Raw genomic sequence first — 144,179 nt, 5'->3', positions numbered from 1 at the left:
GTTATGGGACACTGTAAAGTCCATGGAGAATAAGAGCACCTCCTCCCAGCTGCCCACTGCTATGAGGCTAGAAAACACTGTCACCACCGATAAATCCACTATTATTGAGAATTTCAATAAGCATTTCTCTACGGCTGGCCATGCTTTCCACATGGCTACCCCTACCCCGGTCAACTGCCCGGCACACTCCACAGCAACCCGCCAAAGCCCCCACCATTTCTCCTTTACCCAAATCCAGATAGCTGATGTTCTGAAAGAGCTGTAAAATCTGGACCCCTACAAATCAGCCGGGCTAGACAATCTGGACCCTCTCTTTCTAAAATTATCTGCCGAAATTGTTGCAACCCCTATTACTAGCCTGTTCAACCTCTCTTTTGTATTGTCTGAGATTCCCAAAGATTGGAAAGCTGCCGCGATCATCCCCCTCTTCAAAGGCGGTGACACTCTAGACCCAAACTGCTACAGACCTATATCTATCCTACCCTGTCTTTCTAAGGTCTTCGAAAGCCAAGTTAACAAACAGATTACTGACCATTTCGAATCCCTCCATACTTTCTCCGTTATGCAATCTGGTTTCAGAGCTGGTCATGGGTGCACCTCAGCCACGCTCAAGGTTCTAAACGACATCATAACCACCATCAATAAGAGACATTACTGTGCAGCCGTATTCATCGACCTGGCCAAGGCATTCGACTCTGTCAATCACAACATTCTTATTGGCAGACTCGACAGCCTTGGTTTCTCAAATTATTGCCTCGCCTGGTTTACCAACTACTTCTCTGATAGAGTTCAGTGTGTCAAATCGTAGGGCCTGTTGTCCGGACCTCTGATAGTCTCTATGGGTGTGCCACAGGGTTTAAATCTTGGGCCGACTCTCTTTTCTGCATACATCAATTATGTTGCTCTTGCTGCTGGTGATTCTCTGATCCACCTCTACACAGACGACACCATTCTGTATACTTCTGGCCCCTCCTTGGACACTGTGTTAACTAACCTCCAGACGAGATTCAATGCCATACAACTCTCCTTCCGTGGCCTCCAACTGCTCTTAAACGCAAGTAAAACTAAATGCATGCTTTTCAATCGATAACTGCCCGCACCTGCTCGCCCGTCCAGCATCACTACTCTGGACGACTTAGAATACGTGTACAACTGCAAATACCTAGGTGTCTGGTTAGACTGTAAACTCTGCTTCCAGACTCACATTAAGCATCTCCAATCCAAAATTAAATCTAGAATCAGCTTCCTATATCGCAACAAAGCATCCTTCACTCATGCTGCCAAACATACCCTCGTAAAACTGACCATCCTACCGATCCTCGACTTCGGTGATGTCATCTATAAAATAGCCTCCAACACTCTACTCAACAAATTGGATGCAGTCTATCACAGTGCCATCCGTTTTGTCACCAAAGCCCCATACACTACCCACCATTGCGACCTGTGCGCTCTCGTTGGTTGGCCCTCGCTTCATACTCTTCGCCAAACCCACTGGCTACAGGTTATCTACAAGTCTCTGCTAGGTAAAGCCCCGCCTTATCTCAGCTCACTGGTCACCATAGCAGCACCCACTCGTAGCACGCGCTCCAGTAGGTATATCTCACTGGTCACCCCCAAAGCCAATTCCTACTTTGGTTGTCTTTCCTTCCAGTTCTCTGCTGCCCATGACTGGAACGAATTGCAAAAATCTCTGTTGCTGGAGACTCACATCTCCCTCACTAGCTTTAAGCAACAGCCGTCAGAGCAGCTTACAGATCACTGCACCTGTACATAGCCCATCTGTAAACAGCCCATCTATCTACCTACCTCATACTGGTGTTTATTTATTTATTTAGCTCCTTTTCACCCCAGTATCTCTACCTGCACATTCATCTTCTGCCGATCTACCATTCCAGTGTTTAATTGCTATATTGTAATTACTTCGCCACCATGGCCTATTTATTTCCTTAACTTACCTCATTTGCACTCACTGTACAATGCCTTGCGAAAGTATTCGGCCCCCTTGAACTTTGCGACCTTTTGCCACATTTCAGGCTTCAAACATAAAGATATAAAACTGTATTTTTTTGTGAAGAATCAACAACAAGTGGGACACAATCATGAAGTGGAACAACATTTATTGGATATTTCAAACTTTTTTAACAAATATAAAACTGAAAAATTGGGCGTGCAAAATTATTCAAATTATACCAAAACACTTCCCATAGTACTCCACTCCGGAAACCTTTATGACTCCTCCCTCCCTACGTTGCCAAAAAGGTGTTCAGGAGTTGTAGTTTTGGCAAGAGTCATGTAATATTTTCACGCCTTTCAGCTGTGATCATTATATTATACTTTTTTTTGTCGTAAATGATCGGCTCTATAATAAGAGCAGCTTTCCTTCTTTTGGAGGGTGTTTTGTGTTATTTGTCAATTTTGTCATCAGACAATGCAAACACACATATTATATTACATGATTATGATCCATGTGTAAAACATTTTCACTTGAATATGAATACTATCTCTACAGCAGACTTAATTAAAAAAAAAAAATATTTAAAAAGTGAAATTCCATGGAGACCAATGCCGCTTTCACATGCTAGTCGGAACTAGTCTAACTAACTTGCTAACTGGTGAACACGGCACGTGTAAAACAACAGCCAGTACTGAAAATTCGGAGCTTCCTAGTTACGACTAGCATGTGAATGCAGCAATAGGCCTATTTTTACAAGGGAATCTGCACACAGTCGTACAAATTGACAATATTTAACATTTCTAACGCAATAAAAACATGCAATACACATTTGATAAAAATGTACAAAACATGACCATGATAAATTAATACTTCTCAGTAAAATTCATCCAACTTTAGAGTTCTGAAGATCATTCCACAAGGATGCAAAAAAACTACATGTAGATCTAGTGACTAGCTCAGTGGAGACCGAAGGGCTCTCCGGAGTTAGACATCCCTGTAATCAGGTCTTGTGACTCGAATGTCTGTAATTTAACAATGAAGTAAGGTATGGCGGAAGTTTGCACAAGGGGGCTTAATGAAAAAAAAGAGAGCAGAGCATTGATTCATGAAACTTAAGAGAGGGTCAGTCTACTTTTTGATACAGAATTCAGTGATGTGTACCGACCCTATCGCCCGTAATAAAGTGCAGTACGCTTTGATAAACTGTCTAATGAATTCATTAGTGGCAACTGCATTCATAGTGATGATAATGTCATAGTCTAAGGCCGGAATGAATGTCTATTGAATGACTTGTTTTGTGCTATTTAACGAAGGCCCTATTCCTATAAAGGAAGCCCATATTAATTCTAACTTTCTGAAGGCACTGTAAGAAGTTATTCACAGCCCTTGACTTTTTCCACATGTTGTGTTACAGCCTTAATTTAAAATTGATTAAATTGAGATTGTGTACCTGGCCTACACACAATAGCCCATAATGTAAAATTGGAATTACAGTGCATTAGGGAATTATTCAGACCCCTTGACTTTTTCCACATTTTGTTACTTTACAGCCTTATTCTAAAATGGATTACATAAAATGTTTTCCTCATCACTCTACACAAAATATCCCATAAGGATGAAGCAAAAAACAAGTTTTTAGATTAGATTTTTTGAAAAATGTATTAAAAGAAAAAACAGATACCTGATTTACGTAAGTATTCACTCCCTTTGCCATGAGACCCGAAATTGAGCTCAGGTGCATCCTGTTTCCATTGATCATCCTTGAGATGCTTTTAAACTTGTTGGGAATCCACCTGTGGAAATTAAATTGATTGAATATGATTTGTAAAGGCACACACCTGTCTATATAAGGTCCCACAGTTAACAGTGCACGTCAGAGCAAAAACCAAGCCAAGAGGTCAAAGGAATTGTCTGTAGCACTCCGAGACAGGATTGTATCGAGGCACAGATCTGGGGAAGGGTACCAAAAAATGTCTGCAGCATTGAAGGTCCCCAAAAACACAGTGGCCTCCATTCTTAAATAGAACAAGTTTGGAATCACCAAGACACTTCCTAGAGCTGACCGACTGGCCAAATTGAGCAACCAGTGGAGAAAAGCCTTGGTTAGGGAGGTGACCAAGAACCTGATGGTCTCACTGATAGAGTTTTATAGTTCCTCTGTGGAGATGGTTGTCCTTCTGGAAGGTTCTCCCATCTCTGCAGCACATCACCAAGCAGGCCTTAATGGTAGAGTGGCCAGACGGAAGCCACTCCTCAGTAAAAGGCACATGACAGCCCGCTTGGAGTTTGTCAAAAGGCACCTAAAGGACTCTCCCGAACATGAGAATCAAGATTCTCTGGTCTGATGAAACCAAGATTGAACTCTTTGGCCTGAATGCCAAGCATCATGTCTGGAGGAAACCTGGCACCGTACCTACAGTGAAGCATGGTGGTGGCAGCATCATGCTATGGGGATGTTTTTTCAGCGGCATGGACTGGGAGACTAGTCAGAATGGAGGGAAAGATGAACGGAGCAAAATATAGAAATCCTTGATGAAAATCTGCTCCAGAGTGCTCAGGACCTCAGAATGGGGTGAAGGTTTACCTTCCAACAGGACAACGACCCTAAGCACACAGCCAAGACAACGCAGGAGTGGCTTTGGGACTGTGGCTCAGCCAGAGCCTGGACTTGAACCCGATCAAACATCTCTGGAGAGACCTGAAAATAGCTGTGTAGCGACGCTCCCCATCCAACCTGACTGAGCTTGAGGATCTGCAGAGAAGAATGGGAGAAACCCTCCAAATACAGGTGTACCAAGCTTGTAGTGTCATACCCAAGAAGTCTCAAGGCTGTAATCGCTGCAAAAGGTGATTCAGTAAAGTACTGAGTAAAGGATCTGAATGCTTATGTAAATGTGATATTTCAGTTTTATATTTATTCATTTTTAATACAAAACATCTGTTTTTGCTTTGTCATTATGTGGTATTGTGTGTGGATTGATGAGGAAAACATTTAATTTGATGAATTTTAGAATATGGCTATAACGTAACAAAATGTGGAAAAAGTCAAGGGGTCTGAATACTTTCCGAATGCACTATGTTTAAATGTTTTTTTAATAAGCAGAGGTTAAAGAAAACAAAATCCCATGACTGAAACTTAAGTCATTCTCATATCGATTTTCTGGGGCCAAGTAAAACTCCCAGTTCATGTAAAAAAAGTCATGACCATCATGCTTTTAGGGAAAGAGGATAATTTTGTACATGTATTAAACGGATCGCTTGACCAATTCCACTCCACTTGCTTAGGGGTCTGGGGTCCTCCCTGTAACTTTTTACATTCTACTCCAAAATGTTTGACAAGATTATACTGACACCATCTAAAATATAATTTCCACCTCAAGAAATGAGCCCAATAGCATATTGGTATTAATGTTTTATTTTGTACATACTGGACCTTGTCTATGCATGCTCTATATTATCAGATGTGCTGTTAGCAATAAGCATTATCACCTGTAGCCCAACTGATAAAGCATAGCGGTTATAAAATGTACATAGGCTGATGCATGGAATTTGTCCATCTGCATTTACCCCGTTGGACACAACATCTTGATTGTCATTATTTTATTATACATATGAATATCTCTCAATGTTTATTTTTGTTTTCAATTACAAAGTATGTCATTGCCCTTTTTAAGAGACATTGCCTCTTTAAGATCTCTGTTGCAAAGTTGTGCCTAAAACCATGCTTGTACCTAAATGTGGTAAAACTGCATTTTGTTTAGAGGGAGTAGAGACATAAACATGGTAGCAATGTAAAACTGGGATCCCCTCCGTTTTTTAACAAAGGCCAAACCTGCTTTCAAAATAAATTTGGCAAAACTGCTTTTAGAAGTGTTTTTCCGCGATTGCGTTAAGAATGGATTGCATGGCTCTCGTAATTTGAATGCGCCTGGAGAGGGATATCTATCTCGCATAGTACACACAACAAGCCGACCAGGTAAATAGGTAAACTATTCTACTATGGATTGTCTGATTTTGGTTTTCTTAACAACATTACATGGCAAAATAGTAGCACTGGAAAGTTACATCCTGAGATAAAGTGTAGGCTTTGAATTACTTTGCCAGCATGTACAGCTGTAGGCTACAGTATGTATCGCGTTCTGAGTTGAAAGCTGCTGTGGATAATAGACTATTTAATTCCCTTCATGCAGTTCTGTGTACACAGAGTAACAGAGAACATAAAATATTTGGGAATATATTTTGTAGAACAGATTCTGTCTGCATTATGCTATGTCATCTCCAAAACAAAGACGATTCTAACATGTATTGACTCGGGTGTGAATACTTATGTAAATGAGATTTCTCTATTCATTTCCAATACATTAGCAAACATTTCTAAAAACATGTTTTCACTTTGTCATTATGTGTTTAAAAAAAATCTATTTTGATTTCGGGCTGTAGCAAAACAAAATGTGGAATAAGTCAAGGGGTATGAATACTCTCTTCTTTCTGGCACTGTAACTAACTAACTAACAACATTATGCTTTTTGAAACACAGCTTTCCATCAATCCATATACCCGGTCAATCCAATGTACACTTGAATAAATTATCAGACAAATCTTAAAGCTTTTTGGAAGAAAACACATACTTTTATTTAACTAGGCAAGTCAGTTAAGAACATCATTATTTTACAATGACAGCCTACCCCGGCCAAACCATCCCTTAACCCAGACGATGCTGGGCCAATTTTCCTCCGCCCTATGGGACTCCCATTCATGGCTGGTTGTGATACAGCCCAGGATTGAACCAGGGACTGTAGTGACGCCTCTAGCACTGAGATGTAGTGCCTTAGACCACTGCGCCACTCGGGAGCCAGTTTTACCTGCGTTAAGTACCAATTTCAGTTCTACAAAGTCTTTCTGTGACGCAAAAGTATCGTCCGCATACAAGTGGCTACAATTTCTTACAGACAAACCAATATTAAAAAGTACAGGGCCCAAAATCGGCCCTTGGGGGACACCTTTAGTAATATCAAGGAAAGCTTACTTAACATCATCAGAAGAAACACATTGGCTGTGTTTCAAAATATGCACTTGCGTTCTGTTCTCTCATTCTTTCAGGGGTGATTTGCTAAGAACACCTGAGAGAGCATACTGTCTAGTCTGTTACATTTTAACTGTCTTCAACGTGACCTCTAACCTAAACAGGAAACCACATCACGCAGCCAGCGTCAACAAAACTAGCTCCAGGCACTTGATTGTTATGCTAGCCATCTATGTCTGTTTACATTGTAGCCAATGTAGCAGCGTGATAAACTAGTGCTAGTAATTCAGTGGACAACTATTCCAGAATGGAAATATTTAACACAAATAACAAGTAACATAATTGATCTCCTCAGTACCTGTTACTGAATTAAGCTAACACCAACTAGAATCATTATTTTGTTGGGTCCTCCTCTCGCACATTGCTTGGTCTGCTGCTACATCTTTGGACGTATGACTGGTAAGCTTGGATGCATGGTAGAGAGGCTGAAGCAAATATATATATTTTTTTTAATGTAATAGCTAAGCTATTTTGCTTACTGTTTAATGAATGATCGAGCCAGAATGGTGGTGTTTCACTGTGACACTAATATTGCATTGCATTAGTACTGCTGTTGATGTATTTCCAATGAACAGGCTTGCATTGTGATATATTCATACAACGATATCACCCGTGCATATTATTAAATTAACCTGATGTTCAAGATGGCTTGATTTCATGTTCACCTTGTGCATAGGTAAATAATATTCATAGGCGATATGCAATGTAACTAGATTAGAAGGCCTAGGCTACTTCATCCTAAACTAAATGCATTTGGATACAAAACAAACACTGGCATATTATAAAGGAGGACATGTCCAATTTAATTATATGCATGCATATCAAACAGGAATATATTATGTTAAATGAATACACCATTGTAATAATAGTAATGGCTTTCTCTCTCCTTGCAGGGGATTAGACAGATGAACTGCAGCACCCAGATGCCCAAGCCTCAAAACCAGAACCGTGTGGAGACTTCAACACTTGTCATTGTTTATAAATTACCACTTTTTTTATTGTTGCCCTTTAGTAGTGGTTTCTTTGCAGCAATTTGACCATGAAGGCCTGATTCACACAGTCTCCTCTGACTGTTGATATTGAGATGCCTGTTACTTGAACTTCGAAGCATTTATTTGGGCTGTATTTTCTGAGGCTGGTAACTCGAATGAACATGTCCTCTGCAGCAGAGGTAACTCTGGGTCTTCCTTTCCTGTGGCGGTCCTCATGAGAGCCAGTTTCTTCATCAATGCTTGATGGTTTTTGCGACTGAACTTGAAGAAACTTTAAAAGTTCTTGAAATTATCCGGATTAACTAACCTTCATGTCTTAAAAGTAATGATGGCTTGTCGTTTCTTTTTGCTTATTTGAGCTATTAATATAGCTAACGTTCTTTGATATTTGGTTAGATGGCGTTATGTATTTCCAAAACTTTGGTTTACTTTAATCAAGGTTAAAAATCTGTTTGTGCCATTGAGCAAAGCAGTTAACCCACTGTTCCCCGGGCGCCGATTCAGAGGGGTTGTGTTAAATGCGGAAGACACATTTCAGTTGTACAACTGACTAGTTATCCCCATTCACATTCCCTTTAATGTAGCTGTAAGCTAGGTGCTGACAGCAACTGGCTGACTCATTCACTGCTTATTTAATGTAAGCAGACTAGTAGGGCTAATGTTAGCAGGCTAGATGGCTAGCAACCTTGCAAGTTGATTAGTAACAATAAATTCATAGAGTATTTGCTTGTAGTTTGGCTGACATTTAAATTGAAAGCAGTAATCATGAGTGCAAACGATATGGTTTAATTTGAAGTTATACATTTCGAACTGATTTCTGTTGGAGTTTACAATATAGGTAATAGGCTAGCTTAGCGAGTCCTCCATATTACATCACACCACGAAAAAACATGACTTCATCGACTTCGAAATTCAGATCAGCTTTATGTAATAACTGAACAAATTGAAAAGTTAGGTGTAACTTTGCACTGGGACTTTTGATGTGTATACTAATGCAAATCCATTTGTTACATGTGGTTAAGTTTATGCTACCTACCCTTAAAGGAGCCTACCGTTAATTTCACCGCTACTGTATTTAACTATACAATTGAAGTCATTAAGACTCGTTTTTCAACCACTCCACAAATTTCATGACACAAGTCATTTTTCCAACTATTTTTTTTTATAGACAGATTATCTCACTTCTAATTGACTGTATCACAATTCCAGTGGGTCAGAAGTTTACATACACTAAGTTGACTGTGCCTTAAAACAGCTTGGAAAATTCCAGAAAATGATGTCATGGCTTTAGAAGCTTCTGATAGGCTAATTGACATCATTTGAGTCAATTGGAGGTGTACCTGTGGATGTAATTCAAGGCCTACCTTCAAACTCAGTGCCTCTTTACTTGACATCATGGGAAAATCAAAAGAAATCAGCCAAGACCTCAGATTTTTTTCTTTAGACCTCCACAAGTCTGGTTCATCCTTGGGAGCAATTTCCAAACGCCTGAAGGTACCACGTTTATCTGTACAAACAATAGTACTATCACGCCCTGACCTTTAGAGTGCCTTTTTATTTCTCTATTTGGTTAGGTCGGTTGTGTTTTGGGTGGGAATTCTAGTTTTTCTATTTCTTTGTTGGCCGGGTATGGTTCCCAATCAGAGGCAGCTGTCTATCATTGTCTCTGATTGGGGATCATACTTAGGCAGCCTTTTTTCCACCTTTCGTTTGTGGGATCTTGGTTTTGTGTTGTGCCTGTGAGCACTCCAGTCGTTACGTCTCGTTTGCTGCTTATTGTTTTTGTTGGTGAGTTTCATTTTAATGAGCGTGGAACTCTATGCATGCTGCGCTCATTTCAACGAATGTGACAAGTATGCAAGTATAAACACCACGGGACCAGGCTGTCGTCATACCACTCAGGAAAGAGACGTGTTCTGTCTCCTAGAAATGAACGTACTTTGGTGCGAAAAGTGCAAATCAATCCCAGAACAACAGCAAAGGACCTTGTGAAGTTGCTGGAGGAAACAGGTACAAAAGTATCTATATCCACAGTAAAACGAGTCCTATATCAATCACCTGAAAGGCAGCTCAGCAAGGAAGAAGCCACTGCTCCAAAACCACCATGAAAAAGCCAGACTACGGTTTGCAACTGCACATGGGGTCAAATATTGTACTTTTTGGAGAAATGTCCTCTGGTCTGATGAAACAAAAAGAACTGTTCAGCCATAAAAATGACCATTGTTATGTTTGGAGGAAAAAGGGGGAGGCTTGCACGCCAAAGAACAATATCCCAACCGTGAAGCACGGGGGTGGCAGCATCATGCTGTGGTGGTGCTTTGCTGCAGGAAGGACCAGTGCACTTCACAAAATAGGTGGCATCATGAGGGAGGAACATTATGTGGATATATTGAAGCAACATCTCAAGACATCGGTCAGGAAGTTAAAGATTGGTCGCAAATGGGTCTTCCAAATGGACAATGACCCCAAGCATACTTCCAAAGTTGTGGCAAAATGGCTTAAGGACCACAAAGTCAAGGTATTGGAGTGGCCATCACAAAGCCCTGACCTCATTCCTATAGAACATTTGTGGGCAGAACTGAAATAACATGTGCGAGTAAGGAGGCCTACGAACCTGACTCAGTTACACAAGCTCTGTCAGGAGGAATGGGTCAAAATTCACCCAACTTATTGTGGGAAGCTTGTGGAAGGCTACCCGGAACGTTTGACCCAAGTTAAACAATTTAAAGGCAATGCTACCAAATACATGGGAATGTGATGTAAGAAATAAAAGCTGAAGTAAATCATTCTCTCTACTATTATTCTGACATTTCACATTTTTAAAATAAAGTGGTGATCCTAACTGACCTAAGACAGGTAATTTGTACAATAATTAAATGTCAGTAATTGTGAAAAACTGAGTTGAAATGTATTTGGCTATGTAAAATTCTGACTTCAACTGTAAATTCGGAGAGCCTGTTTCTGTCCTGCCCTTGACTTTGGTGCAGGGCATGTGATGTCCTTTGCGACAAAGAGGTCTTCTCAAATGATACGTTTGTCTAGCTGTGTCCTGTCCAGGTGGTGCTTGTACAGGTGGTGCTCATCTATGGGAGGAAGGATGGCAGCGTTTCGCAGCAGCTGAAACCTGGTCCGAACGCTCCTTGGCGACTACACTAGGCCCCAGAGCATCAAAGCTGTAAAATAAGAAATTACAAAAAGACATTAGACCGTGCACAACATCAAGTCACTTCCCAAGTTTAGATAAGAAGAATAACCTCATGCAATGAAAATTATATTCACCTGAAGTGGTACTGGTACTGGTACTGCTTGATCTGTGGCACTGGCCTGAAGTACGGAGTCAGGTGTTGTTGCCAGCCATAGCTTTCCACCAGCACCGAACCATCCTCCAGTCCAACCAGCTGTGGGATGTTGACCCCTGTCAGTGCTGTCCTTCACAACACCAATAATGTCAGACGGTGTTCACTCTGGTCTTTCTGAATCGCTGCTTTTTTGAGGCCGACACACCAGTGGGGGGCAAACTTGGTGTGGACTGTGATTAGGAAGTGAAGGTCCAGACTGGTGGAGCTTGAGCATGGTCCGCCAGGAAAAATACCAGAGCACAAGCTTGTTCTTGTTTTGGACACTGCAGTTATCACAATTCAGGTCCACGCGTATTTCCCCAACTCCGTAGTTGGTGAAGAAATTGTGCATGTAGTTGATAACTGCGCTGCTGCATTTGCTGGATGACATGCCTTCATCAATCAAGTAGTTGACTTGCATTCCAGAATGTTTGTCAACTGGTGAACTTCTTCTTGTGCTGCGTAATGGAAGCTGTTTTAGCAGGCTTTGGTGCTGTGACGATGTTGGAGGGAATGTTGGGTTTGGGAAGCTGTGACTCAGGCTCCTTGTAGATAACTGTCTGGTCCTTTTCTGCACTCCACAGCCAGGTGGACAAGCCTCTCGTACACTTTCTTCACTTCCTACTGCTTTGATTTGTACTGCAAGTCTCCTGGAAAGACATGAAGACTGATCATGAAGACGTATAACCTTTCTAGCGCAGGCGTTCTGCTAGCGGAACCCCTCGACAATATTCCGCTGAATAGGCAGCGCGCGAAATTCAAAAATATATTTTTTAAATATGTAACTTTCACACATTATCTTTCATTTGCTGTATTGGACTTGTTAAACTTATTGTTAATCTACCCATCGTGTCCAATTTCAATTTACAGCAAAAGCACAACATATGATTATGTTAGGTCAGACTCAAGTCACAAAAACACAGCCATTTTTCCAGCCAAAGATGGGAGTCACAAAAAGCAGATGTATAGATAAAATTAATCACTAACCTTTGATGATCTTTATCAGATGACACTCATAGGACATCATGTTACACAATACATGTATGTTTTGTTCGATAATGTGCATATTTATTTCCAAAAATCTTAGTTTACATTATGTGCAGTAATGTTTTGATTCCAAAACATCCAGTGATTTTGCAGATAGCCACATCAAATCCCAGAAATACTCATAATAAACATTGATATAAGATACAAGTGTTATTAATTTAATTAATAACTTGTTCAGGATAGGGGGCAGTATTTCCCCTTTGGATGAATTATGTCTGTGAATGTCTGTGAGTATAACAGAACTCACAGGGCAGGCAATCTTCCAAAATAGTTTTGGAATCCTGAAAGTTGGGGCAACTTTGACGTCATCGCCCCCTCCCTTCCCAACAAGTTATGGATCTAGAAACACTTCCTATGTCTTCCACTAGATGTCCTCATTCAGTAGAAAGTGGAATGGAGCATATGCTGTGAACTTTGACCTAATGGGAAGAAAAGTAGTGAGTGTCGCAAAGATTTTCATGTGCGTGAAGGCGCGCATTGGAAAGAGTGCTTCCTTTGTGCCAATCAGCCTCAGATGAACATGGATGTCCCGGTTGGAATGATATTCGATCTGTATGATTATAACATCCTGAAGATTGATTCTGCACTTAGTTTGACCAGTTTCGCGACCTGTATGTATGTAATTTGGAAGTTTTGATGCAAAATTATTCTGGACCAGAAGTCATTTTTTGGGCATTTGAGCTGAAAGTGGTAGCAGATGCTACTACATGGACACTAGAATTGAACATTATGAAACAAAATGATTTATTGTTGAAGTAGGACTCCTTCCACTACATTCTGATCGAAGACCGTCAAAGGTAAGGGAATATTTATGTTGTCATTTTGTATTTCTGTTATTGTTACTGTTATTGTTACGTCTGAGTGCCGTATCAGATTATTGCATGGTAGGCTAATTCCGTAACGTTAAAAAAAACGTTGCATTAAGAACCAGTGTATCTTTTTAATTATATGTAGAACAGGTATCTTTAGTCAAAGTTTATGATGAATATTTCTGTTATCTGGCATAGCTTTCTATAATTTCTCCAGACATTTTTGAGAATTTTCTGAACATGGCGTCAATGTAAACCGAGATTTATGGATATAAAATGAATATTATCGAACAAAAGGGGAACCCCTGGCTTCAACAATTAAAGATAGACTTCTCCTTAATGCAACCGCTGTGTCAGGTTTAAAAAAAACTTTACGGAAAAAGCCTCACCTGAGTACGGCGCTCAGAGCCCAATCCAGCCAAAGAAATATCCGCCATGTTGGAGTCAACAGAAGTTAGAAATTACATTATAAATATTCACTTACCTTTGATGATCTTCATCATAATGCACTCCCAGGAATCCCAGTTCGACAATAAATGACTGATTTGTTCCATAAAGTTCCATGAAGTCCATCATTTATGTCCAAATAGTCACTTGTTGTTAGCTTGTTCAGCCCAGTAATCCATCTTCATGAGGCGCGAGCACTACGTCCAGAAAAAAACTTGAAAAAGTCTGTTACAGGTCGTAGAAACATGTCAAACGATGTATGGAATCAATCTTTACAATGTTTTTAACATAAAACTTCCAACTGGAGAATTCCATTGTCTGTAGAAAAGCCCTGGAACGAGAGCTAACTCTGTCGGGAACGTGCGTCACGAGCCTGAAACACTATGCCAGACGCCTGACTCATTCAGCTCCCATTCCCCCCTCCTTTATAGCAGAAGCCTGAAACACGTTTCTAAAGACGGTTGACATCTAGTGGAAGCCTTAGGAAGTGCAACTTGACCCCATAGACACTGTGTATTCACTAGGCCAAGCTTTGAAAAACTACAAACCTCAGATTTCCCACCTCCTGGTTGTATTTTTCTCAGGTTTTCGCCTGCCATATGAGTTCTGTTATACTCACAGACATCATTCAAACAGTTTTAGAAACTTCTGAGTGTTTTCTAGGAGGCAGTTTACTCTAGGCACGCATTTCATCCAAAAGTGAAAATGCTGCCCCCTATCCCAAACAGGATAACCATACAATAATCCATGTTCATCTGTAAACAAAAAAGGGTGCAGTAGACTGGTATGTTTTGCTACACTCAGTTAATAATGGGGCATTGAGATAGGCTGTTAGCAAAGATTGAAGGGGGCTTGATTTGTAGACAGTCTAGTCGTGTGCTGATGTGTATAAGCACCTACAGTTGTGCTGTTGACTAGACAAACACTGCCAACTATAGAATGAATAGGCTAGAAGAGTATACTAACAGTAACTCTCCCCCATGCCAAAAAACTGACTGCAAGGGTGTGAAATGTTTGAGGAGCACTAGACAGTTTAGTGTATTGGTGATTTTTTATTCTCAAGAGGGTGTTGTGCTTTCATAAATACCTTTGGCTGTCCTGGCTTGTTTCAAAGTCAGAGGATGTTGAGCTTGTGCTTATTCCAGGCTGAAAGCTTTCATCCAATGGGTCTACAGGCGGTGTACTACTAATGCTGGTGTCAAGGTCATTGTTGTCATTAGCAGCAGGATGAGTCTGTAGGACACACAGTAGTCAGTGACTAGCCAACATTTTGCTACTTTGCCCCCATTAATACACACTCAAACAAGGTGCTATATCCACCCACCCCCTTAATGCCAATACATTTTGCAGACTAAGTTTTACACACAATACCCCCCCCCCCCCCCCCCCCCACAACAGACACCAGTCAGTCACCCACACAATCCCTTCCTTACTAATACCTACTAGAATAATCAACTGAACCTGCATAATACAGAAAGAACTACAGTAGAAGTTGTAGCCTACCTGTAAAAACACCAACTATGACAACAAGCCACAAACCATGTTCATGCCCAGCTCCAGTATATTTATTTGCTTGTCATGGAAATATTGAGTTGGTTTTAGAAGGTGACTTGCACCACTTCCTGGTGCTGAGCTTTATGTTGATGCATCTGCAGAAGTTGATGGGACTCTAAATAGAACACAGAGTCACATTAGCCTATGCGATAGTTAGTTAGCTAGCTAGCTAACGGTTAGCGATTGTAACCTAACAAAGCTTGAAATTTTCCAGATTGACTGACCTTCATGTCTTAAAGTAATGGTTGTCATTTCTCTTTGCTTTTTTGAGCTGTTCTTGCCATAATGTTGACTTGGTCTTACCAAATAGGGCTATCTTCTGTATACCACCCCTACCTTATCACAACACAACCGATGGGCTCAAACACATTAAGATGGGAAGAAATTCCACGTATTAACTTTTAATTGAAATGCATTCCAGCTGACTACAGTGGTTGCTCAACTAAAAGTTTTGTGATTATGTTGCGGGATTTAGAGGACATTTGTGGTTTAGTACAGTACCCTGCATCACTACTTCATTGCTCCAGACCAGCGCAAGGGGAGTTAGAGCACTTATTATGCTTTTGGGTCCCAAGGCGCTACTGTGTCTCTGACTGACAATGAATGGGCGACATAAACCAAATACAAACTGATAATTGTGTGCGACTTAAACATTTTATTTCAATGAACTGAATGATGAGGATGAAGAAGGTGATTGAGTTTAGAACAATAGTGTAAGAACTGCTATTCCTCTGTCCTGCACTCGCACACCCAGAAAAAAATACTTATTTTTTTGTTACTACTCTTCAGTATTACTTACTAAAACTGTTTTTACACTAAGTTTTTTATTCTAAGAGAAACTTAGACTCGAATTAGTGTGTGTAAATGTTTATTATGATTATTTTGCCCTTACCGTAGTAGAGTAGCCTACTCCTAACCAGTCATGTTGTACAGTGCCTGAGTGGTGCAGTGGTCTAAGACACTGGCGTTGCTACAGATGCTGGTTCAATACCTGTGCCGGCTGCGACCGGGAGACCCATGAGGCGCTGATAGACTTTTGGTTACTCTCCCTCCAAAAACAGAAATAAACAATTTGGCTATATTTACAAATTAGTAACAATGCCTCACCCTATGTTTGAGAATGGCCTTTTTGTCGCTCACTTTACAGTATTTTGAAAACAAATAATCTCCAAAATAGTTTTTTTTTTAAACAAAGCGATTATTATTAATTAATTTAGAATTACATAAAAGCCCCTTAGAAATTCTCACAGATCAGATTTTCCCTAACGAAAAATGCCCCTTAGATATTAATTTAGAATCCTCCAATCGTCTAAGTCTAATTATTGGCTGAGAGTCAAGTCATTGAAAAAAATATTTTTCAATATACTGTAGGCATACCGTAGGCAACTTGAGTCTCACTAGTGTTGAGTGATATGCTGTTAAAAGTGGTGTAGGTCTTATATATTTAAAAAGCATTTTGAAGTTAGAAGCAATAAGATTTGTGTAATGGTCCTGTGTGTAGCTGGTGTAGAGAGTCAAGCGCAGGACAGCAGATATGAGTAATCAACATACTTTACTCAAAATTACAAAAAATACAAATCAACAGAGTGAGCCCACAAAAACAGACCGATGTACAAAGAACAATCACTCACAAACAAAACGTGGGGAACAGAGGGTTAAATAATAAACAAGTAATTGTTTGAGTGAAGCCAGGTGTGAAAGACAGACAGAACAAATGGAATACGAAAAGTGGATCGGCGGCGGCTAGAAAGCCGGTGACGTCGACCGCTGAACGAACAAGAGAGGGACCGACTTCGGCGGAAGTTGTGACAATTTGAAGGAATAGTCTACCTGCTGTGGTCAACTATTTCAGCACCGTTGCGCGTTGCTCTGAGACAAGCATGGGGACTGGTCTTTATAAATCGATGAGATTTTTATTTTCACTGAATCTCCGTTTGGGTATTGGTTAGACTACAATTAGCGTGTGGAAATGTTATTCTCATAGTACTGTAGCCTACCCCCGACCGTCACTTTGTACAGCGCCATATTTTCCGCTCCATCCTAATGGAAACCTTGAAGGTTTCGTTTTTCATTTTCCTTGGAATAGAAACACCATAATATTAATCAAATTAATTAAGCTACATTTCTTGAAATCAATTCCATATATACTATGTTCTTACCAAAAAGGTTTTAAATTCTCTAGTACAGTCAATGTTGAAGTCTATCACATGCCCTCAGGTAGTCAAACTAGCATTAACTAGCATTAATGGTAACAATGGCTGACAATTAAATTACATGCTATAGAATTCCGCGACAGCCCGCAAGGTGTGCTGCAGTATCACGCAACTTTTAACTTCTTGACGCACCCATCCTGTTAGTGGGATCATTTTCGCAAAATCCGCTGAATTGCAGAGCGCCAAATTCAAATTAAATTACAAAAAATATGTAATTTTCATGAAATCACAAGTCAATATAGCAAAACACAGTTTAGCTTGTTATTAATCCACCTGGGGTGTCAGATTTCATAAAAGCTTTTCGGCCAAAGCATACCAAGCGTTTATGTAAGGACATCTCTCTCAGCAGACAAAACATTACAAACAGCTAGCAGCAAAGTAGATTGGTCACAAAAGTCAGAAAAGCAAATGTTTGCACTCACGAGACTCACAGTTACACAATAAATGTTCCTTTTGTTCCATAAAGATTATTTTTATATCCAAAATACCTCCATTTGGTTGGCCCGTTATGTTCAGAAATCCACAGGCTCGAGTGGTCACGACGGGGCAGACGAAAATTCCAAATAGTATCCGTAAGGGTTCGTAGAAACATGTCAAACGTTTTTCATAATCAATCCTCAGGTTGTTTTTAGAATATATAATCGATAATATTTCAACCGGACAGTAGCTTCTTCAATAAGAGAGAGAGAGAAAATGTCTGCTCCACTCTGTTGGAGCATGAAAAACGCTGCTCGCACCCAGCCATCCACTGACGCGATGGGATGTTTCTCGCTCATTTTTTCAGAATAAAACCCTGAAACGATGTCTAAAGACTGTTCACACCATGTGGAAGCCATAGGAAAATGAATCTGGTTGATATCCCTTTAAATGGAGTGAAGGCATGCAATGGAAGAGAGATCTTTCAGGAAAAATAGCACTTCCTGGTTGGATTTTCCTCAGGTTTTCACCTGCAATATCAGTTCTGTTATACTCACAGACAATATTTTGACAGTTTTGGAAACTTTAGAGTGTTTTCTATCCTAATCTGACAATCATATGCATATTCTAGATTCTGGGCCTGAGAAATAGGCAGTTTCATTTGGGTACATTTTTCATCCAAACATCAAAATACTTCCCCCTACACTCAACAAGTTAAAGGAAGAACCACTGTACCTCATGAAGCTGGTTGAGAGAATGCCAAGAGTGTGCAAAGTTGTCATCAAGGCAAAGATGGCCTACTTTCAAGAATCTCAACATGTTGATTTGTTTAACACTTTTTTGGTTACTACATGATTCCATATGTGTTATTTCATAGTTTTTATGTCTTCACAATTATTCTACAATTAGAAAATAGTAAAAATAAAGAACAACCTGTAATAACTTTTGACTGGTAGTGTATATACCTGGAATGCATTTCATTTAACAAGTGTGCCTTGTTAAATGTTAATTTTTGAAATGTATTTCCTTTTTAATGCATTTGAGCATATCAGTTGTGTTGTGACAAGGTAGGGGTGGTATACAGAGGATAGCCCTATTTGGTAAAAGACCAAGTCCATATTATGGCAAGAACAGCTCAAATAAGCAAAGAGAAACGACAGTCCATCATTACTTTAAGACACGGTCACCACCTAGAAATCCATGATAATCGAAAATTTCAATAAGCATTTCTCTACGGCTGGCCACGCTTTCCTCCTGGCTACCCCAAACCCGGCCAATAGCTTCGCACCCCTCGCAGCTACTTGCCCGAGCCTCCCCAGCTTGTCCGTCACCCAAATCCAGATCGCAGATGTTCTGAAAGTGCTGCAAAACCTGAACCCGTACAAACAAGCTAGGCCAGACAATCTGGACCCTCTCTTTCTAAAATTATCCGCCACCGTTGTTGCAACCCCTATTAGCAGTCTGTTCAACCTCTCTTTCATTTCGTCCAAGATCCCTAAAGATTGGAAAGCTGCCGCGGTCATCCCCCTCTTCAAAGGGGGTGACACTCTAGACCCAAACTGTTACAGACCTACAGTATATCCATCCTGCCCTGCCTTTCTAAAGTCTTTGAAAGCCAAGTTAATAAACAGATCACTGACCATTTAGAATCCCACCGTACCTTCTCCGCTCAGTTTCTGAGCTGGTCACGGGTACACCTCAGCCACGCTCAAAGTACTAAACGATATCATAACCGCCATCAATAAAAGACAGTACTGTGCAGCCGTCTTCATTGACCTGGCCAAGGCTTTCGACTCTGTCAATCTCTGTATTCTTATTGGCAGACTCAATATACTTGGTTTCTCAAATGACTGCCTCGTCTGGTTCACCAACTACTTCGCAGATAGAGTTCAGTATGTAAAATCAGAATGCCTGTTGTCCGGACCTCTGACAGTCTCTATGGGGGTACCACAGGGGTCAATTCTCGAGCCGACTCTTTTCTCTGTATATATCAACGATTTCGCTCTTGCTGCGGGTGATTCTCTGATCCACCTCTACGCAGATGACACCATTCTGTATACATCTGGCCCTTCTTTGGACACTGTGTTAAGTTCTTAAGGTATAGGGGACGCTTGCGTCCCACTTGGCCAAAAGCCAGGGAAAATGCAGCACAGGAAATTCAAATAAAATTATATAAAAATCTAACTTTCATTAAATCACACGTAAGATACTAAATTAAAGCTACACTCGATGTGAATCCAGCCAATATGTCAGACTTTTCGGCGAAAGCATAACAAGCTATTATCTGATGATAGCACAAGAGTAAACAAAGAGAGTAGCATATTTCAACCCTGCAGGCCTTACACAAAACGCAGAAATAAAATATAAAACATGCCTTACCTTTGACGAGCTTCTTTTGTTGGCACTCCAATATGTCCCATAAACATCACAATTGGTCCTTTTGTTCGATTAATTCCGTCCATATATATCCAAAATGTCAATTTATTTGGCACGTTTGATCCAGAAAAAAACAGCTTCGAATTTGCGCAGCGTCACTACAAAATATCTCAAAAGTTGTCTGTAAACTTTGCCAAAACATTTCAAACTACTTCTGTAATACAACTTTAGGTATTTCTAAACGTTAATAATCGATCAAATTGAAGACGGGTCTATCTGTGTTCAATTCAGGAAGACAACAAACCAAAGCTACTTTTCAAGTCTTGCGCACTCTCAACAGTGTTACCCAGTTCCTAGATGGCCGTACTTCTTCATTGCACAAAGGAATAACCTCAACCAAATTCCAAAGTCTGGAGACATCCAGTGGAAGCAACAAAAAAAAAACAGGTGCCTAAGAAATATCATTTCCCAATGAGAATTCACTGAAGAGACCTAAAAAAAAAAAATCTGAACGGTCAGTCCTCTGGGTTTTGCCTGCTACATAAGTTCTGTTATACACACAGACATGATTCAAACAGTTTTAGAAACGTCAGAGTGCTTTCTATCCAAATCTAATAGTATGCATATCTTATATTCTTGGCATGAGTAGCAGGAAGTTTAAATCAGCACGCTATTTATCCAAAAGTGAAAATGCTGCCCCCTATAGCTTAAGAAGTTAACTAACCTCCAAACGAGCTTTAATGCCATACAACACTCCTTCCGTGGCCTCCAACTGCTCTTAAACGCTAGCAAAACCAAATGCATGCTTTTCAACCGCCCGCCCGACTACGTGGACAACTACAAATACCTAGGTGTCTGGCTAGACTGTAAACTCTCCTTCCAGATTCATATCAAACATCTCCAATCCAAAATCAAATCTAGAATCGGCTTTCTATTTCGCAACAAAGCCTCCTTCACTCGCACCGCCAAACTTTTACCCTAGTAAAACTAACTATCCTACCAATCCTCGACTTCGGCGATGTCATCTACAAAATAGCTTCCAATACTCTACTCGGCAAATTGGATGCAGTCTATCACAGTGTCATCTGTTTTTGAAACCAAAACGCCTTATACCACCCACCACTGCGACCTGTATGCTCTAGTCGGCTGGCCCTCGCTACATATTCGTCACCAGACCCACTGGCTCCACTGGTCATCTACAAGTCTATGCTAGGTAAAGATCCGCCTTATCTCAGCTCACTGGTCACGATAGCACGCGCTCCAGCAGGTATATCCCCAAAGCCAACACCTACTTTGGCAGCCTTTCCTTCCAGTTCTCTGCTGCTAGTGACTGGAATGAATTGCAAAAAATCGCTGAAGCTGGAGACTTACATTTCCCTCACTAACTTTAAACATCAGCTATCTGAGCAGCTAACCAATCGCTGCAGCTGTACATAGTCCATCTGTAAATAGCCCACCCAATCTACCTACCTCATCCCCATATTGTTTTTATTTACTTTGCTGCTCTTTTGCACACAAATATCACTTCTTACACACCATCATCATCTGCTCATCTATCAGTCCAGTGTTAATCTGCTAAATTGTAATGTACTTTGCTACTATGGCCTATTTATTGCCATATCTCCTCATGCCATTTGCACACACTGCATATAGACAATTTTTTTTCTATTGTGTTATTGACTGTACGCTTGTTTATTCCATGTAACTCTGTGTTGTTGTTTCTGTTGCTTTATCTTGGCCAGGTCACAGTTGTAATTGAGAACTTGTTCTCAACTATCTTAACTGGTTAAATAAATAAAAATGAAGGTCAGTTAATCCGGAAAATTTCAATAACCATCCAGAGCTATGATGAAACTGGCTCTCATCAGGACCGCCACAGGAATGGAAGACCCAGCGTTAGCTCTGCTGCAGAGGATAAGTTCATTAGAATTACCAGCCTCAAATAAAGGCTTCACAGAGTTCAAATGAAAGACACATCTCACCATCAACTGTTCGGAGATGACTGCGTGAATCAGGCCTTCATGGTCGATTGCTGCAAAAGGACACCACTACTAAAGGACACCAATAATAAGAAGAGACTTGCTTGGGCCAAGAAATGCGAGCAATGGACATTAGACCGGTGGAAATCTGTCTTTTGGTCTGATTTGAGATTTTTGATTCCAACCGCCGTGTCTTTGTGAGACGCAGAGTAGGAGAATGGATGATCTCCTCTTGTGGTTCCCACCGTGAAGCATGGAGGAGGGGGTGTGGGGGTGCTTTGCTGGTTACGCTGTTGGTGATTTATTTAGGATTCGAGGCAAACTTAACCAGCAGGGCTACCACAGCATTCTGCAGCAATACGCCATCCCATCTGGTTTGCTCTTAGTGGGAATATAATTTGTTTTTCAACAGGACAATGACCGAACACACCTCAAGGCTGTGTAAGAGCTATTGGACCAAGAAGGAGCGTGATGGAGTGCTGCATCAGATGACCTGGTCTCCGCAATCCCCCGACCTCAACCCAGTTGAGATGGTTTGGGGTGAGTTGGACTGCAGAGTGAAGTAAAAGCAGCCAACAAGTTCTCAGCATATGTCTGAAATCCTTCAAGACTGTTGGAAAAGCATTCCTCATGAAGCTGGTTGAGAGAAAGCCAAGAATGTGCAAAGTTGTCATCAAGGCAAAGGGTGGCTACTTTGAAGAATCTCGAATAGAGAATATATTTAGATTTGTTTAAAAGTTTTTTGGTTACTACATGATTACATATGTGTTATTTCACATTTTTGATGTCTCTATTATATGTCACTATTATACTATTATTATTATTCTAAAGATATAGTGGTGAAAAAAATACCAAATTGTCATACTTGAGTAACAGTAAAGATACCTTAATAGGAAATGACTCAAGTAAAAGTTACCCAGTAAAATACTACTTGAGTAAAAGTCAAAGTATTTGGTTTTAAATATACTTAAGTATCAAAAGTAAATGTAATTACAAAACGGTACTTTAGTATCAAAAGTAAAAGTATAAATCATTTAAAATTCAAAAATTAAGCAAACCAGATGGCACAATTGTTAATTATTTTGACATTTGCGGATAGCCAGGGTCACACTCCAACCCTCAGACATTCAGAAACAAAGCATTTGTGTTTATTGAGTCCTGTCAAGGGGTCCGTAACTGGTGGCATGGAAGTCAAATGCAGGAGAGCAGAACTTGGTAAATGGCCGGAGCCGTTTAATGTACATAACTACCGGCATACAAAGGTAACAAAACACATGGGCACAAGAACCCGTATCGCACCAGTCACATAAAGCACACGTACTTACAATAAACAATTCCCGACAAGGACATGGGGGAAACAGAGGGAACATATACAACATGTAATTAGGGTATTGAAACCAGGTAAGTGCGACAACCAGACAAAACAAATGTAACATGAAAAATAGATTGATGATGGTGTCGTGTCTTTGGCTATGCCGGATTAAGTGATATGACATGCTATTCTATAAAATAATTTCTCAGTAATTAATATCACCTGATTAAGCTAATCATGTAAATGTAATTAACTAGAGAGTCGGGCACCACAAAATAATATTTATAGAGCTGTTTCTCTTCCAAATAAACTCTTAAAGACCTAGTAATATTTTACATCAATAGCAGTCAATATCAATCGTCACCTTAATTCAGTCTCATCTGAAAGTTGTAAATTCTTAGTTATCTGCCCGAACCCTGGCTAACAATTTGAAACAGCAATACAAAATTGTGTTTTAATTATTTATTTACTAGATACCTAACTAATCACACAGAATTACACATACACATATTTAAATCATAACTTGTTTACAAATGACGTCATAAAGGAAACGTCCCTAGCGGGCGGAACAGATATGACCGCTTGTTACACAAAGGAAAAGGGCTGGGTTTGTGTGAAAGATTGGTAAGACTGAGGGACACAGGGAGAAGCTGTGCTATCGTAAGTGCAATATCTGATGCATTCTAAGTTACCACCAATTTGGAAAAGGAAAATGCAATAAATATTTACTCTGAGCTGCGCTTCGGTAGGTTGGTGGTAGATGGAAGACCGTGTTGCCAAACCGAGTCCTTTGAAGAATGTCTCTGGTTGTCGATTGGATACGTTGTAGTAACGTTTTTGGGTGATAGATGGGATACTCTGTCTGTTCCTTCCTAAGGGGGAAAGAGGTATTTATGACTGTCATAAATCTATCCCCCAGGCCAACGTCATGACAATGGCTAGAAGACCGGTGACCTCGACCGCCGAACACCGCCCGAACAAGGAGAGGAACCGACTTCGGCAGAAGTTGTGACAAGTCCGCCAGACCAGAGGTAGAAGAGATGACCATGTTCTCTTGATAAGTGTGTAAATTGGACCATTTCTGTTCTGCTAAGCATTCAAAATGTAACGTGTACTGTTGGGTGTCAGGGAAAATGTATGGAGTAAAAAGTACATAATTTCCTTTAGGAATGTAGTAAAGTTAAAGTTGTCAAAAATATACATAGTAAGTACAGATACCCCCAAAAATGTCTTAAGTAGTACTTTAAAGTATTTTTACACCACTGCATAAAAAATACAACTATCTTTGTAGTTATAGGTAACCATATTGTGAATACAGCTAAGTTACTAAGTCTTTGACCACGCTGCTTCCTTTAAAACCTCTTGGAACTACCCATCCGGGATCTGGGAGAATTGTCATCAACTACACTAATTAGCATAGCGCAACGGTCAAAAAAATATTACTAGAAATATTCATATTCATGAAATCACAAGTGAAATATAGTGAAACACAGCTTAGCCTTTTGTTAATCACCCTGTCATCTCAGATTTTTAAATTATGCTTTACAGCCAAAGCAAGACAAGCATTTGTGTAAGTTTATCGATAGCCTAGCATAGCATTATGTCCAGCTAGCAGCAGGAAGCTTGGTCACGAAAATCAGAAAAGCAATCAAATGAACCGTTTACCTTTGATGATCTTCGGATGTTTTCACTGATGAGACTCCCAGTTAGACAGCAAATGTTCCTTTTGTTCCATAAAGATTATTTTTATACCCAAAATACCTCCTTTTGTTTGTCACAGACAATATTTTTACAGTTTTGGAAACTTTAGAGTGTTTTCTATCCTAAGCAAAGTCAATTATATGCATATTCTAGCATCTGGTCCTGAGAAATAGGCGGTTTACTTTGGGAACGTTGTTTTTCCAAAAATAAAATAGTGCCCCCTAGTTTCAAGAGGTTTTAAGAGTCCATCTTGTCCGACGAGCTAACTTAGCTTGGCTAGCGGGCTTATAAACAGCAGTGACTCAATATTTGAATAAAAAATTAATGTGGAAGTAATTTGTTGAGCATTTTAACATAATTTGGTGAATAAACGTAATACTTACATACTTATATTTAACAAAGATATTCCTTATTCCTCTAGAACATTTTCTCCCAAGGTGGGACTTCAGTCCTCCATTAATTCAGAAGTTTTGGGAATTTTCGCAGCGACCCACGGTTTTATGGGATAGCCTATGTTACGGGATAGGGAACGAAAAAGCAAAGTCAGTACAAGTATGCGCCCCTGTGTGCTGTTTTCCAGACCTCCCAAGTAAGGGTATGGAACTTCTAGTAAGCTTAGTACATACTTGCCTTTTCACGTTCATATGTTTTGGAATCCATAGTGATAAATGGAGGACTCATCATGGACGGTAAATGGCACAGATACATGTACACAGATGAGTCCTCTATCTCTATGTTGGAAATTAATTTGAAAAATGACAGTTGTGTTCTGTACTTGCTATACACCCTAGATAGAACACAAGTATGCATTTTTAAACACAGCCAGTGTCCTGTCTTTCAGGTTGTTTTCAAACCAAATGCAGGCCAATTGCAAATAGTCTACAAATTAATAATGAATGATCAATAGAGTTGAAAGCTTTAACAGGTCTATAAAAATGGGCAGTACAATGCTGCCTTTTGTCCATGCAATTTACAGTGTAATTTTGCACCAAAGAAGCAGCAGAAATAGTGCTGCAGGCCAAATGACTTGGCCTGAAACCAGACTGATGGACACTTACTTTACATTTTGAAGCTGTAAAATATTTAATTTATACTTACTTTCTACATATCATAATCATTCAACATGCAGGGCTCCTTCATTCATTGTAGACTATATGTTTACTTCTCTAAAGATTCTTCAAAATAAATGTGCTCTGTAAATACAACAATTGGCAATATAGACTACGGGGCTGGCAGTCTGTCTGGTCGGGTTCATCCCCAGTCCTCAGGGCCTTGACACAGGCTGCTCACTGTCAATGTGGACAAGTAGGATTAAGAGAATGCAATATCAAAGCAATGTCCTCGCTGCAGAACATATTGTTGCATGACCTGTGTAGTTACTTCTAACATGGCTGATTTATTATTGATTAAACACACACACACACACACACACAGATGCACATACACGTGCATGCACAGAGAGAGAGAGAGAGAGAGAGAGAGAGAGAGAGAGAGAGAGAGAGATCGTGACACAGAAAGCTAGAGAGACATACACACATGTATCCTCATATTACTCTTCTGGGAGAGAGTGTCAGAGACAGTGTCAAGGAGATGTAGCATAACATGGAGACGCTTCCCAACCACAACAGTGAGACGTGATAAAGAGGTGCTCTCCTGGGACGTAGAACTACATAAATCTCTGTGTCCTGTGTGTCCTAAACAGCTCCAGAAGAAACAGTACATTTTGTGTGTGTGTGTGTCCTGAGCAGATCCAGAAGATACATGGGTAGTAGAGCTCCGGGGTCTTCCATTCCACCTGAACATCATTGATCAAGAACATAATAGGATATCGAGCACAATTCAATTAAGCACTAGCAATGGGTTATTTAATGAAAACCTGCAGCAGATTCCAATCTTACCCCTGGGTGCACGTTTAGTTGTTTGCCCTAGCATTAAACAGCTGATTCAAATCATCAAAGCTTGATGATGAGTTGGTTATTTGAATCAGCTGTGTCGTGCTAGGGCAAAAAACCCTGGTCTATCCCTGAAAGTGTAGCAAGACAGAGAGAGAGCTGACAGTGATACATAGTATAAGAAGACCGGTATAGGGAAGGTGAGTAAGAAAGACACAAACATCTGAATGAAGATTATTTTCAAGCAAATAAATACAAATAATGATGTCCAACTGAAGATTAATTTAAGATTCCTTTATTTTTTAGATAATGCCTCGTACAATGCTCTTGACTCATACAATGCCTAATAAATGTGTTCAGTGAACGTAAAATATTTAATGTGAAAATAAATCCCAGTATGTTGACCATTATTCAATGACTTGAAACAGATCATTTTAATGTGCTTTGCTCATATATTGTATGCATATCCAGCATATCATTTCTCATACATATAACTCCAGGACTATATATTCTCTTGAATCCAGGATTTGAAAAGTTTGAATGAAAACATAACAGTCTTCTAGAACCTATAAATCCATACAAGGTCTAGTCTCTTGCGGCAGACTGTTGCACACGCAAGATTTGGTTCCGGGTTCCAAGACTCTGGACTGCATGATAGTATAATAGGGACAGCATGACACATTCAGATCATCAGATAGAATATGACATCATCAAAATCAAACGTCCATACTTCCCAGCTTGTTTTGAAAGTTTAAATCGAACAGACAGAAATGATTTAAAATTGATAACCAATGTCTAAAGAGCAGAGCTGTATAGATTTTTTAAAACATTATTTACATAGAAATTAAAGTCAACTAATACAAGGGTTTTTAGGTCATTTTGAAAAATCTGCCATATAATGTATGTCATCCATGACGCCGACAAGCCGTACTTCTCATTAATAATATCCACAATCCAACAGGAGGTTGAGAGCAGAAAAATACCATCCCTGTGGTCATCAGTCCTGTCATTGTGAGTGTTTGAGATCGACTACAATACATTGGAGTCGGACTTCATGGGATCCCTGATCTACAAATCACCTTGCATCCCAAATAACTACACATTCTCTGATCAATATTGGCCATTCTGCGTCTGGAGCCTTTCTCAAACTGATCCCCTCAAACGCGCTTAAGATTCTCTCCCCTCCCCTCCCCTCTCCTCATCCCTCCTCTCTTATCCAAGGTAAGGATGATCACTCTGGAAGTTGTAGTCTGGACACACTTTCTGCACAAGCTTATAATCGATACTGAAGAAGGAGATGAAGATGCAGATGACTTTAAATGGTTTGGCGCAGAGCCAGGCGGCATGGGACTGAGTGTGCTCTGAGAAGCAGGTCTGGGAGGGGTCGTAGAGGCAGGGCTTGGGCTTCTTGGAACGGTTGGTCTTCTCGTACTCCACCCGGCAGTTGAAGGTCTTTATCTCTTTGGGGTCGATGGTGGACTGGTGCGGGGTCTGTTGTTGGGTGATCTGGGTGAGCTCTGGGTGGAGCTGAGCGTGGAGGCCTGGTTGATGGTGCTGCAACACCTCGAACTCCACCACCTTGGTGGGAGGGACAATACTGACAGAGACGTTACCGAGACTGGACGAGTTGTGGCGGAAGTAGACGGTGAACGTGCCGTTGATGTGGTCCACGATCTTCCCCGTGACCAAGAGGCTGAACTTCATGGTCTTCACGTTGAAGTAGAAATCCCCCCAGCCAAAGATCTTCTTGGTCTTCTGGGCCGTCTTAAGTGAGGGTTTGCGTTTGTTGCGGTAGCCTGTCTGGTCGAGTAGGAGCGACTGATTACGAGCCCAGTCGTAGGGGTTAAAAAAGCTGTAGGTGGGGGTTTTCAGAGGAGGCTTCATGGGCGGGTTGCCGACCCCGTCCATGCCGGTGGAGAAGATGCGGGAGGTGGTTTGGTATGGGGGTTTGACTCCCCCTGTAGCCCCTCCGCCGGTGCCGACGGCTCCCTCTCCCATGCCATACGGTAGGGTCTTCATCACTGAGCCTGCTGGACCCAGGTCTAGTCCAGGGTAGCCCTTGGCCACCTGCTTCTCCAGTCCCTGCGCCTGAGGAGAGAGAGAGGGAGAGAGACAGAGAGAGGGGGGAGAGAGTTAGTGTCAAGGAATATTGATTATCATTCATCTCATACACTATGCAGGTTGTTAGATGACTTGGATGGCTTTTCTTCATCCTCCGATTCCAACCAGACACAAAGCATCTATTTTTATAATGACAATTTGTTGTGGATGTTGTTTTACACAGTAAAGCAGATTTTACATGTGAAGATAATGGACGGGTTTGTTCAGACAGGCGACACAGCTTTAATCCACAGTCTAGTAAGTGGTTATTCACAGAGGTGATTGACTAGACATCTTCTCTTGTTCTCCCTTCATGTCTCATCAATCATGTCACTGCCAAACACATAGACTATGAAGCACTGTCACATACACACATTCTGCCACACACCCCAGAAGATGACGGTTTGACGTTTAAAATTACAGCTTTTTTTAAAGGGTTATAACACCAACACAAGCTCCTCACAACAGAGACACATCGCAATCCAGCTACAGTATAAAATTATCCTAATAGATAAACAAACCATCAAACAAGCAAAACCAAAACTCAAAAAAAGAGAGCAACACCCCCCACAGTCAGACGTCGGCGTAAATACTCATGCAAGAATGATTTTTGTCTCCTAATTCTGTCTGACCAAACCAGCGAAGTAGAACAGACAGGTTTGTGCCAAAATTCTGCTCATTTGCTATCAATCATTAATCCCAATAATAACCTCATGTTGCCATTTGTCTCAGACTCCTAATACAGTACTCAATACACACATTAATGTATCTACGTCTGCGTTCCAACTGGCACTATATGGTGCATCACTTTTGACCAGGGCCCATAGGGTTTGGCCATAGGGCTCTGGTCAAAAGTAGCGCACTGTATAGGGGATATAGGGTACCATGTGGGACGCAGACACTCATTCAATGAATGTATGCATTTCTCCTGCTCATTCATTAACATGAGGACAAGCGGGCCTCAGCAGTCTGGTTTTAAGGTGAATTGATCGGGGTGAAATGACTGGAAGTATATTGAGCGCTGGCTGAATTAATTAAAAGACAGATGTTGATGAATGGCTATTGATCTGATAACGAGTTGCTGGTGGATTTTTAACAGTCGCTGGAGTCCCCTGGGTGGGTTGCTATGTGTGTGTGTCTGAGGAAGGGGGGGGGGGGGGCAGTGAACTCACAGAATCTAAATCAAAGATAGGTAACATGGACTTGACTGCGAGATGACCGAGAAAGTCAGTATGTGTCTAAAAACCTATTTAAACATAATTTGCATAGAAAGGCACAGTAAAAGTTTAAGACTGAACTTTGCGCATGACACAAGTAATTTTTCCAACAATTGTTTACAGACAAATTATTTCACTTATAATTCACTGTATCACAATTCCACTAAGTTGACTGTGCCTTTAAATAGCTTGGATGATTCCAGAAAATGATGTCACAGCTTTAGAATCTTCTGATAGGCTAATTGACATAATTTCAGTCAATTGGAGGTGTACCTGTGGATGTATTTCAAGACCTACCTTCAAATTCAGTGCCTCTTTGCTTGACATCATGGGAAAATCAAAAGAAATCAGTCAAGACCGCAGAAAAAAAATTGTAGACCTCCACAATCCTTGGGAGCAATTTCCAAACGCCTGAAGGTACCACGTTCATCTGTACAAACAATATTACGCAAGTATAAACACCATGGGGCCAGGCAGCCGTCATACCGCTCAGGAAGGAGACTCATTCTGTTTCCTAGAGCGCGTACTTTGGTGAGAAAAGTACAAATCCATCCCAGAACAACAGCAAAGGACCTTGTGAAGATGCTGGAGGAAACAGGTACAAAAGTATCTATATCCACAGTAAAACGAGTCCTATATCGATATAACCTGAAAGACCGCTCATCAAGGAAGAAGTCACAGCTCCAAAACCGCCATAAAAAAGCCAGTTTACGGTTTGCAATTGCACATGGGGACAAAGATCATACTTTTTGGAGAAATGTCTTCTGGTCTGATGAAACAAAAATAGAACTGCTTGGCCATAATGACCATTGTTATGTTTGGAGGAAAAAGGGGGACGCTTGCAAGCCAAAGAACACCATCCCAACCATGAAGCACGGGGGTGGCATCATCATGTTCTGAGGGTGCTTTGCTGCTGGAGGGACTGGTGCACTTCACAAAACAGATGGCATCCTGAGGTAGGACAGTTATGTGGATATATTGAAGCAACATCTCAAGACATCAGTCAGGAAGTTAAAGCTTGGTCGCAAATGGGTCATCCAAATGGACAATGACCCAAAGCATACTTCAATGACCCCAAGTTGTGGCAAAATGGCTTAAGGACAACAAAGTAAACACAAAGCCCTGACTTCAATCTTATTGAACATTTGTGGCCAGAACTGAAAAAGTGTGTGCAAGCAAGGAGGCCTACAAACCTGACTCAGTTATACCAGCTCTGTCAGGAGGAATGGGCCAAAATTCACCCAACTTATTGTGGGAAACTTGTGGAACCTGTTTGACCCAAGTTAAACAATTTAAAGGCAATGCTACCAAACACTAACTGAGTGTATGTAAACTTCTGACGCACTGGGAATGTGATTAAAGAAATAAAAGCTGAAATAAATAATTGTCTCTACTATTATTCTGACATTTCACATTCTTAAAATAAAGTGGTGATCCTAACTGACCTAAGACAGGGTTGTTTTACAAGGATTAAATGTCAGGAATTGTGAAAAACTGAGTTTACAGTTTTTTTTGATTGCTTAAGCACGATTTTCAAAACAGGGCCCGTGTTTTCAAAACACTACACACAATTAGCACAACCACACACCCAAATAGCAAAACACCACAGATCCTTTGCAAAATTAAACACTCTTGTAAAAACTATACACTTCTTTTTAAAAACCACACTTTGTTACCATATGAAACACACACGTTTCACATTACTATACTCTGTTTGCACGAGTTACACTCTGCTGTGATAAACCTAAAACACTTTTAGCACTTCTACTTCCCTATGATTAGAGTAGGCTACTATCAACAAAGTACAAATATAATGTAAATTCACCAAACACTACAAAAGACCAATGTTGCAGACTGAAGAAACTAATTTATTTCTCAACACGCCCAAAATGTTGACATGGAGATTCATAATACTGTAACCAAACGTCACTTTACATATTGTAAGTTCAAAAAAATAAAATAAAAAATAACTAGACATTGTCTCTTCGCCTAGCTGGATCTGGCCAGAGAATTTCATCAACATCGCAGGCAATGTTGTCATTAGCAAGACACCTTGGAAAGAAACGTCTTGAATGACGAATCCATCCTTGCATTGAAGCTACCTCCATCTGGTCACAGCCCTCCTCCATGGCTTGGATGAGGGGTACCTCAGCCTGGAACGGAGATCATATACCTTCCACCGCCATGCCGAGAAAAAATCTTCTATAGGGTTGAGGAATGGAGAGTATGGTGGAAGATATAGGACGGTGAAATGTGGATGTTGCTGAAACCAGATCTGAACCAGAGCAGAGCGGTGGAAAGACACATTGTCCCAGACAACAATGTATTGCATATGATCGACTTGATTTGCTGCTGTAATGTTGTGCAATTGGTCCAAGAATGTAAGTATGTGTTGTGAGGGCCCATATAGGCATGACTTTGGAGGACCCCATTCTGTGTAATGGCTGCACAGTGTGTTATATTACCCCCACTTTGCCCTGGGACATTGACTATAGCCCTGTGGCCATTGATGCTTCTTCCCCTCCTTCGTGTTCTCGTCAGGTTGAACCCAGCGTCATCTACGTAAATGAACTCATGCTGGATCTCCTCTCCATCCATTCGTAAAACTCTGAAAAACAGTGTCAGGCAAAATTGTGTAGTTCAGTGTAGATCTAGTATACATATTACAGTACAGTAAAAGATTATGAGACAGTATGCAAGATCACACTGCTAAAGTGAATACATACCTCTGCATAATCATGCCGCAGTCGTTTCACCCTTTCAGAATTGCTCTCGAAAGGCACTCAATACATTTGCTTCATTTGAATACGTTTTTATTTTAGGATGCGTGCCAGTGTTGATGTTGAGACCTGATGGATATCGTTGAAAATGGCGTGGTTATTGACAATGTTAGCTTGGAGCTGCTTGAGTGTTATAGCATTGTTGGCCAAAACCATGTTTACTATCTCCCTCTCTTGCTGTTCTGTGAACATAGGAGGTCTTCCCCCTTGTTGTCCCTGACCCTCAATCCTATTTAGAAAAAAATCAGTATACAATAGTACAGTAATTTCACAGGAAAAGGTAACAGAAGTGCTGATAGTGCATAGAATAGAATACAGTACTGTAAGCAAGTAAGTACTGTAAACCGTGCAGATGTTTTTGATATGATGATATTTTTACAATACCTATTTTCCAGTCTAAATGTTCTCATCACACTTGCCACTGTATATCGGCTTAGATTTGGCTGTACGCGCAGTCCAGCTTCCCTCAGCGTCAAGCCGTGGTTGACAACGTGGTCAACCAGTGTTGCGTGGATCTCATTTGTCAGATTCGGTCCTCTTTGAGCACCTTCTTGTCTTCCTCTTCCTCTTCCTCCCCTTCCTCCTCCTCCTCATCCTCCTCGTTCTTTTCCTCGTCCTCGTTCTCCTCGTCCTCCTCGTTCTCCTCATCCTCCTCGTTCTCCTCCTCGTCCTCCTCCTCCTCCTCCTCCTCCTCCTCGTCTTAGTCTTACTCTTTCTCTGACTCTTTCCATTGTGCTTGAAGACCGATGAACTCACCTGCTGCTTTTTATAGTGCTTATACACCTGATTGGTGTGTCTACAATTAAGCAAACGAGTGTTTGCACACCTGATGACTGTGTTGAACCAATTGGTTGGACGGTGTGGTAATCTGACAGTCAGTGCTTTGGTATTGCAAGGACGTGACTTCATGATAGATTTTTGTGTGTAATGTATGTTAAGTGTGTTTAGTGTTTTGCAAATCACTGTGTGTAGAGTTTTGCAACAAGTGTGAGGTTGACAATGTGCTTATAGTTGTGCAAATATGGGCTGATGTTTTGCTTCTTGAGTGTAAGGTTTTGCTAATAGTGTACTACTCTTAATTTTAGTGTGTAAGCAATCCAAAAAAACTGTAAATGTATTTGGCTAAGGTGTACGTAAACTTCCGACTTCAACTGTACGTAGGTGTAGTGTATTTCCAGTGTATTTTGTTACATGTCATGTAGGTTTTAGCATAATTACAATAATACATTATACATGTATGCCCTGTAATGAATGTACATGTAACACATGCATGCAGAGTTTTACCTTCTCTGACAGCCATGTCAGCAGTGCTGTCAGGTATCGCCATGTGTGGCAATCTCTCAGACTAACACTGAATTACACAGCATTATTAGACCTAATCATCACAGCTCTGTTAGCATGGTGTTATGCAGAGGCTCCGTGTGTGTGTGTGTGTGTGTGTGTGTGTGTGATGAACATAGTGGTTATTATGTTATTATGGTTCCATGATCATCACACCAGCAAGGAGCCTGAACTCAAAATTGGAGCTTAAGAGGTCAGCTAAATCATACACCTCACTACAATATCCAGCCTACATAGGATGTACGGTGCCTTCAGAAAGTATTCAGACCCTTGGACTTTTTACAAATGTCGTTGTGTTACAGCCTGCATTTAAAATGTATTACATTTAGATGTTGTGTCACTGATCTACACACAATACCTAATAATGTCAAAGTGGAATTATGTTTTTAGAAATGTTTACAAATTAATAAAACATGTCAACCTGAAAAAAGCTGAAGAATTTTCTTAACAAGTCAGATAATAAATTGCATGGATTAACTATTTCTGCAATAATGGTGTTTAACATGATTTTTTAATGATTACCCCATCTCTATACCCCAAACCCCAAACATACATCTGTGATAGGACAAAAACTAAGGATGGATCAACAACATTGTAGCTACTTAACAATACTGACCTAAATGATGGAGTGAAAAGAAGGAAGCCTGTACAGAATAAAAATATTCCAAAACATGCATCATGTTTGCAATAAGGCACTAAAGTAATACTGCAAAAAAATATAGCAAATAAATGAACTTTTTGCCCTAAATACAAAGCATTATGTTTGGGGCATATCCAACACATCACTCAGTACCACTCTTCATATTTTCAAGCATTGTGGTGGCTGCATCATCTAATGGGTATGCTTGTCATTGGCAAGGACTGGGGAGTTTTTTAGGATAAAAAGAAGAGGAGTAGAGATAAGCACAGGCTTTCCAACAGACACGGGGAGACAAATCTACCTTTCAGCAGGACGATAACGTTACTCACCAAGACGACATTGATTGTTCCTGAGTGGCGTAGTTAAATTGGTATGGAAATCTAAAACAACACTTGAAAATGGCTGTCTAGCAATGATCAACAACAAACTTGACAGTGCTTGAAGAATTTTAAGAAGAATAGTGGGCAAATATTGTACAATCCAGATTTGCAGCACCCTTAAAGACTTACCCAAAAAGACTCACGGCTTTAATGGCTGCCAAAGGTGATTCTAACATGAATTGACTCAGGGGGTTGAATACTTATCTAATCAAAATATATTTGTGTTTTATTTTCAATTAATACTTTTTTGTTGATACATTTTTATTCCACTTTGACATTACACAGTATGCTGAGTAGATCACTGACAGAAAATACAATTAAGTCAGTTCAGGACAAATTCTCATTTTACAATGACGGCCTACCCCGGCCAAACCCTCCCTTAACCCGGACGACACTGGGCCAATTGTGCGCCGCCCTTTGGGACTGATACAGCCCGTGATACAGCCCGGGATCAAACCAGGGTCTGTAGTGATGCCTCTAGCACTGAGATGCAGTGCCTTAAACCACTGCGCCACTAGGGAGCAAAATCCCACTTTGTAACACAACAAAATGTGGTCGGGTATGAATAGTTTTTGATTCACTGCACTCCAATCAAATTATCCAATTAGTTCAATGATGTATGTTCACTGTATATATATGTTTATAGCACAATATTTCAGAATGATTTTATGATACATATAATGTGATTAAAAACAATCCACAGTTATTCAAAAAAAAATAAGCTAATGATCCTCTGTGGCCGAATCATGATTTTTGGTGTAGTAGCCTATTTTGAATGATTCATATTCATTTATGTATAGACAGGTATAGGCTAATTAGGTTACATCATTTCGGCAATTTAATTCAATTTACTTTAGGGTAAGCTTAGTGAACTCATCAAACCACATTTTGGAGTCCATTCACACATTTTTTATGCTTCTGACATGCGGTGACAGGGTTGGGTAGGTTACTTTCTAAATGTAATCCGTTACAGTTACTAGTTACCTGTCCAAAATTGTCATCAGTAACGTAACTTTTGGATTACCCAAACTGAATCTGATTACATTCAGTTACTTTTAGATTACTTCCCCCTTAAGAGGCATTCGAAGAAGACAAAAATGTATGTTACCAATTGAACGACATCTATTGCAGGATAAATCATTGTTAAAGTTTACATAGCTGGCCATATCGATGTCAAATTTTACTTCATGGGTTGGTTATGTAGACTTATTCTAACCCATCGCTTTCTACTACATATAATAATAGGATTAAACTATATCTTTGCATTAATATATATAACTTATATGTCCAAAAATTGATGTAGCCACTACAGATTGCCCCTTTAAGTCTATCAAAAGTGTGCGACTTTGAGCATGTGTCCCTTGGGCCTATGGGTGTATTTTTTGTCAGCATGAATTTGAGTAATAAAAGCCCTATTTTTATTCCATAGGCTGGGATCTGCACTATGCAGCTGTTACATGAGCACATTTTCACTGGCTGTCCACTGGTTTCAAAAACAATGATTGATAGGCAGCCAAAACTTCTTGAATTCAACTATTATTGGGTTCAAATACCCATTTAGATTTGTGAATAGCCATCCACAACAACCACAATACGTAAGGCGCAAATAGCTAAATGAGAGAGTAGCAGTGTGATTCACATCAATGTGCTATGTAGATATCAATAATAATTTATATCCATATCGCCGTAGACTACACCACTGCTGTCATCCTTACCTCCAAGCGTTTATTCAAGTTGGTTAATCTTTGGATGCCGACAGCAGTCGCACCATTGGAATACATAACTTAGACTGTAGCCTACAAAATTCATTTTTCTGTTCTTTTCCCGCGATCCATCAAACACATAGCGGTCTCTGACTTGTGGTTAGAGTCGCTCAGGTGGAACGAACTTAAACTTGTGCCTTTTCCAATTATGATTTGAATGTCATTGAGAAAACAGAGAAGTGTCAAAGATTTTTTTTCACTAGGTAATCCATGAAGTAATCATCTAGTTTTTCAAAAGTATCTGTAATCTGATTACAATATTTGTGCTGGTAACGTAACGGATTACAGTTACAGTTTTTTTTGTAATCCCTTACATGTAACGGATTACATGTAATCAGTTACTCCCCAATCCTGTGCGGTAATGATAAAATGTGATGGAATAGCCTAAAGCTTTCTTGACATTTTGTTTCAGTAATTGTTATAGGCTCATATTTAATCGGTATGGTAAATAATTATTTTGCTGGGATGTTGTACTGGACCGTACCGCCTTACTTTCACCCTTGCATACACCTCACAGCAGATACAATATCCATGTGATAACCTGGACTTGTCATTTCCATTTCAGCAATCGAAGCTGGATCCCGAAACAGAAAAAGGTTGAAGTATAAAACAGACAGAGTACCCCCTTTGAATGCGTCAGTGAGGAGGAGTCCTAAATACTCCTATTTTATATGACGAGTCAGTACAGGATATTCATCCTTACAGAGAGATTTAAGATTTAATCTGTCCATCAAAAGTGACTATCTTGAATCAAAGACACACACTAGATAGAGGTTGGTAAGGACTAGGGCTGTTACGGTGACCATATTACAACTACACCGGCGGTCACTGAGTCATGAAGAAATTCAAATTCCATGTGACCGTTTAATCACAGTAATTGGGCTACTCCAAGCTCTGATGCTGCTGGTGGTCATGAGTAGCCTACAAAACTTGCTAACCGCCTGGTACTCAGTACGCTATTGTCCCTCTAATCACTCTGACATCAATGCAAATGTAATTGAAAATCTAATCAAACACTTCATGAGAGCCCATGAGCTCATGTTGTGCAACATTTCTATAGGCTATGCAATTGCGTGAGTAAACAGAGTGAAGACCTTTATTAAAAAGAGGGGGATCCCATCAGCTTTCTATAAGCTAGGCCTACTATATTTATACCTCAACTTTCCTAGTATTAAGCACATTGCTTGTCTTTACAACAGGAGTATAGCCTACCTAGCTGGCATGAAAATGCTATTTAAGTGCATACATGACATTTATTATTTTCCCCCTGCCCCTGTTTTGATACAGATGCATGATAATGGCCCATTCTAAATTAAAACAAATTTCACACATTATTTAGTATATGTAAAGACAAGAATAGTCTGATGGGTGACATTTTTAGCCTTGCACTTGTAAATTATATATTATCACTTGCGAAAAATGCCCAGCATAAGGCAAGAAACAATGCATACAGTGCCTTGCGAAAGTATTCGGCCCCCTTGAACTTTGCGACCTTTTGCCACATTTCAGGCTTCAAACATAAAGATATAAAACTGTATTTTTTTGTGAAGAATCAACAACAAGTGGGACACAATCATGGAGTGGAACGACATTTATTTGATATTTCAAACTTTTTTAACAAATCAAAAACTGAAAAATTGGGCGTGCAAAATTATTCAGCCCCTTTACTTTCAGTGCAGCAAACTCTCTCCAGAAGTTCAGTGAGGATCTCTGAATGATCCAATGTTGACCTAAATGACTAATGATGATAAATACAATCCACCTGTGTGTAATCAAGTCTCCGTATAAATGCACCTGCACTGTGATAGTCTCAGAGGTCTGTTAAAAGCGCAGAGAGCATCATGAAGAACAAGGAACACACCAGGCAGGTCCGAGATACTGTTGTGAAGAAGTTTAAAGCCGGATTTGGATACAAAAAGATTTCCCAAGCTTTAAACATCCCAAGGAGCACTGTGCAAGCGATAGTATTGAAATGGAAGGAGTATCAGACCACTGCAAATCTACCAAGACCTGGCCGTCCCTCTAAACTTTCAGCTCATAAAAGGAGAAGACTGATCAGAGATGCAGCCAAGAGGCCCATGATCACTCTGGATGAACTGCAGAGATCTACAGCTGAGGTGGGAGACTCTGTCCATAGGACAACAATCAGTCGTATATTGCACAAATCTGGCCTTTATGGAAGAGGGGCAAGAAGAAAGCCATTTCTTAAAGATATTCATAAAAAGTGTTGTTTAAAGTTTGCCACAAGCCACCTGGGAGACACACCAAACATGTGGAAGAAGGTGCTCTGGTCAGATGAAACCAAAATTGAACTTTTTGGCAACAATGCAAAACCTTATGTTTGGCTTAAAAGCAACACAGCTGAACACACCATCCCCACTGTCAAACATGATGGTGGCAGCATCATGGTTTGGGCCTGCTTTTGTTCAGCAGGGACAGGGAAGATGGTTCAAATTGATGGGAAGATGGATGGAGCCAAATACAGGACCATTCTGGAAGAAAACCTGATGGAGTCTGCAAAAGACCTGAGACTGGGACGGAGATTTGTCTTCCAACAAGACAATGATCCAAAACATAAAGCAAAATCTACAATGGAATGGTTCAAAAATAAACATATCCAGGTGTTAGAATGGCCAAGTCAAAGTCCAGACCTGAATCCAATCAAGAATCTGTGGAAAGAACTGAAAACTGCTGTTCACAAATGCTCTCCATCCAACCTCACTGAGCTCGAGCTGTTTTGCAAGGAGGAATGGGAAAAAAATTCAGTCTCTCGATGTGCAAAACTGATAGAGACATACCCCAAGCGACTTACAGCTGTAATCGCAGCAAAAGGTGGCGCTACAAAGTATTAACTTAAGGGGGCTGAATAATTTTGCACGCCCAATTTTTCAGTTTTTGATTTAAAAAAAAAGTTTGAAATATCCAATAAATGTCGTTCCACTTCATGATTGTGTCCCACTTGTTGTTGATTCTTCACAAAAAAATACAGTTTTATATCTTTATGTTTGAAGCCTGAAATGTGGCAAAAGGTCGCAAAGTTCAAGGGGGCCGAATACTTTCGCAAGGCACTGTATATTTAATGAATTTATTTGCAAATTATAGTGGAAAATAAGTATTTGGTCACCTACAAACAAGCAAGATTTCTGGCTCTCACAGACCTGTAACTTCTTTAAGAGGCTCCTCTGTCCTCCACTCGTTACCTGTGTTAATAGCACCTGTTTGAACTTGTTATCAGTATAAAAGACACCTGTCCACAACCTCAAACAGTCACACTCCAAACTCCACTATGGCCAAGGCCGAGAGCTGTCAAAGGACACCAGAAACAAAATTGTAGACCTGCACCAGGCTGGGAAAACTGAATCTGCAATAGGTAAGCAGCTTGGTTTGAAGAAATCAACTGTGGGAGCAATTATTAGGAAATGGAAGACATACAAGACCACTGATAATCTCCCTCGATCTGGGGCTCCACGCAAGATCTCACCCTGTGGGGTCAAAATGATCACAAGAACGGTGAGCAAAAACCCCAGAACCACACGGGGGTGCCTAGTGAATGACCTGCAGAGAGCTGGGACCAAAGTAACAAAGCCTACCATCAGTAACACACTACGCCGCCAGGGACTCAAATCCTGCAGTGCCAGACGTGTCCCCCTGCTTAAGCCAGTACATGTCCAGGCCCGTCTGAAGTTTGCTAGAGAGCATTTGGATGATCCAGAAGAAGATTGGGAGAATGTCATATGGTCAGATGAAACCAAAATATAACTTTTTGGTAAAAACTCAACTCGTCGTGTTTGGAGGACAAAGAATGCTGAGTTGCATCCAAAGAACACCATACCTACTGTGAAGCATGGGGGTGGAAACATCATGCTTTGGGGCTGTTTTTCTGCAAAGGTATCAGGACGACTGATCCATGTAAAGGAAAGAATGAATGGGGCCATGTATCGTGAGATTTTGAGTGAAAACCTCCTTCCATCAGCAAGGGCATTGAAGATGAAATGTGGCTGGGTCTTTCAGCATGACAATGAACCCAAACACACCGCCCGGGCAACGAAGGAGTGGCTTCATAAGAAGCATTTCAAGGTCCTGGAGTGGCCTAGCCAGTCTCCAGATCTCAACCCCATAGAAAATCTTTGGAGGGAGTTGAAAGTCCATGTTGCCCAGCAACAGCCCCAAAACATCACTGCTCTAGAGGAGATTTGCATGGAGGAATGGGCCAAAATACCAGCAACAGTGTGTGAAAACCTTGTGAAGACTTACAGAAAACGTTTGACCTCTGTCATTGCCAACAAAGAGCATATAACAAAGTATTGAGAAACTTGTGTTATTGACCAAATCCTTATTTTCCACCATAATTTGCAAATAAATTCATTAAAAATCCTACAATGTGATTTTCTGGATTTTTTCTTCTCATTTTGTCTGTCATAGTTGAAGTGTACCTATGATGAAAATTACAGGCCTCTCTCATCTTTTTAAGTGGGAGAACTTGTACAATTGGTGGTTGACTAAATATTTTTTTTCCCCACTGTATATATAGAGTACAGGGAACATAAGGTTGAATATATTATTATAGACCTGCTACATCTACTGTCTCTTTTATACTTTGACATTTCAGCTAGATCTACTGTCTTTATTATATTATGACAGACCAGCTAGATCTACTGTCTTTATTATATTACAACAGACCAGCTGTATCTACTGTCTCCATTTCACTTTGGCCATTGTTGTGGGCCTGCCCTCCCCTCAACAGCCTCAAATAGGCTATTTCATGTGGGTTGGTGTGGGGCGGCAGACACACGCATCTCACATTTCATGACATTACATGTTTATATATTGCTTCTGAAATTAAAAAAAATCATAATAATATTATATTAATTAATAATATTTTATATTATTAATTTCAAACAAGGGCATTAGCATGAGAAGAACTTACCAGTCCAAAACGGTGACATTGTTCCTCTTCTGAAGGCACGTTACAGATTATACACAGTGGCTACAACGGTGTCCTCTCCGTTAAAAAAAAAAATCCTCCACTTGGGAATCGCTAAATGAATCGTCCTACAACAATCTCTGTCTCACTTTTCCAATCAATTTCTTTTCAAATTGTGTGTACATCTGTATATCTGACTTAGATTTAGCTTTCCCTGACTTAATCGCCATACTGATTGATATATAAACAGCTGAATCTGCACTTTGCCAAAACAACGCTGTGCGTAAAATGCGTAGCTCCTTCCAAAATTAAACTTCAATAGCGAATGACTCTCTTTACGCTGGAGTTTACGACATGGGTTGGTCTTCCAACACACAACCATTGCATACTGCCGTTTACCTCAGCTCATTGGCTATCTACCCAGCTAGATTTCAAGACGATCAGTGGTCATTGGGTTAAAATACAGTCAATCAACAAAACATCATTGGTGCATTAGTGAAGTCATTACTTCTTGTCTTCAAATCGGTTTCTTTCAGTCAATACGTCCCGCGAAATGGCCCATCAGGTTTGGTTGTGTTACAAACAAACCAGTTGATTGCAATGAAACCAAACATGACTGGAAAAGTCACGTTCTGTGTGGGTTATTTACCTGGAATGTGTCGTCGAAAATGGAATGAGACGGAATTCACGACACAAGCAGTTCACAAAATGTTTTGTGTTAGGCTATAAAAACTGATTTTCTCAAACAAAAGATAATTCATTGTGTGAGCATTGGGATTGCAAACAGACGAAGATCGTCAAAGGTAAACAATTTATTTCTAATGCAGTTTTTGATTGTTACGCCTGTGCTGGTTGAAATTGTTTTTTTTATGGGGCTCTAAGCTCAGATAATCGCATCGTATTCGCAGTTGGATTAGCAAGATTCTAGGCTTTCGATACATGTGAGACACTTGTATTTTCATTAATGTTTAATATGACTATTTACATAGCGATCACCATATGCTGTGGAATTTCAGCCCGCTACCGGGTTCCGTGCTCAGAGAGGTTAAAAGATGTGGAACTACATGCACGCTGCGCATTGGTTGATTTATGACAGGGAGTTTGAGGATAGCGAGCGTGACAGCCTACTCATCTTGTTGGCTGACGAAAAGTAAATGTGGACAGTTCTTCCAATGTCTTCAATATGCGCCTCGGAATTGGATAAGGATGTGCGCAGTTGAGTCCCTGATGTGTCTGTCTTCACTTGTAGCCTGTGAGAAACACTCGATCAGAGAGCCATGTGAGTGAGAGGTGCCTCAGAGCATGCAGCACACAGGGAGAATGGAATACAAATGATTATATTCAGCCCAAGGGCAAAATGGCCACTGGCCGCAAAAGGCATGGATTTTTTTAGGGGGCATCACGGCCACACAAAGGCGATGTAGCCGTAAAATTATTAAGTGCTTGTCAAGTTGTGAATAAGAGATTGATGAAGTGTGTACAGCCTGCACAAAAAAACAAAGCACAGCTCATGCCTTTCATGCAACTTTTTTTTCAAGTCATCATTAGAGTTGCATCACGCAGCCTTAGAATGTATAAAAAATCTAAACATATAGCCCAATGTTTATATCACAACTAAAGTTACATTAGTAACTCTAAATGAAGCATAAAGTGCCTGTTTCTTTGTTAACCGCTCGACACAGAATAGCCGCATGGGCACACTCTCTTAAATTGTTTGGAGAAAATATCCTTTCTATTTTTTTTCAGCTTTGTTCAATTGTATTCTTCATACTACAGTATAAAATAAGATAAAATAATGCCACCAGATTCTAAGCAAATCTTGGCTGCTAAATGAGTGTAGCCCACAGCCATATCACATAGCCAGATCAGGACCTAACATAAGGACAACACTATTCTGTTCTTCTGAAATAGACTACATTTTCTTCATATCATGTTTCTTTAGACCTGTCTAAAATAAATAATTGATTTATTGTGAGGGTGTAGGTTATATTACATGGATTTATTAGACATTTTAAAATGTAGACGTTCCAAAGCTCTGCATCAGTTGATTGTAAGGCTATGTGTGGAAGTCAGGAGTTGCTAAATGTGTTTATGTTAATTAACAGTCAATTACCGTGAGATGGGCAGTTATTTGCTTGACAATCACCGGCTGATGAAATTTCGTGACCGCCACAGCCCTAGTAAGGACACTGCGCCGAGGTTAGTAAGCTAAAGATATGGTTCATATTTTAAATCAAAGACACACTGGGTAGAGGTTGGTAAAGGGTGAAATGGCTTCTCTCACATGGGGAGCAGATAATGTTTTAGCAAATTAGCCACACGCCAGGAGATCACACAGTGAGGTCAAAGATTAGGGTTGAAAGTATGGAGTCAGCAATGTTGCTTCAAACACGGCAGGAAAGGGGGGGGGGGGGGGTATAGCTATACGATCCTTTTAAAATCAATGCTGGTTGTTGCTGAAAGGACTATGCGGAATAAATAAAATAATTAAAAAATATATATATGTCCAGAAATGTATATACACAGTAGGCCTAAAGCTATTTGTTGAAATCTAAATTAAACACATACACAGTATATTCCACTTTTCACAGACTGGAAAATCCAGACCAGTGGAGGTGCATAAATCCGCATTAGCTACATGCAGAGCCTTCGGAAAGTATTCACACCTCTTGACCTTTTCCAAATGTTGTTGTGTTACAGCATGAATTTAAAATTGATTACATTGATACAATACACCCAGTCACTACAGAGATACAGGCATCCTTCCTAACTCAGTTGCCGGAAAGGAAGGAAAGCTCTCAGGGATTTCACCATGAGACTCATGGTGACAGTTGTAGAGTTTAATGACTGTGATAGGAGAAAACTGAGGATGGATCAATACCATTGTAGTTAAAGTACTCCACATAAATAACATAATTGGCCTATGGAGTGAAAAGAAGGAATCCTGTACAGAATATAACTATTCCAAAACCTGCATCCTTTTGCAACAAAAAAACGTGGCAAACAAATCAACTTTTTGTCCTGAATACAAAGCATTATGTTTGGGGCAAATCCAACACAACACATTACTGAGTACCACTCTCCAGATTTTCAAGCGTAGTGGTGGCAACATCATGTTATGGGTATGCTTGTAATCCTTAAGGACTGGGGAGGTTGTCAGGATAAAAAGAAGTGGAATGGAGCTAAGCACAGTCAAAACCCTAGAGGAACACAAGGCCAGATCTACACTGGAGTTGCTTACCAAGTAGACAGTGAATGTTCCGGAGTGGCCGAGTAACAGTTCTGTCTTAAATCTACTTGAAAATCTATGGCAAGACCTGAAAATGGTTGTCTAGCAATGATCGACAACCATTTACAATTTTGAAAAGAATAATGCGCAAATGTTGCACAGTCCAGGTTTGGAAAGATCTTAGAGACTTAACCAGAAAGACTCACAGCTGTAATCGCTGCCAACGGTGCTTCTACAAAGTATTGACTCAGGGGTGTAAATACTTATGTCATTATGGAGTATTGTGTGTGTAGATGGGTGAGAAACAATATCTATTTAATCACTTTTGAATTCAGGCTGTAACACAACAAAATATGGAATACGTCAAGGGGTATGAATACTTTCTTAAGGTACTGTAAATACACAAAGTAATTCCGCAGTACCATTAAAAAAAGACTTAAGTACTGGAGGCCTACGCCTGAAAAGCTGACAAATATAGCCGTCCCTCTGACTCCCTCAGATAATAATCATAAAACGGAGTGAAGCAATCTTTCCCTCTTCTCTGACAGAAATAGGTTTCTTCACACCATACAAGCACTTCGAATCAACCCAATAATCTCATTCACCAAACTCAGTTCACCTCTAAGGGACAGGTGGTCAATTGAAGTAATGCATCTGTGTTATTTGGCATGCCAGCATGATATATGTCAGCAACGTTTCACAGCTAAGATGATTTTACACAAGATTCTCTCTCAGACGCCCCCCCCCCCCCCCCCCCCCACCCATTTATTTGCCAATCTTATGGTTTGGGAGGGGAACGGATAAAGATGGAGGGATTTTTTTTTTCTGGTAAAATCTTGTATACATTTGTATGATACAGGCAAGAAATTTGCCAGGAAGAGAATTGAATTACGAGACATTACAGGAGAGAGAGAATAAGCTAAGGAAAATGTTATTACTGAAGAGGTGAGATGAGAGAGAAGCGCAAGAACATGCACTTTCTCTAGGGGATGTTGAAACATTAATAACACTTTAACTTCATTTGGTGGGTCTACGAGCAAAAAGCATCTTAGTACACTGTTTAGGAAAGAGGAGCGCAGAGCTAGCCGATCAACTGTAAGTGCATACAGAGAGAAGCAGGCTCTGTCCCAAATGGTACCCTACTCTCTGTGTTTTGCACTACTATTCCAGGGTCTTTTGACCAGGGCCTATCAAGCTCTGGTCGTGAGCAATGCACTATATATGGAAGAGGGTGCCATTTGGGAAGCACTTGCAGTGATTGGAAAGCCAAAGCATGTTCGATGCAGCAGGAAGAAAGTAGGTTCATACTCACTTATCAAATGCCAGAGGGTTAGGGTGTCAGGTGAAATTGACTTCTGATGTGTCAATGACTGTTACAATTAAGATCTATTTTCATCATTAGGAAGCTTTGGATCAATGAGCTGGCAGCTGCAATGGTCTGATCCTTGATCTACAGTTCACTCATACTTACATTTATCCTTTAAAACCTATCCTCCTCCTAGAGAGAGATAGATTGAGTGAGTAAGTGACTGTGTGGCCAGGGGATGTGGCCTGCCCTGCCTGCCCACCATCCCATGGCTGACATTGCTCTCTCTCCCAGAAGAGTAATATGAGGATACATGACTCTCTCTCTATCTCCCCCCCATAGGATTGATAGTCGGAGGATGAGTGCAGCCCATCTTGGAGCACTTGACCCACCAGGCTGTTCGTTTGCTTAATTGGAGTTTTATTTGTGACAATCAATTCATTTCTATCTCTCCCACTGCCCTCTCATCTACCATTGATCTGCTGTCACTGAGAAGAGTCAAATTGACCCCCCCATCCTCTCTCTCTCTCTCTCTCTCTCTCTCTCACAGACACACACACACACACACACACACACGGCCTCCCGAGTGGCACAGTGGTCTATGGCACTAGTTGTGCCACTAGAGATCTTGGTTTGAGTCCAGGCTCTGTCGCAACCAGGAGACTCATGCACAATCGGCCCAGCGTCATCCAGTTTAGGGGAGATTTGGCCGGCAGGGATGTTCTTGTCCCATCGTGCTCTAGCGACTCCTGTGGTGGTTCTGGCGCATGCATGCTGACATGGTCGCCAGGTGTACTGTGTTTCCTCTGACACATTGGTGTGGCTGGCTTCGGGGATAAGTGGGCTGAACTGAGGTGGCGCGAACTCACATTCAAAGTCAAACCTGCCTCATCCAAGGGAGTGAGACCCACTCTGACTCTTTGTCAGTCACTCAGTCAGAACAGAAACACAGAAAGGTAGAGAGAGCAAAAAAAGGATTGAGGCCAACGCTGCTAAATGTGTGAAATTAACCGACTTATTTGCTTAAAGTTCAGCTTCTGCTGGTCCAATGCTGTGTCTATGTCTCTGAGAAATGACAGATCAGATGCTTTGGTGCAGTCAAGGTAGGAAGAAAACAGAGAAAGACACTTACGCACACTGACACAGATGATGTATGTAGCCTCATGTATGTAGCCTAATGCTGCCAGTTAGGGCTAATATTTTGGCAGTATATTGTATGAAATATACTGAACGAAAATATGTGAAGTGTGAATGTGAAGTGTTGGTGTGAAGTGTTGGTCACATGTTCCATGAGGTGAAATAAAATATCCCATGAGGGCGCGAGCCTCCTGCTAGCCTGTGATTGATCTGTGTCAGCATGTGGTCCTGTGTGACGATAAATGTGCTAGTCAGAATGGATCACTATTTTATTAAATATCTTGATTTGTAGCTAAATTGAAAACAATTCACTGTGGGGATTGAACTTGATCGTAATAAATTCAATTTAACGGCCAAAAGGGCAATCTAAAATGTTTGGCCTTTCTTGTGATCGTAATTTACATAAGCTTTCTAGGGTAGGCCCAGGCTTTTGGCGCCGTTAGGTTGCTACCCAGTAGCCAACCAGCAGAGCTCGTGACATCAGGTTCCAGACCAGAGACTAGGGGCGGATTACATTACATAACCACCACCACTGAATGCTGAAAAGTCCAGCCTATATCCCGCTTATTTCGTACACTGAAAACCCATCACTTCTTGGCATGATATGATACCATGACTATGAGGTTTGAAATTATACCATGACTATGAGGTTAAAGGGAAGACTGTTAGCTTACATTTGAGGGTATTTTCATCCATATCGGGTGAACCGTTTAGAAATTACAGCACCTAATACATAGTCATTTGAGGGGACCAAAAGTATTGGGACAAATTCACTTATGTGTATTAAAGTAGTAGAAAGTATTTGGTCCCATATTCATTACCAGCAATGACTACATCAAGCTTCTGACTACACATTTGTTGGAAGCATTTTCTGTTTGTTTTGGTTGTGTTCAGATTTATTTTGTGCCCAATAGAAATGAAGGGTATAGGTGTCACGAATATCACCGAAGGTGGCTCCCCTTCCCGTTCGGGTGCTGGTCTACTAGCTGCCACCGATCCCTTTTTCCCCTTTTCGTTTGGTTTTGTCTGGTTTCACCTGTTCCTTGTTGGGGTTTTGGGGTTGGGGTTATTTAAGTTCAATTAGCACGCCTGTGTTTGTGCAGGCTTGTTTGCTGTTATGTCAAGAGGTGTTCCTGTTTATTGTTGGGATTTTCGCTGTCCGTATGTACCAGTTTGTATTTGGGTAGAGTGTTTTACGCCTGTGTTCGGCGTCACCCGTTTGTGCGCAATTCCTGTACGGACATTAAAGCGTTTTCCCGAATCCTCTGCTCTCTGCCTCTGACTCCACACCCATCACTCTTCGAGCGTTACAATAGGATGTGTTATGTAATTTTAGAGTCACTTTGTAAATAAGAATATAATATACTTAGAAATACTTCTACATTAATGTGTATGCTACCACGATTATGGATAATCCTGAGTGAATCGTGAATGATGATGAGTGAGAAAGTTACATATGCAGAATGGTCATCTATATGGCATTTATTCAGTGATTTTCTTTTTTGTCTAATATATCTGTTTATTAATTCACAACTAGGAGTGGTAACACTTTATTTTAAGGGTCATTAATAAACCATTTAAAATACATGTATTAATCATTACTAAAGTAGTTTTGCCGGCCTTAATCTAAAGTCAGTTCTATTTTTTCTTTATAAATACTTTATAAAATGTTTTGAGTGACCATTGTAATTTCTGACAAAAAGATGGGCATGCCATTCCTGCAGTACCAGGTAAAAGAACAAGCACACAACCCACCCTTTGCCTTGATGACAGCGTTGCACACTTTTGGCAGTCTCTCAACCAGCTTCACCTGGAATGATTTTCCAACCGTATTGAAGGAGTTCCCACATATGCTGAGCACTTGTTGTTTGCTTTTCCTTCACTCTGTGGTCCAACTCATCCTAAACCATCTCAACTGGGTGGATGTCGGGTGATTGTGGGGTCCAGGTCATCTGATGCAGCACTCCATCACTCTCCTTCTTGGTCAAATAGCCCTTACAGAAGGTTTCCATCTGTACTTTTCTCCGTTCATCTTTCCCTCGATCCTGACTACTCTTCCAGTCCCTGCCGTTGAAAAACATCCCCACAGCATGATGCTGCCACCACCATGCTTCACCGTAGGGATGGTGCCAGGTTTCATCCAGACGTGGCACTTGGCATTCATGCCAAAAAGTTCAAGCTTGGTTTCATCAGACCAGATGTCATGGTCTGAGTGTCACCTCAGACCCTTCTCCCCCGATTGCTCAATTTGTCTGGGCGGACAGCTCTAGGAAGAGTCTTGTTGGTGGTTCCAAACTTCTTCCATTTAAGAATAATGGAGGCCACTGTGTTCTTGGGGACCTTCAATGCTGCAGAAATGTTTTGGTACCTGTAGTATCCTTAGACGCTTCTTAGATTGATGACTCACTAAGTACGGTTTAGTATTTAATTGTAACTTAGAATAACATTCTCTAATGCACCTGGCTTAAGCTACCTGAAGCTTTCTTAAATCACGGTTATATAGGCAGACATAGGAAACGGCTACGGATAGCAGAAAGCAAACCCCCATCTTGAGTCAATACTGCCGTCTATTGATAAACATAAATATACCAGGTTACTACATTCCCCCCCTTTAAAGCTAATAACCCAACTGAATTCCTTTCTGAGCTATTCTATTTTCATATTTACATCTGATCAAACGTCTCTCTCTAATAGAGCGTCTCAGTGTTGGTGTATTTTCACTTTCAAGTCTGGACTGATGAGTTCCAAGGTTGACCTTAACCTCCATGACATCAACATTTCTGCAGTTGACAACCCTGTTGTTGCTTGAGGAGTAATCCTGTAGCTAAACAAGAATCTTGACACCTTGTTTCAATGCTGGGCCCTTGCATCTTCCTCATCCCCTCCTTCAAGGTCTGAACTGCCGTTCTGCGAATCCATTTGAAGATGGGTGAAAAGGGGCCGACGTTAAGTGCTGAATTCCATTTTGTTTCATGAAACGTGTGAATTCAGTGCTTGTAAAACAAGTAGCATTGTCGCTAACCAACATTTGAGGCAATCCCATAACACTGAAGCTTTGTTTCAGCTTCTCAATCGTAGCTTACGATGTGGACATGTTCATGGGGTAAACATCCACCCATTTTGAATGAGAATCAATCAGCACAAGGAAAAATGTTCCTAGGAAAGGTCCAGCGTAGTCCACATGTAGTCGTGTCCATGGTTTTTATGGCAATTTCCATGGATGTAATGGCGTGTTGGGGGGGGGGGGGGGGGGCTTCCTGTTACTCTGACAATCTGCACACCGGCCAACCTTATTTTCCACATCCTGGTCCATCTTTGGCCACCAGACGTATGACCTTGCTAGGCCTTTCATTCTCGACATTCCTGGATGCGAGTGATGCAACAACTTCTGTAGCATACCTCGCCCTTGTGGTGGGATAACTACTCTTGAGTCATACAGAACACATCCATCTTGAACACTCAAGGCCAAGCGGCGAGTGTAGTAAGGCATCATCTGAGGCTCTGTCACTGTAGGCCATCCTTTCAGGATAAATTCATGCACTTGTGATAATGTCACATCCTTTGAAGTTCATTGCCTGATTTGTGCGGTGCTCACCGGTACATCATCCAACTCATTGATCATCAAGACCTGGTCATTTTCTTCTTCCTGAATGATGATTTCTGGAACAGGCAGCCTACTCAGAGCATCCGCATTCCCATGGTATCTACCTGGTTTGTAAATTATTCTGTACTCGTGGGCTCTGAGCCACACAGCCCAATGTTGAACTCTTGGAGAGACCATTTGTGGTACTGGCTTTTGTTCATGGAACAGAGAGATCAGAAGCTTATGGTCAGTCACAATAGTGAATGTTCTCTCGTATAAGTACTTGTGGAATCTCTGTATTCCGAATATGACAGCCAATCCTTCCTTGTCCAGCTGAGAGTACTTTTTCTCCTCTGGCGACAACGTTCTTGACATGAACCCGATACGTTTCTCTGCACTATTCCTGTATTCCCATATGATGAGGCATCACATGATAAGATGAGGTCTCTGTCTGCTGAGTAGTGCACAAGCACTTCTGCTGATTGCAGTAACACCTTTGACTTTGCAAAAGCTTCTTCCTGTCTTTCTGACCATTCCCAGGCCACATCCTTCCTTAACAGTTGATGCAGAGGAGCTAAGAGGGTAGAGAGGTTAGGGAGGAAGCGATTATAATACTTCAGTAAGCCTAGATAGGCTTTCAATTCTGTAACGTTTGTCAGAGCTGGAGATTCCACAACAGCCCTCACTTTAGCTTTGACAGTGTGTAACCCCTTGTGGCATCCACCTTGAGACCCAGGTACTGCACTTCATCAGCTAACAGTGTACACTTGCTCCTCTTCAGCCGGAGACCGGCCTCCTCTATCCTCCTCAAAACTTCACCCAAGTTTCTGAGATGTCCCTCCTTCGTGACTCCCGTGACAAGAATGTTGTTGAGGTAAACCGCTACTTGGGTATCCCCTGCAGAACTCCATCCATGGTTCTTTGGAAGATAGCTGGTGCAGAAGACACCCTGAACTGTTGCCCTCTGGTTAACGTTGAAAGCAAATCCTACACTTTGGGTATGGGGTACTGCTCCAGAGAGGAAACTCTATTTACAGTCAGTTTATAGTCACCGCATAATCTGACTGAACCATCTGGTTTGAGTATGGGAACAACTGGTGCTGCCCACTCAGAGAACTTGACAGGTATAATTATATCCTCTGCTAAGAGTCGGCCAATTTCCACATCCACTTTAGGCTTCATGGCACATGGAACTGATCAAGGCATATAGAATCTGGGAGTAGCATCAGCAGCAACATCAATGGTAGCTTGGACCCCTTTTAATGTCCCTAGCTCTTCTTTAAACACACACTCATGCTTTGAAAGCACCTGCTGCAGTGTCAATGTCTCTGTGGTGACATGTTTGATTTAATTTTATTTCCTCCAACCACCCTCTCCCTAGTAAGCTAGGGCCATTGCCTTCCACTACTAAGAGAGGCAGACTTTTATTTTGTCCTTGATATTCCACTTGAACATCAGCAAATCCAATCACAGTGATCTTATCCCCTGTGTACGTTTTGAGTTTATTGGGGGTGTCTCTCAGTTAAGGCACTTCAAATTTTTTCCACTTCCTATAGAATTGGGGCCTGTTCAGTGTGACACTGCATCCTGTGTCTATTTCAAAAGGTACCTTAAATCCATTTATTCACATTTCCACAATGAAAGGCTTCACCTTTTTCATATTCTGCCCCCTGTACACTGTACATTGAGAATGCTTGCTCTGCGTCTGCGTACTCACTTTCACTTTCTATCACTTGATTAGAGGTAGCAAGAGCGTCTGGAGGTATCCGGTTTTCTGTCCGTTCTCTTTTCTGCAGCCCGTGGCTTTTTTTTTTATTGCGGCACGCCCTGGCAATGTGACCTATTATCCCACATGCTTTTCATGTTTGAATTTACAGTCAAACGCTGCGTGTTTGCCTTTGCTATGATAACAGTTTATTTTTGCTGCTGCCCCCCGGAGAGCTGCTCTCTTTTACTGTATGGCACCCAGTTGCGCCCCTTGCCTGCAAATCCAGTGCATTTCTGTTTGCGGACTCCATGACCTGGGCCAGTTTGAGTGCATTCTCAAACGTGAGATTAGGCTCTGATAACAAGCGTATTTGTGTCCTGTCATCACACACCAGCCGATAACGAAGCATTTGCGATAATGTAATCCCATAGTTACAGTCCAGTGCTAGTTCTCAACTCAGCCACATATTCCCCCACTGATTCGGTAGATTTTCTGACACGTGAATCAAACTTGAATCTTTGCACTCTCTCACTGGGTTTGGGGTTGAAGTGATTTTTTAATAGATCGACTAGATCTATGAATGCCTTTTCTCCTGGTTTATCTGGGCTCAACAGGTTCCTCAATGAACTGCACATCGGTGCACCGACAACACTTATAAGTATGGATTTCTGTATAGCAACATCACTTATTTCCTTAGCAGCAAAGAATTGTTCCATTGTTCCATCCTCCCATTCATGATGTTTATGATCAAATGGTGGTAGTGAGCCTATTGTTGCCAAAACCATCTTTTCCGATTCTCTCTCCCCTCACACAGTCAATAATTTGAACTACCCGTATCCAGGGAATCAAACCTTCAACCCTTCTTCCACCGCTCACTTGAGTCTCACATCCAGCGTCACACGCCAAACACTCCATTGAATTCGTGGCAAAAAAATCCAACACAGTCCTCCATAGTTATCCTCGTTGCCAAATATGTAGTATCCTTAGAGGCTTCTTAGATTGATGACTCATGACACGTATGTACGGTTTAGTATTTAATTGTAAGTTAGAATAACATTATCTAATGCACCTGGGGCTAGGGGGCAGTATCCTGAATTTCTGCCTGACTGACGTGCCCAAAGTAAACTGCCTGTTACTCAGGCCCAGAAGCCAGGATATGCATATAATTGGTAGCATTGGATAGAAAACACTCTGAAGTTTCTTAAACTGCTGTTAAAATGATGTATGAGACTATAACATAATTAATATGTCAGGCAGATCTCTGAAGAAAATCCAACCAGAAAAAAAACAATTTCATCTCACAGGCTCTTATTATGGAAACCTATTGGAAACCCATATGTCCGTCACCCAAATTGCAATTCCTAAGGCCACTAGATGTCAATTCCTATTCCACTAGATTTCAACAGTCTTAATTCAAGGTTTCAGGTTTCTTTTTTGAAAAACGAACAAGTATTTAGAGTTTTTGTTGCACCTGGCCCAAATCGGTCTTTCGGGCGTGCGCTTACAAATTGTCCTTTCCTTTTGAACATAGTACTTTCCGTGTGAAATATTATAGTTTATTTACATGTTAGACTACCTGAGGATTATATAGAAACGTTGTTTGGATGAAGTTTACCGGTAGCTTTTTGGACTCCTTTGTTTGCTGTTGAACAAGTGGATTCCCTGAAATCAATGTCGCCAACTAAACATTTTTGGGATATAAAGATGGATTTTATTGAACAAAATGACCATTCATGTTGTAGCTGGGACACTTGGAATTGCAAATAGTGGAAGATCTTCAAAGGTAAGTGATTTATTTAATTGCTATTTGTGATTTTGTGAAGCCTGTTCTGGTTGAAAAATATGTTGATGTGGGGGACTGTCCTAAGATAATCGCATAGTATGCTTTCGCCGTAAAGCTTTTTTGAAATGTGACAATGCAGTTGGGTTATCGAGAAGTTAAGCTTTTAAATTATATAAGACACTGTATGTTTCTTATATATGTTATATATGTTGTATATCAGTGGCGTGCCGTGGGCCTGAGGCCTGGGCCTTCAGTGAGGTCCTACACAGTCCCACCCGAATTAATCCACCTCTTATTACCATCATTATGATGCCATGGCTCTAGACACTATACATTTAGACAGAAACGCAGTATAACCAGGTGTCACCCAAAAACATGACACAATCAATGAGTCTTTTAAATATTTCCCTATTTTCCTTTTCATTGTGCTGCTCCGTTGCCCTGCGCGCTTGTTCGTTGAGCTGTAGATCCACTCGGGTGTCCCCAAAAGTTTTCCAAAGCACCATTGCTTGTAAGTGCCCAGCCGTATTTTGGTGTCTCGTTGCTGCCTTTGTTAGACAACTCAAGTTTGCAAAGCCAGTGTGGCTCCAAACACCAAATCCATCACTTGCAAATAATAGGCATTCCGATAATAGGCAGTACAATTTGCAGTGCTTCTCAGAGCCTGTGAGCCATTGATAGCGCTCGTAGTTGGAACTTTGAAAGTGCCGAATGAACCCCTTTCCCACCTGTGACAGGCTTTGTAGCGTCGGCATCGGGCGACCTCTCCTTACAATGTCTAACTTTTCTTGAAAAGTTCGTCTTGAGAATGGCGTTAAATTATATCCTCGACCAAATTGATATCTTCTCCTCCTTCCGCCATTGTGGGTTGGAAAAACAGCTTAGTAGTACGCAAATTAATTCAGTTTCCTAGTTCTGAGGTTCTGCATAGACCTGCCCATTGGACCTGCCTCTCAATATTGGTAATCCAATCTAAGACGTGCACGCACCACGCCTGCTAGCTGGCTCCTGTGTAACACTGGAGCCAGCCAGCAGGCGTACAATAGCCAACTCTAAAGCTGATTGGTTGACACTAAATTTTCATTTCCATTCACTTCAAGCTACAAGCGCCCGCACTGTTGATTCTGAAGGCCTGAGGGCAGATTTTAGACCCCTGGCAACTTATGATGGCTGAATACGATTGGATAAAAGATCTAACATAAAGACCAGCCCTCCAAATCTCAACCTGGGGCTGGAAGCAATGCAACCAAGAGGAAAGCTATGAAATGAAGAGTATAACTCTTACTCTGTGGAATAATTGAATAGATATTTGTGGGAAAATATATATATTTTTAAATTATATTCTGATGATGTTTAGGCCAGCAGAGAAGTCCTTGCTGGCCCTGATGGCCCACCACTGTTGTATATGTTGTTGTTGTATATGTTGGTATCTTATATATGAACATTGTATGTTCATGAATGTATGATATTACAAATATTTATTTTAATTGCGCGCCCTGCAATTTCACCGGATGTTGTGTCCCACCAGCGGGACACCTAGTCCAAAGAGCAACCTGAAGCTTTCTTAAATCATGGTTATATAGGCAGACATAGGAAACAGCCCCTGCCGGGTTCATTGGGGGTTTCACACCCAGCCGGACCGTCAGGCTCGCCTAGGTGGGGCGCTGGGTGGCGCCTCTAGGGGGGGGGGATACTGTCACGCCTGCTTCCGCTCTTCCGTCCTGGCACTCAAGGGAGCCAGGCTCCCCAGCATTGCGCACTCCTGCCACCATCATTACGCTCACCTGCCTTCCCCCTGTCACGCACATCAGCAACTATTGGACTCACCTGGATTCAATCACCTGTTTATTACCACCCCTATATTTGTCAGCTCCCCAGTTCTATTCCCCGTTGCTGAATTGATTCTGTCTTGCACTTTTTGTCTGTTACGAATTAAATTTCAACTCCCCGTACCTGCATCGCCGGCATTGGTCCTTACAGTATCATTGCTGCAACTCCCGTACGGACTCAGGAGAGGCGAAGGTTGAGAGCCGTGCGTCCTCCGAAACACAACCCAACTGCTTCTTGACACAATGCCCACTTAACCCGGAAGACAGATGTGTCGGAGGAAACACCATACACCTGGCGACCGTGTCAGCATGCACCCAGCCCGCCACAGGAGTCGCTAGTGCACGATTGGACAAGGACATCCCTGCCGACCAAACCCTCAAACCCGGACAACGCTGGGCCAATTGTGTGCCGCCCCATGGGTCTCCCAGACGCGGCCGGCTGCGAACGAGCCTGGACTTGAACCTCCAGTGGCATTAGACCACTGCGCCACTCGGGAGGCCCAGGATCTGAATAGTTATGTTAATAAGTTATTTCTGTTTTTTTTTTTTACAATAACAAATCAAAAACATAACCTGGCATACACCCGGAAAAATGTTTAGAGCAAATCAAAGCCAAATATACATTGGAGTTGCTTACCAAGAAGACAGTGAATGTTCCTGAGTGGTCAAGATACAGTTTTAAATATGCATGAAAATCTATGGCAAGACTTGAAAATTGCTGTCTAGCCATGATCCCCAGCATCTTGACAGAGCTTGTAGAATTATAAAAAGAATAATGGACTAATATTGCACAATCCAGGAGTGTAAAGCTCTTACCCAAGAAGGGGTATGAAGACTTTTGCAAGGTACATGTGAACAATAATAACTAGCTTACTAACATTTACAAATGTGGGAGTAATTATTAATAAATGGTGAGCGAACGGTTTGTAAATGCCTTATAAATGGATTATTAATATGGACCCTTAAAATACAGTTTTACCCTAGGATGTTGCTGCGCACAGCACCGGCAACGTGGTCCCTTGGCCTTCTGGTACCAGTGCTGTGGAAAAGGATGCTAGCAGAGACAGCTCAGGGGTGGGTGCAGTGGAGGTTCGAGTAAAACAGAGAGACAGAGATGTACTACAAGTCCCTAATATGTTGGCTCTATATGTTATAGCAATTAACACTTAGGAGTGACAGACAGACAGAGTGACAGACAGTCGGACAGACAGTCAGACAGACAGTGTCAACAGAGGAGCACAAGGAGAAGCATAGACAGACCGACAGAGTGACAGCAGTGAAGACGCAGAGACAGGCTGCACAACAAGGAGGCAACAGTGGCACAGTTCTGGTGTTGAGTTGTATCTCAAGTGGTGCAATACATTTTGTATTTGTCTTAATCAGGAGCTGGTTGAAAATAACTGGTTAAAAAAGGAGTAGGACTATGTTGTCCAAGTCTGCCCCTCCACACACACACTACACTTTCCTTAACAAAAGGTGCTAAGTAGAACCATGTAGGATTCTTCGGTTTTTCCCAACAGGGGAACCCTTTTTGGTGCTAGGACGAACCCTTTGCAGAGGGTTGTACTTACAATCCTCTATGTATGATTCTTCATAAAAATCCTGTATATGGTTTTACCTAGAACCCTATACGAACGGTTCTACCGAGAATCCTTTTATCTTTGAAGGTTTCTTCCTAGAGCCTTATTAGCCTTTAAAATTAAACTCTTTATGACAATTATATATATCACAAGGCCTTACTTTGATAGCCTAGTTTTACCCTAACACAGAGGTGGTAGAAAACTCCTGGGTTACAGGTCACATCAGGCCTGCAAGTAATATTATACTAGCTTGCAAAGTGATGTATAATTCCTATTGGGATTCAGCCAGAGTTATGATATCCAACAGTTGGAATTTTTATCCACCCACAACCAGTATTCAGAATGACTGCCAGGGTTAGGAGCATTGGTAAAGGAGACTACCTAAACCCCTAAAACTCATCTCTGGACCTCAGAGCCAGTTCCACTGCATTTTTCAATGTTCCCCTCTAATCAGGGACTGGTTCATACCTGGGACACCAGGTATGTGCAATTAATTATCAGGTAGAACAGACAACCAGCAGGTTCCGGACCACGTCGGGTAAGAATTGAATACTCCTGATCTAAACCATTTGAATTGTAACAGGTGCAATAAATACAATTTGAACGTTGGATTAGTTTAGAAACATGTAATCTTAAGTCTTATGTAATAAGACTTAAGAAGAACTATTGGATATAAGAGCAACGTCAACTTACCAACACTACAATGGACAAAGGGCAGACGGAGCGGTCTTCTTGTCAGGCTTCGTAAATGGGCACATTGCTCACCACTCCCGAGTATACTACTCGCCAATATCCAGTCTCTCGACATCAAGGTAGACGAAATTCGAGCAAGGGTTGCCTTCCAGAGAGACATCAGAGATTGTGACATTCTCTGTTTCACGGAAACATGACTCTCTCGGGGTATGTTGTCGGAATCGGTTCAGCCACCGTGCTTCTCCATGCATCGCACCGACAGAGATAAACACCTCTCTGGGAAGAGGAAGGTGGCGCAATCATAACAACATGCATGAGCTCGAGTCCTTCTGTTCACCCGACCTAGAATTAAATGTAGGCCATTCTACCTACCAAGAGAATTCTCGTCAGTTATAGTTGCAGCTGTGAACATCCCCCTCAAGTGAACACCAAGAGGGCCCTCAAGGAACTTCACTGAACTCTATGTAAACTGGAAACTATATATCCGGAGGCTGCATTTATTGTAGCTGGGGAATTTAACAAAGCAAATTTGAGAACAATGCTACCGAGAGAGCCGTTATTTTCTCTATTTGGTTAGGTCAGGCTGTCTATCGTTGTTTCTGATTGGGAATCATACTTAGGCAGCCTGTTTTGCCACCTTAATTGTGGGTAGTTGTCTGTGTTAGTGGCCTGTATAGCCCTAGTCCGCTTCACGTTCGTATTTTGGTGTTTTCTTGTTTTGTTGGCAACATTTATAACATTAAAGAAGAATGTACACTCACAACGCTGCACCTTGGTCCGGTCATTTCCCTGACGACTTTCGTGACAATCAGCATATTGATTGCACAACACGTAGGGCTAATACTCTTGACCACTGCTACTCTAACTTCTGTGATGCATACAAAGCCCTCCCCCTCCCTCTCTTCAGCAAATCCGACCACGACGCCATCTTGTTCATCCCGGCTTATAGGCAGAAACTCAAACAGGATGTACTAGTGACGAGAACCATTCAACACTGTCTGACCAATCGGAAGCCACGCTCCAAGATTGTTTTGATCACGCAGACTGGAATATTTTCCGATCAGCCTCAGAGGACAATATTGACCTATACGCTGACTCAGTGAGTGCGTTTATAAATAAGTGCATTGGAGAAGTCGTACCCACTGTGACCATTAAACCTACCCTAACCAGAAACCGTGGATGGATGGCGGCATTCGCGTAAAACTGAAAGCGCAATCCACTGCATTTAACCATGGAAAGAGGTCTGGAGATATGGCTGAATATAAACAGTGTAGTTATTCCCTCCGCAAGGCAATCAAACAAGTGTAATGCCGGTACAGGGACAAGGTGGAGTCTCAATTCAACGGCTCAGACACGAGATGTATGTGGCAGGGTCTACAAGAAGTCAAAGACTACAAAAACAAAAACAGCCACGTCACGGATATCAACGTCACGCTTATAGACAAACTAAACACCTTCTTTGCCCGCTTTGAGGATAATACAGTGCCACCGTCTCGGCTCGCTAACAAAGTCTGTGGCCCTCCCTCTCCTTCTCAGTGGCTGACGTGAGTAAAACATTTAAACATGTTAACCCTCGCAGGCTGCTGGCCCAGACGGCATCCCTAGCTGTGTCCTCAGAGCATGCACAGACCAGCTGGCTAGTGTGTTTACAGACATATATAATCGCTCCATATCCCAGTCTATCGTCCCCACATGCTTCAAGATGGCTACCATTGTTCCTGTACCCAAGAAGGCAAAGATAACTGAACTGAATGACTACCGCCCCGGAGCACTCACTCCTGTCATCATGAAGTGCTTTGAGAGGCAAGTCAAGGATCATATCACCGCCACCTTACCGGCCACCCTAGACACTCTTCAGTTTTCATACCACCCCAACAGGTCCACAGATGACACAATCGCCATCACACTGCACACTGCCCTATCCCATCTGGACAAAAATAATACTTATGTAAGAATGCTGTTCATTGACTACAGCTCAGCATTCAACACCATAGTACCCTCCAAGCTCTTCATCAAGCTGGAGGCCCTGGGTCTCAGCCCCTCCCTGTGCAACTGGGTCCTGGACTTTCTGGCGGGCCGCCCCCAGGTGGTGACGGTAGGAAACAACATCTACTGCACCTTGCCTATGCTGCTCGGCCATCGCTCATCCATATATTTATATAGACATATTTTCATTCACCCCTTTAGATTTGTGTGCATTAGGTATTTGGTGAGAAATTTTTAGATTACTTGTTAGATTTGTGTGTAGTAGGTAGTTGTTGGGAATTGTTAGATATTACTTGTTAGATATTACTACACTGTTGGAACTAGAAGCACAAGCATTTCACTACACTCACATTAACATTTGCTAACCATGTGTATGTGACTGATTTGATTTTGTATGTTATTTATCATGAGGTAGCATAAGATTAATAAATACATAAATGGAAAAAACAAAGACAATCAATAAAAATCAGCAAAAGTTTTACTCTCTCTCTGGCTAATTTGCTGTGTTCAGATTCAGAAGGCTTCTATGTAGAACCTTCTTGTCTTCCAAAGAATCTTTCTTGCCTTCCAAAGAATCCTTAAATATTTTTTTCCCCACAAAAACGACGGTTCTTAGGATGTTTAAGGTTCTAGGTAGAATCCTTTGCCTTACAAAGAACCCTCATCTTCCAATAAGGGTTCTTCAGATGAAGACGGTTCTTGGTAGAACCCGTATCCTCCACAAAGAACCCCTTTGGAACTCTTTTTTTCCCCTTAAGAATCTACCACCGCCACACCGACCACCCCACATGCACTAGAGATGAGCAATGGGCCGGCTGGAGTTTGGATTTTTTACTTTTTGCGTACTCCACATATTAGTCTTCTCGTGTTCGTTTGAGCGAGCATACTTTTACATGTGGTAGCTATACCTCAACATTTCTGCCTTTTGCTCGCTCTACTGTTCGATTTCCTTTTCAAGCAAAACAGAACACATTTTTTTTTTATAAACCTTATGTCTGAAATTCACAATGAATTTGTAAATAGCAGGCTACTGTTTTTCATTTGTTCCTCATTCTAGTGATGAAAAGTACACGGTGTGTTTCAAATCAACCAGCCATTCAAATCAAGACATCTATCTGGCAAGTAAGGTTTGATCTTGTAAGAGAGAATCCAACAAACAACACCTGCACATGCTGTGTTTGATATATGTGTATGTTACACTACACTACATTACATTTGAGCTACAAACGTAGCTATAAACAAGAGTAGTAGAAGTATCTAAAAATGATTCTCACAAATTGAAATGGCATAGTTCTGTCAGTCTTGATTAGTGTAGTAGTACAGGTTGCTAGCTTACTGGATATATGATATGAGATAAAACAATCTTATTACCATGGAAATGAACTTGAATGGAGTAGAATATGAAACTGAAGTTACAGCACTATATGGGTCACACACAGGATGACAGATACTGTTTTCATTCAAATGAATAAAAAGGCTTTCAGAAATGTAGAATTATATTGTTTTCACTCCATAGATAGCTGGTGGTGGGGCTTCAGTGTACTGCCAAGTCACAAAGTCTGCATCCCAAATGGCAATCTATACTCTTAGGGGGAAAAAAAGGTGCTATCTAGAACCTAAAAGGGTTATTTGACTGTCCCCATAAGAGAACCCTTTGAAGAACACTTTTAGTTCCAGTTAGAAGCCTTCATGAAACTCAAAAAGGTACTACCTGGAACAAAAAGTGTTCTCCTATTTTTGTGCGTATTCCCATGGGTCTCTGGTCAAACGTAGTGCACAATAAAGGGAATGGGATGGAATTTGGGATGCATACTACAGATACAGGGCAAGGACGTATCCATCCATTCTATTTTGACAATGATCTCATAACAAAATAATATACTTTTTTTTCATTCGCTGAAGAAGAAGGGAGAGCTGGAAATGACATTTAATTACAGAGAGCAAAAATAAAGCCCCAAGGAAAAGAGATAAACCAGTTGGGGAAAAAATAGGAAAAAAAGAGAAAAGGCAGTAAACGCGATTTGGCAGTCTAGTGGTGTTGCTGGATTATCATGAAAATGAAAGCGACTGAGTCAGGGAGTATCAGTCAGCAGGGAAATGGAGCCGTGGCAGATAACACATAACCACAGTAAGGGGGGACGGGGGACAGAGAGAACGAATGAGAGGAGTGTGGGGAATGAGAGAGAGAGAGAGTGGGAGAGAGAGAAATAGATGGAAGAGAGAGAGAGGGGGGAGAAGAGAGAGAGGCAGAGAGGAGTGTAAGGAAGAAAGAGTAGAAAGGGAGAGTGAGAGGTCTAATAAGACATGCAAGAGAATATCAAGGGAGATTGCAAGAAAGAAAAGAGAAAGACAGGCCAAATAAAAACAATATATGACACAAAGAGAGATTATGAGAGCATAATAACAGAGAAATGAGGATCTCTTCACCCAATAATGAATAATCTTACTGTAGCTTCTACAGCAGTAATATCTCAAATGCAATTTTAAGGTAGTTCTGGGACTGTGATTTTGGCTGGAGGACTGATAGGCGTAGTCAACAATAATTTATCTGTAAATCATGATAGAATCATTTTAAAAACAGCTGCTTGATCATTAGGTATAACGGCTGGTTGATTTGAAACACACCGTGTACTTTTCATCACTAGGAATGAGGAACAAATGAAAAACAGTAGCCTGCTATTTACATATTTTATTGTTGCTTGCATCTGTATAGACGAGCCGGAATGTTTGTTTATGGCTTTCCTTGCCTGTCTTCACACAGTTATGTGCTGTATAAACATGAATTTGAAACAAATAATAAATGTAATCATGTAAATGAATGAATTAATGAATGAGAACAATAAAGCATGCCTGTACAGTAAGATTGAAACCTTCCATTCCATTGCTACTTTCTCTTAGTAGACTGGTTTAACTGTAATATGCAGCATGTGTTGCATAGTACAATATGAGTGTTGCACTGAGGCTTCAACAAGAGAGAAAAATAAATCATGACCCAGGGTACGAGTATGAGCTATAAAAGATTCAAAATAGTTTATGGATAGACAGATGATGTCAATAACTGAGCTCGGTAAAGTAAAAAAGTATGGTTTGTTAGAATAACAATTCCTTCAAAATGAATGAATACATGGTATTGTTTGCATCCCAAATGGCACCCTATTCCCTATAGTGCACTACTTTTTACCAGGGCCCATAGGGGAATAGGGTGCCATTTAGTACATAGTCATTTGGGATGCAAGTCTTCTCTTCCTTAGAAAGCCAACGGGATCCAAGACACACACACCTAACTCAGAGAGAGAAGACAAAGCTATAACTCCTGTACTGTATTTCTTGTGGCTGACTTGGCCTGTGTTGTGTTTTGGCAGTGAGTCAGAAGATAGATATACAGTGTAGACTAAAGGTCTCTCTCTAATAGGGCTGGAGGGTTAGTAGACAATTTCCTAGAGCTCTCCTCCTCTTTATACCTTTTTACCTACAGTTATCCACTCTCTCCTAATCTTCAAACTGGAGGCACTGGGGTTAAGCACTATCCCTCTAGGCTGGGTAAAGTCCTATATATTAGGAATGGAGCAAGTGGTAGAGGTTAATGGTTCACTGTCTCAGGCAAAACCAATGAGTTGTGGCGTTCCGCAGGGGAGCGTGCTTGGGCCTCTGCTTTTTTCATTGTATATTAATGATTTGAACAATGATTGTTCTTGCCGTATTTTTCTTTATGCAGATGACTCTACACTTCTGGTGTCTCACAAAAGTAAAACTATGTTGGAGAGCATACTTAGCACAGAGCTTACTAACATTAGCGAATGGCTTGGAGATAATAAGCTATCTCTGCACTTAGAGAAAACTGAAGCAATTATTTTTGGATCCAGACCTAAATTGTGTAGGTTGTATGAAATCAGAGTGGAGTTAGGGGGTGAGGTGCAGATTTCTAAAACCTCTGTTAGCTACTTGGGATGTATCCTTGATGGAAGCTTGGGAGGTGTGAGCATGGCCAATAAGGTGCTAGGAAAGGTTAATGCCAGGACTAAGTTTTTGACTAGAAACTCCAAGCTGCTTAATAAGTTCTCCATGAAAGTGCTTGCTACTGCCCACATTCAATGCAATTTTGACTATGCTAGCAAATCCTAGTTTGGGAGCGTATCTAAATTTATGAAGGGGAAGCTCCAGATATCCCAGAATAAGCTGATCAGGGTAGTATTGAAGGTGGGTCCACGTACTCACATAGGCAGGAGCTGCTTTCAGGAACTAAATTGGCTGCCTGTTGAGGCTAGGGTGTCCCAGATTAGGCTAGGTTTGGTTTACAGGAGTATTTATGGTCCTGCGCCCAGATATCTAAGTGATTACTTTCCTCGTGATAGGGATGCACACAATCACAGCATCAGATCAGGTGTTGCTGATGTGTGCTTATACAGGTTCAGGAGTAATGCTGGGGAAAGGTACTTTCTTGTATACTGGAGCCTCAGAATGGAATGAGTTGCCTCTGCCCATAAAATCAATGTCCTCTCTGGGCAGCTTTAAAAATAAAGTAAAAATATGTTTGATGTCTTCTGTGCCCATATGAATAACCCCTATGATGTAACTGGAATGACGATATAGATGTTCTTCTTCTCTGTTTTTGTTTTATTATTTCACTGCCATACTGTGTTCGATCTTGTCTAGCCATCTTGTCTCAGGAGGACCACAATGGGAAAAAGTCCCAGACTATATTGTGTGTTATCCTCCATGATTTTATTCATGTGCATGTATGGCTTTTTCAAGTTTATGTGTTCTTGTTTTTTAAAATGGTTGAATGAATAAACTAAACTAAAACAAGCTTTATACCTTCACAGAACAGCGCAAACTGACTCTAACCAGAATAGAAAGAGGAGTGGGAGGCCCCGGTGCACTACTGAGCAGGAGGACAAGTACATTAGAGTGTCTAGTTTGAGAAACAGACACCTCACATGTCCTCAACTGGCAGCTTCATTAAATAGTACCCACAAAACACCAGTCTCAACGTCAAAAGAGAAGAGGTGACTCCGGGATGCTGGCTTTCTAGGCAGAGTTCCCATGTCTAGTGTCTGTATTCTTAGTCATCTTAATCTTTTCTCTGCCTAGAAGGCCAGCATTCCGGAGTCGCCTCTTCACTGTTGACGTTGAGACTGGTGTTTTGCAGGTACTATTTAATGAAGTCTGTTTCTCAAACTAGACACTCTAATGTACTTGTCCTCTTGCTCAGTTGGGCACCGGGTCCTCCCACTCCTCTTTCTATTCTGGTTAGAGCCAGTTTGCGCTGTTCTGTGAAGGGAATAGTACACAATGTTGTATGAGAGCTTCAGTTTCTTGGCAGTTTCTCGCATAGAATAGCCTTAATTTCTCAGAACAGAAATAGACTGACGAGTTTCAGAAGAAAGGTGTTTGTTTCTAGCCATTTTGAGCATGTTATCGAACCCAAAAATCCTGATGCTCAGATACTCAACTAGTCTAAAGAAGGCCAATTTTATTGCTTCTTTAATCAGGACAACAGTTTTCAGCTGTGCTAACATAATTGCAAAAGGGGTTTCTAATGATCAATTAGCCTTTTAAAATGATAAACTTGAATTAGCTAACACAATGTGCCATTGGAACATAGGAGTGATGGTGGTTGCTGATAATGGGCCTCTGTACGCCTATGTAGATACTCCATTAGAAATCAGCCGTTTCCAGCTACAATAGTCATTTACAACATTAACAATGTCTACACTGTATTTCTGATCAATTTAATGTTTTTTAATGGACAAAAAATGTGCTTTTCTTTCAAAAACAAAGACATTTCTTTTTCTTTTTTTTGTATTTTTATCCCTTTTTACTCCCCAATTTCGTGGTATCCAATTGGTAGAAGTTACAGTCTTGTCTCATCGCTGCAACTCCCGTACGGACTAGGGGGAGGCAAAGGTCGAGAGTCATGCATCCTCCAAAACACAACCCAACCAAGCCGCACTGCTTCTTGACACAAAGCCCATCCAACCCGGAAGCCAGCCGCACCAATGTGTCGGAGGAAACATCGTACACCTGGCAACCGTGTCAGCGTGCACTGGCCCTGGCCCGCCACAAGAGTTGCTAGTGCGTGATGAGGATATCCCTGCCGGACAAACCCTCCCCTAACCCGGACGACGCTGGACCAATTGTCCACCGCCCCACGGGCCTCCCGCTTGCAGCCAGCTGCGACAGAGCCTGGACTCGAACCGAGAATCTCTAGTGGCCTTAGACCACTGTGCCACTCGGGAGGCCCCTACAAGGACATTTCTAAGTGACCCCAAACTATTGAACGGTAGTGTATACTATACTGTAGTAATTACAGTAGTGTTTTTGTGGACTGTATTATGATGTAGTACCTCCATACTCAATTGGAAAATCTCTGCCCCGTGCAAAATGCAACATTTTCTCTCGTCCAACAAGAGGGGTGTGAAAAGTTTGGGGTTGCACGGTTTGAAAGGTGGGGGTTTGTTTTTACACCGATAAATTACATTATCCATCCGGACCTTTACCACCTAGGAAATGTGTGTGACCGGACCTTCTCAAATAGTACTTGAGTACCCCTGCAGTGGTATTTACTGTAGTGTTTTTGCAGATTGTAGTACGGTACACTGTAGTAGTTACTGTCATGTTTTTGGGGACATTACTGTAGTATTTGTTAAAGTGTTTTTGTTTTATTAACTTCAACAAAAAAGTGGGGGGCTTTCTCCTTTAGGAAACCTACTGGAGAAATACTAAAAGAGCAAATTTCCCATATCCTGTAGGCAGGTCGGACTTGGTTCTGAACAGGGAGTTCAGAGCTCCTGCTCTTTTTTATAACCATAGGGAACACACTAAATGGTCTATATTTGGCATGTCGCATTCTAACTTACAGGTGTTACAAATTTGGGATACAGGGGAGGGGAATGGGCATGGTATTTGCAAATGAAATACTGTAGTATTTACAGTAGTTTAAAAAAATGGTGTTTTAGCGGACGGTAGTGCTTTTTCTGATATTACTTTGGTATTTACTATAGTGTTATTTTGTGTGGATAATACTTTAGTATTTACTATAGTATTCTACAGTATACTACACAATTCTGTACTAAGTACTACCCATGATCAAGTGATACTACAATGTGCAGTATACTACACTTTACTACAGCATTCTATAGTAAGTACTCTATAGTCAACTTTTAGTAAAACAAAATTATTACCTCATCAATCAACACAGTAACTCTTCCATCTAGAGATACGGTTTTGGGGGAATTCAGCATTTGTGTGTGTGTGTTCTCAAGGTTTCAGCATTCCTTCCAACATAATTATAACTCTAACAGAGAGACAGGTGATGATGATGCTAGAATGCTTTCTTCTACAGTGTGAGTGTGACTGTGCATGCTTGATGTGGAAGAGCCAAAGCCATTGGAACCTTTCTTTCTTTCTTTCTTTCTTTCTTTCTTTCTTTCTTTCTTTCTTTCTTTCTGGAGTAACTTCAGTGACTGATAGATCAGCGAGAAGTAAGCAATCTTCTATCTATCTCTCAGATCAGCATATCTCTCTCAGATCAGCATGCCCTGCTCAGGTGGCGGTTGGGTGGGTGGACTACGATGTTGTCACTGATGCCACTCCACCCTGATCAATCACACTGTTTTCAGAGTAGAGAGAGGGAGAGAGGGGGAGAGAGGGAGGAGGAGAAGCAAAGGTAGAGCAAGGGAGGTAGAGAGAGAGAGAGAGAGGCACAGAGCGAGAGAAAAAGAGAGAGGCAGAGAGAGGGAGGTAGTGAGAGGTGGGGGGTGGGGGGGCATCTCTTTTGCATGCCGGATGGCAGGCAATGCATCAAAAGATGACAGCTTTCCCATTCTTCTTTAAATAAGAGTAGCAAGACTCCTGGCTGTGCTTTAAGTTTAATCATTCATCTAAATAAGTTGCACAGAGAAACTCTCGGAGTTGGAGGCTAGAAGCCGGGCGCTAGGCGGAGGGGGGAGAGCTAGGCAGCCTCCCAGGGGGCGAAAAAGGCAAAGCGGAATAAGAACCGACGTCGCGCTGCTGAATTTCTCATTTGTAAATGTGTAAACATATATTTGACTCAGATTGCCGACGCCAAACCGTGCCCCCTTTGCAGATTTATGTATTGGTTGAGTTCATGGCAGTTAAAGGAGGAGAGGAGGGAGGAGAGCGAGAGACAGAGAAAGAGAGATATAGTGAGAGAAAGAGAGGCAGATAGGAGAGAGGGAGCGTATGGTGGCAGAATGAGAGACGGGACTCGTTGACGCGTCGTTGCGTTGAGGCGCTAAGTGACAGTGATTGATGCTCTCTGTGTTCTCAACTTATCAAGCAGTATAAGCAATGACGCTGCCACTCCATAAGAGATAAATAGCAGAAATATACTGTATATCAGCGATGAATAAAGAATAACATAAACACCAGGGATGGGGGTAAAACGGAGAGACCTATCTACATAATGAATAGAAAAATAGGGGAATGGGGGAGAGGGAGAGAGAGAGGGGTAGTGGGGGGAAAGAGGAAAGAAGTAGAGGGGGAGGAGTAGAGGGGGGAGAAGATATGGGAGGAAAGGGAGAAGGGGGAGAGAAAAGGAGGGGGAGAAATGGAAGAGAAGAAGAGAGAAGGAAGAGAAGAAGAGAGAAGTCCCAGCGGGTGAGGGGAAGATGAGGGGATGGCGTGTAGCAGGTTGGGGGGAGACATCAGCGGGATTGGGATTGGGATGCCGGGAACACATGGGCCTTGCTTCTGACAACGCAGACAAGCAAGTCACCCAGGCGGCAAAATAAAGGCTGTGTCCCAAATGGGACTCTATTCCCTACATAGTGCACTAATTTTGACCAGGTTAGGGAATCGGGTGCCGTTTGGGCTGCAGGCAAAGCCTGGTCTGCCTGTGATTTGTTTCCCCAGCTCATCAGTGGGAAAGCTGGATGACGGATGGACTGGCGCTGGGTGCTCTGTGGTCTGCCCAAAGTGTCAAAGTTACTCGCACTAATAAAGACCCACTTTTCTTTTTGTCGCCCTTCCTCCCTTCATTCTCCCTACTGCATTGCCAGTAAGTTGGGTGGTCGGTCGAGGCTTCCTTCTTTTTCTTGTTCTTTCCCATTTTTCTCCATCTCCCTCCTTTCCTTCCCCCAATGCATTGCCAGAGCTGTACGATCTGGTCTTCGCCTTCCAATTCCTCACAGAGCAAAGTGGGTATCAAAGGAATTGGAGTGGTTTGTAAGGCAGGCAGTAGCGCTAGGCGGGATGTAATTGGCTGATTAGAAAATGATGAAAAGACTAAACGTTTCATGTCTTTCTTCCTCCTGTGAGCTGTTCTCTCTGTGTTTCAGACGGGTTTCTCTTTTCCTCTCTGACCTTCTCTCTCTCTCTCGTTCTCTCTCGCTAGCTGGCTCCCTTTCCTTCTCTCTCTCCCTCCCTCTCTCTCTTCCCCCCTCTCTCTCTTTCCCCTCTCTCTCTCTTTGACCTATTATTTTTCGCTGGCTCAGAAATGGAGAGATGGCTGATGGTGGTTAGTTGGAGCTGAGGCAATGGATGGTGCTTATGAATATGTCCCTGATTCCCCTCTGTGCTGGTCTGGCCGATCTATGGGCACACACAGCCATTACCCTATCACCTACTAAACTACAGCAGAGGAGCACAATTCCTTTGGCTAAGGCTCGGTTTCCGATGGGGCCAGAAAATTTTACACTAATGTCAACAATTTGTTTCTATAGATATCTAAATAGTGTAATATCCTTCACAAATAACAGTAACCACTGTAGCTACCACTTTCAGTTATTATCCCAACGCTTTCCTGTGGTCTGGACTCTGAATACAGAGCTGAATACACAGTGCAGTGCTTTCTGTACAGTGAGGTCTTCCTCTCACGCATTTTGGATGCTTTTACTTTACCTCTGAATGTCTGGCTGTATGTCCTGTATGTACTGAATCACTGTGTCTGCCCAAGGACATAGCATAGGGACCCCTTACTGGGCTCTCTACAATCCACACCATCTGGACATAAAGGCAGTAGTGCTGACCACATCTCTTCTCCTCTACTGCTCTCCTCTCTCCTGGAGAGAAACTGCTAGATGTGGAGATGTGGAGCAGACCTGGGTTCAAAAACGATTTGATACTATTCAACAACTTTCAAACAGTACATTTGCTCTAGCCTGCCCGGAGTGCCAGATTGGGGTTTGCCATTTTGGGACTATACTATTGGTTACATTGTAACCAGGCAATCTAAATAAAGCTCTGATAAAATATGAAATGATGTGAGACAGTATCTGAACCCAGGTCTGATGTGGGGTAGCTACAGAACAGGCTAATCGATCCAGCGTAGCTAGATAGTTCTCCTGGAATGAGAGTGGTAAATCCACAGAAGAGTTGGATTGGGAGTGAGGGCGTATAGAGGCGTATAGAGGGAGATATGTGATGTATGTCAGTGTCTTTACTCCTCCAGAACTGGCCAGAGAGGGAAAGAGTGAGAGACATAGAGAGAGGGAGATCCCTCCATCCGCTCCCGAGACTGACCGAGCGCCTCTTCCATCACCATTCCACTTAGTTTCATTCTCACAAGTCCAATATGTGACAGATGTGAACAGAGAAAACGTAAATGTGACAGTAACTTATAGGTAGCCTAGTGGCAAGTAACATGTTGTATTTCATATTAGAGGAGACCTACTGTAATAGCATACGGTAATCGGAATGAATGGATTAATGAATTAAAGTGGAACTGACAGCGTTTTAGCAACACAAAATCTTATTCTTATTCTTATCTGTTCATATACACCCACAGGAAGAATATGACACCTCTTTTTTTCTTTCTTTTCTGACAAGCAAGCACTTGGATTTGGTCATTTTCACATCTTCATAAATTCATAGAATGTTTGGAAATTAAGGCATTTGTGAGAATTCTATAGCAATATAGAGTGGGAAAGCGACCGTGCATTTGGACAATTAATAGACACCGCCGTAAATAAAACCCATCTGTCTCGTCCAGAACCAGAGTCTATGCAGACCAGTGTGCCATAGCCAATCAGAGCTACAGTAGGCCTTTATGCAAATAAGCTTTTGGCCACAAAGGCCTGCCACCATTCACTTTGAACTGGACTGTGTGTTTACAGGTAGTTGCAACACCGCAAATTTAGATCATTAGAACACATTCACCAACAGCCATAAAATACACCTGAATTGATTTCAGCAAATATGTAAACACCATGGGATTCCTCTCACATTTGTGAAATATACAGTCCTATTGATCAAACAACCATGAAAAGGTAGGCCCTCTCTCCCTTAGTTATTTACATCAACAACAACAAGATCAACAACTAATGCTAGCCAGAGTGAGATGAGCTAAAATCTAACGAGGGAACATTAGATAAACCCTCTCAAACTTTTTCAGCTAGCTGGCCGTCAAAATTGCATTGATAAACAATGGGGAATAGTAGCCTGCTCATCCTTCTGCAGCTTCCCTGCAAATGCATGCTTGTCCCAACCCACGTTTTGACAACTGAATGGGAACCTGCCTGCCCATTTGATCGATGCTAAATACATTTGACTGACAACTAAGTGTGGGTTCATAAATTGCCTTCAGTGTGTCAGAGTGTGCTCTGGGTGGTTCGTAAATGACGAGCCCTGTCAGATTTGTGTTTTTGTAAATTCAGAGTGGTTCACTCTCTGAGCATTCTGAGCGCACACCGCACTATTTAAACTGGAAGATCTGGCCCGAGGAGTAGCGTTTCGCACAACGGCAGTCAAGCACCCGAGCTAACTGGCTAAAGTTGGCTTGCTTGCTACCTACTTCCAGACACAAATGAGAGAACATCTTACTCTGACCATTTTACCCACCCTAGCAGAGCTGGTTAGGCTGTTCACATGTTATCTAGAGTGTTAATGACTAACTGGAAATAATAATAATAGCTGGCAATAATTTAACTTTTTTTGCCGAATTTTACTTACACCTGTCATATTCAGCGGGTGTTGCGCATTTCGTAAATTAATCAGTTTTTCTGCTCTCTGGCACACTCAGAGAGTGCTCTAAAACCGGAGTAGATAGCCAGAATGAATTTACAAAAGAAAGACATATACTAACAGTCGTTCAAGATCAGCATAGCTGAGCTAGTTAGCTAGCGAAGCGATTCACATTTCTTACAAAGGGATTCACATTTCGATACTGCAGGGCAGCAGTATCGCTGGTTCAATTACTGTGTGTGTCCCTCTGTCTGCCTGTTGACTAGATGGGTAGGTCTAATAGCTTTAGTAAATACACACACACCTTTATAATAACACACAGACACGCCCGTACACATGCATCCAGGCACGCACACACACTCTCACCCAGAGGTGTCATGACATAGGGGGAACAAAGGGCACGTGCCCCCTCAGATTTGCCCTTGTTATTAAAATGTTAAACGTTAAATGAATTACTAAACATAGTTTTTAAGCCCACGTTTTATCAGAATTATTAATGAAAAAATCTTCCAGCTGTATTTTGCGGAGGGGGAACACTGACTGGACCAGGCAACGAGTCCCCTCCCCCCATGCTCCTAAGTAAGAACAGAACTCCGATAGAAAAAGTATCCCGATTGGGTTTTAAACAGTAACATGTAATAAAGTATCGATACATAAATAAATACATTTAAAAATGATTCCTTTGTTTCAACTATACTGTGCCAATATAACATAACTCATTTTGTTGTATTCAGAGGGTGAACAGTGTATACAATGTGTGTTTTCTATTTGGACATTTAAGCAACTTTTGGAACAATCTTATGGGGTTTTTACAGGTTTTCCTGTTAGGATGTTTGCAGCCTCCATATGTTTGCAGCAAGTAGCCTATTATCGTTTCCCATTGCTGGATCTTGGCTCTCTCCTTTTCATGAGGTTGTTTAGAAAGTTTCCTATTTTGACCAACAGGATCAGATACCACAGGCTCCAAACTGGCGAAGGGATATATAACCAAAAACTCCATGACACGCAAGAGCTCAAAGTATGACCCTAGGTAGTCAGCACGCGAACAGCTGAGAGTGACACGTGCATGAAAAAAAATGATCATATACTATGGTATGAATACTAAAGTATTCACTGTAGTATTTACTGTGGTATATTGTAGTATTTACAGTTACCTATAGAATAAATAACATGGTAAAATAAAACTGTAGTATATACTGTAGTATTTACTGTAGCGTTTTTGCAGACTGTAGTATACTGTAGTGTTTAGGTTGAATTATTGTCAACATAGAAATTGAGGCCTTCACCTTCAGGAAACCTACTGGAGAAATATTAAAACAACACATTTCCATAACCTGTGGGCAGGTAAAACTGCGCTTCTGCTCTTTTCTATAATCTGTAGGAAACATAATACATGGTCTATACTTGGCATGTAGGTTTGTTACTTATGGGTGGCACAAATTGCAATACGTGGGAGTTGAATGTGCAGGGTATTTGCAAATGAAATACTGTAGTATATTTACAGTACCTTCAGAAAGTATTCACGTCCCTTGACTTATTCCACATTTAGTTGTGTTATAGCCAGAATAAAAAATGTATTAAATATGTTTTTTTCTCTCACCCATCTACACACAATACCCAATAATGACAGTAAAACATATTTTTTGAAATGTTTGCAAATGTATTTCAAATGAAAAACAGATATCAAATGTACATAACTATTCACACCCCTGAGTCAATACAAGTTAGAATCACCTTTGGCAGCAATTACAGCTGTGAGTCTTTCTGGGTACCTCTCTAAGAACTTTGCAAACCTGGATTGTACAATACTTGCACAATATTTTTCAATTCTTCAGGCTCTGTCAAGTTGGTTGCTGATAATTGCTAGACAGTCATTTTCTAGTCTTGCCATAGATTTTCAATCCGATATAGGTCAAAACTGCAACTAGGCCACTCAGGAACATTCAATGTGGTCTTGGTAAGCAACTCCAGTGTATATTTGGCATTGTCTTTTAGGTTATTGTCCTGCTGAAAGGTTCATTTGTCTCCCAGTGCCTGTTGGAAAGAAGACTGTACCATGTTTTCCTCTAGGATTTTGCCTGTGCATAGCTTAATTCCTTTCTTTTTATCCTAAAAAACTCCCTAGTCCTTGCCGATGACAAGCATAACCATAACATGATCAAATCAAATTTTATTGGTCACATACACATGGTTAGCAGATGTTATTCCGAGTGTAGCGAAATGCTTGTGCTTCTAGTTCAGAAATATCTAACAAGTAATTTCTAGCAATTCCATAACAAATAACTAATGCACACAAATCTAAGTAAAGGAATGGAATAAGACTATATAAATATATGGATGAGCAATGACCGCGGCATAGACTAAGATGCAATAGATAGTAAAGAATACAGTATATACATATGAGATGAGTAATGCAAGATATGTTAACATTATTAAAGTGGCATCATTAAAGTGACTAGTGTTCCATTTATTAAAGTGACCTATGATTTCAAGTCTGTATGAAGGTAGCATAAAAGGTCAAATAAAAATAAGAAGGTAGCAGCCTCTCTGTGCTATTGATGGCTGTTTAACAGTCTGATGGCCTTGAGATAGAACCTGTTTTTCAATCTCTCAGTCCCAGCTTTGATGCACCTGTACTGACCTCGCTATCTGGATGTCCCCGGTGATGCGTTGTGCAGACCACACCCCCCTCTGGAGAGCCCTGTGGTTGTGGGCGGTGCAGTTGCCATACCAGGCTGTGATACAGTCCGACAGGATGCTCTCAATTGTGAATCTGTAAAATGTTCTGAGGGTTTTAGGTGACGAGAAATGTATTCAGCCTCCTGAAGTTGAAGAGGCACTGTTGCGCCTTCTTCGCCACACTGTCTGTGTGGGTGGACCATTTCAGTTTGACCGTGATGTGTACGCTGAGGAACTTAAAGCATTTGAAAAGTGGTACTCAGTGATGTGTTACGTTGGATTAGCCCCAAACATAATGCTTTCTATTCAGGACATAAAGGTTATTTCTTTACCAATTTTTTGGCCGTTTTACTTTAGTGCTTATTGCAAACAGAATGCATGTTTTGGAATATTTTTATTCTGTACAAGCTTCCTTCTTTTCACTCTGTGATTTAGGTTAGCATTGTGGAGTAACTACAATGTGGTTAATCCATCCTGTTTTCTCCTATCACAGCCTTTAAACTCTGTATCTGTTTTAAAGTCACCATTGGCTTTATGATGAAATCCTTGAGCGGTTTCCTTCCTCTCCGGCAACTGAGTTAGGAGGAAGCCTGTATCGTTGTAGTGACTAGGTGTATTGATACACCATCCATTAAGTACAGTAATTAACAACTACACCATGCTCAAAGGGATATTCAATGTCTGTTTATTTTTATCCATCTACCAATAGGTGCCCATCTATGCGAGGCATTGGAAAACCTCCCTGGTCTTTGTGGTTTAATCTGTGTTTGAAATTCATTGCTCGACTGAGAGACCTTACAGATACTGTACAGTGCATTCGGAGAGTATTCAGACCCCACATTATATTACCTTACAGCCTTATTCTAGAATGTATAAAATAATTTTTCCACCTAATCAATCTACACACAGTAACACATAATGACAAAAACAGGTTTTTGCAAATAAAGAGAAAAGAAAGAAAAACAGAAATACCTTATTTACATAAGTATTCAGACCATTTGCTATGAGACTCGAAGTTGAGCTCAGGTGCAATCTGTTTTCATTGATCATCCTTGAGATGTTTCTACAACTTAATTGGAGTACACCTGTGCTAAATTCAATTGATTGGACATGACTTGGAAAGGCACACACCTGTCTATATATGGACCCACAGTTGACTGTGCATGTCAGAGCAAAAACCAAGCCATGAGCTTGAAGGAATTGTCCGTAGCGTTCCAAGTCAGGATTGTGTCGAGGCACACATTTCGGCAGCATTTTTAAAATATTTTTTTATCCGTTATTTTACCAGGTAAGTTGACTGAGAACACATTCTCATTTGCAGCAACAACCTGGGGAATAGTTACAGGGGAGAGGAGGGGGATGAATGAGCCAATTGTAAACTGGGGATTATTAGGTGACCGTGATGGTTTGATGGCCAGATTGGGAATTTAGCCAGGACACCGGGGTTAACCCCTACTCTTACAATTAGTGCCATGGGATCTTTAATGACCGCAGAGAGTCAGGACACCGTTTAACATCCCATCTAAAAGACGGCACCCTACACAGGGCAGTGTCCCCAATCACTGCCCTGGGGTATTGGGATACTTTTAGACCAGAGGAAAGAGTGCCTCCTACTGGCCCTCCAACACCACTTCCAGCAGCATCTGGTATCCCATACAGGGACTGATCAGGACCAACCCTGCTTAGCTTCAGGAGCAAGCTAGCAGTGGTATGCAGGGTGGTATGCTGCTGGCTATAAAGCATATAAGCATTAAAGGTCCCAAAGAACACAGTGGCCTCCATCATTCTTAAATGGAAGAAGTTTGGAACCACCAAGATTCTTCCTAGAGCTGGCCGCCCAGCCAATCTGAGCAATCGGGGGAGAAGGGCCTTGGTCAGGGTGGTGACCAAGACCCAAATGGTCACTCTGACAGAGCTCCAGAGTTCCTCTGTAGAGATGGGAGAACTTTCCAGAAGGACAGCCATCTCTGTAGTACTCCACCAATCAGGCTAGACGGAAGCCACTCCTCAGTAAAAGGCACATGACAGCCCACATGAAGTTTGTCAAAGTGCACCTAAAGGACTCGCAGATCACGAGAAACAAGATTCTCTGGTCTGATGAAACCAAGATTGACCTCTTTGGCCTGAATGCCAAGCTTCACGTCTGGAGGAAACCTGGCACCATCCCTACGGTGAAGCATGATGATGGCAGCATCATGCTGTGGGGATGTTTTTCAGCAGCAGGGACTGGGAGACTAGTCAGGTTTGAGGGAAAGATTGTAGCGTCATTCCCAAGAAGACTCAAGGCTGTAATTTCTGCAAAAGGTGCTTCAACAAAGTATTGAGTAAAGGGTCTGAATACTTATGTAAATGTGATATTTCAGTTTTTTATTTGTAATACATTTGCAAAAATAAAATACAAGTTGTTTTGCTTTGTCATTATGAGGTATTGTTTTATCTATTTTAAAATAAGACTGTAATGTAACAAAATGTTGAAAAAGTCAAGGGGTCAGGTTAAAAAAAATGTTACTTCTTTGTCATTATTCGGGTATTGTGTGTAGATAAACTATTTTATTAAAATTTAGAATAAGGCTGTAACGTAACGATGTGGAAAAGTCAAGGGGTCTGAATACTTTCCCAATGCACTGTAATTGTATGTGTGGGGAACAGTGATGAGGTAGTCATTCAAAAATCATGTTAAACACTACTATTGCAAACAGAATGAGTCCATGCAACATGTTACTTGTTAAGCACATTTTTACTCTTGCACTTATTTAGGCCTGCCATAACAAAGGGGTTGAATACCTATTGACTCAAGACATTTTAGCATTTCATTTTTAATGAATTAGTAAAAATGGATAAAAACATAATTCCACTTTGATATAGGCCAGTGAAACAAAATCTCAATTTTAGAATGGACATTGAATAATGGGACAGTTGGAAAAGATATCGGGACACCTTGCCATCATGACGCAATATGCGCATGGAGCCTGCACTTGTTACAAAGTTACAGAAAGCTTAACCAACAACCACACAAACTGAAATTGGTTACATTGTAACCACAGGTCCAACTGGGAAAAACTTACCGAGCTAGCATTGATTTGTTAATGTGATGAGTGATGAACGTGAATTTCTCCGGTCCCTATGTAGCCTAGTGTTTGAAATGCAATGTGATCTCCTTGTAATGAACATTGTCAAGTGTCCTGATGAGAAGGCAGACTTTTCTAGCTACGCCAGGCAAAATCGGGCATCATCAGCTCATTGTTATGGATGTATCCAAATTAATGTCAAATGCAGCTACTTTGCTGTTGTTTTGACTGCAGAGGTCATGACTGTGTTAGCTATAGCTAGGTGGCTAGCTAGCAAGCAACGGACAAGAATGTTGCCAGCAAGCATGGCAACGGAACATACAGAACATACAGTGCATTTCCCACATATTTTTTCATTACAGCCTTATTCTGAAATTTATGAAATTGTGTTTTTCACTCATCAATCTACACACAATACCCCATAATGGCAAAGCAAAAACAGGTTTTCAGAAATATTTGTAAATGTATAAAAATATAAATTAAATTATATCACATTTACATAAGTATTCAGACCCTTTACTTAGTACTTTGTTGAAGCACCTTTGGCAGTGATTACAGCCTTGAGTCCTCTTGGGTATAACACTACAAGCTTGGCACACCTGTATTTAGGGAGTTTCTCCCATTCTTCTCTGCAGATCCTCTCAAGCGCTGCACAGCTATTTTCAGGTCTCTCCAGAGATGTTCAATTGGGTTTAAGTCCGGGCACTGGCTGGGCCACTCAATGACATTCAGAGGCTTGTCCTGAAGTCACTCCTGCATTGTCTTGTCTGTGTGCTTAGAAGGTGAACCTTCGCCCAGGTCCTAAGCTCTCTGGAGCATGTTTTCATCAAGGATCTCTCTGTACTTTGCTCCTTTCATCTTGCCCTCAATCCTGACCAGTCTCCAAGTCCCTGCCGTTGAAAAACATCCACACAGCATGATGCTGCCAACACCATGCTTCACCGTAGGGGTGATGCCAGGTTTCATTAGACTAGAGAATATTGTTTCTCATGGTCTGAGAGTCCTTTAGGCATCTTTTGGCAAACTCCAAGTGGGCTGTCAAGTGCCTTTTACTGAGGAGTGGCTTCCGTCTGGCCTGATTGGTGGAGTACTACAGAGATGGTTGTACTTCTGGAAGGTTCTCCCTCTCCACAGAGGAACTCTGGAGCTCTGTCAGAGTGACCATCACGTCCGTGACCAAGGCCGTTTTCCCCAAATTCTCATTTTTACCGGGCGGCCAGCTCTAGGAAGAGTCTTGGTGCTTCCAAACTTCTTCCATTTATGAAAGGGAAAAGGGAATACCTGATGGAGGCCAATGTGTTCTAGGGGACCTTCAATGCTGCATAAATGTTTTGGTACCCTTCCCCATATCTGTGCCTTGACACAATCCTGTCTCGGAGCTCTAGGGACAATTCCTTCGACCTGATGTCTTGGTTTTTGCTCTGACACGCACTGTCAACTGTGGGACTTTATATAGACAGGTGTGTGCCTTTCCAAATCATGTCCATTCAATTGAATTTACCACAGGTGGACTCCAATCAAGTTGTTGAAACATCTCAAGGATGATCAATGGAAGCTGGATGCACCTGAGCTCAACTTCGAGTCTAATAGTAAAGGTTCTGAATACTTATGTACTGTTTTGTATGTTTAATACATTTGCAAAAAAATCTAAAAACCTGTTTTCACTTTATCATTATGGGGTATTGTGTGTAGATTGATGAGGGAAAAAAAAGATTTGATACATTTTTGAATAATGTTGCAACGTAACAAAATGTGGAAAAAGTCAAGGGGTCTGAATACTTTCCAATTGTACTGTATCTGACTAATCGAACAAATGACTTGGTCGCGTCTCTAGCAACAAAAAAGATGAGAAAGTCTGAATTATACTATAAAAAAAAAATCTAAGATTTGCAACTGTGGTATAAGCGGGATAAACATTTTTGTTCTGTACATTACTATGCAAAGGGACTCAACGTCCATTATTGCCAAGGTAATGTACAGAATGTCTGTGTTTATCCCTTACGTATACTACGTATTACGTATACGGAACATAAAGAACGAACAACTGGGTCACGTCCATGAAAATCAAACTAATCGACCAAACGACTGAGCCGTGTCTCTAGTGACCAAAAGACGAGAAAGTATGAATTCTCTTATAAAATACAATTCTATAGTAAGTATTGTAGGTGTGTTGGGTAGTATCCAGATTTTCATACTGTCATACTGTTTCTGTACCATAACGTGGTATACAGTACAAGGGGCACTATTTAAAAAATATATATCATACCGTCGGTATTTCGAAATACCCTGGTTTACGGTATAAACGGTAAATCGCCCAAGCCGATACTGTAGTATTCGTAAACTGTAATATTTTTTTACGTTGGCAGCTGTCTATCACCACATCTGGCTGACTAAGTCAGGGGTTAGTCTAAATGAATAAGATAAGGTTCTGAGGTTCTGAAGTGTGGGAAGAATATTTAGAGAAACCTAACTTACAACTGAATAGAGAAATATAATGGAAATGATTTGCTAAATGACTCACTTTTGTGCCAGATGCATTTAGTGGGAAAAAAAATAAAGCACACCTGAAGTAAATGTTTTAAAAGTTTGCAATAATTCATACACATAGAAAGGGACCCATGAGTCTTAATTTCAGATGAAAAAATGTAAACGTGGAAAAAATGCGTTTATCGCGTTTCTAAAATAAACTTTTCATATTTACGAGATTGGATATTGGTACTACTACCTCTAATTTATGTTTTCCAGCCCTAAGGAGTTTTCCTCACTGTCGTGTCTGGTCTTTAAAGAGAAGAGATAGCCGGACAGAATTATCCACCTTGACCTTTGTAATAAAAGATACAGGAAATGAACAATGACATATGATCCCAGCTGGTCACTGTTGTAAAATATATGCCATTTCACAGACGCCTCAAAGATTTTCTGCTAAAAAGTGCAAGCTTCATTAATTCAAACATGTGGGTTTCCATGCCTAGAATGTCCAGTGTTATTACTTTGTCATTCATATTCATATTTACAGTTTTTCTCATTCGCGTACAAGCAATTGTTGGATCTGAAGCAGAACAGCAATGATCAAATGCTCAAATACATTTACCAAACACATTTTTTTAGTACCTGACTTGGATATCTTAGACCACCTTTTGCAAAACGTTAAATACAAATGTCATTGAATACAAAATGTACTGTTAAATGTTTTGTTCACAGAATATGAACACATTGTTTTCATCAGAGGAGAAATCTGTGCAATTGTGTTAATAATCAATGCTACTGCACTGAATTCGAAATCACTCCATCAGTGTATTACTTTGTAAAATGGAAAGATCTAGTCAACGGGGACTGTCATATTGTTATGATTTTTTTTTTGCATGCAGAGATGCAAAAAATGAAGTTGGGTTACTCCTAAGTCATCATCTCCATCATTGTGGCCTTCCACTATAGAGCTTTGCTTAGATGTGGATTTAGGCCTGTACATTCATATCAGTTGTGTTCCTCCATTGTATTCACCTTTCCTTATTTCTATTGTGGACTGTACACCAATTGAAAGTCTACAAAACTATACATAAACCAACCTTTATATTGAATACATGGAATTGGATTGTGATGATACTCATGAATAAATACTTCACACAATGTGCTTATTATTTCATATATATTTTTTCCTCAGGAATCATTTTGGATTTGAGCTGTATGAAAATGTTTGGTAAAATATGCATACAAAGAGAGCAATTGCCCAGAATTCTAGACCTTTGGATAGTTGTACTTCCAAATTTGATCATGATTTAGTGATTGCAAAGAAAATGTATTGATCCATTCTGACTTTTAGAACAGACAAATTTTATTTTTTGTCTGCTTGCACTCAAGAGAGAAGAATGGTTGTGTTAGTCTTTTTGTAGGCAGTCATGTTTTTGAATGAATGTATTTGCAATCCAAAGAGCTCTATTTTCATGTCATCCAACAAATGTAAGCTCCTAGAGTTTGCTGAACGGCATTGAACATTTTTTGATCTACAACCAAATGATCATCGCCACTGTTTAATTCTCAAGAAACACAATTTGTTAAAGATGGAATCCACATTAGGGGAAACAGCACCACTGTCCGCCCCAAAACCTTTGCTATTGTTTTTGTTTTGTGGACAAAATGGAGGTGAGGTGCGTCGAACAGTGTGGTCAAAAACAATTGCAGTATAGATTCTGCTGTTCCGTCGTTGTGCAATAATGTCAGAGAGAACAAAATGTATGTTTGTTGTTTGCAGTAACTTCTTTGTTGTTGTTATATCACAAACGGACGTGGCAGTTTCACCCAGTTTCACTTGGATTTCAACTTTGAGTTTTGAAAGTTTTTGTAAATGTTGAAATGTAAGCTGTTTTTTAAATGTTTAGTCAAGTGACTACTATCTATAGGGTCACATAGTGAATGGCAACAGTAGAATTCCAGTGTGCAGAACAGCTTTTGCCCAATCAGCTTCCCGAAAAACGTAGAATGTATAGCTGTTGTCAGTGCGTTTACACAAAAACTGAAACAGTGCTTAAAAGAACAGCAGAGTTGTAGCCAATATTAACCTTTTTTTTGCTGTTTGGTTTTGTAGATGTTTTTTTTTACTGTTTTTACAACTTATATTTCCAATAGCAATGTGTCCGATGATTATTGTGTACAATGTCTTTCTCCTGTGTGGAAACGTATCTGTGTTAACGATCGTTATAAGGAGTGGACCAAGATGCAGCGTGGTATATTTCCATCCTCTTTATTAGGAAAAGAAACTCAAAGAAAAACAATAAAGTGAAAAAACGAACCGTGAAGCTCAAAGTAGTGCTCACAGGCAACTATACCTAGACAACATCCCACAAAGCACAATGGGGAAATGGCTGCCTCAATATGATACCCAATCAGAGACAACGATAAACAGCTGCCTCTGATTGGGAACAATAGGCCAACAATGATATATATATTCACCTAGATTCACCTAGTTTTTTTAATGTCAGATGTTTTATTGTTTATAAGTTCACCTTTCCAAGTACTGCAGATAGAAATTAGCTGTTGGCTAAATCTGGTCTGACACATCTGTTCTCAAGTGCCACACCATGATCTGTTTTACCTGTCTTTTTTCTTGTCTCCACCCCCCTCCAGATGTGGCCCATCTTCCCATTATCCCCTGTGTATTTAAATATGTGTTCTCTGTTTGTCTGTTGCCAGTTCGTCTTGTATTGTCAGATCTTACATGCGTTATTTCCCACCATCCTGTTTCTCTAGTTCTGATTCCTAGCTTTGCCTGGTTCTGACCATTCTGCCTGCCCTGACCCTGAGCCTGCCTGCCGTCCTGTACCTGCCTGATTCTGACCTGATTACAAACCTCTGCCAGCCCTGACCCCAAGCCTGCCTGCCGTCCTGTACCTGCCTGACTCTGACCTGATCACGAACCTCTGCCTGCCCTCGACCTGCCCTTTGCCTGCCCTGTGTTTCTAATTTATAATCTGAGAACTGTACTATCCGTCATGATCCATGATACTGAGACTGTTTTGTTGTACTGTACATTGTTCCTGTTGAAATAAACGTAATAATAACAATACGTAATCATTTAAAGACTTCCCCATTGATGGAAAATGCTGCAATTTGTGGAATACCTAGATACTGGCCATCTCATTCAAGGATTTCTATGTTAAATTTGTGCATTTGAAGCGTTTCATTTCAAAATGCTATATATCCATTTTCAGAATTGTTGATAAATTAGCTTTTATTGTTTAAAGAAATTATGAAAGATATTGGCTATTTTTTTCACTATCCAATCATGGCATTGTTCAATGACAGACATGTATTTGTTTAAAATCTATCACTTGATGGGTTCATTTCAAAGAGACAAATAATCATGTTTTTTTGTGCAAAATGCTATACATCCACCTCACACTAGGTGAAATAAGTAGTACTACTAGGTTTTACACAGTCCAATGTAACAAATTACTAATTTTTTTATAAAGAACTGTAAAACGTATATATTTGTGACATCAATATGTTTTCAGATTTCTCTGAGGCTTATGTCAAATGTAAATGTACTGACCATTGTGATGAACTGTGCTCATTGACATTACTCATTGACATTGTTGCCAATGATGGGGAATAACCAATCGCAATGAGGCATCGACATTTGTGCAAGCTTCAGACAACCACCAATGAACGTGACTGTACATCAAATGTTGCAATGGTAAAACGTTTTATTTAATTTTCGCCTGACACAAGCACATTGATCACTCTTAATTCTTTGCTAATATGTTGGTATGCATAATGTTTTATTTTCTTACAAATTCTGGTGCTTGTCAACACACTCTTCACTCACATTTAACAACTCTAAATTGATTTAATGTTTAAATGCTGAAATGTCTTGAGTCAACAAGTATTCAGCCCCATTGGCAAGTACAAATAAGTTGAGGAGAAAATAAATTGCTTAACAAGTTACATAATTAGTTGCATAGAGTCACTCTGTGTGCAATAATAATGTTTAACATGTTTATTTAAGGACTACTTCATCTCTGTACCCAACACAGATTAAACCACAAAGACCAGGGAGGTTTTCCAATGCCTCGCAAAGAAGGGCACCTATGGGTAGATCGGTAAAAATACAAAAGCAGACATTTAATATCCTTTTGAGTATGATGAAGTTATTAATTACACGTTGGATGGTGTATCAATACATCCAGTCACAACAAAGATACAGGCGTCCTTCATAACTGCCGGAGAGGAAGTACAGCGCTCAGGGATTGCACCATGAAGCCAAAGGATGACTTTAAAACACTTACAGAGTTTGATAGCTGTGATAGGAGAAAACTGAGGATGGATCAACAACATTGTAGTTTCTCCTACAATACTAACCTATTTGACAGAGTGAAAAAAGAAACCTGTAATAGTGCAAAAAATGTGGCCAAGAAATTAACTTCATGTCCTGAATACAAAGTGTTATATTTGGGGCAAATCCAACACAACACATTACTTATTACCACTCTCCATATTTTCTAGCACAGTGGTGGCTGCATCATGTTATGGGTATGCTTGTAATCATTAAGGAATGTTTTTCAGAAAGAAATAAACTGAAAGGAGCTAAGTGCAGGCAACATCCTAGATGAAAACCTGGTTCAGTCTGCTTCCACCAGACATTGGGAGATGGATTCACCTTTCAGCAGGACAATAACCTAAAACACAAGGCCAAATCTACACTGGAGTTGATTACCAAGAAGAAAGTGAATATTCCTGAGTGGCCGAGTTATAGTATTGACCTAAATCTATGGCAAGACCTGAAAATGGTAGTCTAGCAATGATCAACAACCAATTTAACAGAGCTTGAAGAATAAAAAAAATTATTGGCAAATGTTGCACAATCCAGGTGTGGAGAGCTCTTAGAGACTTACCCAGAAAGACTCACAGCTGTAATCGCTGCCAAAGGTGTTTCCACAAAGTATTGACTAAAGGGTATGAAATAAGATACAGTTGAAGTCGGAAGTTTACATACACTGAGGTTGCAGTCATTAAAACTCATTTTTCAACCACTCCACAAATGTCTTGTTGACAAACTATAGTTTTGGCAAGTCGGTTAGGCTGACTTTGACCCAAGTTAAACAATTTAAAGGCAATGCTACCAAATACTAATTGGGTGTATGTAAACGTCTGACCAACTGGGAATGTGATGAAAGAAATAAAAGCTGAAATAAATAATTCTCTCTACTATTATTCTGACATCTCACATTCTTAAAATACAGAGGTGATCCCAACTGACCTAAAACAGGGAATTTTTACTAGGATTAAATGTCAGGAATTGTGAAAAACTGAGTTTAAATGTATTTGGCTAAGGTGTATGTAAACTTCTGACTGTATTGCTGTATTTAATTTTCAATAAATGTCTAAAAGTTTCTAAAAATATGTTTTCAATTTGTCATTATGGGCTATTATGTGTAGATAGGTGAGAGAAAAAAAAATATTTCATTAATTTCGAATTTAGGCTGTATGAATACTTTTTGAAGGCACTGTATAGGCATGCCTAATTTAGGCATTTGTTTTAATACTTTTCAAGTGTCCAAATATCCAAATATCTCTAATGCTTCCTCCAGCACTAGTTTTTTTAATGTGATTGTTACGCAGCAGGAGAGTTAACCCGCGCTGCCCTCAAACCAAGTCACACTCCCTGGTAATTATCTATAGTTTATGTTTAAACTTGTCAATTTATAATTAGAGGCCCAAGTTCCCGAGTTGGAATTCCGAGTTGGATGACCGTTCAAAAAGTTTTTTCCAAGTCGGAGCTCATTTTTTCCGAGTTCCCAGTTGTCATGAACGCATTTAGGTTGGAAGTCTGAGATTTCCGTGTTTCCAGTTCCAAGTTGTTTTGAACACATCATCAGATTGTAACTTCGGGGTTGCCAGTTTAGACCCCCCTTTCCCAGGGTTTTATTTTTATTTAGCGTATTATTCTGTGTTTGCCCCTCCATTTATTGATAAAACCCCCACCATAGTAATATTTCCTGCATCATATCCCCCCATGATACCTTCTCCCATTTCTACGACATATGGACTTGAAACCCCTCACAAATGTAATTATACCCCCCAGAAACCCCCCTAAAATGGTTTCATCCCTGTTTAGCTTTCATGCTACGGTTAGGCTATGCAGTAGGCTTGTATTTTGTTGATGATCTGTGAGGTGATAACATTTTATATGCTTTGTGATTTGTCAAAAACGGTAAACAACTTGTCAAGTCATGTGCTGAAAAGTGGCCAAAATAAGTTAATATTTTTCAGGCAATGGGCGCAGACATCTTTGACTTTGACTTTAGCTGTGTTCGAATACCCATACTAACATACTGTATACTACATACTTAATGAGTATATACTACATACTATGTACTATTAGTTCATTTTAGTATACTGTAAATGAATGGTATCCTTTCAGTTGAGCGTACAAGCGCTACGGCTGTCTACCGGAAGTTGACGCTGTTGCTATGCAACCTCTTGTTAGCTCGTTAGCATAACAAATTACTAGCTGGCCATCTTACGACTTTGGGTGTGTTTGTAAATTCAATCTGGAGGGCCAGAATGCGCTCAGAGTGCACCCTGTGCGTTCGTAAATTCAGAGCGTTGTCAGTTTGTCCGCTCGTAAATTCAGAGTGTTTCCCTCTCGGAGTATTCAGAGTCATCAGTTATTCTGCGCTCTGGTACACTCAGATGGGAGTGTTCTGAAATCAGATTAGATAGCCAGAGCGAATTTACGAACGCACCCGAATTAACAATATCCATTGAGAATGCACAACGACTATACCACTTAGCTAAGCTAAGAATAGGTCATTAAAGATCCAATGGCACTTGTCGTAAGAGTAGGGGTGTTTACCCCGGTGTCAACCCCGGTGTCCTGGCTAAATTCCCAATCTGGCCATCAAACCATCATGGTCACCTGATAATCCCCAGTTTACAATTGGCTCATTCACCCCCCTCCTCTCCCCTGTAACTATTCCCCAGGTCGTTGCTGTAAATGAGAACGTGTTCTCAGTCAACTTACCTGGTAAGATAACGGATAAATAAAAAAATATATAGTTACTATAATGGCAAGTCCGATGTATTAGTAACCAACTAACATTAGGTAGCTAGCTAACATTCTGCTGTAATGATATGCTATGCGGTTTGTTTTATTTTTTATTTATTTCACCTTTATTTAACCAGGTAGGCAAGTTGAGAACAAGTTCTCATTTACAATTGCGTAATTGCCAAGATAAAGAAAAGCAGTTCGACACATACTACGACACAGAGTTACACATGGAGTAAAACAAACATACAGTCAATAATACAGTAGAAACAAGTCTATATACGATTTGAGCAAATGAGGTGAGATAAGGGAGGTAAAGGCAAAAAAAAGGCCATGGTGGCAAAGTAAATACAATATAGCAAGTAAAACACTGGAATGGTAGATTTACAGTGGAAGAATATGCAAAGTAGAAATAAAAATAATGGGGTGCAAAGGAGCAAAATAAATAAATAAATAAAATAAATAAATACAGTAGGGAAAGAGGTAGTTGTTTGGGCTAAATTATAGGTGGGCTAGTAAGGATAGAATAGCTAACAAATTGTCAGCCATAACGTAACTTATTTGAAAAGTCATTACTTTATTACATTGCTCAACATAATTAGTTAAAGCAATTAATTTGTATCCGTTCTCGTCAGACTTCGGCTGCATATTTTCCAACATTTTCCAACAGATTCTTCAAATCTGAAAACGTTGAAGCCACGGCCATTTTCGGAATAGTTGCATTATGGGCCCTAAAAGCACGGAAATAGTGCTTGCATACTTCGGATTTTGGTGAATGTAGTACGGCATCCGGGAACCTTTGGTATACTAACTATATCCATAGTATGACCAATAAGCATACTACATACTTGATTTACATCACAAATAGTACGGTTAGTGCAGTTAGTATGAGTATTCGAACACAGCTTTTGTTTATTTGCCTCTCATAGTGAATGGCATTCTGGGATTAGGTTTTCGCTTGTCAAACATAAACAAACATGTGTGCCATCATCAAGAATTTACCTGCTGTTAGCTTAGCTGACATGCATCTCTTTTCTTAACAATATTACATTTCTCCCTTGTGCTCACCAGAAATGTGGTACATTGTAAACAAGTCTAGCTTTTAGGTTGCATAGTTCTGTTTTTTTTTTGTCAGCTCAACCTGTTATTTAGACTGGTTTATGGAATAAGTGTTCCGTTTGATGTTTGGATGACGAAGTTCGCATTTATCTTTTACAATAAATGGTGATATTTAGAAATAAACTTGTGAAGACCTTTATTTCCAATCAGTACCAAACATTGTTTCGATGGTTTTCAGGCAACATGTCATGGGCGTCGTAAGAAGTGGACCAAAGTGCAGCGTTGTGAGCGTACATTTTATTTTATTTTAAAATGTCGCCAACAAAACAACAAACGAAAGAAAGACAACCATGACGCTTACAGGGCAAAGTGCCACAAACAAAGTTAACTACCCACACTGAAAGGAGGGAAAAAGGGCTACCTAAGTATGATTACCAATCAGAGACAACGATAGACAGTTGTCCCTGATTGAGAACCATACCCGGCCAAAACATAGAAATAAAGAAACATAGAAAACAAAACATAGAATGCCCACCCCACATCACACCCTGACCTAACCAAATAGATAAATAAAACTGCTCTTGAAGGTCAGGGCGTGACACAACAATCCTGTTTAGACGTGTTTGTCGCGTCATACGTTTCTACTGTTCCAATCACATATTTGCGATGGCACGCTGCAGGGACCACTCAACAATGATCACAAATATGTGATCGTACGCGTCAAAGGGCCAACAATGTGTTATTGCGCTCAAAAGGGATAACTTGAAATAACATGATGTAGGTTAATTAAATCATCTGACGAAAAATGCAGTGCCTTCAGAAAGTATTCATACCCTAACCCTACCCTAGCTAAAAAAAAGTAGCAAGTAGTTGCAAAGTTGCTAATTAGCTCAAATTGTATGTGATGAGATTGGACCACGTTATACCCCCTGACCAACCACCCTCCTTTCGTTTTGCCTTATGTACCCTACTGTGTTTTTTTTTTTACAAAACCATACGTAACATATCATACTAATTTGAGTGTCCCGGATTTACTTTACTATGTTACGTCTTTGAGACCAAACTGGCATTCATTGATATGCTGTAGGTATAAACACATTAACTAGCAGCCAACCTGCTGGAACCAATCCCATGCAATCACGGTAAAATACTGTAAAATACAAACCCCAACCCCAAGTAATGCATTGTACTGTTGTTTTACGGTAACTTACAGGCAACTGGATGCATGTAAGTTACAGTAAAAACAGCAGGAGGAGTTTTACAGTGTAGTTCAAATATATTTAATTTTGTGTAACATAAGTAACATAATCCAAGACGTAGATAGGAACAACAGGTAGATATTTCAAATGTAAAAATGTGGACATACACATCCCACACACACAGCCCTTATACCCACCCCCCCATTTAGAATGTGGACTGGTGCCAGTGTTGGTGTAGAGCAGATGGGAGCCTAGTGGGGGATGGAGGGATGGAGGGATTGGAGGGAGGAGGGGAGGAGGGAGTATGTCTATCTGTAATTTCTAACAAGCTGTGAGACTGTGAGCCAGGCAGGGCCAGGTCAGTGTCACAGGACAGGAGGACACACACTCTTCACTTTGACACACACACACGCGCACAGACGTACAGATGAACACACAAACACACTCACACAAATATACTCACACAAACACACACACACTTCACCCTGACACCTCCCTGCCTGTATTCCTACTGTGGCCGCCAGGCATTCCTGCTAATTATATCACTAGTTAATGATCCAAGGCAAACAAAGACTGGAGAGGCTGAGACACACGCTCCATCTCTCTCTATCTATCTCTCTCTCTCTCTCTCTCTCTCTCTCTCTCTCTCACACTCTTTCTTTGTTTTGTGTGTGTGTATCTCTCTCTCTGTATCTTTCACACTCTCTGTCTCTGATTCTCTGTCTCTCTCTCTCTCTGAATCTCTGACTCTCCCCGTCTTATTCTCAACCTGCATACTTCCGGTACTTAGTGGTACAAAATGATGGAGGAGTGTCTTGTAGAGTATACGGTTGTAGTTGGAGACCCCCGTTCTCAGTTACAGGTAAGAGAGAGAGGAAAGAAGGAAAATGTGTATGAGAGAGAGAGACAGAAAGAGAAAAAGACAGAGGAAGAGCGAGAGTGCAAAAAACATATACAAAGAGGGAGCGGTGATGAATTTGGGGACAACAAAGTCAAAGAAGACAATCCCATCCACTCTGGCATCCCTCACGTGGCGGAGACATCTTTCCCACAATACACCTCTCCAGGGATTGGTGACCTTCAGGAACAGTCGTTAGCTAGCATAGGTCCTCTACTGCACGTGCGTCCGTGCGTGTGTGTGTGTGTGTGTGTGTGTGTGTGTGTGTGTGTGTGTGTGTGTGTGTGTGTGTGTGTGTGTGTGTGTGTGTGTGTGTGTGTGTGTGTGTGTGTGTGTGTGACTGTTTTCAGCCACAAGGGACAAGAATAGGAACTGGGTTCTTCTGAGGCCCTGACACATTCACTCACACAGACAGACAGACATCTGTTTCTGTAAAAGAAAATGTTTCAAAATATGCAACCAAGCTTCCACCATCTTGAGGGTGATGATAAACACCTGAGAGGTGGTGAAACATTGTTTTTCTGATTATGCTTTTCAATATTCAGTGTTATTTATTTTATTTCCACTGAGAATGATTATTTGCAAGAAAGGTAAATGAAAAACAGTGTGAAAACACAATTTGATAAAGAGCTAGAACAAACCTGGCTATAAATGTCTTAAAATACACAGATGGATGGACACCCCAATGGATATCTAAACACTTAACTACAGAAAGTAGTTTGGTGTAGGTGGTGGACATTATGGCAGTGAGGGTTTGTCTCCTTGGATCTTCGCATTACAGATGTGAAACTGGAGACAACTCCTCTGGTCAATAACGCATTGGAATACAATTTCTTTCTCTGGCTTCTCAGATAACCATTGCCCTCTCTACAGCATGTCAAGATACACCCTCCAACTCTCTCTCTCTCTCTCTCTCTCTCTCTCTCTCTCTCTCTCCCCCCTTGCCTTCAGACAACACAAACTGGGTGTTGTTTAATATTGCATTATTGTCAGTAAAGCAATTGAGACTGTTAATCTGTTTGTGTTTTGTATTATTTAGCTACAAAGAAATGTGTTTAACGAAAGTACCTAGCTAGCTATCTTCAGCAAGGGAGGACTTGTGTTTACATAATATGTATTAGTTTGCAACATACTTTAACACAACGTTAACATTGGCATAGATAATGACACTACTTATCTACTAGCAGTAGCTATAGGTTATCCCTCGTCATGATCCATGGTTATTTAGCAAGCTGCCCAATTAGCTGGCTAGCTAAGCTATCACTCATCGTGATCCATGGCTACATGGGCTACTACACAGCCTTCAAGTACTCTATCAACCCTGGGAAAACATGCCAATATAACACTGGACGCCATCCCCTCTGTCAGATATTGAGAGAGGAGAGATGTGCATGCCTCACAGTCACCTCCGCAGCAATACCAGCAACTAGCTATGCCCTGTAACATTACTGCCTGTTCACTCAATCTGCTGCCAGGCTAATGGCAACACAGGCGACACAAGATGACTACATAAACAAACTCTTAACTTCATAATTATCAGCTAGCTATATCTAGCTAGCCAGCTAGTTTAACAGACAAAAACAACCTAAAACTATTGTAATGAAAGGTAGATTACTACTTGTAAATTCTTCATGAAAAGCTAGCTACCAATTCTTTGTGGCTAGCTAGCTAGGTAGACTAATTATTGTCTTACTATGGGGTTGCGATCTACGCACACTACCGTGGGTATTGTAGGCAGGTAATCGTGGCAAAATAAACATAAATTGAATTTATTAACGTATCAAGATAACAACGTATGAGACGTGAATGGGCAATATGGGCAATATCTCATTCCGAAGTTTGAGGTTATTTTCTCTCGCTTCAGCCCAAATAATGGCTGCCATTGATTTCAAGAAATGTTGCATCGTTTTTCTGTGCATACATTCCGTTGAAACTTGCATCAATACATGCTTCAAAGTGTGTAAAAAAAGGAGTGTGCATCCTCGAAGTGCCGTCCATGCTCCATTTCGCATACTTTGATTGAAGCATTTGATTTGGCCTCAATCCGACTGATGCATGCTTCAATTTGCAAAATCAGAGCACGGTAGTGTGCATATTCAGAAACACCCACTGCCTCTATTCCTCTCTCCTCCTGTACTTTGAACCCAGTTGGGGATCTGGCTCTTGATCAATACTTGGGCACTAAGCAAATCTGCAATAATAAAAGCATTATAGGGTTGAGTAGGAAATAACACCGAATTGTATTAAATATGGGAGAGCCGCTTCCTTTTCTCCTCCTAGAGAGAAAGAGAGAAAGGAGAATGAGTGAGAGAGAGAGAGGAAGAGAAAAAAGAAGTGGAGAGAGAAATAGAGAAAATTAGATAAAAGAACGAGAGAGAGAGAGAGAGAGAGAGAGAGAGAGGAGATGGAGTGAGAGGGTGGAGGAGAAGAGAAGGGATTTCCCTTCTCCTTGGACAGAGAGAGGGAGGGAGCACAGGAGAGCAGCATGGCTTTGATCCCATACTATGTTCTGTGATATTGAACAATCGAAGAGCAGAGTCCGTGTTGCAGGGAGAAGGCATAGACCAGGCTTAGCATTCTGTGGAGCTCCTCACTGTATATATATTTAATCTACTTGACTTTTAGATTAAGACGGGCGGCTCAAAACAGGCAGTCATCTTTATTTCATTTTGGAATGTTTTTAATTTTGAGATGCTGTTTAGATTTTGTATTTTCTTATTTTAACCCCTCTATCACACCTCCCTTCTCGACTCAATGGTGTTTTTTAAGATCATGAGCACTCATTATCTCCCCTGTCTCTCTCTTATTCTCTGGGGAGGGAGCTTAGCCCATCAACACACACACACACACACACATGCACATCACACACATGAGCTATAGGTAAAACACACATTAATGGAGCATTTCCTCTGAGGATTTATCCTGGTGTTTTACCAAAAAGGCCCAGACTTTTCTGTTTCCATCTATGCGGGCCGGCACCCGTGTCCCACTGGGCCTGGCTCCGGCGGACCTGCTCTGACTTGGGGCCAAGTCCAGCCACTGGTTCATTTTCGCGTGCATTTACATAACAACGCCCTCTAGTGGCCTCATTGGTGGAATGTTATTCATATTTTTCATAATTTCACAATGAAAAATCATGATTGAAAAAAAACTGCAAAACTGCTTGTTTCTATTTAAAACTATTTTGCTATATTTCAGTCTCCTGTGATATGATATAGGTATATGATGTATAATATTGGAATGCAAAACTCACATGGTGCAATGTCTTCTTTTTTTAAGCCCATAACCATGTGTGTGAGGTATATACTTTTGTTTCAAAGTAGATCTATTTAAAACTACAAAGAAACACTCTGTGTGACCCTGATTTAGCCCACTGCAGTAAAAGGTTAACACCTTTCTGTCACATCCTGACCTTAGTTCCTTTTGTATGTTTCTATTTTAGGTTGGTCAGGGCGTGAGTTGGGGTGGGCATTCTATGTTTTGTTCTTGTGTTTATATTTCTATGTGTTTGGCCTGGCATGGTTCCCAATCAGAGGCAGCTGTCAATCGTTGTCTCTGATTGAGAACCATACTTAGGTAGCCTGTTTTCCCACTCTTGTTTGTGGGTGGTTATTTTCCGTTTCAGTGTTTTTCACCATTCGGAACTGTTTCGTTTTTTCTTTATTCGCTTGTTCGTTTGTTTCCTGTGTTCAGTGTAAGAAATATGACGAACACTTACCACGCTGCATATTGGTCCGATATTTCCTACTCCTCAGAAGAAGAGGAAGACGACAACCGTTACAGAACCACCCACCACAACCGGCCCAAGCAGCGTGATAACCAGGAGCAGAGGGTTCTGGACTCCTGGACATTGGAGGAGATTTTGGAAGGTAAGGGACCCTGGGCACAGGTTGGGGAATATCGCCGCCCCAGGGAGGAGCTGGAGGCAGCTAAAGCCGAGCGGCGGCCTTATGAGGAGTTAGCACAGCAGCGCAACAGGGACGAGAGGCAGCCCCAAAAATGTATTGGGGGGGGGGGGGGGAGCACATGGGGTATGGCTAAGTCAGGTAGGAGACCTGAGCCAACTCTCCGTGCTTACCGTGGCGAGAGGTGGACCGGGCAGGCACCGTGTTATGCCTTGAGGCGCACGGTGTCCCCAGTGCGCAGGCATAGCCCGGTGCGCTACATCGCAGCTCCTCGTATCGGCCGGGGCTAGAGTGGGCATCGAGCCAGGAGCAATGAAGCCGGCTCAGCTCATCTGGTCTCCAGTGCGTCTCCTCGGCCTGGGTTATATGGCACCAGCCCTATGCACGGTGTCCCCGGTTCGCCAGCACAGCCCAGTGCGGTCTGTTCCACCCCGCCGCACTTGCCGGGCTACGGGGAGTATCCAGCCAGGATGGGTTGTGCAGGCTCGGTGCTCGAGACCTCCAGTGCGCCTCCACGGTCCAGTCCATCCGGTGCCTCCTCCACGCACCAGGCCTCCGGTGGCATCCCCATGCACCAGGCTGTCTCTCCGTCTCCTCCCTCCAGGTGCTCCCTCCTGTCCAGCGCTTCAACAGTCTCCCTCCTGTCCAGCGCTTCCAGAGTTTCCCTCCTGTTCAGCGCCTCCAGAGTCTTCCTCCTGTCCAGCGCTTCCAGAGTCTTCCTCCTGTCCAGCGCTTCCAGAGTCTTCCTCCTGTCCAGCGCTTCCAGAGTCTTCCTCCTGTCCAGCGCTTCCAGAGTCTTCCTCCTGTCCAGCGCTTCCAGAGTCTTCCTCCTGCCCAGCGCTTCCAGAGTCTTCCTCCTGTCCAGCGCTTCCAGAGTCTTCCTCCTGTCCGTCGGACTGCCAGATGGGTTTGGGGGATACTAGGAGAATGCTACTTGCCCGAATGCATAGTGCCAACTTGTCTCACTCCTAAACTTGCTGGCATGTGCACCGGAGGTAAAAAAGGCTTATCCCGGCAAGAATATGGTAAAAATGGGACTATATGAATTGGGTTCTAAAACACATTGCCTTTTTTTACAGGCAACATATCGTAAATCCTATGTGAAAGAAGTATTAGTTCACAGAAGACAAGGGTGTTAGTTAGTTGTTTGTTTGTTATTGGTTGCATACACATTTAGCAGATGTTTTGTGGGTGTAGCGAAACTGTTACGCTCGTCGTCGGAATGAGGAGACCAAGGTGCAGCGTGGTAGGCGACCATCTTACTTTTATTCAAATGGCCACCGAAAAACAACAAAATATAAAACGAATGTAAAGTTCTGCAGGCTACACAGCAACTATACAAAATCAAGATCCCACAAACTAAGGTGGGAAAAAGGCTGCCTAAGTATGATCCCCAATAACAAAGATAGACAGCTGCCTCTGATTGGGAACCATACCAGGCCAACATAGAAAATACAACAAAGATTGCCAACCCTAGTCACACCCTGACCTAACTAAATAGAGAATAAAAAGGCTCTCTAAGGTCAGGGCGTGACAGAATTGCTTGTGTTCCTAGCTCCAACAGTGCAGTAATATCTGACGATACACAACAATACACACATATCTAAAAAGCAAAAGAATGGAATTAAGATATATATAAATATTAGGACGAGCAATGTCGGAGTCCGAAGTATAAATGTCACTGGAGGTTGGTGGCACCTTAATTGGGATGAACAGCTCATGGTAATGACTGGAGCGGAATCAGTGGAACAGTATCAAATGCATCAAACACATGGTTTCCAGGTGTTCAATGCCATTCCATTGTCTCCGTTCCAGACATTATGATGAGTGGTTCTCCCTTCAGCAGCCTCCTGTGATATATGCATTCAGAAACTTTTCAGACCCCATGACATTTTCCACATTTTGTTACATTAGAGCCTTATTCTAAAATTGATTAACATGTTGTTTTATCTCATCAATCTACACATAATACCCTATTAGGATTAAGCAAAAACAGGTTTTTAGAAATGTTATATTTTCTTAATAAAACAACAACAACTGAAATATGACATTTACATAAGTATTCAGATCCTTTACTCAGTACTTTGTTCAAGCACCTTTGGCAGCAATTACAGCCTCGAGTCTTCTTGAGTATGACGCTACAAGCTTAGCACACCTGTATTTGGGGAGTTTCTCCCATTCTTTTATGCAGATCATCTCAAGCTCTGTCAGGTTGGATGGGGAGCGTCACAGCTATTTTCAGGTCTCTCCAGATATGTTTGATTGGGTTTAAGCCCAGGCACTGGCTGGGCCACTCAAGGACACACCTGCAGTTAGAAAAAGGTTCAATAAAAAAATATATAAAAAAGGACATTCAGAGAATTGTACAGAAGCCACTCCTGTGTTGTCTTAGCTGTGTGCTTCGGGTCCACTTAGGGTGGAAGGTAAACCTTGGCCCCAATCTGAGGTCCTGAGAGCCACTGGAGTAGGGTTTCATCAAGGATCTCTCTGTACTTGCTCAGTTCATCTTTGCATCAATCTTGACTAGTCTCCCAGTCCCTGCCACTGAAAAACCACAGCATGATGCTGCCACTACCATGCTTCACCATAGGGAAAGTGCCAGGTTTCCTCCAGACCTGACGCTTGGCATTCAGGGCAAAGAGTTCCATCTTGGTTTCATCAGACCAGGGAATCTTGTTTCTCATTGTCTGAGAGTCCTTTAGGTGCCTTTTGGCAAACTCCAAGCTGGCTGTCACGTGCCTTTTACTGGGGAGTGGCCTCTGTCTGGCCACTCTACCATAAAGGCCTGATTGGTGGAGTGCTGCAGAGATGGTTGTCCTTCTAGAAGGAGCTCTGTCAGAGTGACCATCGTGTTCTTGGTCACCTCCCCACAGGTGTGTCAGGTGTGGTTCCAAACGTCTTCCATTTAAGAATGATGGAGGGAACTGTGTTCTTGGGGACCTTCAATTCTAAAGACATTTGTTGGTATCCTTCCTAAGATCTGTGCCTCGATACAATCCTGTCTCAGAGCTCTATGGACAATTTTACACCGCTGCTACTCTCTGTTGTTATAGTCTATGCATAGTCACTTTAATAACTACCTACATGTACATATTACCTCAACTAACCGGTGCCCCCGCACATTGACAATGTACCGGTACCCTCCTTTATATAGTCTCGCTATTGTAGTTTTACTGCTGCTTTTTAATTACTTGTTTCTTTTATTTCTTATTCTCATCTGTATTTGTTTTTAAACAGCTTTGTTGTTTAGGGGATTTTTTTGTTGGTTAAGTAAGCATTTCACTGTAAGACCTGTTGTATTCGGCGCATGTGACTAATAAAAATGGATTTGATTGTAGTTAATTCGAACCTCATGGCTTGGTTTTTGCTCTGACATGTACAGTCAACTGTGGGCCCTTATATAGACAGGGGTGTGTCTTTCCAAATCATGTCCAATCTATTGAATGTACCACAAGTGGACTCCAATCAACTGGTAGAAACATCTCAAGGATGATCAATGGAAACAGGATGCACCTGAGCTCAATTTCAAGTGTCATAGAAAAGGGTCTGAATACTTCTGTAAATAAGGTATTTCAGTTTTTTTATTTTGAATACAATTGCAAACATTTCTAAAAACCTGTTTTCACATTGTCATTTTGGTATATTGTGTGTAGATTGATGAGGGGAAAAATAATTTCATACATTTTAGAATAAGGCTGTAAAGTAACAAAATGTGGAAAAAATGTATGGCTTTGAATACTTTCCGGATGCTCTGTATGTATGTGATAAGATGTATAGACAATATAGACAGTATATGGATAGAATGTATGTGAAGAATAGTATATGAACAGCAATAGTTCAATAGGATAGGCCTTGACTAGAACACAGTATATACAAAATCCTGCTCAGTATTGTTCCGTTCTCCAAGCCTCAAATTCCGAAATTGCTTAAAACATCACATTTAGAAAGTTAACAGTTAAGGTTTTGGATTAGGGTTAAAAAAAAAAGATAATGTAAACTGCCCTCCACTGGGATCGAACATGCAACCTGATCCAGAGTCATGGGATTACATCAAAATTCAAAGTTGCTCCGAACATTAAATTTAGAATGCTAGCCCCTCGGGAGGCTGAAAAGATTTGGGATGGGCCCTCAGATCCTCAAAAAAGGTATACAGCTGCACCATTGAGAGCAGGGCCTAAAATTAACACCTGCCACTTGCCAAATGCCGGAAGATTTTGGCAAGGTAAGAATGTCTAATTCACCAGCCACACTTGCAGGTGGTCACACTCAGGGCTCTAACATGTGAGCATTTCCTAAAATTAGTCAAAAGTCAAGTCTGGGCACATGTGTGAGTAGTGATTTATAGCTAAATAAATCCTGCAATAGCTGTTTTCTAAGTATTTATGCCGTTTGGTTTCATATCTGGTAATGCACATAAAAATAGGAATCCTAACGTTATAGCTATCCCACCTCGCGCAGCCACACTGCCTGGCTGGTGGGCTGCTGTATGCACTGTGAGTGAAGTGCTAAAATATACGTTTTTAGAAGCAATGCACACAGGTATAAAAGTTGGTCTAACTAAGTGAGACTCTATCCTCGTGTTTCTTGGATATTTCCATTGTTTTGTTCACCCAATCAGGTTGTTTTTCAATGTTTGAGTTTGCTTCCACTGCTAGCAAAGAGATGTTGTCAGCCTCTACTAGTCAGATTCTCACTGGCACACACTCGAGTGGCACACATGATGAGGACTCGAGTGGCCCGTTACCACATTAACCTTAAAGGGGCAGTTGAACATTTTTGTCTCATCTGTGATATTTTGGTTAAAAAACTCAAGTCACAAAATATTAAATTAAATGGAACAATATACCACATTACTTCTTGCTAGTAATCAGTGCCGATTTTAGCATGTGAATCTTGGTGAGGCAAACAAAGACTTTTTTTTTAGATGCATGCCAGCAAAGACACTACCAAACACAACACTAAACCACACATTAATTGCAGTGGAAATATGTTCTCTGGCATGATGATTCAAGCTTAACCATCTGGCAGTCCGACAGACAAATCTGGGTTTGGCGGATGCCAGGAGACTGCTAAGGCATAGTGCCTGCCCCAAGGCACAGTGCCAACTGTAAAGTTTGGTGGGGCTGTTTTTCATGGTTCGGGCTTGGCCCCTTAGTTCCATTGAAGTGAAATCTTAACGCTACAGCATACAATGACGTTCTAGACGATTCTGTGCTTCCAACTTTGTGGCAACAGTTTGGGGAAGGCCCTTTCCTGTTTCAGCATGACAATGCCCCCGTGCACAAAGCGAGGTCCATAGAGAAATGTTTTTTTCGAATTCAGTGTGGAAGAACTTGACTGGCCTACACAGAGCCCTGACCTCAATCCCATCAAACACCTTTGGGATTAATTGGAAGTCCAACTGCAAGCCAGGCCTAATCGCCCAACATTAGTCCCCGACCTCACTAATGGTCTTGCGGCGACAAACAGTGCCTTCAAACTGTTAGGGCATACATAAAGCTTTCCCAACAGCAGAGCTTTCTTTTCAGCACCATGGAGTGAATTCTTACCACCACTACACCTGGCTTACAGCGGAGCATCGTCTGGCAGTGGAAACAGTTCATTCAGCCTCATTTACTGGCTTTTTATAAGCCATAGATGATATTTCTGACTTGCTTCAATAAATATGGTTTCTACTGACTTCTTGTGGACTTGTGTAACCCATTAAGAACTGCATTCTCCTGCAACAATAACGAATGCCGACATGAGTTTTGACTTTTACACAAATATTATTACGTTTACGTTCAGTAAATCCATAATGCTTGTTCTTATATCATTAACACTTAGCTCTAAGTATAAGCAAGTGCAAGCAAATAAGCTGCAACGAGGCAGGCCTTTGTTCAACACTTTCAAAATGGACACCAAAAGAAATTCAGAAAGATGTTACCTAAGATAAATTCAGAAAGATGATGAGGCCTTAACTTAACTTTTCTTCAAGTCACCACACACAGAAAGAGGGAGAGAGAGAGGGAGAGATGAGAGAGATTCATTTAGCATACCATTTGAAGTATTTAATTAGGCCTATATGGTCTAAAAAGGAAGGGAAATTACAATCAGTATTGTATTTGTATTGTGTACACAAAATACATCTACTTTTATAGACAACATACTGATGCACAGACAGCGCAGTGTGCAAACAAAACAACCCTTGCAACGTCAACTGGAAATACAGCGGCCTATTATCGAACTTGTGGTTAAGAGACAAGCAGTAACTTCGATGAAGACATTAACGAGCGCGAGCTAAAAAAAACGTGGTGATATGCCTATTTGCTGAGCACTTTTGAAATGGACAGCGACAGAATTCAGAAAATGGGCCGTTCTTACAGTATTCTCTGCATATATTAGCAGACAATGAAAGCATTTACAATATTTGATGATGACAATTCTCAAAAAACAGGTTATAGGCTACATGTGCACCACCAAGTCAAACAGTACGGTTCTGTACAGGTTCTGAGGGGGGGGACCACATTTTTAGGGTGAGACACATGGGCTACTAACAGCTTACTACACAACATACACTTAGTATTAATTTCTTAGCAACAGTGTAAATATCTCCATGGCATATTGCTTCCTTTATGCAGCAGAATGGAAGACATACAGTTGAAGACGGAAGATAACATACACCTTAGCTAAGTACATTTCAACTCAGTTTTTCACAATTCCTGACATTTAATCCTAGTAAAAATTCCCTGTTTTAGGTCAGTTAGGATCACCACTTTATTTTAAGAATGTGAAATGTCAGAATAATAGTAGAGAGAATGATTTACTTCAGCTTTTATTTCTTTCATCACATTCCCAGTGGATCAGAAGATTACATACACTCAATTAGTATTTGGTTGCATAGCCTTTAAAATGTTTAACTCGGGTCAAACGTTTTAGGTTGCCTTTCACAAGCTTCCCACAATAAGTTGGGTGTATTTTGTCCCATTCCTCCTGACAGAGCTTGTGTAACTGAGTCAGGTTTGTAGGCCTCCTTGTTCGCACACGCTTTTTCAGGTCTGCCCACACATTTTCTATAGGATTGAGGTCAGGGCTTTGTGATGGCCACTCCAATACCATGACTTTGTTGTCCTTAAGCCATTTTGCCACAGCTTTGGAAATATGCTTGAAGTCATTGTCCATTTGGAAGAAACATTTGCGACCAAGCTTTAACTTCCTGACTGATGTCTTGAGATGTTGCTTCAATATATCCACATAATTTTCCTACCTCATGATGCCATCTATTTTGGGAAGCGCACCAGTCCCTCCTGCAACAAAGCACCCCCACAACATGATGCTGCCACCCCCGTGCTTCACAGTTGGGATGGTGTTCATTGGCTTGCAAGCCTCCCCCTTCTTCCTCCAAACATAACGATGGTCATTATGGCCAAAGTCTTCTATTTTTGTTTCATCAGACCAGAGGACATTTCTCCAAAAAGTACGATCTTTGTCCCCATGTGCAGTTGCAAACCATAGTCTGTCTTTTTTATGGCGGTTTTGGAGCAGTGGCTTCTTCCTTGCTGAGCGGTCTTTCAGGTTATGTCGATATAGGAATCGTTTTAAAGTGGATATAGATATTTTTGTACCTGTTTCCTACAGCATCTTCACAAGGTCCTTTGCTGTTGTTCTGGGAGTGATTTGCCCTTTTCACACCAAAGTACGTTCATCTCTAGGAGACAGAACGCATCTCCTTCCTGAGCGGTATGACGGCTGTGTGGTCCTATGGTGTTTATACTTGCATACTATTGTTTGTACAGATGAATGTGGTACCTTCAGGCATTTGTAAATTGCTCCCAACGATGAACCAGACATGTGGACTTCTACAGTTCTTTTTCTGAGGTATTGGCTGATTTCTTTTGATTTTCCAATGATGTCAAGCAAAGAGGCACTAGGTTTGAAGGTGGGCCTTGAAATACATCCAAAGGTGCACATCCAATTGACTCAAATGTTGTCAATTAGCCTAACAGAGGCTTCTAAAGCCATGACATCATTTTCTGGAATTTTCCAAACTGTTTAAAGGCACAGTTAAGTTAGTGTATGTAAACGTCTGACCCACTGGAATTGTGATACAGTGAATGAATGATAAGTGAAATAATCTGTCTGTAAACAATTGTTGGAAAAATTACTTGTGTCATGCACAAAGTAGACGTTGTAACCTCTACTTTGAATCACGACGTCAGTGATCTTCAGTCGGAGTTCTAGAAAGAGGCCCGAGTTCCCGACTTGGAATTCCGAGTTGGATGACCGTTCAAAGCGTATTTTCATAGTCGGAGCTCGTTTCTTTTCAGAATTCTCAGTTGTCTTGAACGCACTGAAGGTAGAAATGGGAGATTTCCGAGTTCCAAGTTCCCAGTTGTTTTGAATGCAGCAGAAGTCATGCTGGATTGACAGCATGGCCAATGTATTCAACCAAAGTTTATTTGTTTAAGCTTGGAAAATAGACCCTTTCAGACAGATGTTTTAAATCTCTAACCACACACCCTCACCACCGAATAGCAGGCATGGGAAGCAAAATAGTGATTGCTTTGTAACTTTTGCAATTAGCCACTGATTTCTTCCAAACCACTCAATGTTAAAGTTGCATTTCCGACTTGTTGTGTAAGGTTCAATGGCCCATGAGCACCAATACGTTTTGTCTATCGTTTCTCTTCATATCAAATCAAATCAAATGTTATTGGTCACATACACTTGGTTAGCAAATGTTAATGCAAGTGTAGCAAAAATGCTTGTGCTTCTAGTTCTGACAGTGCAATAATATCTAACAAGTAATCTAACAAATTCACAATGACTACCATATACACACAATGTAAGGGGATGGAATAAGAATATGTACATATAAATATTATGGATGCGCGATGGCCGTGTGGCATAGGCAATATGCAATAGATGGTATAAATACTGTACATATGAGATGAGTAATGTAGGATATGTAAACATTATTAAAGTGCCATTATTTAAAGTGACTAGCGATACCATTATTAAATTAATGTATTAAAGTGCCAGTGATTTGAGGCTGTGTGTTGCAGCAGCCTCTCTATGTATGTGATGGCTGTTTAACAGTCTGATGGCCTTGAGATAGAAGCTGTTTTTCAGTCTCTCGATCCCAGCTCTGATGTGAGAGGTTATTTTCCTGACACCACACTCCGAGGGCCCTCAACTCCTCCCTGTAGGCTGTCTCTTCATTGTTGCTAAACAAATCTACCACTGTTGTGTCGTCTGCCTACTAGATGATTGAGTTGGAGGCGTGCATGGCCAAGCAGTCATGGGTTAACAGTGAGTACGGGAGAGGACTGAGAACGCACCCTTGTGGGGCCCCAGTATTGAGGATCAGCGGGTGCAGATGTTGTTTCCTACCTTCACTACATGGGGGCAGCCCGTCAGAAAGTCCTCCGATACACAACCCAACCAAGCCGCACTGCTTCTTAACACAGCGCGCATCCAACCCGGAAGCCAGCCGCACCAATGTGTCGGAGGAAACACCGTGCACCTGGCGACCTTGGTTAGCGTGCACTGCGCCCGGCCTGCCACAGGAGTCGCTGGTGCGCGATGAGGCAAGGATATCCCTACCGGCCAAGCCCTCCCTAACCCGGACGACGCTAGGCCAATTGTGCGTCGCCCCACGGACCTCCTGGTCGCGGCCGGTTACGACAGAGCCTGGGCGCGAACCCAATTACATTGTTTGCAAACTGAATGACGGGTCACAAACAATCCTTGTTTTAGAAATGTACAAAAAATATTTGGGCTGGTAAAAAACCTCAGTGCCTGGTCGATTAAAAAAATATATATCTGAGTGGCTGCCACAGTGGCTGGTGGTCGCTGGTAGACAAAGAAGCTAGTTTAAGGCCCTGATTAAGAGCATCTTGACTGGCTTTATGACCGCTAGGTATGGCAACTGCAAGGCACCCGACCGCAAGGCGCTACAGAGGGTGGTGAGTACGGCCCAGTACAAAAATGGTCAAAGACTCCAGTCACCGACGCCATAGACTGTTCTCTATGCTACCGCATAGCAAGTGGTACCTGTGCACCAAGTCTGGAACCAACAGGACGCTGAACAGCTTCTACCCCCAAGCCACAAGGCTGCTAAATAGCTAATAAAATGGTTGCACGGACTACCTTTTTTGCTCTAACTCTCTTGCACTAACTCTATGCACACACAATGGACTCTACCCACACGCTCACACATACTTACAGTACACTAACAGTTTTTTGTTTACTACATGATTCATAATTTCATAGTTTTGATGTCTTCACTATTATTCTACAACAATGTGGAAAATAATAAAAATAAAGAAAAACTGTGGAATGAGTACGTGTGTCCAAACTTTTGACTGATACTGTATGTACATGCAGTAGCTACCTCAATTACCTCGTACCCCTGCCCATTGACTCGGTACTGGTACTCCCTGTATATAGCCATGTTGTATTTGTTATTCACTGTGTATTTATTCCTCGTGTCACTATTTCTATTTTTATTTTTTTATAAATGTTTACCTTTAACTTTGCATTGTTGGAATAGGACCTGTAAATAAGCACTGTTAGTCTACACCTGTTGTTACGAAGCATAGGACAAATACAATTTGATAAGGTTAAGGTTTGAAATAAGGTTAAAAAAATATATTTAAAAAATTTCACTGCTGGGATTGAACACACAACCTTCTGATCCAGAGTCCCAGAACCTATTCACCACCCCTGTCCACAATGCCCTTGAAAAACCCAAGCCAACTTGATTGAAATAGTGCTCAATGTTGCCCCTAGTGGTCGGGTTTTGAAGTGACTTCCCGACATCCTCAGGACATGGATAGACATCCAATTTTGAAGTCACTCTTGAGCAATCTGCCTGTTATACTATACCCCTGACTGACTGCCTGCTAGCCTGCCTGGTACAGTCTATAGGCCTATACTATACCTCTGACTGGCTCACTGCCTGCCTGCCTCAGTGAGTCTATCAATGTGCTTCATTGCCTGTCTGCCCTCCAAGCTGTGTGTTTCCCTGATTCAGACTATGACTGGATCCCAAATGGCATCCCTATGGGCTCTAGTCAAAAGTAGTGCTGGAGTAGAGAGCCAAAGTGCTGGAGTACAGAGCCAAAAAAAATGTTTTTTAAATGTGTCACTGTCCCAATACTTTTGGAGCTCACTGTATGTATGTGATGCTTGTATTTTCCTAAGTTATATATTACTTGGAGATTGTGCAATACCCATGCATGTCAGGGTGAGGGGGGGATAGTGTGTTCACTCAGCTTGACCCAGGGTTAGTAGGTAATCCCAGAGAATTACAGTTGAAACCATTCATGAACATAAAACTACAGTATTACAGCACTGATACAGGCCTAAGGTACTGTACCATGCATGTACCTCTTAGCTTATTTCTTTCGGCATCTGCTACATCTACATTTTACAATGCTTTCAGGACACTAACAATCATAGACACTAACAATCACAGGCAAAGCATTCTAAAACCAAGGATTGAAATGCAATAAATTCCAGGCAGGCAGTGCAACATCGTTTCTTATGGTACAGTAGGTGTATGCATGCGTGTGTACATGTGTGCGTTTGTGGTACACTAGTTGCTTACTGCTTCAAGGTCCTGGGGGGTGACGGTACAACAACTACAAGGATTTCTTTGGTAGCAATTCTGGTTTACAGGGCCATTAATCTATTTTTTAATCTCTCTCGATCTTTCTGCCCCCTCTCATCCTTCTGTCCATCTCTCCAGTGATTGATGTTGTCAGACAGGCCTTCTAGAATCACCTGGCCTTCTAGATCTGGTTGACCCCCAGACTAGTCTCGGCTCCACTGGGGTTTGTTTAAAAACGCCTATAGCCTCTTCCACACTATCAGGGGTACTTGTTTCAATTCACGCGCCAAAGACAAGATTTCAGTCCCTTTTCTCTGTTGCTACATTCTCTAAAGAGCTTTACAGTCATTGTCAACTGGGGCCTGCTGAGGGTGAAACCACATTCAAAACAATGTTCAGTGTAGAACAGATATAGAATAGCGAAGCGAGTCAGCTGTCTGAATGTTGAATTTCACCTCACTAAATACACAGCTGGACTACAACACAACATCACTACATTTACCTCCTTTAGCTGTTACTATAATGTTGAGGATAACTGGAGCTTTTCTCCCCAGTCATTGAGAGTAAGAACAGCACATCAGCACTCCCCTGCTGGTGCCGTGGGGGTGGGGGGGTAGATACTCTGCTTACGGTACATCATTTGGTTCATGCAGCGTTGCATTGTTCACTCTTTTCTACGGTGAACTGCACTGCATTGCCTTTTCTCTTCCTTTCGTGGACTCCTCTCCTCTCTTGCCCTCCCATCCTCTCCTCTCTTGCCCTCCCATCCTCTCCTCTCTTGCCCTCCCATCCTCTCCTCCCTTGCCCTCTTCCCTTCCTCTCCTCTCCTCTGAGTGGTCATGTTGTTGTTACTACAGAGGACTGACTGTGTCTCTATTGGATCTATCTATGTGATCTAGGAGCTAACCAACAGAAGGATGACATCTGGTAGGTTAAGTAATCTGGGAATACAGGGGAGCTACTGTATGTTCCATCTGCACAGTTCCCTGGACTACAAGATGGCAGACGTATTTAGACACAATCTGGGGATGTCTGAAATGGAATCCTATATAGTCCCTATATAGTACACTAGTTTTGACCAGGAGCCGGTAGGGTTCTAGTAAAAAGTAGTGCACTAGGTAGGGAATAGGTAGCCATTTCAGACAAATCCTCTGTCTTGGATGGCTCTGTTATGACGTGATGACATTTTAGCCAAGGCAGTAGTCCAAATATTCTAGCTCTCCGTGTTCTCAACATTGTTTTCAGAACATGTCAAGTTAAACTCCTGCAAAGTTACGCAAGGCCCACGCAGAAGGAGATGTCTGAAGTGTGAACATTTAACAACCCCCCCAAAAAGCATTACGCTGAAAAGATCTGTCACAGTCATTCTAATTCATTCAGACAGTTCAAGTGCAGCTTGAGCAGAAGAGCACTTTAAATCTGTCCTGGTGGTGAAAAATGTCTTCTCCTCTCGTCTTCTCTCGTCTCTTCTCCTTTCCTTCCCTTTCCTTGCCCTGTTGTCTTTTCCTCTTCTCCTGCTAAATCACAATTTCTGTTTGTTCCTCTCCCTCTCCTTGCACAGCTCTGACCCCATCCCCAATAACCTCCTTTGGGCAAACTTGGACCAAGTTAAAGGAGAGAGAATCCAATCCCCCCCTTCATCCCCCCTCCTTACGACTAATTAACTAAAATCCAAGCTGAGATTGTATATTATTCAACAGTGTGTGATTCATATCTGTGTGTGTGTGTGAGTGGGTGTGTGCGTGTGTGTGTCTGCCATTGCTGTCTGTTCCACTAACACCCTGAGAGGCTCACAACACTACAGTAGCCAGAGAACCAGCACATACTGTACACATAACCAACACAACTCCAGCACAGAGTACCAGACTAAATACTACACACACCACTAAACACTACACACTACAGTACAGACTAAACACCAGTGCACACACTACAGCACCATAGATACATAATTTGACGAGGAATAGGATGAGGACAAGGAATAGGTAGAGGACAAGGAATAGGTGGGGGACGAGGAATAGGTGGAGGACGAGGAATAGGTGGAGGACGAGGAATAGTTGGGGGACAAGGAAGATGGTGGAGGACGAGGAATAGGTGGAGGACGAGGAATAGGTGGAGGACAAGGAATAGGTAGAGGACAAGGAATAGGTGGGGGACAAGGAAGATGGTGGAGGACGAGGAATAGGTGGAGGACGAGGAATAGGTGGGGGACAAGGAAGATGGTGGAGGACGAGGAATAGGTGGAGGATGAGGAATAGGTGGAGGACAAGGAATAGGTGGGGGTCAAGGAAGATGGTGGAGGACGAGGAATAGGTGGAGGACGAGGAATAGGTGGGGGACAAGGAAGATGGTGGAGGACGAGGAATCGGTGGAGGACGAGGAATAGGTGGAGGACGAAGAATTGGTGGAGGACTAGGAATAGGTGGAGGACGAAGAATTAGTGGAGGACGAGGAATAGGTGGAGAATGAGGAAGCAAAAGAAAGAGAAAGAAAAGAGAGAGCAACAGGAAAGAAGGAAGGATAGCAGGATGTGACAGTTTGGCCAGGATTGAAAGGCAGGTGCAGAAGATGAGTCAGTTATATTGGTGTTCAAATACTGCTTGTGCTCTCTTCAGGTAAATGATATGCTTGCCATAGAGTCTTGCCAACAGAAAATGTACATAAAGGCTTTATGGACAAAATATTTTCCTGGACATTATAATTCTAAAATAACAAAAAGTCTTCCCTTTTCTTTAACATGTTCTACTAATTTATTAGTTATGTGCAAAAACATTTATACAATTACATTTCGGGATAGTATTTTGGACAATATTGCAATATTATTTTTGTGCTAGTCAGCTGTACCTGCACCAAAATTACAGTATTTTTCCTTCATAGCTTGTTCTTCATCTTCTTTTTACATAGTGAGCCATGACAGATCAAAACTCATTTTGTCATGCTCTCTCTTGTCCCTCTGCAGCAGACATATGGTGAGAAATACGTTTGGAACATCAAATCACAGTATTGAATCGCAACAGACATAGAATCAGGAGAACCGTGAAAATCATAATACATATCATATTGGCACCTTAGTGTCGTGATAATATTGTGTCGAGAGGTCCCTAGCAATTCCCAGCACTACTATTTATCCTCTGATTTCAGGCAATACACCATATCTATTATTATTACATACTGCATCTATCTTAATAAAAACCTAGAGACTTGTATATGTCTGTCTAATACGGATTTTAGAAATGATTTCCAATCTCTTCTGTATTTATTGTGTGTATTTCAAAAGGTACAGTGCTTTCCGTCTGGCTTAGCAGGGTCATCATTTCAGCTGTGGACCACTGACTTTTTTCTCTCTAATACATTCAATGCGTGTCTGAATTAATGCATTACAAGGCACGATGGTAGAGATATTAAAAAATGACAGAAACTAATCCTAATAGCCCAGTCACATCTGTAGCCAGCCGTACACGGGCACTCGCATGCACACACACACACACACACACACAAACACACAAACAAAATACAAACACAAACACACCGAGAAACACATACACACACACACACACACACACACACACACACAGGGTTCGGCCTGACCCTGAGCACTCCCGTGTGCAGTATGAGTTATGATATTTGGTGTCTCTGGGATTACACTTTAATATTTCATTACATGCACAAAATCGTCCTCTATATATCTCTCCCAGGTGTGTCACTATTAATCACCAACAACATTGTGAAAACCCAAGGCTGTCTAATAACTCAGACCACCTAGGTACACACACATAGTACACACATTCTTCAGCACCTATTGGCACCCATTGGTAGATGGCAACAACATCAAAGTGAATATCACTTCGAGCATGATGAAGTTAATCACTCTTTGGATGGTATATCAATAGAAGATTCAGGCGTCCTTCCTAACTCAGTTGCTGGAGAGGAAAGAAACCACTCTGGGATTTCGCCAATGGTGATTTACTTAACAGTTACAGAGTTTAATGGCTGTGATAGGAAAAACCTGAAGAAGGATCAACAACATTGTAGTTACTCCACAATACTAACCTAAATGACAGAGTGAAGAAGGAAGCTGGTACAGAATAATGCATCCTGCTTGCATTATAGGCACTAAAGTAATACAGAAAACAAAGTGGAAAAGAAACACACTTTTTGTCCTGGATACAAAGTGTTATGCTTGGGGCAAATCCACACATTACTGAATACCACTCTTCATATTTGCAAGCATGGTGGTGGCTTCATCATGTTATAGGTATGCTTTTCATCAATAAGGACGGGCGTTTTTTAGGATAAAAATAAATGGAATATAGCTAAGCACTGGCAAAATCCTAGAGGACAACCTGGTTCAGTCTTCTTTCCAACAGACACAGGGAGACAAATTCACCTTTCAGCAGGACAATAACTTATAATAAAGGCCCAAATATACACTAGAGTTTAGCGCTGGGTGGTATTTTACGTTATACCGGTATTTATGCACGGTTTGGGTTTTTACTTTACCTTCTATAATGGTATTTGAATGTTTGGTTTGTTAAATGTGATTCGCCATGTCCATTTTTATAGTTTACTTCGCTACTTGAGTCATCTCTCTCCGCTCTCTCTCCATGCTGCTTTCCACACAGACTTAGCCCCGCACCCATCACATAAGGAGCACATTTGTTGTACCTCAACCACAAGACACTTGCTTTCAGTATGAATGGTCAATGCAGCACATGCAACAATGTTCATGACAATGTTGCTGTTTTCACTTTGTTTCTTAACCCTTGTGTTGCCTTAAGGATAAAAACACTATGTTTAATGGCAGAGAATACCCTCCAAATGATGTTCTTTTCATCTTGAAATTGCATGACTTTTCCTGGAGTGACAACAACATTGGAAAAAGTGAAACATCTTCTTTGTTCATATTTCCATGACAGCTGTACACCACCAGGGTACAAATATTGTCTTAGGGTCATTTTTGACCCGGCAGTTATAAGATCATTTACACACCACAAAAAAACACAAAGACACACACAGACACACACACACAATGAGAAATTGAGATGGTGTGCTACTGATTGAACTCAGCCAGCAGCTCCTGAAGAGGGTGGCACAGTTAGAAAGAAAGATCATGGGTGGCACAGTTAGAAATAACAAGCCTGAGCTCCCCCCTGCACTCCTCACAACAAGGGGGAGAGAGGTCTTCTTATCAAAGTTTGACTTCACCCCCACCCCCACTCTAGTTTCTTACCTCCCAAAGTGGAACAAGAATGTGGTCCTCCTGAGCACACTGCACAAAACGGCTGAGATCAGTGATCGTGAGGACAGGAAGCCAGCCATCATCCTGGACTACAACCACAACAAAGGAAGCATGGACAACCTGGACAAGGCGATTGGAACGTACAGCTGCAGGAGGATGACTGCCCGGTGGCCCCTGGTCATCTTCCATAACATCATTGATGTGTCCTCATTCAATGCCTTCGTGATATGGAACAAGATCAACCCTACCTGGATGCCTGATAAGTGGAACAAGAGGAGGGTGTTTCTGGAGCAGCTGGGAAAAGATACTTGTAACCCCACATATTAAAAGATGCAGCCACTGCAGCACTTGTGAAAGCTGTTCAGGGGGCTGGATCTTGATCTGATTCACCTGAGGCTGCAGCTGGTGCAAAGAAGGACTGTAAAACAAATACTATGTGCTGCACGTGAGAAATACATCTGCAAAGTCCATGCACACACACTTGCTTACTGTCCTACATGTGCAAAATAGATTTAGGGTAAAAAATTCAATTAAGATGCTTTATTTTAGGGGTTTAGTGAAGGAGGGTAATTTTTTACAGACTACACAAGGGGAGTATACATACTACACAAGGGTTAATATAAATCCACATGTGTTCTACAATTACACTATTAGTTTGTGTTTCTTACATCTGCAAACAGTATAGTTGGTCTTTTCTTAGCAAGTTGGGCCTAAATTGTGTTCGCATCTAATGCTAATCGCTAGTTAGCTAGCTAGCTAATGAATGTACTGAGTCAGAGCAAACGTAATTAGCTATACGGCTTGATAATACCAGTGATGGTGTAGACCTAAATCATTATGTTGTTTGTGCAACAGTATCTTCTAAATCGAAGAGGAATACACAAAGCGTGAATATGTTAGCTACATAAAGTATCTAAGTCAAAACATTCAGTTTAACCAAAGATTATAGGGTCCTCTACGAAGCACTTTGGTTCCTACTATGTCAGAGTAACTCCTCCCAGGCATTTTGATTAATCTACATGGCAGTGTAGAATGATCTCAAACGATTGCAGAAAATGCTAACATTTTGGGTTGAAGTTGAATTGTGCAGTATAAAACAAATCAAAATGAAGTCACTTAGAATGTATGTTCTGCCACCGTAGAGTCATGCACTACTCATAAAGCAAATGTTGGATGTTTATTATTCAAAAACATAAAATACCATATAATACCGTCATACCATCAATTTTTTTTACATACCGTGAAATTATATTTTGGCCATATCACCCAGCCCTACAATAATTAGTTACCAAGATTACATTAAATGTTCCTGAGTGGCCTAGTTACACTTTTGATTTAAATCAGCTTGAAAATCTAGGGCAAAACTTGAAAATGGCTGTCTAGCATTGATCAACAACCAACTTGACAGAGGTTGAAGAATTTAAAAAAGAATAACGGGCAAATATTGTACAATCCAGGTATTGCAAAGCTCTTAGAGACTTACCCAAAAGGGCTCACAGCTCTAATCGCTGCCAAAGGTGATTCTAACATATACAGTGCCTTGCGAAAGTATTCGGCCCCCTTGAACTTTGCGACCTTTTGCCACATTTCAGGCTTCAAACATAAAGATATAAAACTGTATTTTTTTGTGAAGAATCAACAACAAGTGGGACACAATCATGAAGTGGAACGACATTTATTGGATATTTCAAACTTTTTTAACAAATCAAAAACTGAAAAATTGGGCGTGCAAAATGATTCAGCCCCCTTAAGTTAAGTTTGTAGCGCCACCTTTTGCTGCGATTACAGCTGTAAGTCGCTTGGGGTATGTCTCTATCAGTTTTGCACATCGAGAGACTGAAATGTTTTCCCATTCCTCCTTGCAAAACAGCTCGAGCTCAGTGAGGTTGGATGGAGAGCATTTGTGAACAGTAGTTTTCAGTTCTTTCCACAGATTCTCGATTGGATTCAGGTCTGGACTTTGACTTGGCCATTCTAACACCTGGATATGTTTATTTTTGAACATTGTAGATTTTGCTTTATGTTTTGGATCATTGTCTTGTTGGAAGACAAATCTCCGTCCCAGTCTCAGGTCTTTTGCAGACTCCATCAGGTTTTCTTCCAGAATGGTCCTGTATTTGGCTCCATCCATCTTCCCATCAATTTTAACCATCTTCCCTGTCCCTGCTGAAGAAAAGCAGGCCCAAACCATGATGCTGCCACCACCATGTTTGACAGTGGGGATGGTGTGTTCAGGGTGATGAGCTGTGTTGCTTTTACGCCAAACATAACGTTTTGCATTGTTGCCAAAAAGTTCAATTTTGGTTTCATCTGACCAGAGCACCTTCTTCCACATGTTTGGTGTGTCTCCCAGGTGTCTTGTGGCAAACTTTAAACAACACTTTTTATGGATATCTTTAAGAAATGGCTTTCTTCTTGCCACTCTTCCAAAAAGGCCAGATTTGTGCAATATACGACTGATTGTTGTCCTATGGACAGAGTCTCCCACCTCAGCTGTAGATCTCTGCAGTTCATCCAGAGTGATCATGGGCCTCTTGGCTGCATCTCTGATCAGTCTTCTCCTTGTATGAGCTGAAAGTTTAGAGGGACGGCCAGGTCTTGGTAGATTTGCAGTGGTCTGATACTCCTTCCATTTAAATATTATCGCTTGCACAGTGCTCCTTGGGATGTTTAAAGCTTGGGAAATCTTTTTGTATCCAAATCCGGCTTTAAACTTCTTCACAACAGTATCTCGGACCTGCCTGGTGTGTTCCTTGTTCTTCATGATGCTCTCTGCGCTTTTGACGGACCTCTGAGACTATCACAGTGCAGGTGCATTTATACGGAGACTTGATTACACACAGGTTGATTGTATTTATCATCATTAGTCATTTAGGTCAACATTGGATCATTCAGAGATCCTCACTGAACTTCTGGAGAGAGTTTGCTGCACTGAAAGTAAAGGGGCTGAATAATTTTGCACGCCCAATTTATCAGTTTTTGATTTGTTAAAAAAGTTTGAAATATCCAATAAATGTCGTTCCACTTCATGATTGTGTCCCACTTGTTGTTGATTCTTCACAAAAAAATACAGTTTTATATCTTTATGTTTGAAGCCTGAAATGTGGCAAAAGGTCGCAAAGTTCAACGGGGCCGAATACTTTCGCAAGGCACTGTATGATCTCAGGGGGTTGAATATGAACACTTATCTTTTAATTAAGATATATTCGTGTTATATTTTCCATAAAAACAATAAAAAAATATATTATTTTCCTTCCACTTTGACCTTAGGAAGTATTTTTAGAAAATCTTTGATGAAAAATTTCAATTAAATCAATTTGAATCCCATCTTGTAACACAACAAAATGTTGAAAAAGTCAAGAAGGTTGAATATTTTCTGAAGGCACTGTACAAGTAACTAAGATAAAAACCAACAAGAGTGGTGCTAAGACGATCAGTGCCAACCAGTCCTTCCGTCCCTTATGATGTGATCTATTTCATAGCCTTCCTCAGAGCTATAGAGGGGAACACATTTATTCACTGCTCACATTTCACATCTCAGCCACGACTGGGGACCTCTCTAACTGGAGCATCAGAGCAATCTAAAGTAGGGCTGACCCCTTCATCTGCTGAACACCCTACACACTACACTCCCAATCTAAAGTAGGGCTGACCACTTCATCTGCTGAACACCCTACACTCCCAATCTAAAGTAGGGATGACCACTTTATCTGCTGAACACCCTACACACTACACTCCCAATCTAAAGTAGGGCTGACCACTTCATCTGCTAAAGACAATAAACTCCCCTCCTTCGGCATTATTAGATACATGCAAAGAGGCACTTAAAAGAGACACCACTACGATGAAGGCAGACTCACCACACAGAGTTAACATAAGTGATGATGATGATGAGGATGCCTCTTATAGTCCTAACTCTTCTCTTCTGTATTGTGGGGACACTCTCCCTCTTTCTTTTTCTTCCTATCTAGTTCTCTCTCCCCTCTACCTCCATCTGCCTCCCTCCCTCTCTCCTCCTCTCTCTCTGCAGGTGCATTCTAAAGGCAGATGTGGTGTGGTGGTTGTGATGGATAGTGGACCACCAGGAGGAGAGGCTCACAGGGCATGACAAACCCTGCTATAATGTCCCCTTTATCGGTTCCCGCAAAGTGTTCATTTTCTCCACTGCCATTACGCCTGTGATACCTCAATGGTAATTGCAGTGTAATAAATACACTCTTTGTCTACCCCCCTCGCACCCTGACAACAGAGGCACAGTATATGCGAGCGTTTCCTCATTTTCCATGGCTTTCCATGCCTTAGCGTCGGTAATATATTTCTCTTTTGGCCTATTCATTTCCAGTGTGCTCTGCTGGTTGCGTGGTGATATATAGCTGTATCTGTCACACAGATTATTACTTGGGATGAGTGTATTGCCCAGGATATTCTGAAATGGATTCCTTTTTAGACATTATCATCTACTCTGAATTTTTTTTCCTGACATTTTTTCTTTTCGGGGAGCAGTCACATATGCTGAATAATTACACAAACACAATGCCATTGTGATGCTCAGTCACCCATCCATTGAGCAAGGAATGTGTGTGTCAAATTAAATCAAATTTTATTGGTTACATGCACCGTATACAACAGGTGTAGACTTTACCGTGAAATGCTTACTCACCCAACAATGCAGATTTAAAAAGTGAGAAATATATATATATATATATATATATATATATATATATATATATATATATATATATATATATATATATAAAAGAAGGAAATAGTAACACAATAAAATAACAATAGCAAGGCTATAATAGCACAAGCATTTTGCTACACTCGCATTTACATCTGCTAACCATGTGTATGTGACCTTTGATTTGATTAGATGATTTGAAGTCAATTCAATGTGCAGGGGTACAAGGTAATTGAGGTAATACAGTATGTACATGTAGGTAGGGGTAAAAGTGACTAGGCAATCAGGATATATAATAAACAGAGTACCAGCAGTGTGTGTGAAGAGTGTCGAAGAGTGACTGTGTGTGTGTGTGTGTGTGTGTGTGTGTGTGTGTGTGTGTGTGTGTGTCTGTGTGTGTGTGTGTGTGTGTGTGTGTGTGTGTGTGGTCTCAATATGCATGTCTGTGTCTGTGTTGTGTGTATGTGAGCGTACGTTGTGTGTGTGTGTGTGTGTGTGTACATGCATGCGTGTGTGTGTTGGAGTGTCAGTGTAGTATGTGTGAGTGTGTGGCTAGAGTCTAGTGATTGTGCATAGAGCCAGTGCAAGAGATTCAGTGCAAATAAAAATGTAAATAATAAAGGGGTTCAATGTAAATAGTCCGGGTAGGCATTTGATGAACTGTTCTGCGGTCTTATGATTTGGGGGTAAAAGCTGTTTAGGAGACTTTGGTACCAGACTAGGCGCTCCAGTATAGTTTGCCGGGTGGCTGGAGTCTTTGACAATTTCTAGGGCCTTCCTAGGTGCCTGCCACCTGGGCCGTACGCACCCTCTGTAAGCGCCTTGCGTTCAGATGCCGTGCAGCCAGTCAAGATGCTCTCATTGGTGCAGCTGTAGAACTTTGTCGTGCCTTCTTCACAACTGTGTTGGCATGTTTGGACCATGATAGGTCCTTAGCGATGTGGACACCGAGCAACTTGAAGCTCTCGACCTGCTCCACTACAGACGCGTCGATTTCAATGGGGATGTGTTCAGCCCTCCGTTTCCTGTAGTCCACGATAAGCTTGTTTGCCTTGCCCACATTGAGGGAGAAGTTGTTGTCCTGACACCACACTGCCAGGTCTCTGACCTCCTCCCAAAAAGCTGTTTCATCGTCGTCGTCGGTGATCTGGACTGTTATCAGGCCTGTGTGTCTGTGTGGGGTATGTGAGTGAATTGAAATGCCAGGCATGTGCTAGCTACACCACACATGGGACCAGAGTAGACTAGCTAGACACGGCAGGTTTCAGGCATCCTTACGTCGTCTTGGCATCAGCATTTGTTGGCCATTCTGGCGGAGACTAGTCCTGGAAGCACCCCTCCACCACCACACCTTCACCACTACCAGGCTGGCCCCAGTACAGAGAAGACCCCTCCCCGATGGACAGAGAGAGAAGGGCGTCCTGGAGGAGTAGGGCAGCAGCTGGCTATGGTCAGCTCCAGAGCAGGCTGGCACCATGTACTGTAGGGCACCATACACCCAGACCTGGCCAATCCAAACAGGCTGAGGTCTGATCTGGAGCCCAGTGCTCTTGTTCTGCCTCTTCTCTCCCCACCCTACTGGGAGGCAGGAAGGCAGTAGGGTGGGGAGAGGAGATACCGAATAAGATCACAGAGAGCAACCATTAACACCACCAATGATGGCAGCCCCTCCTCCCCTCACCATCCGATCCGTAGTCCAACCATAGTGTCTGATAGTTAATGACCTGAGGTGTGCCCCCCTGTGGACGTATGGGAGAGAGTTGTGAGGAGTGTCCAGATCAGGCCAGATAGATGGATGGATCAGAAGCCATCTAATTTAACAACCATGGCCCACCAGCAGAGAGCCTGAACAGATGGGGCTCATTTTTTTTTAGAAGAAGTGAAGAAGAAGTAGACCAGGACTCCCCAGGAGGAACCAGAGCACTGGCAGAGAGGGAGGGGAGGTGGGGGAAGCACGAGGGGTGGGGGAGAGAGGGCAGGGTAGAAGGGGAATGGAGGGAAGAAATATGAGGGTTAGGGAGGAAGGTAGGAGCGGAGGGGAGGCAGGGGGAGAGAAGAGGAGAGGGGAAGAAAAGAGAGAGGAGAGGTGAGAAGAGGAAGAAACGAGAGGAGAGAAGGATAAGACAGGAGAGAGATAATAAGTGTGAGGAGAGAAGAGTTGAGTTTGAGGAAAGGAGAAGAGAAGAGAGGAGAGGTCGAACCAGAGCACTGGTAAAAGTTGGTTGTGATACAATTCCATAGGACATTTTCTGCAGATGGTATGCTGTCCATCTCATTTACTGTAATACTCCATAGATACTTCCAGTCGGAATGAGAAATATGTTTGCAGTGTTCTTGATCTTAATGGAAATTGGTTCAAGTTTTTTTTTAAAGTTTTATGTACAAACAACAACACATGTATTTGCTTGCTACACTACAATGAATCCACAATGCTAAGGCTGTGTGTCCAACCAGCCAGAGGTCTGAAGGAGGCCTTGAGATCAATGAATAGAACATTCTGGCATGTCTGAAATTATTGATAACCTCCTGGTTGTATCTCTAGACAATCCAAAAGAAAACCACAGAAAATATTTAGCACCATAGCCAAGGTATTTTGTACTCGTTGTAAGAAAGGTAATTGGTAGTCTGCAATGAGTAATATAAAAACAGTAGTTTGTCATAGCCTAAATGTTGATACAAATGTCAAAAACTTAATTGGGACGGAAATTAATAATTGTAGGTAGGCCAAATGTTAAAATAAAATAAAAATCCTGGTGGCTATAGTTTGATCTGGGCAATGGGAATTAATGCTGTTTCAGAGGGAATACAGTAGCTATGATAAATATACACTAGGCATAGATAGATACTTACTCATCTGGTATACCAGTAATGTGATTGCTTTTTTCATCATGCAACAGATTACACAACAGATTATGGGTTAGTGAACATAGAATATCATTTGACAGATTAGGGGACCTATTGTGGATGATTCTGTGCCTTGAAAATAGACCGGACGACTGCCAGTCATACACTCATACATACCTACCTACCTACCTACCTACCTACCTACCTACCTACCTACCTACCTACCTACCTACCAACCACCACCACACACACTAACGTAAGCACGCACGCACGTACGCACGCACGCACGCACACACACACACACACACACACACACACACACACACACACAAACACACACACACACACACACACACACACCCTTCCCCTTCTACCCTGCCCTCTCTCCCCCTCAGAGAGAGCCATATGACCTGGCAGGGAGAGGAACAGTTCTACTCTAGTGGCTGGCTCAGGTGTCTGACTGACAATAGAATGAGCACATGCTTCAGAAGGAGAGGTTGGAACCAAAATTACTTTTCAATTGTTTGGTTCTGAACAGAAGCATTCTTTTTTTCATTCTGTTCCACTGTTCTGACCAGCAAAATAAAGTTCTGAACCGTTTAATCTCAAAACAAGTAACGGTTTATATTGTTCCTTTCTGTTCCTTTTTAAACCTCTGAATTATTATTATTTGTTTTACATTTAGATCAACATTACATTACTTCACCAATCAGTGCAGATATAGGAGCTTTCTATGGAGTGGGCAAGCTGTAGTTGTATACACGCATTGAACTGAGATATGCTCCCAATCAAAGGACCTGAGAATGAATCTAGTACTGAAAGCATAAACTACAGCTAGCTAGCACTGCAGTGCATAAAATGTGGTGAGTAGTTGACTCAAAGAGAGAGAAAGACAATAGTTTAACAGTTTTTAACAAATACATTTCTTCCAAAATTAAGGAGATGAGAGAGAGATTTCATAGTATATATTTTTTCACATTCACTTACTTAGCTAGCATTGACTGCAGCTAGCTAGTTTAGCCTACTCAAACACCCGGCTCAAACAGAGAGGGATGTTATGTTAGCTAGCTGGCTATGGCTATCCAACACTGGAACTCTTCCAAGTCAAGGTAAGCTTTTGGTTTTATAAATGTATTGACAACGGGGCCAGCCGGTGTAACTGCTAAACTGCACTGAAGTCCACAAGCGAAGGGAAAAGGTGAGAGCACGTAGATAGATGCGAGAAAGAATTAAATACAAGACTCTGTTACTATGGTGGGAGACTACAATGTGGTTTTTAATACCTCAATGGACCGTAAAGGAAATCCCTACAAACTATCACCCTCGTGCACTTAAGGAAATCACGAATATCATGGATATATTGGAACAAGTATGGAGGCTTAAATATCCTGACCTAGTGAGATATACATGACGAAAGCTCAATCAAGCTAATCGTCTTGAATACATTCTTATGTCATTCTCGATAGCACCAAAAGTTTAAAAAGTGTTGATAGGGGACAGAATGGGGTCGGACCATCAAATAATGTATCAAAGTCTATTGGGTGACCTACTTGTTTTTAACCACAACAAAATAATGTATTACTTACTTTTTCCGACATAACATTCACTGCATTTGAAAAGTATGAGAAGAATGGGAGAAACTCCCCAATAAACAGGCTACGTTACAGTCTTATTCTAAAATGGACTAAATGTTTTTTCCCCCTCATCAATCTACACACAATACCCAATAATGACAAAGTGAAAACAGATTTTTAGAAATGTGAGCAAATGTATAAAAAATAATGAAATACCTTATTTTACATAAGTATTCAGACCCTTTGCTATGAGACTCGAAATTGACCTCAGGTGCATCCTGTTTCCATTGATCATCCTTGAGATGATCTTGATTGGAGTCCGCCTATAGTAAATTCTATTGATTGGACATGATTTGGAAAGGCACAAACCTGTCATATAAAGTCCCACAGTTGACAGTGCATGTCAGGGCAAAACCAAGCCATGAGGTCGAAGGAATTGTCCGTAGAGCTCCGAGACAGGATTGTGTTGAGGGACAGATCTGGGGCAGGGTACCAAAACATTTCAGCAGCATTGAAGGTCCCCAAGAACACAGTGGCCTCCTCTTAAATGGAAGAATTTTGGAACCACCAAGACTCTTCCAAGAGCTGGTCTAACTGAGCAATCGGGGGAGAAGGGCCTTGGTCAGGGAGGTGACCAAGAACCAGATGGTCACTTTGACAGAGCTCCAGAGCTCCAGAGTTCCTCTGTGGAGATGGGAGTACCTTCCAGATGGACAACCATCTCTGCAGCACTACACCAATCAGGCCGTCATAGTACAGCGGCCAGACAGAAGACAGTCCTCAGTAAAAGGCACATGATAGCCCGCTTTGAGTTTGCCAAAAGACCATGAGAAACAAGATTCTCTGGTCTGATGAAACTCTTTGGCCTGAATGCCAAGCATCACGTCTGGAGGAAACCTGGCACCATCCCTACAGTGAAGAATGGTGGAAGCAGCATCATACTGTGGAGATATTTTTCAGTGGCAGGGACTGGGAGGCTAGTCAGGGTCGAGGGAAAGATGAACGGAGCAAAGTACAGAGAGATCCTTGATGAAAACCTGCTCTAGAGTGCTCAGGACCTCAGACTCCATCCTAATCAGACATGTTTTTTCATGGACAACACATTGGATATAATATAAAAGGAAAAATCTGAGAAACCAGGCCCGGGATTCATACTGTAGCTGACTTTGAAAAGGCTTTTGATAAAGTATGACTAGAATTTATATATAAATGCCTGGAATATTTCAATTCTGGAGAATATCTTATACAATGGGCTAAAGTTATGTATAGTGAAATAGTAAATAGTAAATAATGGAAAGTATTAAACTGTCAAGAGAAGTAAAACAAGGTTGTCCACTATTGGCATATCTATTTAATATGGCCATAGAAATCTTAGCTATTAAAATCAGATCCAACAATAATATCATGGGGCTAGAAATTCAGGGCTTAAAAACAAAGGTGTAACTGTACGCTGATGATCCATGTTTTCTTTTGCATCCACAATTTGGATCCCTCCACAGCCTCATAGAGGATCTAGGTAATTCTTACAACCAAATCATGATAAGTGCATTTTATTTTGCATTGATCACAAAAAATATATATTTTTACATTACCGTGTAGTTTACCAATAAAAAAGTCTGACGGTGAAGTGTACATAATCGGTGTTCATATCCCAAAAGAAAGAAATTATATCACTACAATAAATTGTAATAGAAAGTTAGCAAAATTGATCAAATCTTGCTACCATGGAAAGGAAAACACCTGTCTATTTGCGCAAAAATCACACTGATTAACTATTTAGCCACACCCCTTGTTACCTACTTGCTTATGGCCTTGCCTACACCTAGCGACTTGTTTTTAAAATTCTATTAGCAAAAAATATTCAATTTGATTTGGAACGGTAAGCCAGGCAAAAAAAATGTAAAAGTCCTATTTAAATAATGAATATGAAATCAGAGGGCAGAAATTATTTAATATTTAAGCATTAGACCTCTCACTAAAAGCTTCAGTCACAAAAAAGTTAGATTTAAATTTCTCTAGCAGATTAGTAAGAATGTCTCACACCATGTTCAAGAATGGCCTTTTTCTCTTTATTCAGATTACAACCTATTTGAAAATATCCAAAATATCGAGATCAGAAAGTTGGTTGTTTAATCCAGTTTAATCCACCTAAAATACAACTTTTACATTACATGAATGAAGCCGGACTTCAACAAATATTATTGACTAAGAAAACACATGATATTTGGGGGAAAAAAAAAAAAATGATAATCTTTGTAAACTATATAATTAATAGGACTGGTTGAAGTCGGAAGTTTACATAAACTTAGGTTGGAGTCATTAAAACTTGTTTTTCAACCACTCCACAAATTTCTTGTTAACAAACTATAGTTTTGACATGTGGGTTAGGACATCTACTTTGTGCATGACACAAGTAATTTTTCCAACAATTGTTTACAGACAGATTATTTCACTTATAATTCACTGTATCACAATTCCAGTGGGTCAGAAGTTTGCATACACTAAAATTATGTCATTGCTTTAGAAGCTTCTGATAGGCTAATTGACATAATTTCAGTCAATTGGAGGTGTACCTGTGGATGTATTTCAGGACCTACCTTCAAACTCTGTGCCTCTTTGCTTGACACCATGGGAAAATCAAAATAAATCAGCCAAGACCTCACATTGGGAGCAATTTCCAAACGCCTGAAGGTACCACGTTCATCTGCACAAACAATAGTACGCAAGTATAAACACCATGGGACCACGCAGCCATCATACCGCTCAGGAAGAAGATGCATTCTGTCTCCTAGAGATGAACGTACTTTGGTGTGAAAAGTGCAAATAATTTCCAGAACAACAGCAAAGGACCTTGTGACGATGCTGGAGGAAACCGGTACAAAAGTATCTATATCCACAGTAAAATTATTCCTATTTCGACATAACCTGAAAGGCCGCTCAGCAAGGAAGAAGCCACTGCTTCAAAACTGCCATAAAAAAAAGCCAGACTACGGTTTGCAACTGCAAAATAGTTGGGAAGAGATTTTCGATCTACCGATTTGATGGCACATGGAACTGATACACAAAACGAAGCCAGATTCAAAACCTAGAGTTTTTCTATTCAAATTAATATAAAAAATTCTTGCAACCAATAGAATGTTATATATATGGGGGGATACAACCATCCCAGCTCTGAAAATTTTGAGAGAATGATGAGAGAATCATTAGATAATTTGCTTTGGTACTGTCCATATGTAGCTTGTTTTTGGTTACAGGTTCAGGAATGGATAAAGAATTGCAACGTTTACCTGGAGCTAACTCTGTAAATAGCAAAAATGTTTATCTTTAATTTACAATCTGTAGAAACTATGAGAATAGAAAGGTTCAGAACTTTTGTGAAACATCACAGCACAGCTGAAAAATACATGGCAAATAGAAATCAAAACTAGATGGTGTTCAGAGATAGACGGGAAGGGTTGAGTGGAGTTGAATGGTGGGACTACAAAATACAATGTGTCTATAAAATGTATATACTGTAGGTTCATAACTTTTGTGAAACAGCACAGTTGAACTGGATGGTCTTCAGATAGATGGGAGGGATTGAGGGTAGCTGAAGGATGGGACTAAAAACAAAAAAAGGAGAACTCTTGTCAAATATACTGTGTCCATAAATATAAAGAATGCATAAGCTGGAAGTAGAAGTCTAAGTGTTGTTTTCCATTACTGTATTCCAATTTGTGGAGGGGTGGTAGGGTTAGGGGAAAATAATAAAGGAAAATATATATTTTTTTTAAATACAGTATATACAGTGCATTCGGAAAATATTCAGATCCCTTGACTTTTGTATAAATGTATAAAAATATGTCAACTTGTAAGGGATTTCTTCCATTGACGGAGAGGCGGACCAAAGCGCAGCGTGGTCATTTTGACTCATGTTTTAATAAATCACTTCACATGAACAAACTAACAAACTAACAAAAACCAGAAACGTGAAAACCCAAAACAGCCCTATCTGGTGCAAAACACAGAGACAGGAACAATCACCCACAAACACACAGTGACACCCAGGCTACCTAAGTATGATTCTCAATCAGAGACAACTAATGACACCTGCCTCTGATTGAGAACCATACTAGGCCGAAACATAGAAAAACAAACATAGACTGCCCACCCCAACTCACGCCCTGACCATACTAAATAATGACTAAACAAAGGAAATAAAGGTCAGAACGTGACAGTACCCCCCCCCCCCCCCCCCCCCCCCCCCCCCAAAGGTGCGGACTCCGGCCGCAAAACCTTAACCTATAGGGGAGGGTCTGGGTGGGCGTCTGTCCGTGGTGGCGGCTCTGGCGCGGGAAGCGGACCCCACTTCACCATTGTCTTAGTCCACCTTATTGTCCGCCTCCGGCTTTCTAACCATGGCCACCCCTCTCAATGACCCCACTGGACAGAGGGGCAGCTCGGGACAGAGGGGCAGAAGCTCTGGACAGCGGGGGGGGCAGCTCGGGACAGAGGGGCAGGGGCTCTGGCGCCTCTGGGCTGAGGGGCTCCGGCAGCAGCGCCGGACAGGCGGGAGGCTCCGGCTGCAGCGCCGGACAGGTGGGAGGCTCCGGCAGCAGGGCCGGACAGGCGGGAGGCTCCGGCAGCAGCGCCGGACAGGCGGGAGGCTCCGGTAGCAGCGCCGGACAGGCGGGAGACTCCGGCAGCAGCGCCGGACAGGCGGGAGACTCCGGCAGCAGCGCCGGACAGGCGGGAGACTCCGGCAGCAGCGCCGGACAGGCGGGAGACTCCGGCAGCACCGCCGGACAGGCGGGAGACTCCGGCTGCGCTGGAGAGGAGGGAGCACCTGTAGGGATGAGACGGAGAGACAGCCTGGTGCGGGGGGCTGCCACCGGAGGGCTGGTGCGTGGAGGTGGAACCGGATAGACCGGGCCGTGCAGGCGCACTGGAGCTCTTGAGCACCGAGCCTGCCCAACCTTACCCGGTTGAATGGTCCCGGTCGCCCTGCCAGTGCGGCGAGGTGGAAGAGCCCGCACTGGGCTATGCAGGCGAACCGGGGACACCGTGCACAAGCTTGGTACCATGTAAGCCGGCCCAAGGAGACGCACTGGCGGCCAGATGCGTAGAGCCGGCTTCATGGCATTTGGCTTGACGCTCAATCTAGCCTGGCCGATACGCGGAGCTGTAATGTACCGCACCGGGCTATGCACCCGCACTGGAGACACAGTGCGCACCACAGCATAACACGGTGCCTGCCTGGTCTCTCTAGCCCGCCGGTAAGCACAGGGAGTTTGCACAGGTCTCCTACCTGGCATAGCCATACTCCCTGTTAGCCCCCCCCCCCCCCCCCAATAATTTTTTGGGGCTGACTCTCGGGCTTCCATCCGCTCTGCCGTGCTAGTTCCTCATAATGCCGCCTCTCTGCTTTTGCTGCCTCCAGCTCGGCCTTGGGGCGGAAATATTCTCCTGGCTCTGCCCAGGGTCCTTTCCCATCTAGAATCTCCTCCCAAGTCCATTTCTCCAAGTAGTGCAGCCTCTCCCACTGCTGCTGCTGCTGCTCCTGCTGCTGCTGCCTCTGTTGCTTCTCCTGCTGCTGCTTTTTCCGTTGCCCGTTACCACGCCGCTTGGTCCTGTTGTGGTGGGTGATTCTGTAAGGCTCCGGGTGTCGTGGGTGTGGAGTCAAATGCAGGAGACAGAGAGTTCAATGCTGTGCGTCTTTTAATAGCACCAACGCTCCACAGGGTGCTCACAAAAGTTACGTTCCCAAACACAGGGAATCAAAATGTACAATGGAAAAAATCACGACCAGGCACTAACACGTACCTCTTACAACAGAGCCGAAGGTTACATTGAATTAATCCCGCACAACAACCAGGCGGGCCGGCTGTCTAATAAAGGCAAACCAATTAAACATAAACAGGTGCTACCACTAAACATACAAGGAGGGGGAGGAAAGACAATCAGTGGCAGCTAATAGGCCGGTGACGACGACCGCCGAGCGCCACCCACCCGGGAAGGGGAAACACCCTCGGTCGGACTCGTGACACAACTGAAATAACACATCTACATAAATATTCAGACCCTTTACTCAGGACTTTGTTGAAGCACCTTTTGCAGCGATTACAGCCTCAAGTTTTCTTGGGTCTTGAGTTTTCTTGGGTATGACACTACAAGCTTGGCACACCTGTAATTGGGGTGTTTCTCTGCCAGGTTGGATGGGGAGTGTCGCTGCACAGCTATTTTCATGTCTCTCCAGAGATGTTCGACAGGGTTCAAGTCCGGGCTCTGGCTGGGCCCCTGAAGGACCTTCAGAGACTTTTCCCGAAGCCACTCCTGCATTGTCTTGGCTGTGTGCTTAGGGTCGTTGTCCTGTTGGAAAGTAAAACTTGGCCCCAGGCTGAGGTCCTGAGTGCTCTGGAGCAGCACTTTTCTCTGTTCATCTTTCCCTCGATCCTGACTAGTCTCCCAGTCCCTGACATTGAAAAACTTCCCCACAGCATTGTACTGCCACCACCATGCTTCCCCATAGGGATTGTGCCAGGTTTCCTCCAGACGTGACACTTGGCATTCAGGCTTAAGAGTTTAATCTTGTTTCATCAGACCAAATAATCTTGTTTCTCATGGTCTGAGAGTCCTTTTGGTGCATTTTGGCAAACTCCAAGCGTGCTGTAATGTGCCTTTTACTGAGGAGTAGCTTCCGTCTAGCCACTGTACCATGCCTGATTGAGTGCTGCAGAGATGGTTGTACTTTTGGAAGGTTCTCCCGTCTCTACAGAGGAACTCTTGAGCTCTGTCAGGGTTCTTGTTCACCTTTCTGACCAAGGCCCTTCTCTCCCAATTGCTCAGTTTGGCGGGGCGGCCAGCTTTAGGAAGAGTCTTGGTGGTTCCAAACTTGGTGGTTCCAAACTGGAGGCCACTGTGTTCTTGGGGACGATATATATATATATATATATATATATATATATATATATATATATATATTACTGTATATACTGAGGTCTGTAATTTTTATCATAGGTACACTTCAACTACGAGAGACGGAATCTAAAAAAAATCCAGAAAATCACATTGTATGATTTTGAAGTAATCAATTTCCATTTTATTGCATGACAAGCATAACTTGATATTTGGTGTAGAAACCTTTGTTTTGCAATTACAGAGATCATACGTTTCCTGTAGTTCTTAACCAGGTTTGCACACACTGCAGCAGGGATTTTGTCCCACTCCTCCATACAGACCTTATCCAGATCCTTTAGGTTTTGGGGCAATACAGACGTTCAGCTCCCTCCAAAGATTTTCTAGTTCAGGTCTGGAGACTGGCTAGGCCACTCCAGGACCTTGAGATGCTTCTTACGGAGCCACTCCTTAGTTGCCCTGGCTGCCCTGGCTGTGTGTTTCGGGTCGTTGTCATGCTTCAAGACCCAGCCACAACCCATCTTCAATGCTCTTACTGAGGGAAGGAGGTTGTTGGCCAGGATCTCACAATACATGGCCCCATCCATCCTCCCCTCAATACGGTGCAGTCGTCCTGTCCCCTTTGCAGAAAAGCATCCCCAAAGAATTATGTTTCCACCTCCATGCTTCACGGTTAGGATGGTGTTCTTGGGGATGTACTCATCCTTCTTCTTCCTCCAAACACGGCGAGTGGAGTTTAGACCAAAAAGCTCTATTTTTGTCTCATCAGACCACATGACCTTCTCCCATTCCTCCTCTGGATCATCCAGATGGTCATTGGCAAACTTCAGACGGGCCTGGACATGCGCTGGCTTGAGCAGGGGGACCTTGCGTGCGCTGCAGGATTTTAATCCATGACGGCGTAGTGTGTTACTAATGGTTTTCTTTGAGACTGTGGTCCCAGCTCTCTTCAGGTCATTGACCAGGTCCTGCCGTGTAGTTCTGGGCTGATCCCTCACCTTCCTCATGATCATCGATGCCCCACGAGGTGAGATCTTGCATGGAGTCCCAGACCGAGGGTGATTGACCGTCATCTTGAACTTCTTCCATTTTCTAATAATTGCACCAACAGTTGTTGCCTTCTCACCAAGCTGCTTGCATATTGTCCTGTAGCCCATCCCAGCCTTGTGCAGGTCTACAATTTTATCCCTGATGTTCTTACACCCTCTCTGATCCTGGCCATTGTGGAGAAGTTGAAGTCTGTTTGATTGAGTGTGTGGACAGGTGTCTTTTATACAGGTAACGAGTTCAAACGGGTGCAGTTAATACAGGTAATGTGGAGAACAGGAGGGCTTCGTAAAGAAAAATATTTTTTTTTCTCATTTTGTCTGTCATAGTTGAAAGGTACCTATGATGAAAATTACAGGCCTCTCTCATCTTTTTAAGTGGGAAAACTTGCACAATTGGTGGCTGACTAAATATGTTTTTGCCCCACTGTATATTTATAGATATAAATACTGAACAAAAATATAAACACATAATGCAACAATGTCAATAATTTTACTGAGTTACAGTTCATATAATGAAATCTGTCAATTGAAATAAATGAATTAGGCCACAATCTATGGATTTTACATGACTAGGCAGGGGCGCTGCCATGAGTGGGCCTGTGAGGGCCAGGCCCAGCCAATCAGAATGAGTTTTTCCCCACAGAAGGGCTTTTTTACAGACAGAAATACTCAGCTTCTACCCCCATACCATAAGACCCCTGAACAGCTCATCAAAGGGCTATCCAGACCCCTTTTTTATGCTGCTGCTACTCTCTGTTTATTTTCTATGCATAGTCACTTTAACTCTACCTACATGTACATATTACCTCAATTACCTTGACTAACCAGTGCCCCCACACATTGACTCTGTACCGGTACCCCCTGTATATAGCCTCACTATTGTTATTTTACTGCTGCTGTTTAATTATTTATTACTTTTATTTTACATTTTTTACTTATCTATATTTTACTTAACACTTATTTATTCGTCAAACTTCTTAAAGCATTATAGGTTAAGAGTTTGTAAGTAAGCATTTCACTGTAAGGTTGTATTAGGCGCATGTGACAAATAAAATTTGATTGGATTTGATTTGATTCAGTTCCATCAGCTGTCTGTGGCTGGTGGCTGGTGGCTGGTCTCAGATGATCCCACAGGTGAAGAAGCTGGATGTGGAGGTTCTGGGCTGGCGTGGTTACACGTGGCGTGCTGTTGTGAGGTCGGGTCGGACGTACTGCCAAATTCTCTAAAAATGACGTTGGAAGCGGCTTATGGTAAATAAACATTAACTTCTTTGACAAAAGCTTTATTGGACATTCCTGCAGTCAGCATGCCAAGTGCATGCTCCCTCAAAACTTGAGACATCTGTGGCATTGTGTTGTGTGACTGCACATTTTAGAGTGGCCTGTTATTGTACCCAGCACAAGGTGCACCTGTGTAATTATCATGCTATTTAATCAGCTTCTTGATAAGCCACACCTATCAGGTGGATGGATTTTCTTGGCAAAGAAGAAATGTTCACTAAAAGTGATGTAAACAAATTTGTGCACAACATTTGAAAGAAATAAGGTTTTTGTGTGTATGGAATATTTCTGGGATCTTTTATTTCACCTCATGAAACATAGGACCCACACTTTACATGTTGAATTTATATTTTTTGTCAGTGTATACAATATTAGATAGGCTATGTAACATAAAATGGTCATCAAAACGTAATAATAATAATCCGATTTTAATACTACTCATAAAAATATGACTAAAACATAATTCCATATCAGCTAACGGCGATGGGCCATTTTACATCCACCATGAAAATGTGTGATCATCCCTCTTCAACGCTGCGTAGTGCCTGGAGTCTAAACAATCTCTTTTTCACACATATTCTGCTTCTTTCCGGTCCTCCCTCCTTTTCTCTTTCTCTTTCTCTCTCTCTCTCTCTCTCTCTCTCTCTCTCTCTCTCTCTCTCTCTCTCTCTCTCTCTCTCTTCCCCCCCCCCCCCTAATCTACAGGCCCATAGGCTTATAATAATAACTTGATTTCAACCTAGCAATTACTTAATGTTCTCTCTATACTATAAATGTCCTGAAGACATGTATTGGAATAGTGTTTCAAGACACATTATTACATTCTGGTTTTAACTCCAACATTAAGAGAAACCAATACAGTGGCAGTTGAGTTTACGCTGATGTGAGAGCAGAATACAGGTATAATTTATGACCAGTAAAATGTTTCCGTTTGTTTTCAAATCCTCAAAAGAACTAAGTGTCATCTGTCACAATAGTTGGCGTAACCTCAATCTGCCAGATGACAGGGTGTTTTTAACATCCCCAACATGTCTGAAAAGTCAACTGTAAACTTGTCTGTAAGCAGACACATACCCACACACACACGCACAAACACACACAGATACACACAGGGACGTAGGCACACAGACAGACGGGCAGGCACACACACGCACACACCCAAACTGCTGAAAATGATCGCCTCAGCCTCTTCTCACAGCCCTAGTAACACTAAGGTTTGTCACTTTGAAACAATTTATTCTGTTGGATTCCAGACTAAAAAGAAAGACTTGTTTTACACTTCATGGCTGCTTTTAAGTCGTTTTAAAAATAGCTAAAAAGCTACTGAGCTGTCGCCATGGCTACTAACGTTTGAGTGAGTCTGTTCTTTTTGTCTCTGATACATGTTTTCATGTGATGATAAACAAACACAATCATGAGAATTAGGGTAATATAATGTAAAATATACTGACATCAATATTACAAATAATGTTAAAATAATAAGAGAGTTTGAGGTGTGACATTTCAATATTCACAAGGTCACCAAAATGCATCTTTTCATACCTGCACACCCAAAAAAATGCAGGCCTGTTTGCGTGATGCACTGTATGTCTTATCTGGTTGAGAGGGGTTTGTTTTCCTAAAAGGTTTTATAGTAAGGTTGGTGCATAGGTCATGAGTCATGACCCTTCCTATGATGCAGATCACATGGTGAACTTGAGAGACTTGAGGTGTGACCCTTACTACTCATCCACAAGCACTTCTAACCAAACCTTCCATTGTACCTTTCTTCAAAAACATTGCCCCTCTATATGAATGAGTGGGTTTGATGGTTGATCACATGTAGACCATTCCTATGACCTAGGATTGAACGGTATTTATGGATCAAAGTGGCAAACAACATGTTTGTTCTATCCACAATAAAAAACAACTACTCCTCCCAAGTTCCAAGAATTTTCACGCAGTACATTCTATACTGCCTCTCACACATACACACACGCGCACACACACGTACACACACACACACACACACACACACACACACACACACACACACACACACACACACACACACACACACACACACACACACACACTGTAAATTCCAACTATAATAAACACACAAACTATTTGCTTAGTAAAACGATGTGAAGATAAAACAAGCCCAAGGCATTTTTAACTTCTGAAGAAATTTGAAGGAAGTTGCTGCCAGCGCAAATAGATAAATAGATAATGGCGGGATGCTTAAGTGGGGGGAAGGGAAACGCTCAGACGGAATAATTGAGTCAGCGAAGCGCGGGGCTGTGAGCCAGTAAGGATCTGGAGCTGTTTGTCTGCATGCTGCTTTACGGTTGAAAATCGGCCAAGCGAGCCTCCGCGCGTGGCAGGGTGTGTGCGGAAAAGTAATGCGCTCGCTCTTCCATTCCAGAGAAGCTCACCATTCTCCCGAACTGTTAAAAACACTATCCTCGGAAACATATGCTAATTAGTCATGAGATACAAGCAACTGTCAAAAAAATAAATAAATAATGAAAAAAAAAGTGGGGTTGAAAAGCGCGCTTATGTATCTGGACATCTCATCGCTTCTCACGTAGTAGCTGGACTGGACTGGCAGGTCACACAGGTGGAATGTCAAATAGTAGGTTATCCTCTTTGGTAGATTTTAGAGATGAGCCCGACCTAACATCTCTATTGGCTAAACGTTACTCGTCTATGAATGTATTTGAAAATGTTCTCGTGATGATGGGGTCCATTACCTTCTGAAAGTATTTTGATAAACACCATTTACAGACAACATGTTTGACATTTTACAAGAACATTAGTGAAGAACGGTGCAAAAACTTTCTGTTAATTCAATACGTTAAGGTTCAGTAGCCTAACCAGACGTTATCCGACTCGCTTACCTTTCGTAAAATCCACTGGGAGAGGATCACAATGGTCCAACCGAGTACCTTCATCGCAGCACACCTTCCGTTGCGGACCACCCTGACACTACGAGCCTCCTTGGGTTAACATACACACAGCAGCAACAGCAGGCAGGGAGCGCACACACAAAAAAATAAAAAAAAGTTTCGATATTAGCAGTTTCGGTATTTATCAGTCTATTTTACAGTGTTTTCGACACGAACAACTAGTTGCAGGCTTAGCTTCTCCGGTCCGTTTCGTTAGTGTGATGCATATCCATAGTTTAGAAGGATGGATGCTGACGGAAGTCGGGAAGTTTGCGCGCAGAGGCAAAGTCACCTTCGCAAGAAGAGAACGCATAGGCTACGAGAGTGAAGATCACGAGAGCATCTTCTGTTCCACTCAAAGCTAGAGAGGTTGCTGAGAAAATGTCGTTGGTTTGTTTGCGCGCTCTCTCTCTCTCTCTCTCTCTCTCTCTCTCTCTCTCTCTCTCTCTCTCTCTCTCCTCTCTCATTCTCTCTCGATTCGACAGGTAGCCTACCGTTTTACTTCTCCCTCACCTGTATGCAAATACAAAATACCAGCCTTGTGTAGCCAACTGAACTGGTGTGTGCTTTTTACAAATATATTCCCAGAACTGTCGGTAAAAGTTGGCATAAATCTGGAGGCGAAAGAACACTTCAACTATTAAAGGAGAGCCGCACACTCTAGGAGCTCAGATGCAATAATTGAATAACCTAATAACCAACGTTTCGACAGACAAGCTGTCTTCATCGGGGTATAATATATGTAATATATATGTCTGTCGAAACGATGGCGGTTAGGTTCTGCAGCTCTCCTTTAATGTTTCAAATTATATAATTTACACATTTATTTTGTTTGAATTGCACCCCCCAAATACTGGAAGAGGATGTTGGTTCACACTAGTTAGTCATCATGGGAGGTTATGGCCGAGATGATTGTTAGGCTGTGCACATTCGTTTTCTCGATGTTTGCAGTCAGCAGACCACACTATTCTAATTATCTCAGACCTTAGTCCTGCTTGACACTAGGCCACTCTACATGTCTGTAAACTATAGTTTTTATTCAAATGACACACTTACAATTACACATGGAAATAATAAAGCAAGCAAGCCAGTAGGGCTAATGTTAACATTCATATAAACATTTATACTTTAGGCTACTATGAGATCATTAGTTTGAGTAGAAAATGTGAGGTGAGAGAATTTTCTTTCCCTTTTGTCCCTTCAACCTTTTTTCCTTGTTATTCCTTTATTTCCTTGTTATTCCTTTATTTCCTTGTTATTCCTTTATTTCCTTGTTATTCCTTTATTTCCTTGTTCCTTGTTCACCATCACCTTGGCCTGCTGTCTGTCTTATGCACAACAGCCCATCCCTTTCTTTCTGTCTTTCTCAATTTCTCTTTCTAGTGTTATTGATCATGTACGTTTGGTTATCTCATGAAAAATAGGGAGAACAAAGAGTTTTTTGTCTAACTAAATTTGCCACCTTCTGAAATGCAATTCATTTGTAAGACAAAAATTCACGTTACGGGATGAAACCCCAAAATCTAACAAAAAAAAACTAAATTAAACACGTCTAGAAATGCAAATTTGGCACCTCAATCTTTAAAAAAAGGACAGATTTGACTGATTATTTATCTTTGTTCACAATTAACTAATGTGTAGTGAAGGCTATACAAAATTAGCAGTATCTTGGCTTGCAGTCGGTAGTGTTGCTTTAAAAGCTGTGGTAAATACGGGAAGGAACTCCACATCACCCTGAGAGGATGATTCAAAACTCCATTCTCTGTAAACAATTTTGAAATATTAATGTTCAATGGGTATAGGGCATGGTGACCTTAGATCTCTCTTCATTTACAGTCAAGCTATTTGCAGTTTTACCATCCATGTCTGTCTGTTAACACACACACAAACACACACACACAAACCAACACACACACAGGCCCTTACAGACCTGAAGCCACTTTCTAATTTTACAATATTGATACGGAGGGTCTTTGGTGTATGTAAAGCACTTACGGCCTATGTGCTACTGTTCCTTAGTGACTGTGATGGAGAACATGGCTCAGCCTCACGGCACGGCATGATGCAGTATGTGTCAACCCCCAGCCAGGTTACCTCTGGCCAAAGTGCACAGCATGTCAATGAACTCATGTCCGACGTGGCACTCGTTTCCATACGTAGTGCACCACATACACAGTGCACTACTTTTCAAAAGCAGTGCACTGTGAAAGGGAATGGAGTGTCATGTCAGAGACAGTGGTGGCCAGAGTTTGAGCTGGCATGGGAGGAGCAGGGGTGCATGGAGAGCAACTCTTAGATGGAGAGGGGAGTGACAGACTGATAGAAATGATTTCATTTCTGAAATTGTAGGCCAAAAGTGTATTTTGTTGGATCTGTTGCTTGCATGACTATGGAGCGTGAAAGGCCAGTGCATCTCCCCATACTGACAATGTGGCTCTTTACTGCCACCTGGTGAAGGAAACATGCCATTTGTAAGTTTTTTTCAATTGTTTAAGCACAATTTTGAAAACAGGGCCCGGTTTGTCAAAACACTACACACAATTAGCACCACCCTACACCAAAGTAGCACAACACTTCAGATCATTTGCCAAATGGAACACTTTTGTCAAAACTATACACGACTTCATAAAAATAATATTTTGTTACCATACGAAACACACACATTTCACATGACTTCAATCTTTTTGAACCAGTTACACACTGCTGTTGCTAACCTAAAACACTTTTAGCAAGTCTAATTGTCAGTGATTAGAGTACTGTAAATGAAGTACAGAGAAAGTGCAACTATAAACACTACACAAGACCAATGCTGCAGACTGAGGAAATTATCATTTATTTCTCTCCATATACCCAAATCAGTCAACATGAAAAATCACAACAAAACATGTCCCAGTTTTCATGCTACTACACAACACTGTTAGCTCAGCAAGCAGACAAACGTAAAATACTATCCAGTACAGGTTACAATTACAGTAAATAGCAAAAAATTCGGAAAAAAACCTGACAATATTGTACAGAAATACTACAGTAAACATACTATACATTATCTCTTCGCCTAGCTGGATCTGGCCAGAGAATTTCATCAACATCACACGCAATATCGTCATTAGCAAGACAACGCGGGACTTGGTCACAGGCGTCCTCCATGGCCTGAATGAGGGGTACCTGAGCCTGGGGCTGGATATCGTAAACCTTCCACGGCCATGCAGAGAAAAACTCTTCGATAGGGTTTAGAAACGGAGAGTATGGTGGAAGGTACAGTACTGTCAACTGTGGATGGTGCTGAAACCAGTTCTGGACCAAAGCAGAGCGGTGGAATGACACATTGTCCCAGATGACCGTGTATTGCATCTGGTGCATTTCATTACCTGCTGTGACGATGTGGTGCAATCGGTCCAAAAATGTAAGAATGTGAGGTGTGTTGTAAGGGCCCATTTTGGCATGACGGAGGACAACCCCATGCTGTGAAATGGCAGTGCAAAGGGTGATGTTACCCCCACGTTGCCCTGGGACATTGATTATAGCCCTGTGGCCAATGATATTTCTGCCTCTCCTTCTTGCTTTTGTGAGGATGAACCCTGCCTCATCAATATATATGAATTCATGCAGGATTTCCTCAGCATCCAGATGGAAAACTCCCTGAAATACAGTGAAAGACAAGATTGTGTAGTTCAGGTCTAGTATACAGTCAATGTAAAAAAAGGTTGTGTGCAGTATGCAACATCAGTGCTAAAGTGAACAATACAAACCTCCACATACTCATGCCACAGCCGTTTGACCTTCTCTGAATTCCGCTGAAAAGGCACTCGATAAAGTTGTTTCATTTGAACCTGATGTCTTTTCAGGATGCGTGCCAGTGTTGACTAAGAGACCTGATGGACATTATTGAAAATGGCATGGTCACCAATAATGTTGGCTTGTAGTTCTCTGAGCCTGATAGCATTATTGGCCAAAACCATGTTTATTATCTCTCACTCTTGTTCTTCCGTGAATATGGGCCCCCTTCCTCCTTGTCGTTCCCGACCCTCAAACCTATGTAGAGAATAATACATGTAACTTACTGTACAATGTCACAGGAAGGGGTATCACAAGTGTTGATATGGTGCATTCAATAAGCGGATGATTACTGTAACTGTTGACAGATCTTTAATCTGTTTTCCTGTCGAAAAGTCCTTATGACAGATGCCACTGTATATCTGCTAAGATTTGGCTGAACTCTCAGTCCAGCCTCCCTTAGCGTCAATCCGTGGTTCACAACATGGTCCACTAGTGTTGCACGAATGTCATTTGATAAGTTTGGTCCTCTTCTTCTTTGTGCACGTTCTCCTCCTGCTTCAGGTCTTCTTCGACCTCTGGCTCGACCTCTTGCTCGGCCTCTGCCTCTTCCTCTACCCCCTTCTCTGTGTACTCCTCCTCTCACCTCACTCTTCTTCTGACTCCTTCCATTGTGGTTGAAGGCAGGTGAACCTACCTGCTGCATTTTTATAGTGCTTAAACCTGATTGGTGTGTCTACAATTTAGCAATCATGTGTTTGTGCACCTGATGGCTGTGTTTAACAGAGTGGCTCATAGGTGTGGTAATTTGACGGTCAGTGCTTTGGAATTGCAAGGAAGTGACATCATGATATACTTCTGTGTCTGATGTATACAAGTGTGTTTAGTGTTTTGCAAATCACTGTGTGTAATGTTTTGCAAATAGTGTGAAGCTGACAATGTGCTTACAGTTGTGCAAATCTAGCCTTGTGTTTTGCTCCTTGAGTGTAAGGTTTTGCTAATTGTGGGAAAAGTTCAATTTTAGTGTGTAAGCAATCGTAAAAAAACTGTAATAGGGTAGATGACGGTACAGCTGCATAGCGCATACCCTCCAATAACGTGAGAAAAACAACAAACAAATACAAGCTTTGAACTTTTTAGCACCTAAAATGTTGGCAGTATTTAAAAAAACAAAAAAACAAGTAAAGACAAGAAAAGTGAGAAGGCAGTGTCAGGTCTCCTTGGCGATTACTGCACACCATGTGACTGATACCAGTCAGTAGAGAGGCCTATTGTTGCACAAGAAGGGAAAAGAAGATGAACTTCACTTAACATAATTTAGGCATTTGCTCAAATAGGCTATATCACTCACATCAACCTAATACGTCTTCACAACTTCACTCTCCATGATAATGTGATGAAGTGACAGACAATTCGGTGACAGACACTTCAGGGGCAGTCTTATGTAACAGAATTCTTCTATCAATCCTGATTTGTCTTCAAATATCTATGGAGAAGCTCTATTGGAATACTAAAGTTAAACTCAAAATGTAGTAGTGACAGACAGAGTGACAGAAACATTTTTCTATCAACCCTGATTTGACTTCAAAGTTATATTCCAAATGACAGTTAGAGTTATTTATGTTTTGCAACCCTGGCCTGGGCCTATTTCTCATTTCTCGTAGTCTCAATTTGCAATACAACTATGCATTTATTTATTCTATCTCTCTCTGCCGTGTTGCTTTGTAGGATTACAAACAAATGTCTCTTCTTCTTTCATTTCATCTCTTTCCCAGACGCGGTGCGAGACTACGGCCTTGCGGGGTTGCGGGTTGCTGCGAGTTGCAATATGTGATCAACATTGAAAGTGGCAGTTGAATTTCACCCAACTGCTGATGTGCTCTGTACCACTTAGTACAGCCACTCCTGCTCTACTCTGGTCCCTCTCTGCTCCACACGACACACTGCGCTGCTTAGCGCTGCGTGGTTAGGGCTAATGAAGGAACATGCTCGGGGAGAATGAGAACCATTTGCTATATAATCTCCACATAATTTAGCCCCTCCCCCTTAGTCCTCAGTCACCACTCCCAAACTGCATAGCTATTCAAGAATGATGAAAGGGAACGAAGAAAGGGAATGCAATTCCAACTCTTGTATCAGTTTCAGTAACCCTCTATCGTAGGCCAATTATGACATCATCCTGTTTTATTGGGCCATGTGCTAGCTGTTAACTGCTTACTGTGTTTGCTTAGAAACAGGCACATACAGTGTTCAGGATGTCTTGTATGTGTGTGGACTCCCAGTGTGAATTGAATTTATTTGGGTAAAAAACATATACAACAAAACACTTGTTTCCAGCGTGGACTGGAGTGGCAGCGTGGACCGGAGTGGTCCTCCAGTGTGGACTCCAGAGTAGTAGGCAGTACAGTCAGCATTTAGAGTGCCTTGTTTTTGTGTAGACTACCAGTGAAGTCGAGAGGAACAACAGTAGCAGGTAGATAGCAGCAGTAAATCACACAGACAGGACAGACCAACCTGGCACATCACTAATTACATCAACACTATCTCAGCTACACATCCCACACAACAAAAGCATGCACACACACACACGCACGCACGCACGCACGCACGCACACACACACACACACACACACACACACACACACACACACACACACACACACACACACACACACACGACAGACAGACAGACAGAGCAATGCCTCTCTCCTACAACATTGGGAACAATGGTAGGATCAGTTCAATTACAGAATCCCATTTACCCTAGTACAATATTTGAAGTAGTGTACAAGACACACACACAGAGCAAAAGTGTGCATGGGAGATAAAGATCTGGAGAGAGGAGAGAGACAGAGGAGCAGAGAGAGAGAGAGATTGAAAGAGAGGGAGAAAGATTGAGAAAGAGAGAGAGCGAGATTCCTAGTGAGAGGGAAAGACAGTATTTCTGGCCTTCTTCCAGTAGAGCAGGTATAAACCACCCAGGTACACAGAGGATTACAGCACAGAGCTCGTCCTCCCCTCTCACTTGTCCCGAATGACACCCTATTTCCTCCCTATATAGTGCATTACTTTTAACAAGAGCCCTATGGCCATTCAATAGGGTATAGGGTGCTATCTGGGACATATACCCAATCCCCCCCTTCCCAGCCCGTCCCAGGGTGCCCTGTTCAGGGGCCAGGCGTCACAATAGCACCAGGTCAGCCACAACTAATGGAACCTTTTGTACCGTGGAAACACTCATTTCCCTCTGTAGTGAGGAGCTATTTCAGACATCACCGTATGTGTGTGTGTGTGTGTGTGTGTGTGTGTGTGTGTGTGTGTGTGTGTGTGTGTGTGTGTGTGTGTGTGTGTGTGTGTGTGTGTGTGTGTGTGTGTGTGTGTGTGTGTGTCTGTGTGTCAGTCAGTGGTGATATGAAACCAGGTCGTTTGTTTTCCTTCTGATTGATTTGAGATTGAAGAACCCAGGGAAGGAAAGGGGAGCGGAGCTGTACGGAGCACTAGTCAGGGAAATGTTGGTAGGGATGTTATAGGATTATGCCGTTGTCATTCAAATGTTTTGTTGCAGGGGAGAATTTCAAAGAATGAGTAATGACTGTTAATGGGCAGCCGAGGGAGGAGAGGAGCGCAGAGGAGAGGAATAATTTGATGTGATTCTATCTGTCTGTTAGAACATGATGCTGCTGTCCAGGGTTTTTGACAGTCACACGTTGGTGATCCTCTGTAGTTGACCATTTTAAGCTAGCACGTCGACCTTAATAAAACAAAATTAGTTTGGTTAATTTTAGAAATGTGACTCATGCGGGGCACAGTGACAACCTCTCACTCTCCACCCTCCTCCTCTCTGGTTCAGCCGCCAGGAGGCATAAGCAATGACAGGTAGCAGCCCTCTCTCTCCCTTGGGGTCTGGGCAGGGGAGCGGGGGTGAGAAGGGATGGGGGATGCTGAATGGGAGTGTGTGTGTGTGTTTGTGTGTGATGTGCTGAAGTGACAAGGAGGGGAGTGTGTGTGTGTGTGTGTGTGTGTGTGTGTGTGTGTGTGTGTGTGGTGCTGAGGTGACGAGCAGGATTATCAACTCAAAGATGCCTTTCTGCAGATAAGAGGTCTCCAGGGAGTAGTCTGAGATTGTTAGTCTGTTTAACGGTGGGGCTGTCACACACACACACACACACACACACACACACACACACACACACACACACACACACACACACACACACACAGTCCTAACTCGTAACTCTCACACTGGTCTGTACTCAGAAACGAGTAAATCTACACATTTCTGACCCCCTAAAGCAAACACCCAGCTCCTCAGAGCTGCAGTGCAGTGTGGGGGTAAACAGGGGCTCATCCCCCTGGTTCTTCCCTGGTTGTACCATGTTAGCAGAGCACAGTGAAGTCCCCCCACCAGTCTCCACTGAGCTGACCCTTCTAGTGCTTAGGAATGTGTCCCAAATGACACCATATTCTCTATACAGTATATTTACACTACTTATGACCAAGGACCTGTTGTGTGGAGCTAACCTTCCTATGTAGTTAGGGGCCGATTCAGACTAAGCACGCATTACATATGCACTTCTCAGTAGTTGGTATTCAGACTTATCGGAAGGAGGTACGTAATGAGGTTTACGGGTATGATTCTGTTGCAGGCACTGAATACATTTAATTCAACCCCAGAAAACACCCACTCGGTAGCCTACCAATTTGATCAGGGAGTTTTTGTTAAATTAGTTTTTCTGTTAATTTATCTAAAGCAATCCCTTTAAATACGATGTTCTTTTTAATAAGAATTTGATCTGCACAAGACTTGAATGTAGACTATGAAGAATGGCTTCAGAATATCAAATCAAATCAAATGTTATGTCACATACACGTTTAGTAGATGTTATTGCGGGTGTAGCAAAATGCGTGTATTTCTAGCTCCAACAATGCAGTAATATCCAACAATTTCACAACAATACACACAAATCTAAAGGAATTAAGAATATATAAATATTTGGACGAGCAATGTCTGAGCGGCATAGACTAAGATACAGTAGAATACGATACAATACAATATATACAGTGCCTTGCGAAAGTATTCGGCCCCCTTGAACTTTGCGACCTTTTGCCACATTTCAGGCTTCAAACATAAAGATATAAAACTGTCTTTTTTTGTGAAGAATCAACAACAAGTGGGACACAATCATGAAGTGGAACGACATTTATTGGATATTTCAAACTTTAACAAATCAAAAACTGAAAAATTGGGCGTGCAAAATTATTCAGCCCCCTTAAGTTAATTCTTTGTAGCGCCACCTTTTGCTGCGATTACAGCTGTAAGTCGCTTGGGGTATGTCTCTATCAGTTTTGCACATCGAGAGACTGAAATATTTTCCCATTCCTCCTTGCAAAACAGCTCGAGCTCAGTGAGGCTGGATGGAGAGCATTTGTGAACAGAAGTTCAGTTCTTTCCACAGATTCTCGATTGGATTCAGGTCTGGACTTTTACTTGGCCATTCTAACACCTGGATATGTTTATTTTTGAACCATTCCATTGTAGATTTTGCTTTATGTTTTGGATCATTGTCTTGTTGGAAGACAAATCTCCGTCCCAGTCTCAGGTCTTTTGCAGACTCCATCAGGTTTTCTTCCAGAATGGTCCTGTATTTGGCTCCATCCATCTTCCCATCAATTTTAACCATCTTCCCTGTCCCTGCTGAAGAAAAGCAGGCCCAAACCATGATGCTGCCACCACCATGTTTGACAGTGGGGATGGTGTGTTCAGCTGTGTTGCTTTTACGCCAAACATAACATTTTGCATTGTTGCCAAAAAGTTCAATTTTGGTTTCATCTGACCAGAGCACCTTCTTCCACATGTTTGGTGTGTCTCCCAGGTGGCTTGTGGCAAACTTTAAACAACACTTTTTATGGATATCTTTAAGAAATGGCTTTCTTCTTGCCACTCTTCCATAAAGGCCAGATTTGTGCAATATACGACTGATTGTTGTCCTATGGACAGAGTCTCCCACCTCAGCTGTAGATCTCTGCAGTTCATCCAGAGTGATCATGGGCCTCTTGGCTGCATCTCAGATCAGTCTTCTCCTTGTATGAGCTGAAAGTTTAGAGGGACGGCCAGGTCTTGGTAGATTTGCAGTGGTCTGATACTCCTTCCATTTCAATATTATCACTTGCACAGTGCTCCTTGGGATGTTTAAAGCTTGGGAAATATTTTTGTATCCAAATCCGGCTTTAAACTTCTTCACAACAGTATCTCGGACCTGCCTGGTGTGTTCCTTGTTCTTCATGATGCTCTCTGCGCTTTTAACGGACCTCTGAGACTATCACAGTGCAGGTGCATTTATACGGAGACTTGATTACACACAGGTGGATTGTATTTATCATCATTAGTCATTTAGGTCAACATTGGATCATTCAGAGATCCTCACTGAACTTCTGGAGAGAGTTTGCTGCACTGAAAGTAAAGGGGCTGAATAATTTTGCACGCCCAAGTTTGAAATATCCAATAAATGTCGTTCCACTTCATGATTGTGTCCCATTTGTTGTTGATTCTTCACAAAAAAATACAGTTTTATATATTTATGTTTGAAGCCTGAAATGTGGCAAAAGGTCGCAAAGTTCAAGGGGGCCGAATACTTTCGCAAGGCACTGTACATATGAGATGAGAAAAGCAAAAATACGTAAACATTATTGAAGTGACTAGTGTTTTTACCTTTATTTAACTAGGCAAGTCAGTTAAGAACAAACTCTTATTTTCAATGATGGCTTAGGAACAATGGGTTAGCCTGTTCAGTGGCAGAACGACAGATTTGTACCTTGTCAGCTCGGGGATTTGAACCTTTCGGTTACGAGTCCAACGCTCTAACCACTAGGCTACCCTGCCGCCCTGTGGCCAGAGATTTCAAGTCTATGTATATAGGGCAGCAGCCTCTAAGGTGCTACTGATGGCT

At 41.7% G+C, this 144,179-nt stretch overlaps 1 protein-coding gene, 1 long non-coding RNA gene and 1 other non-coding gene across 3 annotated transcripts in view; 1 reads left to right on the top strand and 2 right to left on the bottom strand.

The window, feature by feature from the left end:
- Positions 1-10,925, top strand: part of LOC149982513 (uncharacterized) — a 13,924-nt gene extending 2,999 nt beyond the window's left edge. Inside the window, exon 2 of the long non-coding RNA XR_016497201.1 lies at positions 7,931-10,925. This is a non-coding gene — a long non-coding RNA (uncharacterized LOC149982513). The remainder of the gene's footprint in view (positions 1-7,930) is intronic.
- Positions 10,926-27,390: 16,465 nt separating this feature from the next.
- Positions 27,391-133,882, bottom strand: LOC110527699 (neurexophilin-2). Its single transcript, XM_021609154.3, has 2 exons — positions 133,411-133,882; positions 27,391-29,202 (listed from the first exon to the last, which is right to left on the bottom strand). Exons 1-2 carry the CDS (start codon positions 133,462-133,464, stop codon positions 28,327-28,329), a joined length of 930 nt encoding a protein of 309 aa, XP_021464829.2. The 5' UTR covers positions 133,465-133,882; the 3' UTR covers positions 27,391-28,326.
- On the bottom strand, positions 67,779-67,832 carry LOC118965405 (U7 small nuclear RNA). Its single transcript, XR_005052731.1, has one exon. It is a non-coding gene; the product is annotated as a U7 small nuclear RNA (small nuclear RNA).
- Positions 133,883-144,179: the final 10,297 nt, after the last annotated feature.

The sequence above is a fragment of the Oncorhynchus mykiss genome, chromosome 7, assembly GCF_057628025.1.
Source record: "Oncorhynchus mykiss isolate SJ-2025 chromosome 7, ASM5762802v1, whole genome shotgun sequence".
NCBI classification, from domain to species: domain Eukaryota; kingdom Metazoa; phylum Chordata; class Actinopteri; order Salmoniformes; family Salmonidae; genus Oncorhynchus; species Oncorhynchus mykiss.
Note: the sequence above shows the minus strand (reverse complement) of the source record. Positions and strands in the feature narration are given on the sequence as shown.

Excerpts from the sequence above, each read along its gene's own strand:
- LOC110527699 (XM_021609154.3), bottom strand. The coding sequence starts at position 133,464 with ATGAAGGTACTCGGTTGGACCATTGTGATCCTCTCCCAGTGGATTTTA. Across the intron at positions 29,203-133,410 it reads CCCAGTGGATTTTACGAAAG|GCGCAGGGACTGGAGAAGCA; the intron begins GTAAGCGAGTCG and ends CTCTCTCCTCAG.